Genomic DNA, 144,179 nt, shown 5'->3' with positions numbered 1-144,179 from the left:
TGTGCCGATGTATGTGCATTCATTTGTGCATGCGTGGAGTCCTGAGGCTGGCTGGTAGGGTGGACCTCTGTGCATAATCACAAGTGTATGGGAAGGGAACTCAAAACTGGGTTATAGATGGCAGACAGTTGGTGTTGTAAACCACCGCCTCTGTTCAAAGATGGTCGCTCACAGTGGACATAAATGGCTTCTTCCAGACGCCTTAACGGCCACTCACATCCTGGGCCATCTGACCTCAGGAAATCACATGATAGGGTGGGGCCAGGTTTCACAGTGAGCTCACCCGAAACCCTGGTTGATTGTGACCCACACGCGTTTTCACGGGTGTGCAAAGTGTGTGCAAACATTTCCATGTTTGGATTTCTTGGAATTTGGTTTCTTTGGGGGATTTTTTCTCTGGATGTGTGCAGATGTATGTGCATTAATGTGTACATGCATGGAGTCCTGATGTTGGTGACATCATCAACCAGGGCATTGGACAGCGGCTTGATGACATCGGCAGTCAGGGAAGAGGACAGCAGGTTTCTGTCATCACCATTCAGGGAACAGTAGACCAGTTTTCCAAACCACTTTCCTTTGCCCTAACATGTGATGTCAGCAAGCCACTCTCATATGCACTTTGTGGTGATTTCAATTTTGGCCTCACTGATGATGTCAGCAAGCTATAGTCCTCTGCCCTGGCTGGTGATGTCAGCAAGCCACTCTAATCTGCAATGTCTGGTGAAGTCATCAAGCCACTGTCCTCTGCTCTGGCTTGTGATGTCAGCAAGCCACTCTCAACAGGACTTTCTGGTGATTTCAGCTTTGGCCTGACTGATGATGTCATCAAGTCACTCTCCCCTTCCCTGGCTAATGATTTCAGCTGTTGCCTCACTGGTGATGTCAGCACACCACTGTCCTGTGCCTTGGCTGGTGATGTCAACAAGCCATTGTCATTTGCCAAGGATGGTGATGTCATCAAGGCACTCTCATCTGCCCTGCCTGGTTATGTCAGCAAGCCACTCTAATCTGCACTTTCTGGTGATTTCAGCTTTGGCCTCACTGGTGATGTCAGCATACCACCGTCCTCTGCCTTGTCTGTTGATGTCAGCAAGCCGATGTCCTCTGAATTGTCTGGTTATGTCAGCCAGCCACTTTCATATGCACTTTCTGGTAATTTAAGCTCTGGCCTCACTGGTGATGACAGCAAGCCACAGACTTCTGTTACAGCTGGTCAGGTTAGCAAGCCACTGTCCTCTGCCCTGGATGGTGATGTCATCAAGCCTCTCTCATGTGCCCTTTCAGGTGATTTCAGCTCTGGCCTGACAAACATGAAGAAGATTTTGCTGACCTGGCTTTTTATAGCAGAAAACCTTCAAAATATTCTGCAGTAGAACAAAAATAGAAGGAAACAATGACATATGAACATTACCTGATATTGCTGAAGTGAAGAAGAACAAAGTGAAGCGTCTGGTCCGCGCTTTGTGTTTAAGTCTTTTTGAGGAATCATTTACTGTTTTAGCTGTTTGGTGCTTACTGAAAAAGTTTTTTTGAGTTTTGATCTGTAATTATGACACTTCTGGCAAAGTACATTTGTATTTAAAAATCAATTCAGGATTTTAGTATATCGATATCGCTTTATTTAAACGAAAATTGATTTTGAGTAGAAAATCGATAATGGAAACCCAGCCCTACTGGTGGCCAGTCAGGCCAGAGCTGAATGGGTTGCTGACATCACCAGCCAGGGCAGAGGAAAGTGGTCTGCTCAAACCAGAAGCCAGGGCATAAGAGAGTGCTCCACAATCATTGGTCAGTCATGTTAAAATCCATTATCAGTGGAAAACAAACCTGATCCTCTACTAGAGGCGATTGTGCAATACCTTTTAGACATAACACTCAGCAAACAGTTGTTATCAGTTAAAGGTAGTGAGATTTGGAGTGATACATGACACATGACGGAATAAGACACGCAGACTTAACATGACGAACCAACGAGGAACACGCACACTGTAAATACATACAGAGGGAAATGGGGACTGGAGATGAGACATGGACATAACTAAGCACAAACAGAACTTGATGGCTGGGGGGGGGAAACACACGTGACAGAAGGAATGGGTCACAAGGGCAAAACATGTAAACGAGAGGAGGAGACGGGAGAAAAAGACTTTACTGAGATACATGAAGGGCCAGGGCTGGGGCAGCCAACCAGTCACAGACAAAGAGCCACATTTTTTACTGTGTCACCGCAAAGAGCCACATCATACACCTGGGCACACATGAACATCAGCCATCCCTTCCTCTGTCCTGAGTTCAGTTCCGGGTTAGGGTATCGAACTCAGGACCCTAACCTCATCAGTCCGGGGTCTTTGTGTGGAGTTTGCATGTTCTCTCCTGCTTCCTCCCACAGTCTAAAGACATGCAGTTAGTGGGGATCTTCTCTCCCCGTTCGCATTCACACAGAGATGCATTGAAGATCACTTTGTGGTTAGTGCCTTCTATTCGATGTACAGACTGAATAATAACAACTTCTAATTAGTATGCGGCCTGTTCTGTCTCGTATTGGTGCTCTTCTACGAGTAATCAGTGCTTGATGTCTTACTAACCTTAACTTTTTTCACAACATTGATAACAAACACGCACAAAACAACAACAACATATCTTATCTAAAAACAACTTGATTGGACCACAGTTTTGATGTTCATCCTACATGTTTATTGAGATTGTCTAATGTCTGTGACGGTATCTTCTCCCACGTCTGCGGACACCGGAGGCCTTGTGGGGTCTCCTGCGTCTGCGAACGGGGTGAGAAGACCTCGCATGTTTGCGTCTATACCTGCGTCGTGGCATTGTCCAAAACGGCGGTACCTGCTCCACGTCATGGGTTCTATTTATGGACTCACCTGGCAACTTTAGTTTGAGATGTCACTCACGGACTCCCGGGACCCCATAGTGAGAGGCACTGCTCCCACCCTAGCAAGCGGGAGGAAGTGGACCCCAGCCACATCTGTGCTACAGGCCAGATCTGCTCTTCAGCATCGTGACATGGTGGGTCACGTCCAACAGGGCAGAGGAGGATTTGGTCTTGGAGCAGTAACACCTCGGTGGCAACAGGCATCTGTAACCGAACGTCGAAAAATGGTGGTGGAGAAGGTGCGGCGACAGGAGGAAACAGCCAGACATGCTAGAGCCGTAGCGCTGGCCAAGCAGGGTCGCTGGATGAATTGGGAGAGTGGTGAAATCTGGGGAATGGAGTCTAATAGACTAATTTTCATCATTCGAGCAACACACAATGTGCTAACTTCCCCAGTAAATCTGCAGATGTGGTTTGGAAAGGACCCAGCCTGCCCCCTGTGTACAGTCCCAGCCACTCTCAAGCACATCTTGGTTGGTTGTAGGACTAGCCTTACTCAGGGCAGATACACATGGAGACACAACCAGGTCCTCAGGTGTCTAGCTGAGAAAGTTGAGCGCAAAAGAAAATCCATCAACGCTCAAACCTTCACGAACCAAGAGGAGCGTCCGTTTTCATCAGCATTTGTCCGGGAGGGAGACAAGCCGAGGACGAGCCCCTTAACCCCGGACCTGGGCCCGCTGAAGGTTGCCAGGGATTGGCAGATGCAAGTGGACTTAGATCAGAGGCTAATTTTTCCCAAAGAGATCGTAACAACTACTCTGCGACCAGACCTCGTCCTTTGGTCTAACTCTGAAAAACTTGCGTATGTCATTGAGCTGATGGTACCATGGGAGGAAGCAATTGAGGAGGCATTTGAGCGTAAGAAGTTGCGGTATGCCAACTTGGCAGCAGAGGCAGAGGACAGTGGCCGAAACACCCAATGAATCCAAGGTCCACTACTGACGATGTGTCCCAGATGTGTGCCGCTGGTAAAGTTTCTGGGCTGCTTTTCCTCATAACAGAAATCCCCCAAGATTTTCTCCATTTAAAGCAATGCATTGTCAGGGATTGTAACATCTAGTCCTTTTACTGAATCAGTGATGTTGCTGCTGGTGTTGGTGATAATATCCCTTGATTATGGCATAGTATCTGAACTGTGATGTCATTGTGAAGTCACCCTGCAATGTGACATCAACTGAAAGGTCATAACTGAAGCAGATCCGTAGCCTGCAGGAAGATGCAACTGTCCCTAGTTTTACATTGTCAACATGATCTCAGAAAGTGGGGAACAAAGCCTGGAGGAGTGATGCAATGTCCTTATTTGGAGCTCACAAAGTCCTTTTGTGAGTTCTGTTTGTGACATCATACTTTCTGATGACACGTTTCAGACTTTATTTATGACCAAGCACTTTACAAGTAATTTGGCAGTCAGATAAACATTATTTCCAACAGTTTTTTAAATCTGTTGCCCCCTAGAAGGCCCTCCTCTCTCCACAGAGCAATACTGGAGCTGTGTCAGAGTGAACATTGGAGTTCGATGACAGAGATTGAAACTTTACTGACAAATTGTCCAAGTGAAAAAATACCGGGGTCCACAAATGTCATGTGACAACCTGATTGGCTTACGGGATGATGACATCACATATATTTAGAATCTTACCACCAATTTGATCCTTTGATCCTTAAATCCATAAATAGGGGTGAAAAGCGACGACTTTTAGTCCGTTAATCACAGCATTTATGTTCACAGAATTGAAACTTTTGCCAGAGAAGTATTTTGAAACATCTGGATCCTTTTCGCAGTAACTGTTTACCGATTCCAACACGTCTCAGAAAAAACAACCCTACGGGTTTCTAAGGTAAGTTTTCTTTCTGTTTTCTGTTGTTCTTTCAGTTTTTGTCCTGAGGTGAGGTTTGAAGTTTCTGTGCTGCAGCTGGCCTGGTCTTTCTCAAGACAGTCCAGGCTGCACCAACCTGTAACAGGTGGAGACTCATCAGGACATTGGGAAACTCAAAAGTTTTGTTTTTCTCAACTCTTCTGTAGAGGCTTTCTTTGAGAAGGGGAGGGCAGTGAGGCCTTGGTGAGGTCAACCCCTATATAGGGTGGCCAGGCCGCCAGGCTGGGTTTATTCTGCTTTCTTTTCCATGCCTGGGGGGCAGTGCCACTCCATCATGAGGGCTGGCAACTCGTTCGCAGCTTGTGTGTGTGTATGTGTCAGTATGACTATGTTTATTGTTTTCTCTATTTCAAACAGATGCATGTCCTCACCTCTGCAGTGCTGCCGTCTCCTGTAACCCGGAATGTTTCTAAGGTAGGTTTACTCCTTTTTTATGTTGTTCTTTCAGATTTTGTCCTGAGATGACGTTTGAAGTGTCGGTGGTGCAGCTGGCCTGGTCTGTCTCGAGACAGTCCAAGCATCACCCACTTGTAACAGGTGGAGACTCACCAGAATATTCAGAACTCTTGAGATTCCAGCTTTGTTTTCCACGCCTGGAGGGCGGTGCCACCCCATCATGAGGGCTGGCCAGGCTTTCGGAGCCTGTGGGAGGTCAATATTAAATATTAGGTCTCTCTCCTCCAAGTCTCTGTTAGTACATGAGTTAATAATTGATCAACAAATTGATTTACTCTGCCTTACAGAAACCTGGTTGCAGCCGGATGATTATGTTAGTTTACATGAATCAACACCCCCGAGTCATTCTAACTACCAGAAACCTCGCAGCACAAGCCGAGGGGGCGGTGTGGCAGCAATTTTTCACACCAGCCTATTAATCAACCAAAGACCCAGACAGACTTTTAATTAATTTGAAAGCCTGATGCTTAGCCTCGTCCACCCCAGCTGTAAAACTCAGAAACCAGTCTTATTTGTTATCATCTATCGTCCACCTGGGCCTTACACAGAGTTTCTGTCTGATTTCTCAGACTTTTTATCTGATTTAGTGCTCAGCTCAGATAAAATAATTATTGTGGGTGATTTTAACATCCATGTAGATGCTAAAAATGACAGCCTCAACATGGCATTTAATCTGTTATTAGACTCAATTGGCTTCTGTCAAAATGTAAAAGAACCCACCCACCACTTTAATCACACTCTAGATCTTGTTTTAACATATGGTATAGAAACTGAACATTTAACAGTGTTTCCTGAAAACCCTCTGCTGTCTGATCATTTCCTGAGAACATTTACATTTACAATAATTGATTACACAGCAGTGGAGAGTAGACTTTATCACAGTAGATGTCTTTCTGAAAGCGCTGTAACTAAGTTTAAGAATATAATCCACCCACTGTTATCAGCTAAGCTGTCTCTCTGTATCGTGATGATGAACCAGGCCAGCTGAATACTCAGTCTTAACACTAGAATTATTGAGCCTTTTTTCCCTGGTGCAAGTCCCTACTACTAGATTTACTAGCCTGCCCCGACCTTAACACCTCTTGGCACCCCGCTGAGATTTTCACAGGTCTTCAGCTCCATTGTTCTCCTGCTTTTGTCGTGCAAACACACCCTCCCCCAACCCCTAACCATGAGAGATTCAAGTCTTTCCTTCCCTGCAAGGCTACTTTCCTTCCTTACCTGCAGCGTACTATACACCATGGTACTTTCTATGTGCAATATTTCTCATATGCAATATTAGTTCTTGTCAATCCTTGTCACTACATTGGATGCCTGGCCATAAACATATATACACAGAGTTGTACATATATTTATATATTTATATAGCCACACCTTATATAATATGCATAAAGTCTAGTTATACACACAGACACATCTATATCATATATATATATATATATATATATACATGCACACACACATAGATAGATAGATACGTGTGTGTGTGTGTATGTATACACACACCAATATTTTTGAATACACATGTCCATATTTATGTTTCCAGATTGTTTGTATAGTGCACTTTCTATACCGTGTTCTGTCCACTTTTTTCCAATGACAATGCAGATTTTCCACTTGTGGGACAAATAAATGCAGATTTGCTGTGTGTGTGCGTGTGTGTGCGTGTGTGTGCGTGTGTGTGTGTGTGTGTGTGTGTGCGTGTGTGTGCGTGTGTGTGTGTGTGTGTGTTTGTGCAACATTGGCATTTGTTTACTCAGATCCAAGGCAGGCCAAACCTCTGTGTTACAACCTACATACAAAAGACACACATTCACAATATATGGATACACAAGTCTGTTTTATTTCAAAGGGTTTCAAACTTTACAGCGTTTGCAGACCCAGTGTCCATCATCCCTGCATTTGGCACAGGTGAATTTCTGACATGTTGCACAGGTAAACCTGCTGCGATTCCTGTTGCAGCTCTCTTGCACCCGGCACTGCGTTGTCTTTACAGTCCCTGGCACAGCAGCTGCAGAAGCCTGCCTCTGTGCTAATATTTCCTTGTGCTGCATAAATCGGCAACGAAGTTGCTGAGCTAGAAGACTCAAACAATCTTCTTTTGCCTGTCCACCCTGTACATGCCTTGTACAAAATGTAGGCATTCACTGCCGCCAGGTCCAGCATATTGTAGAAAACCGCTACTGGCCACCTGCGTGTTGCTGATCTTACGGAATACATCCGTGCCATTTGGTCCAACACGTCTACACCACACTGTAAAAGCAGAGAGAGAGAGTCATGAGTATATGTTTTTTTCTATCGGCCTGTATAGCACACATCAGAAAACATTGTAGCACTGGTGTAAAATTGTACACACATTCACATACCTTCATGTGGTTATAGTCTGTTATCATGTTGGGTTTCCTCTTTCTGCCGTCACCGATCGTCACGTCTTGGTGCATGGAACTTAGAACACACACAGTCTTGTTTTTTTTTAGGTGCATAAATTGTCAAGGAGACACTGCCACTTCTAAGCACTGAAGTGGAGAATACCTCTTGCTTTGCAGTATCTTTTGCAAGTTGAGGAAGTTCACGCCGGACTTTATTCACCATGCCCAGTAACGTTGTTTTGCGCTGCAGCAGTGTGTGCGACAGTGACAGTGAAGTAAAGAAATTGTCCGTTGTGACATTTCTCCCATCATCCAAAAACAGCTCCATCAGTTTCATGACCACGTTCTCTGCCAGCCTCTCTCCCTTCTGACGACTGGGGTCTTTTCCCAAGTAAGGAGATGCACTGCAGACATATTTGGTGTCCAAATCCGTGGCCATCCAGAACTTGATCCCAAATTTGTCTGGCTTGGTTGCAATATACTGTGTGAATGGACAGCGAACCTTGGTAGGGAACAGCTGTTCATCTATGGTCATGTGTTCCCCTGGAGTGAAACTCTTAGCACAGTCTGCTTTTATGCACAGCACTATGCTGTAGTCAAGCAATGCCACTTCCTCACATACACAGTCACAATGGAACAATGGAAGATCTGTGCTGAGAGTCAAGGAAGGTGTGAATGTGTGTCTTTTATATTTGCAGGTCAGTCAATGTGTGGGATATTTTGTATAGGTACAGCAGGCATTTCTGAAAGTTGTAACACAGAGGTTTGGCCTGCCTTGGATCTGAGCAACTCTGAGTGAGCAAATGCAAATGGGTGGTTTGCACAACAAAAGCTGGAGGAGAAACGAGCTGACGACCTGTGAAAATCTCAGCAGGGGTGATTCACACCTTGGGACTTGCACCAGAAAATAAAAAAGCCAGTAATTCTAGGGGGTGTTGGGTTTAGGGAAGTTACACAAATTTGCGCAGGATAGTAAACCTAGTGTTAACTAGGCTGTCTCTCTTTATTGTGATGGTGAACCAGGCCAGCTGAATACTCAGAGTCAGAACTTGTCCATCTCTCCGCATCACCTGCCATTGTAGAGGACAGCAGGTTGCTGACATCACTAGCCAGAGACGAGGACAGTGGCTTGCTGACACCACCAGTCAGGCCAGAGGACAGCGGCTTGCTGCAATCACCAGACAAGGCAGACGACAGTTTTTTGCTGACATCATCAGTCATGCTAAAGCTCAAATAGCCAGAAAGTGCAGCTGAGAGTGGCTTGCTTACATCACCACTGCGACCAGGGGAGAGTGGTTTGCTCACATCACAAGCCAAAGAAGAGGAAGGTGGTTTGCTGAAATCACCAGCCAGAGACAATCACAGTAGCTTGATGACATCACCATCCAGGGCAGAGGACAGCAGGTTGCTGACATCACCAGACAAGGCAAGTGACAGCCGCTTGCTGGCATCACCAGCCAGGGTAGAGGACAGCAGGTTGCTGACATACGCAACAAGAGCAGAGGACAGCGGCTTGCTGACATCACCAGTCAGGGTAGAGTACAGTTGCTTGCTGAAATCCCCAGTCAGGACAGAGCCGAAATCACAAGAAAGGGCAGATGACAGAGGTTTGCTGCCATCACCAGCCAGGGCAGAGGACAGCGGCTTGCTTACATCACCACTGAGACCAGAGGACAGCGGTTTGCTGACATTACAAGCCAGAGAAGAGGAAGGTGGTTTGCTGACATCAAGAGACAATTCAGAGGATAGTGGCTTGCTGACATAACCAGACAAGGCAGAGGACAGCGTATTGCTGAGATTAACAATCAGGCCTATGCTGACATCACCAGCAGAGGCAGAGGACAGCGGCTTGCTGAAATCACCAGCCAGGGCAGACAACAGAGGCTTCCTTACATCACCAGCCAGGGCAGAGGACAGCAGTTCACTGATATCACCAGTCAGGGCAGAAGACAGCAGCTTGCTGACATCTTCACACAAGGCAGACGACAGTGGCTTGCTGACATCACCAGCAGAGGCAGAGGACAGCAGCTTGCTGAAATCACTAGCCATAGCAGAGGACAGTGGCTTGCTGACATCAACAGCAAGAGCAGATGAGAGTGGCTTGCTGACATCACCAGCAGGAGAGAGGACAGTTGTTTGCTGACATCACCACTGAGACCAGAGGAGAGGGGTTTGCTGACATTACAAGCCAGAGAAGAGGAAGGTAGTTTGCTGACATCACCAGACAATTCAGAGGATAGTGGCTTGCTGACATCACCAGCAGAGGCAGAGGACAGCAGCTTGCTGAAATCAACAGCAAGAGCAGATGAGAGTGGCTTGCTGACATTACAAGCCAGAGAAGAGGAAGGTGGTTTGCTGACATCACCAGACAATTCAGAGGATAGTGGCTTGCTGACATAACCAGCCAGGGCAGAGGACAGCAGTTCACTGACATCACCAGTCAGGGCAGAGGACAGTGGTTGTCTGACATCACCAGCCAGAGCAGAAGACAGTGGCTTGCTGACATCACCAGCCAGGGTAGAAGACAGCGGGGTGCTGACTTCACCAGTTAGGCAAGAGCTGAAATCACCAGAAAGGCCGAATGAGAGAAGCTTCCTGAGATCACCATACAAGGAAGAGGAGAGTGGCATGCTGACATCACCTGCCAGGGCGGAGGACAGTGGCTTGCTGACATCACCAATAAGGCAAGAGCTGAAATCACCAGAAAGGGAAGATAACAGAGGCCTGCTGACATCACCAGCCAGGGCAGAAGACAGTGGTTTGGTGACATCACCGGCCAGGGCAGAGGAGAGGCATAAAATGTGTAAGGGACCTCTTTAAAAGAGGCCATTTCATTTCTTTTGAGCAGTTGAAAAAGGACTTTGATGTCCCACAAACTGACTTTTTCAGATACCTACAAGTACACAGTTATGCACAGACCACTTTTTCTTTAACATTACCTCAAAGAACACTGGCTTGATGAATGTTTGGACGTGAACACAATGGACAAGGGCCTAGTGTCAGCCATATATGACAAGATTCAGGGTTTGGTGTCTCCATCACATAGCCATTTGAAAAATCTATGGGAAGAAAAACTGGGGGAAGCATTCACAGATGAGGCTTGGCAGGCTGCAATCACAAGAACTCATTCCTCGTCAATCTGCGTCACACATGGCCTACTACAGTTTAAGGTACTGCACAGATTGCATTTATCTCCAAATAGAATAGCAAGGATGTACCCTGGTGCAGACTCATCATGTACCAGGTGTGGATGCGGCCCAGCTGACCTTGGCCATATGTTTTGGCTCTGCCCCAAACTTCAAACCTTTTGGGAGGCAGTTTTTAGAACAATTTCATTTATGTGTAAAAGGACTATTACACCAAGTTCTACAACGGCTTTATTTGGGGTTGTCCCGCTGGATACATCAGTATCAACACACCAAGCAAATGTATTTTAAGACTGAATTTTTAGTAGAGTGACAGCCGCTCCTTTTTAAAAAACAATTTAAAATTTTTCTATTTTTTTAAATTATTTTTGGCACCTGTTGTTGTGATTGTAGTGTTCTGTGAGTCATGATGTTTTGCAATCTTTAAAACCAATAAAAAGATTTGAATATGTATAAAGATAGGGTGAGATGTTCGGCCATTCTGGAGGGGCTCAGAGTAGAGCCGCTGTTCCTCCAAGGAGCCAGTTGAGGTGGTTCGGGCATCTGACAAGGATGCATCCTGGGCGCCTTCTGTGTGGGGTTTTCTGGGCATGTCCCACCGGGAGGAAGCCCCGGAGCAGACCAAGGACATGCTGGAGAGATTATATCTCTCAGCTGGCCTGGGAACGCCTTGGTGTTGCCACGGACAAGCTGGAGGAGGTGGTTGGGGAGAGGGAGGTCTGCGCTTCTCTGCTTGGGCTGCTGCCCCTGCGACCTTGATCTTGAACTCGGATAAGCAGAAGATAATGGATGGATGGATTATTAAGATCAACTGACTCATATGTGAGTGGGCATTACGGCGTCTGGGAAGGGATCTTAAAACTGGACTGTAGGTGGTGGGCCACTGGTGTCATAAGCCACCCCCTCTGATCAAGGATGGTTGCTCACAATGGATATAGATGGCTACTCTTTCAAACATGTGTCTTCTCTGTCCAAAATGTGAACATTATGATCCTTGAAAGAGTGACCTTTATAATTTAGATGCAGATGTACAGCTGTCTTGTCCTGTCGAGGTGGCTCTTCTATGTTGTGCCATGCCTTTGTGGAATTCCTGTTTGGTTTCTCCAGTGTAGAGGTCTGAACACTGCTTGCTGAACTACACAGCATACACTATGTTGTTAAGCTTGTGTTTGGGAGTTTTGTCCTTGGGGTGAACCAGTTTGTGTCTGAGTGTGTGGCTGGGTTTGAAGTGCCATGCACTCTTTCGGAACTTGGGAGTTACATCACTCCCAAATTAGCTTATTCCAGAAAAGGTGGGGGGAAACATTGTCACGGCTGTGGCAGCAGACGTGTGGAGTTTGTGAGAGAAGGACCCAAACGCAGGCACTGGCTTGGATGTTAGTAAACTTTATTTTCACAAGGTGAGGATACCGACTGAAGCAGCGATGGCAAAAACAGGAACTGCGAAGAACCTAAACTGGGAAAACCTACACAAATCTAAAACCACAACTCACAAAATGACATACAGAGGTTACACAGGAAAATTACACAGTCGGACCAGTAGCAAGCAGTAGCAAGCAGGAGAAAACACAGGGCTTATATACACAAAGTAGTGATGGTAAATTTGATTCTTTTTACTGAATCGAGTTTTAATGAGTCACTCACCAAAGTGAATCAGGTTTTTTGAGTCATTTCATTCACTGAGTCAGTTGACTAAAGAGTGCAAAAAATTTACATTTTCACTCAAACTTAATTTGTTTCTCTTTTCATGTATATCCTACTGCTAAGATGAGTGATTCTAAAAGAAAACTATTTTATAGAGCAAAAACATTTCTAAAGGGAACATTTATTTTGTTTATTTTTATTAGGGCCCGAGCACTGAGAGTGCGAAGGCCCTATTGTATCTGCTCCGTTTATTATTATTATTATTATTATTAGGGCCCGAGCACTGACAGTGCGAAGGCCCTATTGTATCTGCTCTGTTTCTTATTATTATTGTTATTCAGGCAAAACAAGAGCCTTTTTGAGGGCCTAAACATGGTCAAAAACTCATGAAATTTTGCACACATGCCAGGTCTGGTGAAAAATTTTGTATTTTAATAGTTTTACATGTGAGCACTGGGAAATGGCTCTAGAGCGCCACCTATGCCTTGTTAAATGCAGCCTTACGACCACATCATTTGAGCTACATGTATGAAATCTGGCACACGTGTATCATGCCGAGACAAACAAAAAAGTCAGTGGGACCATTGACGCAAACCCAACAGGAAGTCCGCAATTTAGAAGTGAAGGTGACATTTTGGCTCTAATTTTGCCATTTCCATGCCTCGAACTTTTTCAAACTCCTCCTTGGGATTTGATCGTACAAGCTTCATATTTGGTCAGTTTCAACTACACACCCGGGCCATGTTAAATTGCAGAGCTTTTGAGTTTTCGGGATACGGTGAGTACGGCGAATTTCGATGACTCGCCATGAAAATCTTATTGCCTCTCATTCTGTCATACATTGTCCGATCAATCAATCAATCAATCAAAGCTTTATTCGTCACATGCAGGTTGCCCTGCAGTGAAATGGGACCCCCCCGACTTCACACACACAACACAGACATTACATGGGGATACAAGTCGGAGATTGGTAGCGTTAGAGAAAAAAACATTGAAATGTACATTACAAAGTGGGAAAGTACAAGAGGAAAAAAAGAGACCCCTACTCATGCTGTGCTTCCATGGTAGGACAGCATGAGAACAGGAAACAAGAAAAACTCCTGCACAAAAATGCACATAAATGTTCACAGCACAACATTGTGAAGACATGACAAGCCACAAGATGGGGCGGGGGGTGAGGAGTGATCCGAAGCGAACACAGCAGCCGCCCTGCACAGCGCTATCATTCCAGCGCGGCACATAGACCCGCCGTGTTCCCCCGCAGGAAACAAGCATCGAAGGCGTTTGGAAAGGGAGGGGGGGATCAGTGTATGCTTATCAGTGTAAGTGTATGTGTGTGCGTGTCCGTAGTTCAGCTGAGACAGTGTCCTTCACCCTGCCAGGCTAAGTAAACAGTCTACCAGCCAACCCAGGTGGCCTTGCATGGGATGGGAAGGAACAGTGAAAACACAGTCGTTATCAGGGAGTTTTTGTTCGGCTCCAGCCTTGAGCCCACAGCTGGTGCCGGAGGGGTAGCCGCATTATGATGGCGATTTTCTTTTCCAACAACTCATGAGAATTTCAAGCTGTTTTTTAGCACTCCGACACTGGTCTCTCCATCTCCCGTTGTATAGCTGCTAATTTCTCCATGATGTTGTTTACCCTCAATTCCGTGGTCTTGTCACTCTTTTGCTCACAGAGCAGATTCTGAGGCCTCATGACCGCAGCCAACTGATCCGTGATGTATTCCAGCTTCCGCCCATAGGTGTTGATTTGAGCGGATTCTTCACTGATGTGTCCCAATATCCGCTCAGAGATGTTATTCTGAGTATTCACTGCAGCCGCAATCGCCTCCAAGCTCTTAACCATGCTCCCGTCTGTGAGCCCTTTCTGAGAAGCCGCACCTCGTCCCGTCAATTCAATCTCAGCGGGCAGCTTTGTGGGGGTTTGAACAGCCGGTTCCGCTTTCTTAATTCTCCGATAAGCCAGGGCCAAGCCAGCTCCGATCAGCAAGAACCCTGTTATCATGGTTCCGAATAGGTAGATATCTTCAGCGTCCTCGATCGACAGTCCCGCCAGGCACACGATCCTCCATTGCTGCCACCCGTCCATCGTGTATCCGGCAGGGAAAGTCCCTCCAGGGCACTCGGGCTCTCCCGAGCCCAGACTTCTCGTTGAGAAAAGGGTGTCAATAGCATTCAGAGACCAGTTGATCAAATCCATAGTTCTCTTTAGGTTTTAGACACAGACTGTGAGAGAGTGTTCCAGGGAAAGTAATACAAAAAACACAAGACTAGACAAGGACATAGCAGCTAAGCAGGGAAGAAAGGGAAAGGAGGAGAGGAGAAAAGTGCGACCGCCTTCGTTGAGAGCCAAACGAGAATCCATGGACGATCTGGACCAAAGAGCACACATATGATAAGGCTCCACCCCTGAACATATTTCAACTGCCATATTTGAGATCAGGGACAGCGCCACCTAGTGGGAACAGGAAATGTCATGTTTTACACTTTGGGGTACAGTATTGTGATGGGTGACATCTGCAGCCTCAAATTTCTCCAGGAAAGCCTTAAGGAGTTGGTCTTGGGTTGGAGTGAAAACTGTGACAACAGGAAATGTGTAACCACTTTGTTGTACTGATTTTTACAGGTTCATCGTGGCCACCTCAAAAGCGGTGAATATTAACATGAGTATGTCATGATGCTTCAGTGGTAAAATTGTGACTTTAAACTGAACGGCGCACCCTGGTGGCAACGCAGTTCACCATGAAAGATGAAGTGGCTATTGAGGGGCTTGGAAAGTTTAAAAAGTCTTGAAATTTTGCCCACACCTCCAATGTGAAGAAGGCTTTCATGTTATGTGATCATTTTCATTGAATAGCGCAAAATGGCTCCACAGCGCCCCCTACAAAATTTCAAAACAACAGCCCCTGCTCTGTGTTTTATGTATGAGTCTGAAACCTGGTAAGCTTAAAGAAGATATCAAGATGTACAAAAAAATCTCTTGGAGCAATATCCCAAATCCAACAGGAAGTCAGCCATTTTAAATTTAATGTGTAATGTTGGCGACATTTTCCCCTCTTTTCAGGCCTCATACTTTGACGAACTCCTCCAAGGGATTTCGTCAGATTGACGCGATCTCCTGTGTGTGGAATCTAAAGACCTTTGTGATGTTAAATTGCGAAGCTTTTTACCTTCAGGGAAATGGGGTGGTCATGGCGGCACGTGGAGTTTCAATCACTCACCAAAGAGCAGTAATCTGCTGTCACTCAAAAACACAATGGCCAATCTCTCCCAAAGGTGGCAGGCGTGATGAGACTCGAGCTCGGAAATGTTTGTTATGCCATTTGTCAGTAATGGTTAGAGCGCCACCTAGTGGGAGGACTATAATCATGATTGAATGAGATGAAATGTTAGCTGGTGGATAAATGCATGAATTCCATCAATGTGACATCACATCGGATGTGCTGGTATTAGGTGTTGGGCGTGGCTCGACGCGCCGGGGTGCTCGGGCCCTCATAACGCTGCTTGCAGCTTTAATTAGGGCCCGAGCACTGAGAGTGCGAAGGCCTTATTGTATCTGCTCCGTTTATTATTAGGGCCCGAGCACTGAGAGTGCGAAGGCCCTATTGTATCTGCTCTGTTTATTATTATTATTATTATTAGGGCCCGAGCACTGAGAGTGCGAAGGCCCTATTGTATCTGCTCCGTTTATTATTATTATTATTATTATTATTATTATTATTTTTCATTGAAATGAATTGCCTTTTTGGGGGCTTTAACATGCTAAAAAACTCATGAAATTTTGCACACATGCCAGGTCTGGTGAAAAATTTTGAATTTTAATGGTTTCACATATGAGCACTGGGAAATGGCTCTAGAGCGCCACCTATGCCTTGTTAAATGCAGCCCTACGAACACATCGTTTGAGCTACATGTATTAAATTTGGCACACATGTGTATCATGCCAAGACGAACAAAAATGTCACTGGGCCCATTGACGCAAACCCAACAGGAAGTCCGCCATTTGGACGTGAAAGTGACATTTTGGCTCTAATTTTGCCATTTCCATGCCTCGAACTTTTTTGAACTCCTCCTTGGGATTTGATCGTATAAGCTTCATCTTTGGTCAGTTTCAACTACACACCTGGGCCATGTTTAATTGCGGAGCTTTTGAGTTTTCACGATACAGTGAGGCCGTGGCGCCACGGCGAATTTCGATGACTCGCCATGAAAATCTTATTGCCTCTCATTCTGTCATACATGGTCCGACGTGGACCAAAGAGCAGATATATGATAAGGCTCCACCCCTGAACATATTTCAACTGCCATATTTGACACCAGGGACAGCGCCACCTAGTGGGAACAGGAAATGTCATGTTTTACACTTTGGTGTACAGTATTGTGATGGGTGACATCTGCAGCCTCAAAATTTCTCCAGGAAAGCCTTAAGCAGTTGGTCTTGGGTTACAGTGAAAACTGTGAGTTTTCGCGAAAGGGTGTGACCCCAGCAGCATGGCGAACATTGATGTCTCGCCATGAAGAAACAAATTAGTGTAACTCAATGAAATCCAGTCTGATCAGAACCAGACTTTACAGGCATGATGTCAGACCCGCCCTGAACAGATTGATGTGCCCATTGTCAGGAATACGTAGCGCGCCACCTAGTGGCAACAGGAAATGTCATGTCTTTCATTTTGTTGTACTGATTTTCACAGGTTCATCGTGGCCACCTGAAAAGCGACGAATATCACCATCAGTCCCTCATGATGCTTCAGTGAGAAAATTGTGACTTTAAACTGAACGGCGCACTCTGGTGGTAACGCTGTTCATGCTGTGGTTACGGCAAATGAATCGGCCTTTTGAGGACCTGAACATGCTCAAAAACTCAAGAAATTTTGCACACGCGTCAGGCCTGGTGAAAATTTACGTATTTTAATATCTGTAGACATGCCCAGGGAAAATTGGCTCAGTAGCGCCACCTAGAAAAATGAAAAACGCGAGCCCCCGAGATGGGTATGACTTGCATGTATGAAAGTTGGCACACATATCTAACGTTAGGAGACCCACAAAAAAGTCTGTTATGGCCATGTCCTAAACCCAACAGGAAGTCCGCCATTTGGAAGTGAAGGTGACATTTTGGGTCTAATTTTGCCATTTCCATGCCTCGAACTTTTTCGAACTCCTCCTTGGGATTTGGTCGTATAAGCTTCATCTTTGGTCAGTTTCAACTACACACCTGGGCCATGTTAAATTGCGGAGCTTTTGAGTTTTCGCGAAACTTGAGGCCGTGGCGCTACGGCAAATTTCGATGACTCGCCATGAAAATCTTATTGCCTCTTCTCCTATTCTGTTATACATTGTCTGATCTGGACCAAAGAGCACACATATGATAAGGCTCCACCCCTGAACATATTTCAACTGCCATATTTGACACCAAGGAGAGCGCCACCTAGTGGGAACAGGAAATGTCATGTTTCACACTTTGGTGTACAGTATTGTTATGGGTGAAATTTGCAGCCTCAAATTTCTCCAGGAAAGCCTTAAGCAGTTGGTCTTGGGTTACAGTGAAAACTGTGAGTTTTCGCGAAAGGGTGTGACCCCAGCAGCATGGCGAACGTTGATGTCTCGCCATGAAGAAACAAATTAGTGTAAGTCAATGAAATCCAATCTGATCTGTACCAGACTTTACAGGCATGATGTCAGACCCAACCTGAACAGATTGATGTGCCCATTGTCAGGGATACGAAGAGCGCCACCTAGTGGAAACAGGAAATGTCATGTCTTTCACTTTGTTGTACTGATTTTCACGGGTTCATCGTGGCCACCTCAAAAGTGGTGAATATCACCATTCATCCTTCATGATGCTCCAGTGAGAAAATTGTGACTTTAAACTGAACGGCGCACCCTGGTGGCAACGCGGTTCACCATGAACAATGAAGTGGCTTTTGAGGGGCTTGGAAAGTTTAAAATGTCTTGAAATTTCGCGCACACCTTCAATGTGATGAAGGTTTTGTTCTTATCTGATCACTTTCCTTGAATAGCGCAAAATGGCTCCACAGCGCCCCCTACAAATTTTCAAAACAACAGCCCCATCTCTGTGTTTTATGTATGAGTCTGAAACCTGGTGAGCTTATATAGATGTCAGACCCAACCTGAACAGATTGATGTGCCCATTGTCAGGAATACGTAGAGCGCCACCTAGTGGGAACAGGAAATGTCATGTCTTATATTTTGTTGTACTGATTTTCACAGAATCATCCTGGCCACTTCAAAAGCGGTGAATATCACCATCAGTCCCTCATGATGCTTCAGTGCGAAAATTGTGACTTTAAACTGAACGGCGCACCCTGGCGGCAACGCTGTTCACCATGAATAATGAAGTGGCTTTTGAGGGGCTTGGAAACTTTAAAATGTCGTGAAATTTGGCGCACACCTCCAATGTGATGAGCGCTTTCTTGTTATTTTACCATTTTCATTGAATAGCGCAAAATGGCTCCACAGCGCCCCCTACAAAATTTCAAAACAACAGCCCCATCTCTGTGTTTTATGTATGAGTCTGAAACCTGGTAAGCTTATGGAAGATATCAGGATGTACAAAAAAGTCTCTTGGAGCAATATCCCAAATCCAACAGGAAGTCAGCCATTTTAAAATTAATGTGTAATTTTGGCGACATTTTCCCCTCTTTTCAGGCACCGTTCTTTGACGAACTCCTCCAAGGGATTTCATTAGATTTACGCGATCTCCAGTGCGTGGAATCCAAAGACCTTTGTGATGTTAAATTGCGAAGCTTTTTACGTTCAGGGAAATGGGGTGGTCATGGCGGAACGTGGAGTTTCAATCACTCGCCAAAAAGCAGTAATCTGCTGTCACTCAAAAACACAATGTCCAATCTCTCGAAAGGTCTCAGGCGTCATGAGACTCGAGCTCGGAAATGTTTGTTATGCCATTTGTCAGTAATGGTTAGAGCGCCACCTAGTGGGACGAATATAATGATGGTTGAATTAGATTCAATTTTAGCTGGTGGTTAAATGCATGAATTCCATCAATGTGACATCAGATCGGACGCACTGGTTTTAGGTGTTGGGCTTGGCTCGACGTGCATGGGTGCGAGGGCCCTCATATCGCTGCTTGCAGCTTTAATTATTATTATTATTATTATTATTATTATTATATATTTTTTTTTTTACCTAAATGAATTGCCTTTTTGAGGGCTTTAACATGCTCAAAAACTCATGAAATTTTGCACACATGTCAGGTCTGGTGAAAAATTTTGTATTTTAATGGTTTCACATATGAGGCACTGGGGAATGGCTCTAGAGCACCACCTATGCCTTGTTAAATGCAGCCCTACGAACACATCGTTTGAGCTACATGTATGAAATCTGGCACACATGTGTATCATGCCAAGACGAACAAAAAAGTCTTTGGGCCCAGTGACGCAAACCCAACAGGAAGTCCGCCATTTGGAAGTGAAGGTGACATTTTGGCTCTAATTTTGCCATTTCCATGCCTCGAACTTTTTCGAACTCCTCCTTGGGATTTGGTCGTATAAGCTTCATCTTTGGTCAGTGTCAACTACTCACCCGGGCAATGTTAAATTGCAGAGCTTTTGAGTTTTCGCGATACGGTGAAGCCGTGGCGCCATGGCGAATTTCGATGACTCGATATGAAAATCTTATTGCCTCTCATTCTGTCATACATGGTCCGACCAGGACCAAAGAGCACACATATGATCAGGCTCCACCCCTGAACATATTTCAACTGCCATATTTGACATCAGGGACAGCGCCACCTAGTGGGAACAGGAAATTTCATGTTTTACACTTTGGTGTATAGTATTGTAATGGGTGACATCTGAAGCCTCAAATTTCTCCAGGAAAGCCTTAAGCAGTTGGTCTTGGGTTACAGTGAAAACTGTGAGTTTTCACGAGTGGTTGTGACCCCAGCAGCATGGCGAACTTTGATGTCTCGCCATGCAGAAACAAATTAGTATAACTCAATGAAATCCAGTCTGATCAGTACAAGACTTTACAGGCATGATGACAGACCCACCCTGAACAGATTGATGTGCCCATTGTCAGGAATACGTAGAGCGCCACCTAGTGGGAACAGGAAATGTCATGTCTTATATTTTGTTGCACTGATTTTCACGGGTTCATCGTAGCCACTTCAAAAGCGGTGAATATCACCATCAGTCCCTCATGATGCTTCAGTGAGATAATTGTGACTTTAAACTGAACGGCGCACCCTGGTGACAACGCGGTTCACCATGAACAATGAAGTGGCTTTTGAGGGGCTTGGGAAGTTTAAGAAGTCTTGAAATTTGGCGCACACCTCCAATGTGATGAGCGCTTTCTTGTTATTTAACCATTTTCATTGAATAGCGCAAAATGGCTCCACAGCGCCCCCTACAAAATTTCAAAACAACAGCCCCTGCTCGGTGTTTTATTTATAAGTCTGAAACCTGGTAAGCTTATGGAAGATATCAAGATGTACAATAAAGTCTCTTGGAGCAATATCCCAAATCCAACAGGAAGTCAGCCATTTTAAAATTAATGTGTAATTTTGGCGACATTTTCCTCTCTTTTCAGGCAACGTACTTTGACGAACTCCTCCAAGAGATTTCATCAGATTGACGCGATCTCTAGTGTGTGGAATCTAAAGACCTTTGTGATGTTAAATTGCGAAGCTTTTTACGTTCAGGGAAACGGGGTGGTCATGGCTGCACGCGGAGTTTCAATCACTCGCCAAAAAGCAGTAATCTGCTGTCACTCAAAAACACAATATCCAATCTCTCCCAAAGGTCGCAGGCGTGATGAGACTCGACCTCAGAAATGTTTGTTATGCCATTTGTCAGTAATGGTTAGAGCGCCACCTAGTGGGACGACTATAATCATGATTGAATGAGATGAAATGTTAGCTGGTGGTTAAATGCATGAATTCCATCAATGTGACATCAGATCGGAAGCGCTGGTTTTAGGTTTTGGGCGTGGCTCGACGATCTGGGGTGCGAGGGCCCTCATATCGCTGCTTGCAGCTTTAATTATTAGGGCCCGAGCACAAAAGTGCGAAGGCCCTATTGTATCTGCTCCGTTTATTATTATTATTATTATTATTATTATTATTATTATTATTATCACGGCGAATGAATTGGCCTTTTGAGGGCCTAAACATGCCCAAAAACACATGAAATTTTGCACACGCGTCAGGTCTGGTGAAAATTTACGTATTTTAATGTCTGTAGACATGTCCAGGGAAAATTGGCTCAGTAGCGCCACCTAGAAAAATGTAAAACGCGAGTCCCCGGTGTGGGTATGAGCTACATGTATGAAACTCGGAACACATATCTACCGTTAGGAGACGCACAAAAAAGTCTGTTATGGCCATGTCCTAAACCCAACAGGAAGTCCACCATTTGGACGTGAATATGACATTTTGGCTCTAATTTTGCCATTTCCATGCCTCGAACTTTTTCGAACTCCTCCTTGGCGTTTGGTCGTATAAGCTTCATCTTTGGTCAGTATCAACTACACACCTGGGCAATGTTAAATTGCGGAGCTTTTGAGTTTTCACAATACGGTGAGGCCGTGGCGCCATGGCGAATTTTGATGACTCGCCATGAAAATATTATTGCCTCTCATTCTGTCATACATGGTCCCACCTGGACCAAAGAGCACACATACGATAAGGCTCCACCCCTAAACTTATTTCAACTGCCATATTTGACACCAGGGACAGCGCCACCTAGTGGGAACAGGAAATTTCATGTTTTACACTTTGGGGTACAGTATTGTGATGGGTGACATCTGCAGCCTGAAATTGCTCCAGGAAAGCCTTAAGGAGTTGGTCTTGGGTTACAGTGAAAACTGGGACTTTTCGCAAAAGGGTGTGACCCCAGCAGCATGGCGAACATTGATGTCTCGCCATGCAGAAACAAATTAGTATAACTCAATGAAATCCAATCTGATCAGTACCAGACTTTACAGGCATGATGTCAGACCTGCCCTGAACAGATTGATGTGCCCATTGTCAAGAATACATAGAGCGCCACCTAGTGGGAACAGGAAATGTCATGTCTTACATTTTGTTGTAATGATTTTCACAGGTTCATCGTGGCCACCTCAAAAGCAGTGAATATTAACATCAGTCCCTCATGATGCTTCAGTGAGGAAATTGTGACTTTAAACTGAACGGCGCACCCTGGTGGCAACGCAGTTCACCATGAGAGATGAAGCGGATTTTGAAGGGCTTGGTAAGTTTAAGAACTCTTGAAATTTGGCATACACCTCCAATGTGATGAGGGCTTTTTGGTTATGTGATCATTTTTGTCGAACCGCTCAAAATAGCTCCACAGCGCCCCCTACAAAATTTCAAAACAACAGCCCCTGCTCTGTGTTTTATGTATGAGTCTGAAACCTGGTGAGCTTATAGGAAATATTAAGATGTACAAAAAAGTCTCTTGGAGCAATATCCCAAATCCAACAGGAAGTCAGCCATTTTAAAATTAATGTGTAATTTTGGCGACATTTTCCCCTCCTTTCAGGCCTCATATTATGACGAACTCCTCCAAGGGATTTCATCATATTGAACCAATCTCCAGTGTGTGGAATCTAAAGACCTTTGTGATGTTAAATTGCGAAGCTTTTTATGTTCAGGGAAACGGGGTGGTCATGGCGGCACGTGGAGTTTCAATCACTTGCCAAAAAGCAGTAATCTGCTGTCACTCCAAAACACAATGTCCAATCTCTCCCAAAGGTCACAGTTATGATGAGACTGGAGCTCGGAAATGTTTGTTATGCCATTTGTCAGTAATGGTTAGAGCGCCACCTAGTGGGATGACTATAATAATGATTGAATGAGATGAAATTTGAGCTGGTGGTTAAATGCATGAATTCCATCAATGTGACATCAGATCGGACGTGCTGGTTGTAGGTGTTGGGCTTGGCTCGACGTGCATGGGTGCGAGGGCCCTCGTATCGCTGCTTGCAGCTTTAATTATTATTATTATTCAGACAAAACAAGGGCCGTTTTGAGGGCCTAAACATGCTCAAAAACTCTTGAAATTTTGCACACATGCCAGGTCTGGTGAAAAATTTTGTATTTTAATGGTTTCACACATGAGCACTTGGAAATGGCTCTGTAGCGCCACCTATGCCTTGTTAAATGCAGCCCTACGAACACATCGTTTGAGCTACATGTATGAAATTTGGCATACATGTGTATCATGCCAAGACGAACAAAAAAGTCTTTGGGCCCATTGACGTAAACCCAACAGGAAGTCCGCCATTTGGAAGTGAAGGTGACATTTTGGCTCTAATTTTGCCATTTCCATGCCTCGAACTTTTTCGAACTCCTCCTTGGGATTTGGTCGTATAGGCTTCATCTTTGGTCAGTGTCAACTACACACCTGGGCCATGTTAAATTGCGGAGCTTTTGAGTTTTCGCGATACGGTGAAGCGGCGCTGCCACGGCGAATTTCGATGACTCGCCATGAAAATCTTATTGCCTCTCATACAGTCATACATGGTCCGACCTGGACCAAAGAGCACACATATGATAAGGCTCCAACCCTGAACATATTTCAACTGCCATATTTGCCATCAGGGACAGCGCCACCTAGTGGGAACAGGAAATGTCATGTTTTACACTTTGGTGTACAGTATTGTGATGGGTGACATCTGCAGCCTCAAATTTCTCCAGGAAAGCCTTAAGGAGTTGGTCTTGGGTTACAGTGAAAACTGTGACTTTTCGTCAGAGGGTGTGACCCCTGCAGCATGGCGAACATTGATGTCTCGCCATGAAGAAACAAATTAGTATAACTCAATGAAATCCAGTCTGATCAGTACCAGACTTTAAAGGGATGATGTCAGACCCGCCCTAAACAGATTGATGTGCCCGTTGTCAGGAATATGCAGAGCGCCACCTAGTGGCAACAGGAAATGTCATGTCTTACATTTTGTTGTACTGATTTTCACGGGTCCATCGTGGCAACCTCAAAAGCGGTGAATGTCACCATCAGTCCCTCTTGATGCTTCAGTGAGAAAATTGTGACTTTAAACTGAACGGCGCACCCTGGTGGCAACGCTGTTCACCATGACCATTGAAGGGGCTTTTGAGGGGCTTGAAAAGTTTAAAAACTCTTTAAATTTGGCCCACACCTCCAATGTGATAAGCACTTTTTTGTTATGTGATCATCTTCATTGAATAGCGCAAAATGGCTCCACAGCGCCCCCTACAAAATTTCAAAACAACAGCCCCATCTCTGTGTTTTATGTATGAGTCTGAAACCTGGTGAGCTTATAGGACATATCAATATATACAAAAAAGTCTTTTGGAGCAATATCCCAAATCCAACAGGAAGTCAGCTATTTTAAAATGAATTTGTAATTTTGGCGACATTTTCCCCTCTTTTCAGGCACCGTTCTTTGACGAACTCCTCTAAGGGATTTCATCAGATTGCCGCGATCTCCTGTTTGTTGAATGTAAAGACCTTTGTGATGTTAAATTGCGAAGCTTTTTACGTTCAGGGAAACGGGGTGGTCATGGCGGAACGTGGAGTTTCAATCACTCGCCAAAAAGCAGTAATCTGCTGTCACTCAAAAACACAATGTCCAATCTCTCCCAAAGGTTGCAGTTATGATGAGACTCGAGCTCGGAAATGTTTGTTATGCCATTTGTCAGTAATGGTTAGAGCGCCACCTAGTGGGAGGACTATAATCATGATTGAATGAGATGAAATTTTAGCTGGTGGTTAAATGCATGAATTCCATCAATGTGACATCGGATCGGACGTGCTGGTTGTAGGTGTTGGGTGTGGCTCGACGCGCCAGGGGTGCGAGGGCCCTCATAACGCTGCTTGCAGCTTTAATTACTATTATTATTATTATTCAGGCAAAACAAGTGCCTTTTTGAGGGCTTTAACATGCTCGAAAACTCATGAAATTTTGCACACATGTCAGGTATGGTGAAAAATTTTATATTTTAATGGTTTTAAACATGAGCTCTGGGAAATGGCTCTAGAGCGCCACCTATGCGTTGTTAAATGCAGCCCTACGAACACATTGTTTGAGCTACATGTATGAGATCTGGCACACATGTGTACCATGCCAAGACGAACAAAAAAGTCAGTGGGCCCATTGACGCAAACCCAACAGGATGTCCGCCATTTTGGATTGAATGTGACATTTTGGCTCTAATTTTGCCATTTCCATGCCTCGAACTTTTGCGAACTCCTCCTTGGGATTTGGTCGTATAAGCTTCATATTTGGTCAGTGTCAACTACACACCCGGGCCATGTTAAATTGTGGAGCTTTTGAGTTTTCGCGATACGGTGAGGCCGTGGCGCCATGGCAAATTTTGATGATTCGCCATGAAAATCTTATTGCCTCTCATGCTGTCATACATTGTCCGATCTGGACCAAAGAGCACACATATGATAAGGCTCCACCCCTTAACATTTTTCAACTGCCATATTTGACATCAGGGACAGCGTCACCTAGTGGGAACAGGAAATGTCATGTTTTACACTTTGGGGTACAGTATTGTGATGGATGACATCTGCAGCCTCAAATTTCTCCAGGAAAGCCTTAAGGAGTTGGTCTTGGGTTACAGTGAAAACTGTGTAGAAGTAAATGATTTACTAAAAGTTAATCATCCATCAGTTTACCGTTCATTGAGAATAATTGGTGTGAAGTGTTACTTTTGATGTGTTTGTTGGTGCTTTTATTTTACGTTTGCAGCTTCACTTTGAGTGACAAATGGAAAACTGATCCAGTAATGTAACTGTTAGCTGAAGAGAAGGTTAACAGAAAACTGCAGTCTGTATTTACATCATTTTAATGGAGAATATTTTTTACATCATTTGCGTCTTTAAAGCCTGACGAAATCTTCTCTGATTAAAGCTTTGCTCAGCAAATATTCACGTCTCAATGTGTCAGTCATTTCCAACCAGCTTTAACCTTCACGGTGTCACTGAGCCTGTCTTTCTGCAGACTGCTCTTACAAGAAGTATGATAACTTTCTTAATGTCTTATTGTTCTATGTTATATTTCTAATAACCACATGTGTAGACAGATCGTTTTTAAGCAACCAGTACACAACAATGATAGTAAAACCACAGCGTTGCTTCATCGTCCTCCACTTCTCATTTACTTTCTGAACTAAAAATCACCACCTGCAAATTCAGCTTTCTGATCAAACTTAAATGGTGTGAATATTCAAGCCAGAAGATCATTTCATGAATAAATTGAGTTATTCATGACATGAAATAATTTCCAATAACTCTGTCAGGTCAGTAAATAGCTGCCACATAAGTACAAATCTAATTCTTTCATGTGTATTATAGAAAAAAAGCAAAACCGTTGTGCTGTTGTTCATAATAAATGGGTAGGGGTGCATAGTCAGTAAAAGTCACCAAGGCTCTGCAGAGCTCCACACCTCCTCTGCCACAGACAGAAGCATCAAAAATGTGCGCTGGGAGCTTCATGGCATGGATTTCTACAGCCAAGCAAATCTATATGTATGTGGCCAAGAACCTTAGTCCATGTAGGGTATCTTAGCACAGTTTACTTGTGTCAGTTAGGTCAGCTAGTGGGAGGGCAGAGAGGGCAGCCTTTACATTGTTTTATTGTAGAGTGACAGGAACTGCCTATGAGCTTCTAATCAGGCAGAAGTATTGACAGAAAATATATCAAAGGAAATACATTGATGAAAATCAAAGAAGAGAAATATTTATGTGATGTTCCATTTTCCTGAGAACTGATTGGCTGTGATGACTCCTTCAAGTACTACATGCTACTTTGTCCTGCTAGTTAAGCGTGCTGTCTGTTCTCAGGCCTCCTCCTGTTTCACTGGCATATATCCATCACCAGAGGGCTCCACTGACCTGCCTGCTGACATCAGAGCACACCCCTGTGTCATGTGACCTGGCTGGAGTTGCAAAGCTGGACTCAGACCTCAGGAAGAACGATTTTTATCAGTCAGCTTGCAGATGACGCAGTGCTCTTCCTTAAAGATGTTTCTTAGGCTTCAGTTGCAATCAGCACCCTTGAGTCTTTCTCCAGAGCATCGGGCCTCTTCCTAAACCTCAATAAGTGTGAACTGCTACCAGTGAACAAGTGTACCGTGTCCTATGTTTCTGTTATCCCAGAGAAAAGTTGTGTAACACATTTGGGAATCGTTATTACCAAGGATATGAATTCTAGGAACGCTCTAAACTTTAACCCTATCATCAATAAAACTCAAAATGTCCTCAACAATTGGTTGCAAAGGGATTTGTCCCTAAAGGGTAGAACGCTGCTCACCAAAGCCGAGGGTTTGAGCAGCATAGGTCAGACGAGACAATCTTTACATGTCAATAACTCTACATGCAAATCTGTTGATAAAATATTATTTAATTTTCTGTGGAAAAGCAAAATTCACTACATTTGCAAATCCGTAGTTATGAACAATTCTAACAATGGTGGCTTAGATTTTATAGATTTCAGCTCCCTAAATTACACTTTCAAAATAAATTGGATTAAAAAACATCTCAGCAAGTACAATATTCAGAAAATCCTAATTAAACTCTCAAACTTTCATCAACAAGCTCTCTTGGCATAGTCCTTAATCTATAAACATAACTTTTCTCCACAAAGGTATTATATTTGGAACAACTGTAACATTCTTTACAAGAATAAGTCGCTGTTCTTTGAAAACTGGTTTAATAATGGTATTCTTCTGGTGAGTCAACTATTCAATACTGCAGGCTTATTATACAATTACTCAGAGTTCCTATCCAGATATAACATCCCAGTATCCCCAAGGGAGTTTTGTATTGTTTTTGATGCCATACCGTCTGGTCTGTCCATGTTGTTTAGAAATAGCACTGCCTCCCCACTCCTGTTCTTGTCCCGCCCTGTCCTGAGAGACTCCTTTAGGTCAGGTTTGTTTCTCCTCTTGTAAAGGTGTGAATTTGTGGAAAGATATCGCTAGCTTCATCTCTAAGAACGTCTTATCAAATTTTGTGCTTTTTTACCAAAATGTGTTATTTGGTTACACTGACTTTAGTCGGAAAGACTCGAATGCTTTTTACCTCATTAATCTGATTTTACTCCTCGCCAAATACCATATCCATAAATGTAAGTTCTCAAGCAAGGAACCTCACTTTCTCACTTTTAGGAAAGAAACTGAACTCTGTGTGAATACAATTTGCTCTTCTCACAACAAGAAAGCTTTAAAAACTGTAAATGTTTGTAATATGTTTAATGTCCTTGTTTAATTATTAAATGTCACTGTAGCTCTCGCTTTTTCAATTTTTTCTTTTTTTTTCTTTAATTTATTTTTTATTTCCTTTTCTTATCTCCCCTTTTAATGTTGATATGTATCTTAACTGTTTAATTTGACACGCCGTTACATTGTATTTTGATTTTGCAATACATTGTCTCCTCCATATGTTATATTTGTTGTTACCTGAAATAAAGACAGAGAAAAAAAACAAAAAACAAAAAGCTGGACTTAGACAGGGGCGGGCCAGGCCATCACTTTAGCTTTAGCCTAGCCTACCGGCTAATGTTTCCGGTTCAGGAGCTAGCGGACCGGGATTGATTCCCCAGCATGGCAGCACTTTCAATTTTTCATAATTCATTTTCTAAACACATATTGTCAACACATGAACATTCCCAAGTGTGTTTTGGCGTTTCAGCCGTGTGCTTTTAAACTCCCACTTCACTGGCGGGTCAGGTTGCAGGTGCAGACACAAATTCAGACATCCCTGGGATGTTTAAGAGTTCAGAATTTCTCTGGTTCATTAGCTTTAGTCAGAAGTGGTTCTTTCTAAGAATGTATATCTGTATTTATAAATGACATACTAAGGATGAGTAATGCTTAAAGAATGAGGAATTAAGCAGTGACCAATGACACGTTTAACAATGTGTCATTGTTATCCACTATTCTATGGATGTTTATGAGTACAAGATCCTTTTTTTCTATCAGGTAACCTAAAAAATGACTGACTGCACCTTTAAAAATACTAACTTAAATAAACGAAGATAACCCAGCAGTCCATAGGAAATAATGTGTGCACTATGTCACTAAAGTTATTGTCACTGTAAATTTAAAAGTAAACATAAATGAACCAAACAGGAATGACATGACTTTGATGTGATCAGGTGGGTCCCATTTCACTGCAGGGCAACTTGTATGTGACAATAAAAGTTCTGATTGATTGATTGATTGATTGAAAGTGCAGAAAGCTGACTGATGTCCATCTGTGGCTGCATTAAATGTGGTCGGTCGTGGGGTTTGGGCATTGATATTTGACATCACAGCAGAGAGACTGGATGTGATGTCAGAAAGATGACTGTGATGTCAGAACCCTCTAAATCTTGTAATTTACAGATGGTAAATGGCCTGTATTTGTATAGCGCTTTACACATCCAGTCATCCACCCATTCACACACTGGTGATGGCAAGCTACATTGTAGCCACAGCAACCTTGGGGCGCACTGACAGAGATATTTAATTCCAAATGATTTGACTGCATCATTGTGTCTTTGAGTTATGACCCAAACTCTCTATCAACTTTGTGAATGAATTCACGTCCCCCTGTGACCTCATAATTACACCACAGTTCAGATGGCATGAATGAGTCATGAGGTCACACCAACAGTGACAACATCAGCAGTGACATCACTAAAGTTGCCAGGTGAGTCCATAAATAGAACCCGTGACGTGGAGCAGGTACCGCCGTTTTGGACGATGCCACGACGCAGGTATAGACGCAAACATGCGTGGTCTTCTCGCCCCGTTCGCAGACGCAGGAGACCCCACAAGGCCTCCGGTGTCCGCAGACGTGGGAGAAGATAACGTCGCAGACATTAGACAATCTCAATAAACATGTAGCATGAACATCAAAACTGTGGTCCAATCAAGTTGTTTTTAGATAAGATATGTTGTTGTTGTTGTTTTGTGTGTGTTTGTTATCAATGTTGTGAAAAAAGTGAAGCTTAGTAAGACATCAAGCACTGATTACTCGTAGAAAAGCACCAATAGGAGACAGAACAGGCTGCATGCTAATTAGAAGGTGTTATTATTCAGTCTGTACATCGAATAGAAGGCACTAACCACAAGGTTATCTTCAATGCATCTCTGTGTGAATGCGAACGGGGCGAGAAGACCCCCACTAACTGCATGTCTTTAGACTGTGGGAGGAAGCTGGAGAGAACATGCAAACTCCACACAAAGACCCCGGCCTGATAGGGTTAGGGTCCTGAGTTCAATACCCTAAACTGAACACAGGACAGAGGAAGGGATGGCTGATGTTCATGTGTGCCCAGGTGTATGATGTGGCTCTTTGCGGTGACACAGTAAAAAATGTGGCTCTTTGTCTCTGACTGGTTGGCTGCCCCAGCCCTGGCCCTTCATGTATTTCAGTAATGTCTTTTTCTCCCGTCTCCTCCTCTCGTTTACATGTTTTCCCCTTGTGACCCATTCCTTCTGTCACGTGTGTTTCCCCTCCAGCCATCATGTTCTGTTTGTGCTTAGTTATGTCCATGTCTCATCTCCAGTCCCCTTTTCCCTCTGTATGTATTTACAGTGTGCGTGTTCCTCGTCGGTTCGTCATGTTAAGTCTGCGTGTCTTATTCCGTCATGTGTCATGTATCACTCCAAATCTCACTACCTTTAACTGATAATAACTGTTTGCTGAGTGTTATGTCTAAAAGGTATTGCACAATCGCCTCTAGTAGAGGATCAGGTTTGTTTTCCACTGATAATGGATTTTAACATGACTGACCAATGATTGTGGAGCACGTCCATGTAGGATCTTATAAATACAACCAGCAAACTTAAATGCTTTCAAATGTTCAAAACTTAATATATTATATTTCTGAAGTATGACGGAAGGAAAAAGTTACATTTTTTCATATTTTAAAAAAAAAAAAATCCAATTTCATATGATCAAATTTATGTCAAAAAGTTCATATTTCTTCCCTCCTATGTCATGTGTGAGTACTGTACTGTAAATGTCATATATATCAGATGATACTGATGACCTAATGCTAATTGCAATAACTATGCAGAGGTCTCTAGGCCTCCACTTTTATGGAGCATGTGAAGTTTGGGGCAGAGTGGACAAAGAAAAGTTTCTCAGCAGGTTCAACAGGTTGCTACAACACAGGCCGATGAAGTATTGCACTCACTCATCCAAACTGGCAAACATGTAACATACACCCTAAGACTGATCCTGCTTTTTACTCCTTTGCTATGATTTCATTTGATATTATGTAGCCTTGGAGACAGTTTGCATAGATTAGAATCTTAGATTGCTGTGATGTCATCAATGCCAGATGTTTTGTTTTAATGTCTTGTGATAGTTCTAAGTGCAGACAAAGTCAGAGTTCAAGTGAGTTTAGTACAATTTTGAACCAGTTTCTGACATGTGGTGAAAATCTTGGCCGACCTTTACCACACCACGTGCTGTGTGTGTGCGTAAATATCTAGGTGAGTAAAGTCTCCTTTACCTGTTAAATTCATCTTAATTTGGGGCTTTTACTTCAGGTGTTTTGATTCAGTAGTAACCAAGTGATCTTTGTACAAACTGCAGATCGCCACACTCATCCCTGGTTCCTCAGGATAGAGGACAGGACGTCAGATGGGCGAATCAAGAGCTCCAAACGCAAAGATTGTGCCACAGAAAGACTGGAAAAAGCTTCCAAAAGAAGCAAGGACAGCAAAAGTCCAACCCCAGGCCTCAGCCATCTTGTCTTGGAGAAGTGTAAGTGAGACATTCAGAGATTTTTTTGTTTTATAGTTATTGATCATCTGTAGGCCTGTGTGGAGTTCAGAGGTCTAATTGGTTTTGGTTTTTGCAGCTGCTTTCAGAAAGAAGAGCAGCAAAGGAAAGTCAAGCAGCGATGGAACAAAACAACCACGCAGTAAAAAGAGCAAGACAGGGGCAAGGGTACCTAGACCCGGTTCTTAGAGTACGCTTGGGGAGTGTGATTGTGTGTACAGCGTCTCTTTATGTCTGTCTTCACGTTGGTTGAGTGTGGAGTAATTGCCTATGAGAGCATGAGGGTGGGAATGGATGTTTGTATTTGTGTGTGCCTGTATGTCTGTGTCTATATGTCAGGTTGGGTATCAGACGCCACCTCTCTGGGGACATCTCAGGCCCTCCAAGGTTTGGAGGCCTATCTCCCCCCACCACTTCCCCTGCTGGTGGCAGACGCCCTCAGACATCGATGCGTTGGTGGTTCTTTGTGTCCGGGGGTGGGCGTCCAGATACACACCGGCTCACTCCTTGGTGGCTGCTTATCCGGGCCTGGAACCTGGGGCTCGCTCTGGCCACTTCAGGGGTGGGGTGCCCTCGGCCTCTCGGCCTGGGGCTCGGTCACTCAGGCACAGCTGGCTGCCGGCGGAGCTCACGGGCACGTCACTGCAACCCCCCCTGGCTTCTGCTCCGCGGCTGCTGAGTGATCCCTCATCTGGGACTCTCCTCAGCTCTTTCTGGGACAGTGGCGCGGCTGCCCCTCTGTTGGTCTTCCTTGGTCTCTTGTGTTCTGGGGGCCTCTGGATGTCTGGAGTTTTGATCTCCTCCATACCTGCTTCATGCCCTGGAGGATGGGACTGTGGCCCCCCACACCCTCTAGCAGATCATTACATTAAGGAACCTTTTAAATACAAGCGCGCTCATGCTCACAGGTGTACACACAGGTGATCACACACACAAACTACACCCTTTTTGGCTCCTACCTCAAAGCACACTGTGCGCTGTCGATCTTACGTGCTGCACAATAATGTTTAATATTAAGTATTTAGTGTTATATTCCCATATATCATTGTGATGTTGTTTATTCTATTACTCTCGTTTTCTTCTGCTTGTTTTCTTTTTTCTTTCTCAACAGGTGATCCAGGTGATCGATATATGTATTTTTTGTCTGCTTATTTTGTTGGTTTTTGTTTTTTGCCCTTTATCCCCGTCCCTCTTCTCCGCTGTTTTTTTTTTGTTTTGTTTTGTTTTTTCCCCCCTCTTTCTTTCTCCCTTTTCTTTTCCCCTGTCCCGTATCTAGCAAGTAAAAAAAATAAATAAATAAAATAAAATAAACAATAAAAGGTAAATCAAATGGACCATTACGGCAAGGCTGGGATGGTCCATTTGGTAAAGTAAATCCGTTGGGCATCTTTCTTCGCCTTTAGACAATAATTCTGATGGCAAAAGAACCAAACGGGACGGGTTTAAAAAAAAAAAAAAAAAGAAAAAGAAAAAAAAAAGAGCAAGACATCAAGCTCACAGGAGGAGGCCAGCTGCTCCGTCTATGAGTCAGATACACACAGCACATACAAAAGTCACACTAAAGGTAAGAAGTACATAGGTAAGTTCACACCACACCTGCAGTGATAGAGCCTCTTTCCCAAGCTCTCAGAGTTTAGCTGGTATCCATCTGCTAATCACTAGGAAGCTTCTAACAAAGACTGTATGAATGTGTACATTGAGGCAAAGTCAGCTTTCCTACATACAACTAATCACAACCCCTGTGTTTGTTTTGTCTCTCTGTAGAGGACTTTGAAGAAAAATACGAAGAGCAGGATAAGCTGGGTGAAGGAGGCTTTGGGACTGTCTTCTTTGGAAAACGCAGAGAAGACAATTTCCCAGTATGGCTTCTTATGTGTGCACTTTACAATTCTTCTAGTTCCTCCTGTTCTCTTTTTCTAAAACACATTTTCTCTGTAATGCAGGTGGTGATTAAGCATGTTGCTCAGTTTTTAGTCAGCTACCTACCAGTGGTAAGACATGTTTGTCTTTTTCTGTTGTTTTCCCCCAACGTGTACCTCAAACAGCCTAATGTTTGAACACTGACCTTGATGTTCTGTTTCTCAAGCTTCTTAATGGTAAAATGACCGAGATTCCCAAGAAGGTGGCATTGCTAATAAAAGTGGGGGCAGGACCAGAGGCTACGAGCAGCAATGTGACGCCCGCTTTAAACGACTGGTATGACTTGGAAGACGAACTGATTATGGTCTTTGAAAGGCCAAAAAAACATAGACTTGGAAGCCTACCTGGCAAACAGAAGAACCTTTGTGCACGAGAGGGAGGTTAAGGTCAGCGAGTGGCAAGATAACATATATGGCAATCTTTAATGGATAATGTAAATCTGATTATTTGAACGTATTTTTCATTTGTCTGTCAGGTCATAATGAGACAGCTGGTACATGCAGCCGCTAAAATGCAATCCAAGGGTGTCTTCCATCGAGACATTAAGCCAGACAATATTGTGTTTGACACATCGCCTGATCATCCAGCATTTCTATGTGTCAAATTCATCGATTTTGGCATTGGAGTCCCTTTTAGAGCAGAAGCAGTCACACGAAGAAATGGTAGGTCGTCAGCCTCACTGTTTAAATGTCCTTGCCTGCCCACACGCTTAGTGTCCACATGAATTCCTTACCATGAATAATTACTCTCTGGATTTTAGGGACCAAATCAGCCGCTGTAAACTGGCAGGACTTTAATGCCACCACAGCAGATTGCGTCACAGTTTTGCAGCTGGGTGCGGTGATGGATTGGCTGGTACGTCACATCATCCCTGATGACAACAACACATCTGAGATGCACACTGACATTTCAGAGGGTAAGCTGAATGTTAATTCTTTAACCTGAAGCATTACAAGGCTTGAAAATTCTGTTTTCGGTGTTATCTGTCTTTATCTGTATCACTAATGCACACGCAGACTTATATAAACACCAACGTGATAAACTCAAACCCCTCTGTTGTATTTCTGAACAGACTGCAAGTGTTTTCTGTTGGGTTGTTACTGTCAGAACCATGAAGACGGCCTCACCCTAGAGGAACTTCAGAATCATCCCTGGCTCAAATGACTTATTGATGCCAAGCAAAACAGGGTTACAGAGCAGAAGCTCTAACAGAGCCTGAGTCAGCCTGAGTTATGAATACAGTTGTGGTCTAATGTTTTGTCAGTGGTACAAAGTTTGCTTTTGTGCACTTTGCCACTTCAGTTTGTATTTAGAGCCACAACTATATACACAACAGACCGAACATGCTCAGCTTTGCCAAAGCTTGGAGGAATTGGAGTTTAATTTGATCAATCAATAAGGCACATGATGTCCTGGATAAATGACGTGCTCGCCAGTGAAAGGAGCACGTTCAGTAAGAGACTGTGATGACCCATAATGCACCACTGAGCGACACAGGGAATCATTCCTGCCCTTGGCCATCTCCTGTACAACTCCTCCATCTAATACGCAGCACACAGTGCAGTAGTTACACCCTTTTGTACATTGTCTACAGTGAAAATAACAAAGTTTTACATTTTAGAGTAAAATGCCATTCATATATATTTCATCTCTGTAATACTCTGGATTTTTATAATTAAGCTATTCATACATATTAGGGCTATTTCTTATATTTTATAAACTTTGTAATACATTGTATTATTTAATTTAGTTCATTTACGTGAGTCGTTTGGTACCGGGCCGCGAGAGTTGAGGCTCAGGTGTGAAATGTATGGTTTTCAGGGTTTTTATCGGTTTTCAGCGTTATTTTGTTATCGTTTTTATCGTTAACACGGTTTTCCTGGGTCTTTTCACGTGTGTTATGAATAAATCTTCTTTTTTTCGGTACCGGTACTAGTTTTATTTTGTTGTATTTATCCGCGACACCTTAAAGGCCGGTCCGTGAAAATATTGTTGGGCATAAACCGGTCCGTGGTGCAAAAAAGGTTGGGGACCGCTGCCTTATATGACATGAGCTGTATGCCTATATAACATCATACTGTATGCCTACATGACATCATACTGTATGTCTATATGACATGAGCTGTATCGTCACGATCAGCATTTTGAGTTTTAGTTTGTTATGTTTAAGTCCTTTAGGTTTTCTAAGTTCATTCTATCATGCCTAGGTTGTCATTATAGTTCTTTGTTTGTTAGTTTCCCTTTGTGTTTTCTACCCCTGTATTAAGTCTCCCCTGTCCTATGTGTTTCATGTCTGCATCTCATTTGTTGTCAAGTTCATGTTGTCATGTCTGTCTCATTATGTTTCCTGTTTTATTTTGAAGAGGTCATGTGTTCCTGTGTTCATTGTGTTTAGTTTTACTCTTCTACTGTGATGTCATTATGTTCTTTTGTGTCAGCTGTTTTCCCCATGTGTTTCCACTTCCCCCCGATCACCTCCTGTGTGCTTTTAGTCTGTGTGTGTTCATTCATTCGTTGTCCGAGCGTCTGCTATCCTACCTTGTCTCCATGCCACGTCTCTATGTCTATGTATATGTTCATGTTCCAGGGTTTTGTTATGTTTAGCTCACCCAGTTTAGGTTATGATTTAGTTTTGTCTTTGCTTTAGTTTTTAATTGCTAAAATCAGCCTTCAATAAACGGCTCGTTTTCAGTTAATATTAAGTCTTATTATTTTGCGTGTTCGCACTTGGGTCCAACTTCTCCACTCCCTATAGTCTGCCTCTGCCAGACTGTGACATGTATGTCTATATGACATCATACTGTATGCCTTATATGACATGAGCTGTATGCCTATATGACATCATACTGTATGCCTTATATGACATGAGCTGTATGTCTATATGACATCATAAACTCCTCCTTTCATTGTTGGCATAAGTTCTTTTTGATTAATACATTCATTTAATGCACTGAATAATAGTAATTTCAGATCTTCCCAAAAGTGCTTATAGAAATTAGTTGTTATTCCATCTGGTCCTGGTGAGCGATCAGATGCCATGCTCTTAATAGCAAAATCAAATTCTTCTATAGTTAGGTCTTCATCACAAATTTCTCTAAAATTATCATCAGTTACTGGAATCCAATTACTGATCTTGTCAAAGAAGGAGGTGACAATTTGTTCTGAGTATGAAGACTTATAAAGGTTACTGTAACACTGTACATTCCTCTCCGTTGATTATTAGGTTACATATTGAATTATATTCTTGTCTGTGTTTTTCTAGATTGCAAAAATAGGCACCCTCTTCTATCCACTTGGCTTTGGATCGCAAATAAGCACCCTTGGCTCTATAAAGGTACATTTTGTCCAATTAAGATTGTAAGTTGTTGATTTTTCCTTTTTCTTCCTCAGTCCAGTTCAATTTGTCATAAAGATTCATAAGTTCTGTTACTACGTTTGATTCCTCTTCTTTCCTTTGTCTGTTTAATTTTTTACCGAATGTGATTGAGGTTTTTCTGATTCTAAATTTAAGATATTCCCGTTTGAGTATCAGTATTAATGGCTTCATCATTCTGGATATCTAAAATTAATTTTTTAATAGAATTACAATACTCCTCATTTCTCAGCATCTGAGAGTTAAATTTCTAATTATCCTTACATGTGTTGTTTTGGTCTTGGCTTTGTAGTCTTAGCATAATGGCGCAATGGTCACACCATTAGAGATGACTGTTTCCTTAACATATTGTAAAACTGAGTTGGATTCCAACCAATAATCAATACGTGACCTGCTTTGACCATTAGGTTTGTGCCAGGTGAATTGTTTGACATCTTTGTTTAAGAATCTCCATACATCTATTAATTTAGTATCATTAGCGAAATTTTCAAATATTGGGTTTTTATGTTCTCTTGAAAATTTTGAAGGCCATCTATCCAACCATTCATCGGGAGTCACATTGAAATCACCTCCAACTACTATATAATCAGTGGGGAATTTGGTATTAAGTTCCTTTATAACTGCAGAACTTTGATGCAGTAGGTTCTTATTCTCTTGATCATTGTTGTATCCATAAACATTAATCAAAATAATCAGAGTATTATCAGTATTTAACACACAGACAACCCAATGTCCATCTTTGTCTGCCATGTTGGACAAAAATCTACCAGGACATCTGCTGAAACAAATAACAACCCCAGCCGACCTGTTCATACCATGAATAAAAATTTTTATCTCCCCATTGTTGTAACCAAAACTTCACATCACATTCCTCAGAAGCATCAGAATCAGCTTACTCTTTCTCGGCTTTCTCACCTGACGGCACGTACACGGACACGCCATCGGGGCAGAAAGCCGACAGCTCACTGACTCTGATGCCGTCTTTTTTGTGCTAGATTCTGAGCTGCAGGTTTTATCTCTCTCTAACCAAAATTCACTGAAGCAGCAGCAAAAGAAGATCCAAACTACGCTTCACATTTGATAAACATCGTCATGAACTCCCTCTGACTTTTGCTGTTTTGCTTCTACCGCCTGCACAGCTCTCTCTCTCTCTCTCTCTCTCAGTGTACTTCAAGAACAGTTTCCCATCTCACATCTCTGTTTTCTGCGTTATTCATTCGCTTATTATGCACAAGTCATATACAATGCTGTTGGTCACTGTTTTTCCCCACCAGAAAATGACCTTGGAAAAGAAAGCCTCATTTCTGCTGTTTTATAATGAAGAAATTGAAACTTTTTAAAATGATGCCAAATTGCAAAACTTTTGCTGTGTCTCTAATCAAACCTCTGTAACTTTGCTCTGCTTCACTTGAGCAGCATCAGGTAATAGTCAGATGTTGATTCATGGTTTTCTTCACTTTTTGTTCTACTGCAGAATATTTTTAAATTTATCTGCTATAAAAACAGGGCAGGAAAATCTCCTTCATGTTTTATCCTCAGTTACTTTGACACAAAGGCATCTGCTGTGATGCTCACACCTCTCACATGTCTCATTCATGTGAGTATGCTTGGAGTCCTGAGGTTGGCTGGTAGGGTGGACCTCTGCGCATAATCACAAGTGTGTGCAAACATTTCCGTGTTTGGATTTCTTGGAATTTGGTTTGTTTGGGAAGTTTTTCTCTGGATGTGTGCAGAGAGGGCTGGCTAGGCTTTGGGAGCGTGTGTGTGTGTCTGTGTCTGTACAACTTCAATTCAATTCAATTTTATTTATATAGCGCCAAATCACAACAACAGTTGCCTAAAGGCGTTTTATATTGTACAGTATGTGACCTCTGTGTAGTGTCTTCTCTGGTCTGCATTCACAACAAAAAGGCAATGGTTAGAATGCTCTCTTTTAATGTCGTGGGCAATCAGCACAAGATCTCGCAGGAATCCTCCATTATTCTGAGGATTACATTTCCACTTGCAGTGTGATCGTATAGTGGTAAATTTATACAACCAAAATAGAAAAACCTCAACACCATTAACATTGCATGTTAAATTTCCCAAATGAAAGGAATATAGAAATATATTTCAAAGCTGTACATGAAATAATGTGAATTCTCTAAACAGTGTGGCACAGTCACATACCTGCATTCACAACAAAAAGGCAATGGTTAGAATGCTCTCTTTTAATGTCGTGGGCAATCAGCACAAGATCTAAATGGGAAAGCAACAACAGAGTTAGCTAACTATGCTCCCATTTTGTTTCCTCTCTTCCCAATAAAGAAATCTCACCTAAACATGCACTCAATTCAACATAAAGACTGGAGAAATGACCCGCAGCAAATGGCGTATGAACAACAAAAATAATCGGGTCAGATTGTATTACTTTAACAACCTGCGATATGATTTTTCTTCCCCACGACATTTGCGCATTCCTTACCTCGCAGGAATCCTCCATTATTCTGAGGATTACCCAGAATCCCTTGCCCTTTGTGAATGTTGCAGGGTGACTTTTACAACAGTAGGTGGCGCCAATGTCCCATTTAGCGGGATTTAACTTTGACTCTATTTAACTATGTTACAAGTAGATCGTACAATAATACAGAGGAAAAAAAACAACAATCATATGACCCCCTATGAGCAAGCACTTTGGCGACAGTGGGAAGGAAAAACTCCCTTTTAACAGGAAGAAACCAGAAAACCAGGCTCAGGGAGGGGCGGGGCCATCTTCTGCAACCGGTTGGGGTGAGAGAAGGAAAACAGGATAAAGACATGATGTGGAAGACAGAGGTTAATAACAGACTTGATTCAGTGCAGAGAGGTCTATTAACACATAGTGAGTGAGAAAGGTGACTGAAAAGGAAACACCCAGTGCATCATGGGAATCCCCGGCAGCCTACGTCTATTGCAGCATAACTAAGGGAGGATTCAGGGTCACCTGGTCCAGCCCTAACTATATGCTTTAGCAAAAAGGAAAGTTTTAAGCCTAATCTTGAAAGTAGAGATAGTGTCTGTCTCCTGAATCCAAACTGGAAGCTGGTTCCACAGAAGAGGGGCCTGAAAACTGAAGGCTCTGCCTCCCATTCTACTTTTAAATACTCTAGGAACAACAAGTAAGCCTGCAGAGCAAGAGCGAAGTGCTCTAATAGGGTGATATGGTACTACAAGGTCATTAAGATAAGATGGGGCCTGATTATTTAAGACCTTGTATGTGAGGAGCAGTGTTGGGTGTAACACGTTACTAAGTAACGTGTTACTGTAATTAAATTAAATTCTTCAGTAGAAGCGCCTGACACAGAGCATAGACGAACACTTCTGAGTGATCCTTGTTCATCATCCATGGATAACACGCGGCAACTCCTGCTAAGCAGGCAAAACTTGATTTTACTTCAGCAGCACAGAAAGTATCTGAAGGTGAGCTTAAAAAAATGATTGCAGGCTATATTGTGGAAGAGATGCTACCGCTGCGTACTGTAGAGTCTACGTCTTTTTAAATAATAAATAATTTGTTTTAGAGTTTAGTTTCTATTGTTTGCCCACTCAAGGTTTATAGGGATTTTAAGAAGTATTTAGTTAAATTACTTATTGAGTAATTAACTTACTTTTCAGACACAGTAATTAGATAAGTATTTTAAATACAATATTGATTAAGTAATTGGTAATTAATTACTTTTTAAAAGTAACTTACCCAACACTGGTGAAGAGCAGGGTTTTGAATTCTGGATTTAACAGGAAGCCAATGAAGGGAAGCCAATACAGGAGAAATCTGCTCTCTTTTTCTAGTCCCTGTCAGGACTCTTGCTGCAGCATTTTGGATTAACTGAAGGCTTTTCAGGGAGTTTTTTCTTCCTGATAATAATGAATTGCAGTAGTCCAGCCTGGAAGTAATAAATGCATGAACTAGTTTTTCAGCGTCACTCTGAGACAGGATATTTCTAACTTTAGAGATGTTGCACAAATGGAAGAAAGCAGTCCTACATATTTGTTTAATATGTGCATTGAAGGACATGTCCTGGTCAAAACTGACTCCAAGGTTCCTCACAGCATTACTGGAGGCCAAGGTAATGCCATCCAGAGTAAGAATCTGGTCAGATACCATATGTCATGGCTGGCTGTGTGGCAGGCAGGCAGGAGTGGTGGACCCAAAATGCAGGACTCTTGGAGACAGGATTTAAACTGAAAACGCAGCTTTATTGCTGGAAAAACTCCTCAAACTAAGACTCACAAAAACTGAACAAAACTCACAAACAGAGGTGCTGGAGAACTGGAACATGACAAACACACAGCATGGAGAAAGTACGACGTGACAGGGAGCACAGGAAAACACAGGGCTTATATACACAGGGGAGTAATCAGGGCAACAGGAGGGAGACACAGCTGGGAGAAATTAGTCTAACGAGACAGGGTAGGGGTAAAACTGAACACACTGACATGAGACATGAACTTTCAAAGTAAAACAGGAAATCAGAAACAAATCACAAAAACGCAAACTTGACACAGTGAGAAAGACAGAAAGAAATTGGCACATAAAACAGAGACAGTGACCTAAACTAAAGGCCAGAACACCAACTAATGTAAAATGAGTAAAACCAAGAATACCCCTTAATACAAAAACAAACCAGCACAACTCCAAAAACCCAAACAAATCATAGATTTAGAAAAACAAAACAGAAACAGAAAAAGCTGGGTCAAAATTGAACCAGAACCGTGACACCATATTTCTAAGATTTTCAGGGCCGAGTACAATAACCTCAGTTTGATCTGAATTAAGAAGCAGAAAGTTAGCGGCCATCCAGGTCTTTATGTCTTTAAGACATTCCTGCAGTTTAACTAATTGGTGTGTGTTATCTGGCTTCATGGACAGATAGAGCTGGGTGTCATCAGCATAGCAGTGTAAATGTATGCTATGTCTTCTGATGATACTGCCTAAGGGAAGCATGTATAATGTAAACAGAATTGGTCCTAGCACTGAACCCTGTGGAACACCATAATTGACCTCAGTGTGTGAAGAAGACTCTCCATTTACATGTACAAATTGGAGTCTATTAGATAGATATGATACAAACCACTGCAGTACAGTACCTGTAATACCTACAGCGTGCTCTAATCGCTCTAATAGGATATTATGGTCAACAGTATTGAACGCTGCACTGAGGTCTAGCAGGACAAGCTCAGAGATGAGTCCACTGTCAGAGGCCATAAGAAGATCATTTGTAACCTTCACTAAAGCTGTTTCTGTGCTGTGATGAGCTCTGAAACCTGACTGAAACTCTTCAAATAAGCCATTCCTCTGCAGATGATCTGTTAGCTGTTTGACAACTACTCTTTCAAGGATTTTTGATATGAAAGGAAGGTTGGAGATTGGCCTGTAATTAGCTAAGACAGCTGGGTCTAGAGATGCTTTTTAAGTAAAGGTTTAACTACAGCCAGCTTGAAGGCCTGTGGTACATAGCTGATTTTTAGAGATAGGTTGATCATATTTAAGATTGAAGCATTAATTAATGGCAGGACTTCTTTGAGCAGTTTTGTAGGAATGGGGTCTAAAAGACACGTTGATGGTTTGGAGGAAGTAATTATTGAAGTTAACTCAGAAAGATCGATTGGAGAAAAAGAGTCTAAATGAATATCAATGGTACTAAAAGTAGCTGTAGATAATATTACATCTGTGGGATGATTATTGGTAATTTTTTCTCTAATGATTAAAATTTAATTTGTGCAGAAGTTCATTAAAGTCATTACTAGTTAACGTTAAAGGGATGGTTGGCTCAGTAGAGCTCTGACTGTTTGTCAGCCTGGCTACAGTGCTGAAGAGAAACCTGGGGTTGTTCTTATTTTCTTCAATGAGTGACGAATAGTAAGATGTTCTGGCCTTGCGGAGGGCTTTCTTATAAAGCAGCAAACTATTTCTCCAGGCTAAATCATGATCCTCTAAATTTGTGACGCGCCATTTCCTCTCCAGCTTACGAGTTATCTGCTTTAGGCTATGTGTTTGAGAATTATACCACGGAGTCAGGGACTTCTGATTTGAGGCCTTAGTTTTCACAGGAGCTACAGTATCCAGAGTCATAAGCAGTGAGGAGGTAAAATTATTAACAAGATAATCGACCTCTGTTGTAGCAGCGTTCAGATAGCTGCTCTGCTCTATGTGTCATGGTCCCCCCTTCACCACCTGCAAGCAATCACCTGTGGCTCCTCACCTTGTTTGCTCTCGCTACTTAAGGCAGTGACTGAGAGCACCTCGCCGCTGGACTATTGAGTAACGCTCGTCAGTGCTACTTTAGCCTAAGCCAATTTTGAGTTCTCTTCGTGAAAGTTCTCCGTGTTAATTCCTCATCTCTGTGTACAGATTCTTCGTGCTCGGTTTGGAAGTTTGGACACCGAAGCCTGTTCGTGAGTGCTGCAGTGAGAGTGGCGTGTGTGAGAAAAGGACCTTTCCAAGTGCATTGTGCTGTTCGTGTGGAGCTGAGCAAGAGAGGACACTTTCCTGATTCTTCCCTGTACCCCTGGGAACCTTGGCCCCCTTCTCCTTCACCTGTATATAGTGCACCGGGAGTGTGTAAATAAAATTCAGTTTTCTGTGATTTCAGTCTGCGCCTGAGTCCTCCCTGTTCCCTCGTGACAGAATAGTCCAGCCAGCCATGGACTCAGCAGACTCGGCGTCCTCAGCCCCAGCCTATTCTCTCCCAGCATACCCTTGTCTCACAACAGGGTGGTTCCCAAAGTACGACTCAATAAACAGAGACTCTAAAACCAGAACAGAAAGATAAAGTTGGAAGATCAAAGATTAAGGTTTGTGTTTTTATAGCATAAAGTAAACTGTCCCCTTGTCTTCTAGACCTTGGTGTGCGTACCTTAGAAGTCAGATTATACATTAGTCATACTTCCAAAAACATTTTGAATTCCATTTATAACTGAGATGTCAAGCTGTTATCAGACATCTTATGCTCACCAGGAGCAAGTATCCCCAACTTCAAAACCTTAAGGTGTCAAATTCACAAACCCAACATGGGCTCATTCAACACAGGGGCCAGAAGTGCATGTCGGCCTTTACTGACACACTGTAAATAAGTTCAGTACAGGGCAACGCGGCTAACAGCCTTGGAAACGCTTTACATGAAATAAAACTTTTTAGAAAACCCTTTACAAGAATAAATGTGATGATCTGTTTTACCTGAATCAAATGTATTAGTTTGTTTAATTGAAATAAAACTTATTTTGGAAACCCTGTACATGAAGTAAAAAGTATCGTGTTGTAAGTTCTGGCATTAGTATTTCCAGCTGATAAGGACACGTATTGCATTTCAAATGCTTCATACAAAAGACTTTTAAACATCCACTTTGTCTGTAACGACAGTATCAAGCTACATAGCATTGTTTTTACTAAAAGAACACTAAGTTAGAAGTTAAAGCCCTGTCTCTTATTCCCAGTAAATCTTCCTGTCACTCTCTCCATGCTTTCATGGACTCTGCTTGTGAACAGATCCTCATTGACACTGAACTAGCCTGTGTACAACAAGATGGTGCAATGAGTCAATATAATCTTTTTATACCAATTATATGGTATAAAAAGATTATATATGAATTGTAGGAGCTGTGCTCTAAAAAAAAAACCTTTTAGAGTTTTAGATTGAAAATGTAAAAACTTTAAAAGAACATTATTACACATCATCAATACATGGCTCTAAGTATTATTGTTCCAAATATTCTCTAGTTTATAATATACTACATGTTCTGTTATTCACTGACTCACTAATATTTTTTCTCCTCAGTTAATAAGCCCCACGCCCCCGGCATTGGGGGCAAAAAGGAGGAGATCACGTTTAATCGGTTATAACGCCGGTTGAGAAATATAAATCCAGACATGTGTGGTATCCACAGAAACCTCAGAATCTCAGCTAAAATGTCATATAAACTATTTCTACAACCACCAAACACACCGAAAACAAGCCGCGATTAAACAAGCAGTTACGTAAATGCGCAGAAGTCCGCTAAACACACAAAACCGAACCAGAAATTCTTCAGACTTCATGTAACCGGTTAAAAATAGGCTGGTTAGCTTCCAGGGCTATCACTGACTCCACACACCAAGTTTCACCACGATCAGACCAAAATTCACTGAATTAGCCGCAAAAGAAGACCACAAAAACACACAGCGGCGCAAATGCGCTAAGACATAAATTGGCTTACCGTCCCGATTTCCTCCGTTATTTTCGCCGGTAGCCGGTAGCCATGTGATAGCCGGTAGTTACCATGCCAACCTAGCCGCATCAGAGCCGTTTTTTGTCAACAACCTCCATTTTAGACCCACCTACAGACACGTGACTGGACAGACGCCACATGCAATAAATTTGGACACACGTGGGTTTTGGCTTTACAACGTCTGATTGGTTGAAGTGACGTGAACGTGGCATCGTTACTTTGAATCTATTGGCTAAAACGATTAAAAAGAGGTGTCAATCATGCAAATTGACCAAAAGAAACCAAAGTTACAGCCCCTCAGAGTTTAAAGGGCCAGAGGCCAATGAAGCGCTCTATGCGCACGGCAGAAAAGGGCCATTACCATGTAAATGTGTGGTTAATTCTTCAAAAATATATTTTTAAAAAAAGCATTTTTAGGCCTGTTAATAAAATTTATTAATTTCTGCTCTTTAATACCTAAAAAAATAAACTGGCATGGTGTCCAATTGTGTGCCAAAATTGGACATTTTTGTACAACGTCTGGATATTCATGTATTGACAGGGCTGTAGTTTTTCACTGTTTTACTTTAGAAACACAAATCTTTGCACAGATTATGCTTATATGTTGGTTACTGGATTTCTGGAACCAAATATGAGCTGAGGCATATTTTTTAAAGGGTTATATGCTAAAAATTACAAAAAAAAATTAGGCGAGAATAAAATCTACTTATTTTTTCTGTGTTCCAGTCTCATTAACTTTGACACAGTAATATCTGCTTTAATATTTACACCTCTGATTAAATGTCCCAAGTGTTAGCTTCATTTTGATACCAAGATTGTAAGGACAGAGTTTGTAATTGCAGAGAAATAATCAATTTAATTTAGGCATTGCATTTTCAAGCAGGAAGCTCAGAAACCCCCTTGGGGCTTAAGAGGTTAATCTTCCTCACTACAGCCTGACTTTGCACTGGTTGGATATTGTCACTGAGATTCAAGCTTCCCTGTCATGTGTATCAATACTAATATTGAATCATGTAGGCCCCCTGGTGGCCACATTATTGACCTGTGTGACAGGCCTCTGTGAAATACAAGAACTTGACAATACATCTGAAAGTATGAAACTGATCAACATAACTTCAAACTGCCAAAATCTAAGAAAAATGTCAACGATCTCACTGAAATATCATTCTAAATCACAGCTTTGCAAATCTCTAAATACAAACTCAATCAGTTAGCAGAGCAAGAGGCACTGGTTTTCAAAATGCAAAACAATGATAAATAATTAATCTCACTCATGTTGCACCTGTCGAAAACTAGGTTGAAGGGGAAAAAAGAGTTTTGTCAGATTGCAAACAAAGCCTCAAATGAGTTAGGTGAGCAGCAACAATGCAGAGGAAGAGTGAAAGTAAGAGATGGCCTAAGCAGCAGAAGACAGTTTGTTCAATCTGTCAGTTTGGCTGAACACTTTAGATTAGAGTAACAACATTTGTGACAACTGCGAGAAACAGACAACAAGGAGATCTCTACCGTGGTTAGACAACACTCAGGCAAACACTGACAGTCAGGTATACACACACACTCACACACACACTGGTGGAGAGGCTCAGGGGGACCATGACAATCTGTTTCTCATGGTACTTGCAGTATGTAAGTAAAATGAATGTATTTTGATACATAGTATATACATTTTTCACATTTGTATTAGATCTAAATTTAGTTTTTTGTTTGTTTGTTTGTAAATGTAGTTTTGTAGCACTTCACCAAAACATGAGGAACTAAACTTATTTCCACACTTTCATTTGAATAATTATGCATTGAAATATGTAACATGGCCTCATGAAACCAAAACATAGCACATACATGTTCAGCATAGTAGTGTTTATTTTGCAGTCAATGAAACGTGTGCTTTTTTAGTGGAAGGAAACAGTTCTGAGAAGAGAGGACATTGTTTTGAAACTGAGCTGTTTAAACCAAAAGTGCTGAGCGAAAAGAAAAAAAACATTGCAAGCCCATATAACCTTTTTATTTTTATATCAAGTCAGAAATGCTCTACCTTAAATATAGCTCCTGCTGAGCTATAATGCTGAACAGTATAACTACAGAGGTCTAGAGACCTCTCTAGATTCTTCCTCTGGATGGCATTACCTTGGCCTCCAGTAACACTGTGAGGAACCTTGGAGTCATTTTTGACCAGGACATGTCCTTCAATGCACATATTAAACAAATATGTAGGACTGCTTTCTTCCATTTGTGCAACATCTCTAAAGTTAGAAATATCCTGTCTCAGAGTGATTTGCTGCTGTATAAATAAAATTGACTTGAAAGTTTGTTAAATTTGTTTTATGTATTACAATGATCCTACAAATAGTTTCCCAGTTCGTAGATCTTAGTTTCGGTATTTTTGTATTTCTTTTCAGGTTCCAGAGTAACAGCATTAAAGCCGTCACCTGTAATTCATTTTATTATTTTGTTGTCTGTGAGTCCTGAACTTGGGCCCTAATCTGCTTGCCACACAGCACACCCTGACATTAATTGTGTCATTACTTCTAAACACTAAAGTTGTTGTTGTTTTTCACTAGTTTCACTAGTTTGGCCCACTTCATATCAAAGCAGGCTGTTTGTGTCCACAGTGTAAATTTAGTTTGACATTTCTTGCTTCTGGAGTTCTGGAGACTTGTACCTTTGTGTCTTTGTTGAGTTAAACTAGCCCAACATTTTATTTAGAAACTTCATTTCATTCATTTTTTTAATTTACATGTACTCAAATTTCAAATTAGGAATTAAAATACTGAATTAGGAGTCTTATTGCTTTTCACGGTTTATTTAGTCTATTGTGCTTTCCCTCCTCTCGCTTTGCCATTGAAGATACAGAAGAAACTGCAGCCTCACACAGCTCTGTTGTCCCTATCGAGTGTTATCTGGTCTCGACTGATGTTTACAGTCTCTCTGGTTTAGATAAGTGTCACATGCCTAGCACAGCTTTGAGCATGTGCCTGTCATCCCGTTTTGGTTATTATTCACTGCATCAGTACATCAGTACTGCATCAGTAGTTCTTATGACTTACGGTCCTTTCTGAAGTGTTTTTGTATTTTTCACATACAGAGACAAACACCGTTGCTTTAATGCTACAAAAATGCTTTTCTCAATGAATTTAATTGCTAGTGAAATTTGAGAGACTTTGATTTCTTGGTAGATTGTTAGTATTAATCCTCCTAGCATGTCTGATTTTTTAAATAAAAAATGTTGGTGGAGGGTTTTCCTAGTTTACTAAAAATGTCCTTCTAATTTGTGCTTACTAGGGTTTTTATAGTAATGCTGAGATTCTAAACTCAGTACAGATACCCAGGAAAGCAATTTACACGCCACACACGGGGAAGATTTAGACCCTGTCCTAAAACAACAGAAGTAATGGCAAAGAAGTCATATCTTGAAAAAGGTAACTTGTTAAATTTCAACATTTCTTTTCCAATTATGAGTTAGATTGGATGAAATAAGTAATGAAAATGAAATTTAATGGTTTTATTGATTTTACAAAATATTTGGGTAATTTCATTACAGTTTGTGAATGTAAAATCTAAACAAACCTAAACAAAGAGCACAGTATCTAACACATCTAAATAATTCAATTATGAATTAAAATTAATTATTGTGGCTGAGGTTTTTTGTTTGTTTGTTTGTTTTGTCTGTGAAGGTTCTCAGTCATCCAGGTCATCGTAGTCAAAGGAGTTTGCAAAGAAAACCGACTGGACTTCTTTAAGTTGCTTGAAAACGTTTCACCTCTCATCCGAGAAGCTTCTTCAGTTCTAAGGTCAAATGGCCGAGAGTCCCAGATGTCCCTAACCCAGTGGGAGTATCCCCCCAAAGAGGGACAAAGGACCCCCTGATGATCCTCTAATCACATGAGCCAAGGTGTGAAAGCGGGTGTGGGACCTAATCAGCCAGGGTTTCAGGTGAGCTCATTGTGAAACCTGGCCCCACCTTGTCGTGTGAATTCCTGAGGTCAGATGGCCCAGGATGTGAGTGGGCATTAAGGCGTCTGGGAAGGGATCTCAAAACTGGATTATAGATGGCAGACAGTTGGTGTCGTAAACCACCGCCTCTGTTCAAAGATGGTCGCTCACAGTGGACATAGATGGCCTCTTTCACTCCTCTTTCAAACCATCTGTCCTCTCTGTCCAAAATGTGAACATTGGCATCCTCGAAAGAGTGACCTTTATCCTTAAGATGCAGATGGACTGCTGAGTCTTGTCCTGTGGAGGTGGCTCTTCTATGTTGTGCCATGCGCTTGTGAAGTGGCTGTTTGGTCTCTCCAATGTAGAGGTCTGGGCATTCCTCGCTGCACTGTACAGCATACACCACGTTGTTAAGTCTGTGTTTTGGAGTTTTGTCTTTTGGGTGAACCAGTTTCTGTCTGAGTGTGTTGCTGGGTCTGAAGTACACTGGGATGTCGTGCTTGGAGAAAACTCTCCTGAGTTTCTCTGATACACCGGCTACATAGGGGATGACAACGTTGTTGCGTCTGTCTTTCTTATCCTCCCTCGCTGGTGTCTGATCTTCTTTTCTGTGCCTCTTTGCTGACTTCATGAACGCCCAGTTAGGATAACCGCATGTTTTGAGTGCTTCCTTTACGTGTGTGTGTTCCTTCTTTTTCCCCTCAGGCTTAGAGGGAACATGTTCTGCCCGGTGGTGTAGGGTCCTGATTACTCCAAGTTTGTGTTCCAGAGGGTGATGGGAGTCACCCTATAACATTGCGAAACACCTTGCTACCATCCTTGCACCTCTCATGGGGAACAGCCCACACCACATCAAGAACTCCACCGACTTCACAGAAAAGGTCCAGAAACTTACCCTGGATCCAGATGAAACCATGGTGTCCTTTGATGTAGTCTCTCTCTTCACGTGCACACCCACCACGGAGGCCGTGGAGACTGTCAGAAAACGACTACAAGAAGACAACTCCTTGGAAGACAGGACCAACTTCACACCCGATCAGATCTGCACACTGTTAGACCTCTGCCTCACCACTACATACTTCAAATACAACGAAGGCTTCTACAGACAAAAACATGGCTGTGCCATGGGCTCCCCCGTGTCACCTATTGTAGCCAACCTTTACATGGAGGAAGTGGAGAGGAAGGCTCTTGGCTCTTTCAAAGGGAGAGTACCCAGCCACTGGTACAGATATGTAGATGACACCTGGGTCAAAATCAAGACACAAGAAGTGGAATCCTTCACTGCGCACATTAACGCCGTGGATAAAAACATCAAGTTCACCAGGGAAGACACAAAGGATAACTGTTTGCCTTTCCTGGACTGCGCTGTGGAGAATGGCAACCTCAACATCGAAGTTTACCGGAAGCCCACACACACGGACCAGTACCTCCTCTTTGACTCCCATCACCCTCTGGAGCACAAACTTGGAGTAATCAGGACCCTACAACACCGGGCAGAACATGTTCCCTCTAAGCCTGAGGGAAAAAAGAAGGAACACACACACGTAAAGGAAGCACTCAAAACATGCCGTTATCCTAAATGGGCGTTCATAAAGTCAGCAAAGAGGCACAGAAAAGAAGATCAGACACCAGCGAGGGAGGATAAGAAAGACAGACGCAACAACGTTGTCATCCCCTATGTAGCCGGTGTATCAGAGAAACTCAGGAGAGTTTTCTCCAAGCACGACATCCCAGTGTACTTCAGACCCAGCAACACACTCAGACAGAAACTGGTTCACCCGAAAGACAAAACTCCAAAACACAGACTTAACAACGTGGTGTATGCTGTACAGTGCAGCGAGGAATGCCCAGACCTCTACATTGGAGAGACCAAACAGCCACTTCACAAGCGCATGGCACAACATAGAAGAGCCACCTCCACAGGACAAGACTCAGCAGTCCATCTGCATCTAAAGGTCAAAGGTCACTCTTTCGAGGATGCCAATGTTCACATTTTGGACAGAGAGGACAGATGGTTTGAAAGAGGAGTGAAAGAAGCCATCTATGTCCACTGTGAGCGACCATCTTTGAACAGAGGCGGTGGTTTACGACACCAACTGTCTGCCATCTATAATCCAGTTTTGAGTTCCCTCCCCAGACGCCTTAACGCCCACTCACATCCTGGGCCATCTGACCTCAGGAATTCACATGACAAGGTGGGGCCAGGTTTCACAATGAGCTCACCTGAAACCCTGGCTGATTAGGTCCCACACCCGCTTTCACACCTTGGCTCATGTGATTAGAGGATCACCAGGGGGTCCTTTGTCCCTCTTTGGGGGGATACTCCCACTGGGTTTAAATCTGGGACTCTCGGCCATTTGACCTTAGAACTGAAGAAGCTTCTCGGATGAGAGGTGAAACGTCTTCAAGCAACTCAAAGAAGTCCAGACGCTTTTCTTTGCAAACTCAACCTGTTGTTTTTAAATGTGCTTATAAATAAATTGAAATTGATTGATGATAGAAGAAGAGCATTTTGGAAAAGCTAAAAATGAACTTTGCATAAAGTGTTGTATTAGTTATGATAAAGAAGATAAAGTAGTGAAGTCACTGTAAATGGACAACAGATGGAAATTAGCCCTTGGCTATAATCTGGTATGTTTACATTCATGTAATTTTTTTTTACATTTATGTTCATTTACATGCACTGTCCTAAATAAAATTAAATTATAAAAAAAACTGCCTGCATTGTTACAATGAACATACAGGTGGTTACAACAAAATCAAAAATTATTGGAGCCTCTCTCTCATCCTGCATTCAGCTGCATTCTGCTTAGTCTGCACCTCTTCACGTACTCAGCTGTGCTCTTCAGGCCTTAAAGCCATCTGATTCGTCTGCTCTGCTCCAGATTTACTCCCCCAGAGTGTCGTTCCCACAGTCTGGACTCTCTGCTTGGTTCAACTGGAGTTCCTCTGCTGCTGTGTGCAGCAAGCAACCTTCTGTTCTCTGCGTGTCCATTATGTACCCAATATGACATCTGCCACCTGTTCAGTCTGCCATAATTATTCATCTCTCTACAGTCTCTTAGCCGCTACTTACAACAGATGGCTACTACCGTCAGGTAATAGCTCATGTTACCATGTGTGATAGCCAGGTTAACATTTATGGCAACTGTTTAATACTTCAGTGTTTTTGAAACAGGAGCCTTACTGACCTTTTCAACCTAAAGTACTGTGTAGTGTTAACTAAAATGAAATGAATGTTAAATACTCAGCAGTTGGTGAGGTGTGAAGTTGTGTGTCAGCTGGAGGAGTTACAGTTGGTACTGAAAGGGTTGAAAATGAGTTTCTTATCACTGTGGTAATCTTAGTGGTTACCACAGTGAAAAGGTGTGTTTTAGCTAAAACTACAATCCCTTTGCTAACTCTGTTCAAGTAGTTTTTAGTACCTAACAGTGTGGCAAGCTAAACCAAAAATAAATAAAATAAAATAAAATAAATAATGGGCTAAAAATACTAAATTAATTTCCACGTGACATGAAAAAAGTTTCCAGGATGAGTCAAAAATGAATGCAGACTTTATGTCTTCTATTTTTCTATATTTGTCTTCTAAAAATGATTTTTATGTAGGACTAATTTGCCAAAAGCAAAAAGTGGTAATGCTGTTCTGGATGTGTGTTGTCCTACAAACAAACCAAGCGTGTACGTTTAGTTCTGTTTAAGCACTCGGTTAAAACAGCACGAAGACTTATGTTGTACTCGAAGAACACTGTTAGGCCTTTACATGTTTTAAAAAGGACAAAAAATGGCACATATAACCTTCATAATTCTGCAATTCTTTGTCTCAAACCTAATTTCTACTATGCCTTCTATTCTAATGTAACCTAGAGCTTACACCAACATGCTGGTACAAAAGTACAGCAAGCCAAATTCTTCCTAATCCAACACCGCAACATTTTTTTTTCTTTTTACTTTAGGGCAAATTTCAGAGATATCTGGAGTTATAGCAGTTAATGAGTGCAGTAGAGTTTGTGTGTGTGCCAGGAGGCTGGATTTTAGAACAAAACCAGCCTTTCAAGGAACAGCAATAGAGGTAAAGTCACAGGATTAAGAAATGTGTAATGCAAAGCAGGTGATTGTTCACGGTCACAATAAACACTGCCCCTCTTCTTTCAACTACAACCAAAATTATGAGCACATGATGACTGTGATTACAGGGGGTAGGGCTGGGTGGAAGGTTCACTGAGGGACAAATGCACTCAAAGATTAACAGTCTCACTGTGTGGTGGTTCTTAGAAATGCAGAAGAAATACCAATAGTTCTCTTTTACTGACACGATAAGTATAAATGCCGCGCACTGCAGATCACAGAGTTGATTTTGGAAAGCATGTTGTCTTAAACTGTCTTTCATCTTCTCTTTCCTCTTTGCCTTCATTCTTGACGTCTCTCTTGTCTCACATGTGTAACTTGTTTGACTTGGCGTTCCCTTTTTGTTACTTTTATTACAAACACATTTTTCGCTCCTCTTCTTTCCCTCTCTCTCTAGCATCTTTTTCTTTCTTAGTGAATTGACTTAGAGCTAATTGCTTCCAGCAGGCTTTTCTCCAACTGTGTCACGCTGCTCTCCATCATGTGATGATACGTTGTGGGTTTGTTACTGGGGGCAAACAGACTGCTCATTGGAGAAAAAGCCTGGAATACTTCAGTCTGTGGTTGAGCCTGTTTGACCACATCTGCTACGAAGGAGATGAGATTCTTTGCAGTGTAGAGAAATCATATTTTTACTTTTACTTTTTGGGACCAGCTGACACATTTCTTAAATGGCTGAGGAGGTTTTAATTCCACCGTCGGGGAAAATCACTTCGGTAAGTACAGACAGACAGGCACTAAACAGGTCAGAAGCAGAACTGGGGCTATCAATCCCATCTTGTGCTGGACAATAATTATAGCAGCTAATAACATTTAATACCGAGAAGAGGCCCTCTACTTTATTATTTATTATTTATTTAGTATTATTATTTAAGTAAGGTTGAAAGTTGAAACAAATTTATTGCGGTAAAAAGAAATCGCTAACTTTTTTTTAAATAAATGAGACAAGATTTACTCATTTTTGGAAACTGAGTAAACAAAATAATGTTTTCAGTGGGTCAAGCTTAATAACTGAGTGAACAGAAAGCATTCTGAATTTAATTTGTACATTTGTAAAAATCAATGAAAACTCTCAGCTGTAAGAATCTGTTTTTAATTTTATTTGTATATTACACCAAATAAAGCTTTACAGTACCAGTGAGAGGTTAGTTCATTTTACATTAAATTCTCCTTTGATAAATCTATTCTTTTCCTATTGCTAGTCCATCTTGATGTCCATAGATGTAAATGCTTTCAGTAATGTACTTCACATGTAGTAACCTAGTAGATAGCAAGAGAAAATGTAAATTAGAAAATGTTGTAAAAGGGACTCAGCGCAAAACTCTGGATGACACTTTCAGTATGATAGAGAGGATAGCAGAAATGGTAACACACCAACACTAAAGTTTGATAAACAACTTGACTTATGGACTTCATGACTGACACAGTTTTCTGATCTTCTGTCCTCCTGTTCAAATGCATCAAAGAATAATCAATACATCTGTGACTCATTGTTGGTGAAGAACAAGCTGAAATAAGCCTCGATGTACGGTTCGACTCAGGAAAGGTCTTGTGTGCAGCTAATGATGTCGAACACCAAACACATCAGGACATGAAAAGTAGCATTTTAATCTAACCAAGAACACAGACTGTGTGATGAACAGCCATGTATCAACAATAAGGAACACCAGCCCATCATTGCAACATACTTAGATGTTCATTCAAACTTCATGCATGAGTCTCAAATTTTGAGAAGTAAAAATGAATCCTAAAGGCTTTAATACAACAAAGGACTTTACTAATAAACACTTTTTATACAGAAAACTGATCACACTTGTGTGAGTTAATATAGATCATAACCTTGAGTTAGTAAACCCTTCTGCTCTGTTGATGCAGCAACAGCTCAACAATACATAGTTTTTATTCCAGCAATGTGATGCTCAGAGTTCCCCTCTGAGTTCTAAATATATTAACAGGTTATGAATGAAATAGAAAATGCAGTCATAGTTAACATTTCCATACTATGCTTCACTTTGTTTTTTATGTCGATTGCTTTCATGAATGGTCAGATATCCCATCACAGTGAATTATGGGACAGTGTTTTATCCTCCCCTTTCATAAAGGATTGTATAGTGTTTGCTGAAGTTAGCAAAAAACGAAGCACTGAAGCTCCTTTGCTTAGTATTTGGAGAAATGGAACAGCTCTTATTGTTACCCCCATGCAGATGCTTCCGGGTCACGTCTCTCAGTTAAAAACCGTCCTACACAAAATGGACTAATAGAACGCACCCATGGTTTTAGCTGACCTGTGCGATCCTCGGGTACTTGTAGCTATCCTATCTGCCATTTTGCCTTCAGTCCTATCACTTTCCCTCTTTGCAACCATTTGTCTACACTTATCCAGTCTGAGTGACATGCTGATGTACTCGCTGTCCTGGTGAGGTGGATCAGTGACTTGATGTAGTACAGCTCTATGTCATCTATGGGAAGTGGCTGATGGTCACTCGGTTCCTGAATCTATATCTGCATCCACACCTAGAGATGAGCTGTGTAGGGGGTGGAACCTTATGCAGAACAGGAGTAGGGAGAGTCCATCACTTCGGTATATTCTGCTGTTGATGGTTACTTGTGTGATATCATTCAAGCTGGCGTCCAGTGTTCTATGAAGTTTCTGATGAAGGATGTTAGCAGACTATTAGCTCTTACTCTGCCAAGTAGTCCAGTATCCATGTCTAGGGCTCTCTCTTGAAGTCAGTCCAGGAGGTACTAAGGTTAGTCTGCCTGCCTCTATCAACCAGGATTTAGTACTTTGGCCCTGTGCTGTTATTTCCAATACCTTTCATATATTTACTCATGTGCCTACTCAGCTTGGTTTTTATGAGGCCTGAGAGGAGATTCCATGTTGCTGGAGGCTATCCCAGCCATCATAGGATGAGAGGCAGGGTACAGTCTGGACAGACTGCCAGTATGTCGCAGGGCTAACATAGAAAGACAACCATTTATGCTCACATTATCACCAATGGGCAATTTAGAGCTTCCTTTCATGTATTTGGACTGTGGGAGGAAGCAGGAGCACCAGGACAGAATGCACCCATATACGAGTAGAACATGCAAACTCTACACAGTGCTGTGAGGCAACAGTACTCCCCATCACACCACCGCGCTGCCCCAATTCAATTCAGTTCAGTTCAACAGAATTTACATAGTGTCAAATCACAATAGCTGTCCCCTCAAGGTGCTATACATGGTGAAGACCCAACAATAATACAGAGAAAATCCCAACAATCAGATGCCACCCTATGAGGAAGTACTTGGGACAGTGAGAAGGAATTCCCTTTAAGCAGGATAAACACCTCTGGCAGAGGCTCAGGAACCTATCTGCAGTGACAAAGACATGCTGTGAAAGAGAGCCAAAGATTAATAATAACTTGTGAATAAATGTATAGTGGTGTATAACCAGGTATGTGAACTCAGCAGTTACCATGCACAGTGAGTTTCACGCTCCTGCAAGTTGCTGGTTGCACTCAGAGAGGAATCCTGCTCACAGCATTCATCGTGTGTGGTACAGTCTGACTGCTGTCAGGACAAAGGACCTACGCTCAGTCCTACATCATGGCTAACAGTCTATTGCTGAAGGAGCTACTCGGGGCCTCCACAGTCTCATGCAGGGTGTGAGGTGTTGTCCACAATGAGCATTAGCTTGGTTAAAATACTCCTGTCACCCACCTACTCCATGGGTGTAGGGGACAGGCCAGGACAGAGCTGACCCTCTTTACTAGTCTATTAAGCTCCATGCTCTTTGTAGTTGTGTGTCTTATTTTGAAAGAACTATTTACATGTTACCATAGCGACCAGAGAGCATGGTAACAGAGAGGAGGGGCAGAGAGGAGGATGTTACTCCCAATGTTGTTGGTGCATTTCAGGAGGACGCTGCTAATAACGTTACACAATTACACAGTGAATTCGCTTTATTATTATATTTACAAAAATACAGTTTTTGTCTTGGTCGTATCATTTTATTTTGTTGTATTTATCTGGGACACCTTGAAGGCCGGTCTGTGAAAATATTGTCCTGACATTAAACCGGTCCGTGGGCAAAAAAGGTTGGGGACCACTGCCCTATAGCACAGGCCCTATCCAGGTGGCAGATTGTGTGTGTCTTAAGGAACCCAAACACAGACAAAGGAATGCAAATCAGGATTCTTGACAAAAAGCGAACCATTTATTATGGCTGGTGGTCATAATTAAACTAACATTGTCATCGTCCTTACAAATGTGGCTGTATTTAAAGGGAAATAAGCAGGTTTTTGAAACATATGTGTTTTATTGCTAAGAGCTATTGTTACAACAAGATAATTAACTAAACACAAATCTGTTTACTTTTTGTGTTAAGTTTATATACAGTTATAGACATTTGTAAATATTTAGATTTTGTTAAGACTTACAGTATTGTGTATAAGATTAAAGCTACTGTTCATTTCACTTCAGTAACAGTGAACTTCAGAGGAGCGACGGCATCATGTTATAGACATGGTTGTAGACAATCTGTTGTACCTTGTACCTACTTTTGTACCTGATCGCTCCATAAGACCCATCGCACTGATGTTCAGTTGAATTCTTGTGTAATTTAGCAAGCTTTGGTGAACAGTAGATGGATCAAATGCATCTCTCAGGTGCTGCATCTGTCTTTTGCAATATTATGTAAGGCCATCACTTTCTGTTCATCATGATGTTCATCATCGTTCTTTTAAATGTCTGTCTAATTCCCTATAATCTTTTAAGGTGCACCACACACCGTGCTGATGCACCAAGTTTTCATTTAACTGCTCTTGGTGCAACAGTACAATTGTATGCCTGTCAAACTGACAGTAATACATTATATATATTTTTTTACAACATGATATAGAAACAAAGAGTCTGAAGATACAATTTTAAATGAGTAATTTGGTGAGTTGTCTGTTACATATAGACATAATACCAGTTCATTCTCTTGGAAAGGCTTGGTGCCTTATCAGTGCTTGAGCGATTCAAGAGTCAGTGTTAAATAGCTTAAGAGTCACACAGTCCTCTAAAAGATAGTCAGGTACAATGAGTGCACTGAAAATGCACTGAAGCACTGAAAGTCTTCCAGAAATGTAAAAAAAAAAAAGTACAAGAAAGTCTGACTCATTAGAGCTAAATATAAAGAAAGTGTGTGTGAAAGACTTTCACACAGTAATGTTTTTAATCTGATTGCTTTACACAAACATGCCAACTTTCTTATTTGACATACAATCAGAGATTTGTGAATGTTGGTGAAAAAATGACAATTTAAAACTTAACTGATTTTTTTATTCACACAGAGTATAAAACTTTTTGTTTTAACTTTAAGAAGCTATGACCTTACCATCATGTTCTGCATGCATCTCTCATGCTCTGTCTGCAGCACCTCACTGCCTCTTTGCTGGCAGTGGCGTTCCTTACCTCCTTTGGGAGCTCTATGCTTTATGGATACAATCTGGCTGTGGTAAACTCCCCTGCTGTGGTAAGACACACACACACACACACACACACACACACACACACACACACACACACACACACACACACACACACACACACATCTGGAAAGTAACTTATTGAAGTGCATTTGTTTATAACACCAGTTATATTCTGCATAATCTACTGGCAAGTGCCAGGAATTTGGTTTTGGAAGCTTTCTGGTTTCAGTGTGTTTAAGTTTCCATTTGTAGTCCCAATAATGTTGATTAATCATACAGCCACTCAAAGTTGCTGCTTTCGGCCAACTTAGATATCCAAACATTTCTGGCACAGTTTAACCTCCTTCCAAGATGGAAAAGGACAAAGATTTTTCTTATTCATTTTTTTATAGCTCCTGTGATTGCTGTGTGTAATTTTAACTTGTTTGCATTTTTCTGTGCACTTTTGAGATTTAACTAAGTTTGCATATATGGGGCAATTTCCCCTTTAAATCTGTAGTGGTTCAGTCCATTTGGGCTGTGGTACAACCATTGGGTTTAACCAGTCAGCCAGTACAACCCCCTTAATTGCTGATTGGTCAGCTTATTTATGTGTAAATGTGTGATTGGTTCACTTGGAATTCTTTCTTTATTGAAACACAAAGTATTGGTATTTTGTAAAAAAAAAAAAAAAAAAAAAAAAAGTTTTTTGGTGTTTTCTGTTGAAAACGACAGTTTGTCTGAGGGAGGGGAGCACATGCCCTCACAGTTACCCTGAGATAAAAATAAGACTCATATTCTGATGTCGGAGTTTTCATGAAAACTGTTTCTCCGACTCAGCGGATCTAAATAAATTGAAGAGGCATGTTCTGACATCTGACTGTTAAGTCATCCTATCAAGTTGAAATTACTTCTGTACATGTTTAAGTTACACTCTGTTAAAAACGCAGACGTATTACGAACAGTTTTAATAACATACTCTGAACTGCATAATTCTGAAAACAGGATTTTAACAGTGATTATTTTTTATTAAAGGTCAAAACGCATCAATGGCATTCACTAAGAAAGATTTGCAGACATGCAGAGATGGGGCTTTGCTGCTTGTCTGTAGAAAGACTCACCATCATTAACAGGCAACGATCATTTCAATAAAATTCAAATTAAACTTGGCAGCTGAACAACAAGCACAAAAATTAGAAAAGCAAAAGTCCCTCATTTTAACTTTGTGATAAAGTTTGTTATAAAAAGGGTCCTCTTCTTTTTATTTTCCCAGTGTTTTGTAAATACTTCATACGGAGTTACAATCACAGCGATAGGATAGAGAGGATATTTGGGTGTGGAAGTCGTTGGCTTCTGTGGTGGCTGTTTGAACGGTCACCTGATGTGTGAAGAAAGAATCTGTTGTGAATCCGTTGCATAGTCGCTCATTAAGACCAGGTTGAATTTGAAGGTTAATTCTCTCCTACCTGTAAGCACATAGAGTTCTTGTACCTATAACTAGCTAACTAAATCATTGAAGAAAGAAATATTTCAGCCTGGACACTTATTTGTGGGATATGTACCAGTTGTTGGATTTGGATTTGTGTCTCTTTCACAGTGCAAAGGTTTGGAACCACAGTATTAAAATAATTCGCAAAGGTGATATACTAAGATTAGCAGCAGATAACTTGAGTAATGCTTTCCACCAAGAAAGCAGAATGGATCATTACCAGTATAAATGTTAATTTATTTGGAAAGCGTGAACAGTGAAGATTTCCAGTAGTTTCAAGAGCCCGAGGAGTGATCTCTGCGTGAAATATTTGCATTGCAATAATTGTTGGGTATCGCAACATCCAGCAATAAATTAAATGTATGTTTTAATTTCAATTTTGTATTGTATATAAGAACATTAGCAGCGCAGTTAAAAATGATTTTGTTCAGAAACATAGGCTATAAGAAGATCATTGGTAGCCTTTCATCTGACTGAGACTCTTTAAATAAAGCATTTCTCTGCAGATGATCAGTTTGCTGTTTTACACCTTGTCCTTCAACAAATCTTCAGACAAAAGTCAGATTAGAGAGTGGCTTTTAATTAGCTAAGAAACTGGGTCAAGTTATGCCTTTTTAAGTAAAGGTTTAATTACTGCAAGTGTAAAGGCCTGTGGTACAACCCATTAACAGAGAAACAGGTTGATCATATTTAAGACTGAAACATTAATTAATTGTAGACATCTACTGTGATGAAGTCTACTCTCCACTGCTGTGTAATCAATTATTGTAAATGTAAATGTTATCAGGAAATGATCAGACAGCAGAGGGTTTTCAGGAAACACTGTTAAATGTTCAGTTTCTATGCCATATGTTAAAACAAGATCTAGAGTGTGATTAAAGTGGTGGGTGGGTTCTTTTACATTTTGACAGAAGCCAATTGAGTCTAATAACAGATTAAATGCAATGTTGAGGCTGTCATTTTTAGCATCTACATGGATGTTAAAATCACCCACAATAATTATTTTATCTGAGCTGAGCACTAAATCAGATAAAAAGTCTGAGAAATCAGAGACTCGGCCTGTGCTTCGAGGTTTCTGGTAGTTAGAATGACTCGGGGGTGTTGATTCATTTAAACTAACATAATCATCCTGCTGCAACCAGGTTTCTGTAAGGCAGAGTAAATCGATTTGCTAATATTTGCTAATTCACAGGCACAAACAGGGACTTAGAAGAGACACTGCTTTATTCTTTAGTGCAGTTGTGGATAATATATCGTTCTTTCTTTGTGTTTTTTTTAGTGTTTAAATTGTTTGGGGGGGGGGGGGGTAACAGGAGGAGAGAAGCTGCAGAGAGAAGCTGTTTCCTGGTCCCAACTCTGGATAGTCACATTTAGAGAGGTGAAATAAATATAAATATAATAGCAGCTGATTGGTTTTGCTAATTCAGCACTGTTCAACTTGATGTAAACACACAAACTAGATATCCAAAAATGTAGGCATTTGGAAAAAAGTCAGGGTCCAATGCACAAGGAGAATAAACACACAGAAAGGCCCCAGCTGGGGTTAGAACCAAGAAGCTTCTTGACAGAGCTAAGAAGAAGCTTCAGTCCGTTACCTTGCTTGCTCAAGCTAAAGTTATCTGAATGTAGTAATATAAATGTTCACATACAGGGGTAGGTGCTGGCACCTGATAACTGTATATTTCTCACCAAACAAACTGCTACTTTTACTGACTGAAAAATATATCTGATAATAATGATAATGGTCTTTGAGTGCTAGTTACAAGAGATCTTTTCGTATCTGTTACAAATAAATATTGGGTTTGAAAAATGCTGGTCCATGGCTGGTCTCAGTTCACACGGGGGTAATGAAAATCTCAAATAAAAATGATCTTCTTTGTTGTTTAAAACAGAAAAAAATAAGAAAAACCAGCTGCTCATGCTCATGCTTGAGTAACAGCATGTGTCTGTCAGTTTTCCCGGCACGTGACACACGGTTCTCCTGCAGGGGAAACTGAAGTTAACACGTGCTGTCACATGTAAACTGATGATCAGGAGGTTTAGGTCAGACAAGACTTGTGGCTTTAATTCCATAACAGAAAATATCAGAGTGAAAACTGAAGGTTTGTCTTGCTCTTATGTAACCATGATGTCTAAGCCACATGATACAAACACAGGTTTTTTTTTACTGAATTGTATTTAGGAAACATCTGATGAATTCACACATATATAGATTCCTTATATTTTGCATGGAAAATGGAAAATTTGTGCATTTATTTATTGAAATGTACAAATATACACAGAAATACAGTATCCAAGGCAAAAACTGTTCAGTTCTAATAAGCTTGAGTCGATATTTGGTATTACCCCCGTTTTGAACACAGCCTGAACCCTTTGGGAAGCTTTCTTGTAATTTCTTTCCGACTGCAGGAATAGTTCTCAAACATTGGTTGTCAATATGATCCCACACCACCTCAGTATATTGAGGGGGTCTTGAAACGTTTTGGGCCACCTTTAGCAAGCTACTCTAAAATCATTTTTATTTCTGTAACAAAATCTGACCTTAAAAACTCTTTCCCAAAAAAGTATTTATGTAAGCAGACTGTGCAACGGCAGCCAGTAATAGAATTTATTCAGACAAACTAAAGTCTTAAATAGGCAATCAAAGGAGGTGATGACTAATCAAATGGGACAAAAACTGAATGCAATTCATAAGAACACATGACTATCAGGAAATAACTAAACAGGGAACACCAACAGGGTGACAGGGAAACACTGAAGGCAGGATACACTAAAGGAAAAAACACAATACAAATAATAATCACGAACAGAAACTAGACAGTAAAGCTAATAGAAATTAAAATGCAGGATTACTATAAATAAAAAGATTAACCTAAAAAAGAGATACAACAAACGCTCTGGAATGTGTGCAGGGCTGTGGGAATGGTGTCCTCTGTCGATTTGTCTTTACCCTGAGTCCGGTTATGTGGAAGGCAGGCCTTTATATATAGCAGCATAAGCCTCTCCAAGCATTTCATGACTACAGACATTAAGGCAGTGGGTGTGTAGTCACTGAGGCACTTTGGAGCAGATGACTTTGGCACAGGAATGATGGTTGTGGAGAGATAGTGGACTGTGACAGTGAGAGGTTAAACACATGGTCAGGACTCCCTCTAGCTGGTCAGCGTAGGCACAAAGTACTTTACCAAGTACTCCATCCAGCCCAGCAGCTTTCCTGTTCACAGCTTTCAGCACCTGCCTCACCTGCTGTTCCTGGAGGACGAGAGAGCAGTGGCTGGTGGAAGCGCCTCAGCTGTGTCAGGGCTCTTTGTTTCAAAGTGAAAGAAGAGGTTATTTAATTCTTATGCCAACGTGGTGTCAGCACCGGTGGAGAGGCCATTGCCCTCAGCCGGAAAAGGGTAGAGTGCCCACTCCGGGTCAGGGGCAAGTGACTGCCTAACGCAAGGACTTTAAATATCTTTGGGTCTTGTTCACGAGTGAGGGGAGCGGGAGATCAACAGACAGCAGCTGGAAGGATGCTGACGCTGTACAGGTCATGGATGAATGGATGGGTGGATGCATGTCTTGCTTTCATACTTTTTTGTTTTTCTATTTCTATTCTTATTTGATCTTATTTGTATGTCTGTGTTATCTAAATGCATCCTATTTGTGCTCTTCCTCACACTGTCAGTACATCAAGGACTTCTACAACAAGACAGTGGTGGGACGCAATGGAACAGGACTCAGTGAGGAGACCCTGACCCTCATGTACTCTCTCACTGTGTCTGTATTTGCTGTTGGAGGTCTGTTGGGCTCACTCATTGTGGGAATGCTGGTCACACGCTATGGCAGGTAAAACACTCGTCTTCATTTTTTTTTAAAACTTAATTACCGAGAAGTATACAACAGTTTCTTTGAAAAAGACATGCTACTGTATATATGATAAGTAGTGCTGTCAGTGTTAATCTTGTTAAAATGACGTTGACGCCATAACCGCATTAACGCGGCAAATCTCCATTAGCGAGTTAGCGTGGATCGCCCTGTGCGTGGGACTGCGCAGCATCAACGCATTAGCGCAGTTAGCTCGTTAACGCATTAGCAACGTCCAGGTATGTGTGGACTGAAATTTCATATATGCAACATACAATATAATTCCACAAAAAATCCCCCCTAAATTATTTTAAAAAACAGCATAATATCCTGGCAGGTGGGTCGCCAGAAAAATACCTTAAAATAACAGAAATTTATCATCACTGCATGGCAAACATCCTTGGACAAGATACTAACCCCAAGTTGCTCTCCGATGCATGAATGTCTTTGAATGTTAGGTTGAAAGCACAATAGATGAGATTAAATAGCCCTTTATTTTCATGTACATATACCATGAAAATTGTGGCTGCTCCACACCAACTATGCAGGTATAAAATATAAATAGTTAGACAGGAATAAACAAACAGAAGAAATATATACAATAGAAAAGGCACACATTTGAAGAACAGGCTGCAAAGTGCTTGGAAGTAGTGTATGGACTGAGTAGAGTCAGTGTGGGAGTAGCCTGACCATGGCTCACATTGGGTGGTCAGGGGTGGGGGGGATAGTGCTTGTTAAGAGTCCTGGTTTCCCTGGGGAAGAAGCTGTTTGTGAGTCTGGAGGTTTGGGACCTGTTTGGCCTGAGGGCAGCAGGGTGGGGCACAGAGTCCCCTGTAATGGCCCTGGTTTTCCTGAGAAAGGAGGAGCTGGCGATGGCAGAGTGCAGCCAATATTTTTTTGGACAGTGGTAATTGCTCTTTGCACTGTTTTCCTGTTCTTAGTAGTGGCACCTGTGCACCAAACACCCAGGCAGTAGGAGAGCACGCTCTCCACTGAGGTGCAGTAGAAGACCAGCAGCAGCTTCTGGTCCTGGTTATTCTGCCTCAGGACAAGAAGAAGAGTTGGTTCAATAGTCAATAACAATTAGCTGACAGCCCTGTTAAGTATACGCAGTGTGACTAGTCATAGAGACTTAGTGCTACGCCGGAGTCTTTACTCCAGTCTTTACGCAGTTTTACTGTGTGCTATATTACCAGGCTATTTCTACTTAGGTTTGATATACTTGCATTGGAGATGCAACAGGTAACGTGTCTGCAGCAAAAGCCAAGTAATTACAAACTATTTTTTTAAAGTTATATTCAAAACAATAGTAAATAACACTAATTATGTTTTTATTATTGCAAGCTTGTAATTTCACAGGCATTTATGATTTATTGTTGACAATCCTTATATTTGTAAATGGAATAACATAGATTGTGCATTTCTATTTGTATTATTTTTCTTTAATTTGACCAATTTTGGTAACAAAATACACCATCTGTAAAACTGTGTCACTTTACACTCAATGCATCACGTTATATATGTGTTTACAGCATAAAACTAGAATTGAACAGGCTTATCTTCTAAATAAACATGATTTATAGCTTTTAAAGTTTTTTTCATGTTATTTTACATTAGACACGTTAGTTTACAGACAATGTTTTTGTTTTTTTATTTCATACATTTCATGTAAGATTTATATGAAACATTTTTTACAGTGTAAATAAAAATAATATACTATGTCACATACTGTGAGGAGCCATTAGGAGCAATATCACTACAGTGCTTTCAAACACACACTCATTCACACAATATACCGAAAAATCAAGAAGGTCTCTTCATGCTATTTCTACACAACTGATTCTAAGATTATCGGGTCAGTAACTTTAAAACTTTTAAGTCACCAGAAACGTTCACCATTTTGTCTGGAAGAAGACCCAAACTTTCACCCTCAGCTGAGAGAAAATTGGTTTGGATTTTTAGAAACAAAAAAGGAAAGCATAGACGAGTACCCAAACTAATGCACACAAAACCAAAAATATCTGCCTCCGCTATATTTAACAAGTTAAATTGGATCAGATTAAAATTTCCCATTTGTGCCGCCTCTCAGGTCTCTGAGCCTGCCCAGCTCGACTCATTTATAACAGGAGCTGGAATTGTGCATACAATGGAGCTACAGTCTCCAACAAATATACAAAACCAGCAGAGCTTTCAGAAACAATATGGACACAAAAAGGCAAGGATCTTTATGAAGCACTGAGCTGAAAAGACAGACATTGCTTTACTTTTGTACTTTTTAGTATATATCTATTTCAACAGTCCTGCTGGAATGCAGAGCAACTTCTAAGGACAGTAGCCAGTCAACACACATTCATGTGCAGAAAATATGGGCAAGCATAAGAATTTGAGCTTGAAAAAGGCCAGATTGTGATGGTAGATGACAGAGTCAGAGCATCTCCAAAACAGCAGCTCTTGTGAGATCTGCAGGTCAGTATCTATCAAAAGTGATCCAAACTGATTCTGACAGGGTCATATTCAGCAAGGCTCACTGATGCATTGTGGAGCAAATGTGCTCTAATCCAACAGATGTGCTACTGTAGCCAAAAATATTAATGCTGGTTCTGATAGACAAAGAGCATTACAGTTTGTTTAGGGTGCTGCATAGCCACAGAGCAGGGGTCGGCAACCTTTATGATGATGAGTGCATCTAAAATTTCCTCAGAAGTCAATGTGCCATATGATTGCATTTGCAATAAATGTAATAACGCTCTATATTAACAGTTACACACTATATAGAACCACTTTATAGAATTATATTTGTTCACAGATGTTGGCAGCTGTCAGCGAATAGTTATCAGCTATTTTGAAACAAAAAAATACTTTTTATCCATAACAGCAAATGAACTGTACAACAGAAAATACAAATGCTATTTATGGTCTCCTCACAACAATGATAAGAAAAAATAAACTGAGCCAATATGGCATGTTTGTTAATACAGAGACACACATGTTAATGTGATCTCAGGTCTCCCACTCAGAGACACAGGTCTCTGAGTGTCCAGCATTCAGACGGCTACCTGAGGACACTCATGTGAGAGAAAATCTGCTCACACAGATATGTAAGGCAAGGCAAGTTTATTTACATAGCACAATTCAACAACAAGGTGATTCAAAGTGCTTTACAGAGACATTAAAAACAAAAACAAATAAAAAGCATGATTTGAAATTGATTAAGACAAGCAAGCAAACAAGCAAACAAACACAAACAAACAAACAAACAAACAAACAAACAAACAAACAAACAAACAAACAAACAAACAAACAAAACAGTATATAAAATCAGAACAGTAGATAAAATCAGAACAGTAGATAAAATCAGTAGTTAAAATGTAAGTTTTGAAATTTAAGCTTAAAAGTGTGGATTTGGTGCTTTATTCAAAAGCAGCTGAGAACAGGTGAGTCTTCAACCTGGATTTAAATAAACTGAGTGTTTCAGCTGATCTGAGGCTTTCTGGGAGTTTGTTCCAGATATATGGAGCATAAAAGCTGAATGCAGCTTCTACGTGTCTGGCTCTGACTCTGGGAACTGATAAAAAACCGGATCCAGATGACCTGAGGGATCTGGAAGGTTCATACTGGGTCAGGAGGTCACTGATGTATTTTGGTCCTAAACCATTCAGAGCTTTATAGACCAGCATCAGAACTTTAAAGTCTATCCTCTGACAGACAGGCAGCCAGTGTAAAGACCTCAGAGCTGGACTGATGTGGTCCACTTTTTTGGTCTTAGTGAGGACTCGAGCAGCAGAGTTCTGAATGAGCTGTAGTTGTCTGACAGATTTTTTAGGTAGACCTGTAAAGATGCTGTTACAGTAATCAAGCCTGCTAAAGATGAATGCATGGACTAGTTTTTCCAGGTCCTGTTGAGACATCAGATCTTTTATCCTTGAAATATTCTTAAGGTGATAGTAAGCTGATTTTGTTATTGTCTTAATGTGTTTTTCTAAGTTTAGGTCTGCATCCATCACTACACCCAAATTTCTCGACTGGTTTGTGGTTTTTAGGTGTATAGATTGAAGTTCTCTGGTGACCTGTAATTGTTTTTCTTTGGCTCCAAAGACTATTACTTCAGTTTTGTTTTTGTTTAGCTGGAGAAAATTGTGGCACAACCAGTCATTAATTTCCTCAATGCATTTACCAAGAGCCTGTACAGGGCCTCGGTCTCCTGGTGATATTGTGATATATATTTGTGTGTCATCTGCATAGCTATGATAGTTTATTTTGTTGTTCTTTATAATCTGTGCCAGTGGGAGCATGTAAATGTTAAACAGAAGGGGTCCCAAGATGGAACCTTGGGGAACTCCACATGTGATACTTGTCTGCTCAGATGTGAAGTTACCTATTGATACAAAGTATTTCCTGTTTTCTAAGTATGTTTTGAACCAGTTTAGTACAGTTCCTGAAAGACCTGCCCAGTTCTCCAGTCGTTTGAGTAATATGTTGTGGTCAACTGTATCAAATGCTGCACTGAGATCCAGTAAAACTAAGACTGACATTTTTCCACTGTCTGTATTCAAACATATGTCATTAAACACTTTGGTCAGAGCGGTTTCAGTGCTGTGGTTCTGTCTAAAACCTGACTGGAAGGCATCATAGCAGTTATTCTGTGTTAAGAAGTAACTGAGCTGTTGAGAAACTGCTTTTTCAATGATCTTACTTAAAAATGGGAGATTTGAGATCGGCCTGTAGTTATTCATTTGTGTCTTGTCAAGATTGTCCTTTTTCAGTATAGGTTTTATTACAGCAGTTTTTAGTGATTCTGGAAACACACCTGACATTAAAGAAAGGTTTACGATCTGTAACAGGTCTGACTCCAAAGTCTTTGAGACCTTTTTGAAAAAACTTGTTGGCAGGACATCTAAACAGCAAGAGGAGGAGTTCAGTTGGCCTAAGATGTCCTCCAGGTCTTTGCTGTTAATAGGGTGAAACTGTTTGATGGTGTTTAAACAGTTTTTCGGTGGACACAGTACATATCCTGGATCTGCTGTTGATGTACCAATTGCTTGTCTAATCTTTTGGATTTTTTCTGTGAAGAATTTGGCAAAGTCATTGCAGGCCATGGTCGAATGAAGTTCAGCTGCCACTGACACAGGAGGGTTTGTTAGCCTGTCAACTGTAGAAAATAAGACCCGAGCATTATGACTGTTTTTGGTGATGATGTCAGAGAAGTAGGACCTCCTTGCACTCCTCAGTTGTAAATTATAATTGTGAAGTTGCTCTTTATAGATGTTATAATGAACCTGGAGGTTTGTTTTTCTCCATCTGCGCTCAGCTTTCCTACACTCTCTTTTTTCATTTTTCACCAGTGTGGAGTTTCTCCATGGAGACTTTTTCCTTCCAGAGATAACCTTCACCTTAATGGGAGCAATAGTGTCCATTACATTTGACATTTTAGCATTGAAGCTATTGACGAGCTCATTGACTGAACCTCTGGACAGGTCAGGTGTTAATGGGAAGACCTGGTTAAAGATCTCACTACTGTTTTCAGTTATACACCGTTTTGTGATCACTGCTGTTGATATATTTGTGTGGGCTGAGATTTTACTTTCAAAGAAAACACAGTAATGATCAGACAGGCCCACATCAGACACAGTAACCTTTGAAATGCTCAGGCCCTTGGAGCTCAGTAGGTCAAGAGTGTGTCCTCTATTATGTGTGGGCTCTGTTACATGCTGAGTCAGCCCAAAGTTGCCCAGAGTGTTACTCAGGTCTTTAGTCCCTTTGTCCTGAGGGTTGTCCACATGGATGTTAAAATCCCCAACAATAACTACACAGTAGAAATCAACACAGATCACAGACAGCAGTTCACTGAGGTCATTAAAAAAGTCTGTGCAGTATTTGGGAGGCCTGTAAACATTAAGAAACACAACTTTGGATGGGGCCTTTAGCTGTAAAGCCACATATTCAAAAGACTGAAAACTTCCAGGAGATAGCTGCTTACATTGAAATGATTCATTAAATAAGACGGCAACCCCTCCTCCTCTCCTGCTCACCCTGGCCTCACTGATAAAACTGTAGTTAGGAGGGGTCGTCTCGATGAGAACAGCTCCACTGTTACTTTGGTCCAACCAAGTTTCAGTTAAAAACATAAAATCAAGGCTGTGCTCGGTGATTAAATCATTAATTAAAAATGTTTTCCCAGCTAAAGATCTAACGTTTAATAAAGCCAACTTAAGTGTTTTAGAGGTATTATTTGCCCCCTCGTGTTTGGGAGCAGTCTGTGGCACACAAGCTATGTTTACTATATTTAAAGATCTTTTAGAGTGCAGCTCTCTGTGTTTTGACCAGGCCACATGTCTCCTTCTGTCACCTAAAAGTACAGAAATTTTAAAACCTTCTAGTAAACAGGGTCCCAGCTTCTCCTGGGAAAAGTCACCACTGCCATAATCCTCACAGCCCGGACCCTCCACACATCACACATCAGACTGCGGAGACAGAGCATGAAGGTGGTAAGGTGGAACTAAGGGGGGCGAGGCTGGGCAATGTGACTTCGATTGCTCTGTTGAGGGCGGGGCTCGATGGCGAACCTTTGGCTGCTCTGGTGGGGGGTTTATGGGGGACAAAAAGGGATAGGGCCGGGGGGTAGATCTGAGCCCAGCATTGACCCGCTCCATCATCTCCTCAGTGAATTTCAGGTGTGGGGAGGAGGGAGAAAGGGAGGGGGAGGAGGGTGATGGCCTGTCAGGGGTTTGGGGGACTGGGGAAGGTCGTGGTCCCTGGTCCTGGTCGTTGGTGTTGTTGAGAGAGGTGGAGGCAAATAGGGACCCCTCTTCTTGCCTCAGATGTCTCTCCTTTCTGAGGCTCTTCCCGGGTGGGGGCAGATGGAGCTCCTCCTCAAGGTTTCTGCTGGGCTTTGTCTGTTCTTGGAGTACTGTTTGTTCCTCTTTATGAGATAACTCCTCGTTCAGCCTTGGCACCAAGCACAGATGGATGACGTATGGAATAAAACAGGTTGGAGGTGAACAGTTTCACCCCTGACTTGTTAAAATTAAATCCATTTGCTTTAAACAGATGCCTGCGTTCCCAAAAAATATTAAAGTTGTTGATAAAATGCACTGAGTGGTCAGTACATGCTGATATAAGCCATTTATTCAGTGCAAACAATCTGCTGAATCTCTCGTCTCCTCCTCTGACGGGCGGTACAGGCCCACTGATGAATACAGCTGCATTCAGAGAGTTTACAGTATTTAATAATCCAGTAAAGTCCCGTTTCAAAACCTCCGACTGTTGTTTGGACACATCGTTTGACCCTGTATGCAGAACAATATTTGTCACAGTTGGATATTCATCTGCAATCTGAAGAATTCTCTCCTTCAGGTTGTTGACCATATCCTTAGGAAAGCAGAGGACTTTAGTGTTCTTACCGCACATCCTTTGTACATCCTTTACGGCAGAGTCACCCACAATCAGAGTTTCAGGCCTAGCCTGTAGCTTTCCCTGTGGCCTTTTACTTTTCAACAGATTTTCAGACCTTACTTCGCTACTTTTAGATGGATGGTTGTCCGATATAGATCCAGGGTTCTTTGATAGTGGAGCAAATCTGTTCTGCAGTTTCACATTCAGTTGTTTTGGAGGTTTGTTGTTAACCTTCCTGTCCAGTCCTGTTTCCTCCCGTACACAGGGGTAGAAGAGCTTCTCTGTCTCGTAGGAAGTGAAGGCCAGTCGGTTTCAGAGATTTCAGCTCGCTGTGCCCTGCCTGTGATACGTCCTCCCCCTTCCAGGAGACATGATTTATGTCTTGGTTTTGCACCAAGACAGTCCAAGGGGGGATTATCGCTTGAGGATTTATAATAATAATGCACAGAGTCTACTTTCTTGGTCATGTTATCTGTGCTCCTTAGCTGTGTACTAGCTTGCTCATCGCCATTGCTTTGAATCAAAGGCAAGGTTGTTTCATTTCCACACAGTCCATTTACCTCCACGTTTACTTCTAAGCGATGAATTTTTGTCTCCAGTACTGCAATCTTCTGCAGAAGGCTGTGGTAGTCATCTGTGGAGAGGGAAGGCATCTTGTTGCTAGTTAGCCTAGCGGTTAGCACCTTTACAGGCTATTGAGGCTGTTCGGTGTCCAGACGCTGTAATCAGGCTTCAGCTGTGTCTAGGCCACAGACACACGGAGCGCTGAGGATAAGGTAACTAAAAATGTTGCTGTTTCTGTTAAGAACACTTTAGTCCTAATGATCTATAAGTGTCAAGAAGCTCTCGCAGGTAAGCTCATACAGAAAAAAGGGAAAAAATCAGCATAAAAATCAATAAAAATCAATAAAAGAAGCAAAACATTTGAAGAGCAAAGAGAGGAAGCGTCCACACTCACAAAAGGGGGCGGAGTGTTAATGTAGAGCCAAATACTGTCAATAAGGCCTCTGCAATGTTCTGAAGACAGTTAAACTTGTCAGGTAGTGATGTCCAGCAGGTGAAAATGCAGCTCCATGAACACGCACAGCTGTGGATTCCAGCTGCGTTCGTAGTTCTGCAAACTTTGACCCCATAGAGTCGAGCTTTTCAGTTCAATCAGCTGCATTTCGATGTCCTCTGTGTCCAGCCAGTTAATGCGAGACAAACCAAGCTGCTCATTAAAGATTTCTGGTTTGATCAGAAAAGAAAACATTGGTCTATACACCTGAAAGTCCCGAAAACGCATTGTGAACTCTGTCTCGAGTCTACGGATGTATCCGTGTATTTCCGTGGTGCTGATGCTGCGCTGAGCGGACAGCTGCTGAAGCATTTGAAGTGTCGGAATGTGGAAATTTCAACATCGCTTGAAAAAACTGCCAGCTAGCAACGTCCCTCTCACCAGTAGGATAAGTTATTTGTAGCCAGTTACAAGTTGAATCTGGTAGTTGGGGTTGTTAGCTAAGATGCCGTCATTAAGAAGCGGCACAACTAATGTGTTTATGTGAGCTAATTCGCGATGTGCACCACTCGCCCGGCCATTTATTTTTAATGCACCCTCTCAGATTAATTCAATGTGTCGTGCCCAGGGCTGGACTGGGACAAAAAATCGGCATTTTCACTAGAGACCGGCCCACCAGGTATTATAGGAAAAGCCAGAAAGCCTTTGAATGAAAACAAACACTGTTGTGACAGCGATGTACAGTTTTGTTGGTATATGTATGATTTCTATACATTTTACGTCAGATAAAAACTTTGGTTGTAAGATTCAGATAATTATTTATTAAAAGCGAGACATTTTAAATGAGAAAAAGAAAGAACCTGGCACCCAGATGCACTATGGGAAGAAGGAAAGCTGGCAAGGCCAGTGTGATGCTTTGGGCAATGCACTGCAGTCATTTGGTTATAGTCCCATGTATGGTCTGCCTGCTAGCATCTTACACCCTGCTGTTATGTACTGGATTGCCATAGGAGCATCTTTGCACAGCCTGGTGGTCTTGCCTGGTGTGGTGAACTCTTGTGGTTAGAGTTTGTTACTGTGCTGCCATGATTAGTGCCTCTTTGGTATCTTTCAGTCCACCTTTGTCCAGCCAGGTAGGATTTCTTGACATCAGCCACTTCTTCTTTCTGCTGGTGGTACATGCTGGGGACTGTCCTTTCATCGTAGCTCCAGTTCGTGCTTCTGTTCTTTTCTGCCACTAAGTAGGTGGTCAGTTGTGGCCGTCTGCCTGATGTACTCATGGATCTTAGTTGTTTCATTCTGGATAGTGGTTCTGACGCTCGCTAGTCTTTGACCAGTAGGGCCTAAGTGTTTATTTTATTTCAGGTTTTTGATAGGGGCGACATGGGCGGTTTCCCAGTGCGGCATCGTGGTGGGGGCAACATCACGGGCATCGGCAAAAAACTGGCACCGATCGGTTTTCTATTGCTCTTTTGCGGGGAGTAAGGGCACCCTCCGAGGTGCGCCTGCTGCTTACGGCACAGGAAGGAGAGGGCGGGGCGGCAGGGGATTCTCTGGCTGCAAAATAAAACAAAATAAAAACAATCCCACAAACAGGAAAACACCAGACATTATGACTTATAATTTGCACCGATGTGTTTTAGAAATTCTATAAAGTGAGCGCGAGAGCCCTCGGTGCGCCTGCTTGCTGCTGAAGTCAAAGTAAACTTTATTGTCATCTCTGCTACATACAGTCCAGTATATAGAGAGACGAGACGACGAGGCTCCAGTTACAGCAGTGCAAGTAAACAATCAATAAATATAAGAAGAGTAAGAAAATAAATATACACTTTAGGACCAGGGGTAAAGGGATCAATAACAATTTAAAATGTATAATTTACAGTTTGATGATTTAAAGTCTCACACATAACCCGTCGACAGGGGAGGGGCCTGGCTGCTTCCAAATAGAGCACATTTCATTCATAATGTTGTAAATCCAAGCACATTATGTATTCATGATCTGAATCCTGGGTTGTGCGAAATCCCAGCAATAAACCATTGACAAAGCGAATCTGTGAACTAAGATGTAGGTCTGTTAGGTTATGTTGTGGTGATCCTCGGGTTGGGGGATGGGTGTTCATACTGGAGTGCAAAATTAAAACCAATGGAAGATGGACAAGAAAAGTTCAAAGCCATCAGGCGCAAAAGATACAAGTAAGCAGATGTGTCATTGGATAATGGCAGGTCATCCTGAAACAATTATAATCAGAATACTTTATTAATCCCTAAGGAAATTATGTGGGCTACAGTTGCTCCAAGAAGAAATTCTGAAAATAGTAACAGTAACAGACTAAACTGCACACAACACATTATGTTACAGATTTGACACATTTAAGAAATAGCACTAATATATACAGATCACTCAATAATAAATATCAAGGATTAACAGAGGTGATTATAAATAAATATCAAGAAAATTGACGAGAATATTCCAGAGTAGAAAAGAGTGTGTGTAAAAGGGTGTAACTATTGCAGTGTTCACAGTGTGTTAGATGGAGGAGTTGTACAGGGAGATGGCCACAGGCAGGAATGATTTTTGTCATTCAGTGGTGCATTATGGGTAATCTCAGTCTCTCACTGAGTGTGCTCCTGTGAGTAGCCAGTACGTCATGGAGTGGGTGGGAGGTATTATCCATGATTGTCCTTATCTTGGACAACATCTGCCTCTCAAACACCACCCTAACAGAGTCCTGGCTGTGGAGGAGAGGACGAGATGACCCAAATGCAGGACTCGCGGTGAAAGCTGGTGTTTATTGCAGATGGAATGAACGAACAGAACAGAAGCAGGAAATGGCTGGCTTACTGAATGACTGAATGACTGGCTGACTGAATGACTGAATGACTGAATGACTGGCTGACTGGCTGACTGAATGACTGAATGACTGGCTGACTGGCTGACTGACTGACTGAATGACTGGCTGACTGGATGACTGACTGACTGGCTGACTGAATGACTGAATGACTGGCTGACTGAATGACTGTCTGACTGGCTGACTGGATGACTGGCTGACTGAATGACTGGCTGACTGGCTGACTGAATGACTGGCTGACTGCATGACTGGCTGACTGGCTGCCTGGCTGACTGAATGACTGGCTGACTGGATGACTGGCTGAATGAATGACTGAATGACCGGCTGACTGAATGACTGCCTGACTGGCTTACTGAATGACTGGCTGACTGAATGACTGAATGACTGGCTGACTGAATGACTGGCTGACTGGCTGACTGAATGACTGGCTGACTGGCTGACTGGCTGACTGAATGACTGAATGACTGGCTGACTGAATGACTGAATGACTGAATGAATGGCTGACTGAATGACTGGCTGACTGAATGACTGAATGACTGAATGACTGGCTGACTGAATGAATGAATGACTGAATGACTGGCTGACTGAATGACTGAATGACTGGCTGACTGGCTGCCTGGCTGACTGAATGACTGAATGACTGGCTGACTGAATGACTGAATGACTGGCTGACTGAATGACTGAATGACTGGCTGACTGGCTGACTGACTGCCTAACTGACTGAATGACTGAATGAAAGAATGACTGGCTGACTGAGTGACTGAATGACTGGCTGACTGAATGACTGAATGACTGGCTGACTGAATGACTGAATAATTGAATGACTGGATGAATGACTGAATGAATGGCTGACTGAATGACTGAATGACTGAATGACTGGCTTACTGAATGACTGAATGACTGGCTGACTGAATGACTGAATGACTGCCTAACTGAATGACTGAATGACTGAATGACTGGCTGACTGGCTGACTGAATGACTGAATGACTGAATGACTGGCTGACTGCATGACTGGCTGACTGGCTGCCTGGCTGACTGAATGACTGGCTGACTGGATGACTGAATGACTGAATGACCGGCTGACTGAATGACTGAATGACTGGCTGACTGGCTGACTGAATGACTGGCTGACTGGCTGACTGGCTGACTGAATGACTGGCTGACTGAATGACTGGATGACTGGCTGACTGAATGACTGAATGACTGAATGACTGGCTGACTGGATGTCTGGCTGACTGAATGACTGGCTGACTGGCTGACTGAATGACTGAATGACCGAATGACTAAATGACTGAATGACTGGCTGACTGAATGACTGAATGACTGCCTAACTGAATGACTGAATGACTGCATGACTGGCTGACTGAATGACTGGCTGACTGCATGACTGGCTGACTGAATGACTGGCTGACTGAATGACTGAATGAATGGCTGACTGAATGACTGGATGACTGGATGACTTGCTGACTGCATGACTGGCTGACTGAATGACTGGCTGACTGGATGACTGGCTGACTGCATGACTGGCTGACTGAATGACTGGCTGACTGAATGACTGGCTGACTGAATGACTGAATGACTGGCTGACTGAGTGACTGAATGACTGGCTGACTGTCTGACTGGCTGACTGAATGACTGGCTGACTGGCTGACTGGCTGACTGAATGACTGAATGACTGTCTGACTGAATGACTGAATGACTGGCTGACTGAATGACTGCCTTACTGGCTGACTGGCTGACTGAATGACTGGCTGACTGGATGACTGGATGACTGGCTGACTAAATGACTGAATGACTGGCTGACTGAATGACTGAATGACTGCCTAACTGAATGACTGAATGACTGCATGACTGGCTGACTGAATGACTGGCTGACTGCATGACTGGCTGACTGAATGACTGGCTGACTGAATGACTGAATGAATGGCTGACTGAATGACTGAATGACTGGATGACTGGATGACTGGCTGACTGCATGACTGGCTGACTGAATGACTGGCTGACTGAATGACTGAATGACTGGCTGACTGAGTGACTGAATGACTGGCTGACTGGCTGACTGGCTGACTGAATGACTGGCTGACTGGCTGACTGGCTGACTGGCTGACTGAATGACTGAATGACTGAATGACTGAATGACTGAATGACTGCCTTACTGGCTAACTGGCTGACTGAATGACTGGCTGACTGCCTGACTGGCTGACTGGATGACTGGCTGACTAAATGACTGAATGACTGGCTGACTGAATGACTGAATGACTGCCTAACTGAATGACTGAATGACTGCATGACTGGCTGACTGAATGACTGGCTGACTGCATGACTGGCTGACTGAATGACTGGCTGACTGAATGACTGAATGAATGGCTGACTGAATGACTGAATGACTGAATGAGTGGCTGACTGAATGACTGAATGACTGGCTGACTGGATGTCTGGCTGACTGAATGACTGAATGACTGAATGACTGGCTGACTGAGTGACTGAATGACTGGCTGACTGGCTGACTGGCTGACTGAATGACTGGCTGACTGGCTGACTGGCTGACTGGCTGACTGAATGACTGAATGACTGAATGACTGAATGACTGAATGACTGCCTTACTGGCTAACTGGCTGACTGAATGACTGGCTGACTGCCTGACTGGCTGACTGGATGACTGGCTGACTAAATGACTGAATGACTGGCTGACTGAATGACTGAATGACTGCCTAACTGAATGACTGAATGACTGCATGACTGGCTGACTGAATGACTGGCTGACTGCATGACTGGCTGACTGAATGACTGGCTGACTGAATGACTGAATGACTGGCTGACTGCATGACTGGCTGACTGAATGAGTGGCTGACTGAATGACTGAATGACTGGCTGACTGGCTGACTGGCTGACTGAATGACTGTCTGACTGAATGACTGAATGACTGAATGACTGGCTGACTGAATGACTGAATGACTGCCTAACTGAATGACTGAATGACTGCATGACTGGCTGACTGAATGACTGGCTGACTGCATGACTGGCTGACTGAATGACTGGCTGACTGGCTGACTGAATGACTGGCTGACTGAATGACTGGCTGACTGAATGACTGAATGACTGAATGACTGAATGACTGGCTGACTGAATGACTGGCTGACTGAATGACTGAATGACTGGCTGACTGAGTGACTGAATGACTGGCTGACTGTCTGACTGGCTGACTGAATGACTGGCTGACTGGATGTCTGGCTGACTGAATGACTGGCTGACTGGATGTCTGGCTGACTGAATGACTGAATGACTGGCTGACTCAATGACTGGCTGACTGAATGACTGGATGACTGGCTGACTGAATGACTGAATGACTGGCTGACTGAATGACTGAATGACTGCCTTACTGGCTAACTGGCTGACTGAATGACTGGCTGACTGGATGACTGGCTGACTGAATGACCGAATGACTAAATGACTGAATGACTGGCTGACTGAATGACTGAATGACTGGATGACTGGCTGACTGGCTGACTGAATGACTGAATGACTGTCTGACTGAATGACTGAATGACTGAATGACTGGCTGACTGAATGACTGAATGACTGCCTAACTGAATGACTGCATGACTGGCTGACTGAATGACTGAATGACTGGCTGACTGGATGACTGGCTGACTGAATGACTGAATGACTGAATGACCGAATGACCGGCTGACTGAATGACTGGCTGACTGAATGACTGGCTGACTGAATGACTGAATGAAAGAATGACTGGCTGACTGAATGACTGAATGACTGGCTGAATGACTGAATGACTGAATGACTGAATGACCGGCTGACTGAATGACTGGCTGACTGGCTGACTGAATGACTGAATGACTGGCCTTACTGGCTGACTGGCTGACTGAATGACTGGCTGACTGGCTGACTGAATGACTGGCTGACTGAATGACTGGCTGACTGAATGACTGAATGACTGGCTGACTGAGTGACTGAATGACTGGCTGACTGGCTGACTGGCTGACTGAATGACTGGCTGACTGAGTGACTGAATGACTGGCTGACTGTCTGACTGGCTCACTGAATGACTGGCTGAATGACTGAATGACTGAATGACTGAATGACCGGCTGACTGAATGACTGGCTGACTGGCTGACTGGCTGACTGAATGACTGAATGACTGGCCTTACTGGCTGACTGGCTGACTGAATGACTGGCTGACTGGCTGACTGAATGACTGGCTGACTGAATGACTGGCTGACTGAATGACTGAATGACTGGCTGACTGAGTGACTGAATGACTGGCTGACTGGCTGACTGGCTGACTGAATGACTGGCTGACTGAGTGACTGAATGACTGGCTGACTGTCTGACTGGCTGACTGAATGACTGGCTGACTGGATGTCTGGCTGACTGAATGACTGGCTGACTGGATGTCTGGCTGACTGAATGACTGAATGACTGTCTGACTCAATGACTGAATGACTGGCTGACTGAATGACTGGATGACTGGCTGACTGCCTGACTGAATGACTGAATGACTGGATGACTGGCTGACTGCCTGACTGAATGACTGGCTGACTGAATGACTGGCTGACTGAGTGACTGAATGACTGGCTGACTGAATGACTGGCTGACTGGATGTCTGGCTGACTGAATGACTGAATGACTGAATGACTGGCTGACTGAATGACTGAATGACTGCCTAACTGAATGACTGCATGACTTGCTGACTGAATGACTGAATGACTGTCTGACTCAATGACTGAATGACTGGCTGACTGAATGACTGGATGACTGGCTGACTGCCTGACTGAATGACTGGCTGACTGAATGACTGGCTGACTGAATGACTGGCTGACTCAGTGACTGAATGACTGGCTGACTGAATGACTGGCTGACTGGATGTCTGGCTGACTGAATGACTGAATGACTGAATGACTGGCTGACTGAATGACTGAATGACTGCCTAACTGAATGACTGCATGACTTGCTGACTGAATGACTGAATGACTGGCTGACTGGATGACTGGCTGACTGGCTGACTGGCTGACTGAATGACTGAATGACTGGCTGACTGAATGACTGAATGACTGGCTGACTGCCTGACTGAATGACTGGCTGACTGAATGACTGAATGACTGAATGACTGCCTGACTGAATGACTGAATGAATGGTTTACTGAATGACTGGCTGACTGAGTGACTGAATGACTGGCTGAGTGAATGACTGAATGACTGGCTGACTGGCTGACTGACTGCCTAACTGACTGAATGACTGAATGAAAGAATGACTGGCTGACTGAGTGACTGAATGACTGGCTGACTGAATGACTGAATGACTGGCTGACTGGCTGACTGAATGACTGAATAATTGAATGACTGGATGAATGACTGAATGAATGGCTGACTGAATGACTGAATGACTGAATGACTGGCTTACTGAATGACTGAATGACTGGCTGACTGAATGACTGAATGACTGCCTAACTGAATGACTGGCTGACTGAATGACTGGCTGACTGGCTGACTGGCTGACTGGCTTACTGGCTGACTGAATGACTGGCTGACTGAATGACTGAATGACTGGCTGAATGGTTTACTGAATGACTGGCTGACTGAGTGACTGAATGACTGGCTGAGTGAATGACTGAATGACTGGCTGACTGGCTGACTGACTGCCTAACTGACTGAATGACTGAATGAAAGAATGACTGGCTGACTGAGTGACTGAATGACTGGCTGACTGAATGACTGAATGACTGGCTGACTGGCTGACTGAATGACTGAATAATTGAATGACTGGATGAATGACTGAATGAATGGCTGACTGAATGACTGAATGACTGAATGACTGGCTTACTGAATGACTGAATGACTGGCTGACTGAATGACTGAATGACTGCCTAACTGAATGACTGAATGACTGGCTGACTGAATGACTGAATGACTGAGTGACTGAATGACTGGCTGACTGAATGACTGCATGACTGGCTGACTGGCTGACTGGCTTACTGGCTGACTGAATGACTGGCTGACTGAATGACTGAATGACTGGCTGAATGGCTGACTGAATGACTGGCTGACTGGCTGACTGGCTGACTGAATGACTGGCTGACTGAATGACTGGATGACTGGCTGACTGAATGACTGAATGACTGAATGACTGAATGACTGGCTGTCTGGCTGACTGAATGACTGGCTGACTGGCTGACTGAATGACTGAATGACCGAATGACTGAATGACTGGCTGACTGAATGACTGAATGACTGCCTAACTGAATGACTGAATGACTGCATGACTGGCTGACTGAATGACTGGCTGACTGCATGACTGGCTGACTGAATGACTGGCTGACTGAATGACTGAATGAATTGCTGACTGAATGACTGGATGACTGGATGACTGGCTGACTGCATGACTGGCTGACTGAATGACTGGCTGACTGAATGACTGGCTGACTGAATGACTGAATGACTGGCTGACTGAGTGACTGAATGACTGGCTGACTGTCTGACTGGCTGACTGAATGACTGGCTGACTGGCTGACTGGCTGACTGAATGACTGAATGACTGGCTGACTGAATGACTGCATGACTGGCTGACTGGCTGACTGAATGACTGGCTGACTGGATGACTGGCTGACTGGCTGACTGAATGACTGAATGACTGAATGACCGAATGACCGGCTGACTGAATGACTGAATGACTGGCTGACTGAATGACTGGCTGACTGAATGACTGAATGAAAGAATGACTGGCTGACTGAATGACTGAATGAATGGCTGACTGAATGACTGGCTGACTGAGTGACTGAATGACTGGCTGACTGGCTGACTGGCTGACTGAATGACTGGCTGACTGAGTGACTGAATGACTGGCTGACTGTCTGACTGGCTGACTGGATGTCTGGCTGACTGAATGACTGGCTGACTGGATGTCTGGCTGACTGAATGACTGAATGACTGTCTGACTCAATGACTGAATGACTGCCTAACTGAATGACTGAATGACTGCATGACTGGCTGACTGAATGACTGGCTGACTGCATGACTGGCTGACTGAATGACTGGCTGACTGAATGACTGAATGAATTGCTGACTGAATGACTGGATGACTGGATGACTGGCTGACTGCATGACTGGCTGACTGAATGACTGGCTGACTGAATGACTGGCTGACTGAATGACTGAATGACTGGCTGACTGAGTTACTGAATGACTGGCTGACTGTCTGACTGGCTGACTGAATGACTGGCTGACTGGCTGACTGGCTGACTGAATGACTGAATGACTGGCTGACTGAATGACTGCATGACTGGCTGACTGGCTGACTGAATGACTGGCTGACTGGATGACTGGCTGACTGGCTGACTGAATGACTGAATGACTGAATGAAAGAATGACTGGCTGACTGAATGACTGAATGAATGGCTGACTGAATGACTGGCTGACTGAGTGACTGAATGACTGGCTGACTGGCTGACTGGCTGACTGAATGACTGGATGACTGGCTGACTGAATGACTGAATGACTGACTGACTGGCTGACTGAATGACTGGCTGACTGAATGACTGAATGACTGCCTTACTGGCTAACTGGCTGACTGAATGACTGGCTGACTGCCTGACTGGCTGACTGCATGACTGGCTGACTGAATGACTGGCTGACTGAATGACTGAATGAATGGCTGACTGAATGACTGAATGACTGGATGACTGGATGACTGGCTGACTGCATGACTGGCTGACTGAATGACTGGCTGACTGAATGACTGAATGACTGGCTGACTGAGTGACTGAATGACTGGCTGACTGTCTGACTGGCTGACTGAATGACTGGCTGACTGGCTGACTGAATGACTGAATGACTGTCTGACTGAATGACTGAATGACTGAATGACTGGCTGACTGAATGACTGAATGACTGCCTAACTGAATGACTGCATGACTGGCTGACTGGCTGACTGAATGACTGGCTGACTGAATGACTGGCTGACTGAATGACTGAATGAAGGAATGACTGAATGACTGGCCTTACTGGCTGACTGGCTGACTGAATGACTGGCTGACTGCCTGACTGAATGACTGAATGACTGAATGACTGGCTGACTGAATGACTGGCTGACTGAGTGACTGAATGACTGGCTGACTGGCTGACTGGCTGACTGAATGACTGGCTGACTGAGTGACTGAATGACTGGCTGACTGTCTGACTGGCTGACTGGATGTCTGGCTGACTGAATGACTGGCTGACTGGCTGAATGACTGAATGACTGAATGACTGAATGACTGAATGACTGAGTGACTGAATGACTGGCTGACTGAATGACTGGCTGACTGGCTGACTGGCTGACTGGCTTACTGGCTGACTGAATGACTGGCTGACTGAATGACTGAATGACTGGCTGAATGGCTGACTGAATGACTGGCTGACTGGCTGACTGGCTGACTGAATGACTGGCTGACTGAATGACTGGATGACTGGCTGACTGAATGACTGAATGACTGAATGACTGGCTGACTGGATGTCTGGCTGACTGAATGACTGGCTGACTGGATGACTGGCTGACTGCATGACTGGCTGACTGAATGACTGGCTGACTGAATGACTGGCTGACTGAATGACTGAATGACTGGCTGACTGAGTGACTGAATGACTGCATGACTGGCTGACTCAATGACTGAATGACTGGCTGACTGGCTGACTGGCTGACTGAATGACTGGCTGACTGGATGACTGGCTGACTGAATGACCGAATGACTAAATGACTGAATGACTGGCTGACTGAATGACTGAATGACTGGCTGAATGGCTGACTGAATGACTGGCTGACTGGCTGACTGGCTGACTGAATGACTGGCTGACTGAATGACTGAATGACTGAATGACCGAATGACCGGCTGACTGAATGACTGGCTGACTGAATGACTGGCTGACTGAATGACTGAATGAAAGAATGACTGGCTGACTGAATGACTGAATGACTGGCTGAATGACTGAATGACTGAATGACTGAATGACCGGCTGACTGAATGACTGGCTGACTGGCTGACTGGCTGACTGAATGACTGAATGACTGGCCTTACTGGCTGACTGGCTGACTGAATGACTGGCTGACTGGCTGACTGAATGACTGGCTGACTGAATGACTGGCTGACTGAATGACTGAATGACTGGCTGACTGAGTGACTGAATGACTGGCTGACTGGCTGACTGGCTGACTGAATGACTGGCTGACTGAGTGACTGAATGACTGGCTGACTGTCTGACTGGCTGACTGAATGACTGGCTGACTGGATGTCTGGCTGACTGAATGACTGGCTGACTGGATGTCTGGCTGACTGAATGACTGAATGACTGTCTGACTCAATGACTGAATGACTGGCTGACTGAATGACTGGATGACTGGCTGACTGCCTGACTGAATGACTGAATGACTGGATGACTGGCTGACTGCCTGACTAAATGACTGGCTGACTGAATGACTGGCTGACTGAGTGACTGAATGACTGGCTGACTGAATGACTGGCTGACTGGATGTCTGGCTGACTGAATGACTGAATGACTGAATGACTGGCTGACTGAATGACTGCCTAACTGAATGACTGCATGACTTGCTGACTGAATGACTGAATGACTGGCTGACTGGATGACTGGCTGACTGGCTGACTGGCTGACTGAATGACTGAATGACTGGCTGACTGAATGACTGAATGACTGGCTGACTGCCTGACTGAATGACTGGCTGACTGAATGACTGAATGACTGAATGACTGGCTGACTGAATGACTGCCTGACTGGCTGACTGAATGACTGCCTGACTGCCTGACTGAATGACTGAATGAATGGTTTACTGAATGACTGGCTGACTGAGTGACTGAATGACTGGCTGACTGAATGACTGAATGACTGGCTGACTGGCTGACTGACTGCCTAACTGACTGAATGACTGAATGGAAGAATGACTGGCTGACTGAGTGACTGAATGACTGGCTGACTGAATGACTGAATGACTGGCTGACTGGCTGACTGAATGACTGAATAATTGAATGACTGGATGAATGACTGAATGAATGGCTGACTGAATGACTGAATGACTGCCTGACTGAATGACTGAATGACTGAATGACTGGCTGACTGAATGACTGGCTGACTGAGTGACTGAATGACTGGCTGACTGGCTGACTGGCTGACTGAATGACTGGCTGACTGAGTGACTGAATGACTGGCTGACTGTCTGACTGGCTGACTGGATGTCTGGCTGACTGAATGACTGGCTGACTGGCTGAATGACTGAATGACTGAATGACCGAATGACTAAAAGACTGAATGACTGGCTGACTGAATGACTGAATGACTGGCTGACTGAATGACTGAATGACTGCCTAACTGAATGACTGCATGACTGGCTGACTGAATGACTGAATGACTGGCTGACTGGATGACTGGCTGACTGAATGACTGAATGACTGAATGACCGAATGACCGGCTGACTGAATGACTGGCTGACTGAATGACTGGCTGACTGAATGACTGAATGAAAGAATGACTGGCTGACTGAATGACTGAATGACTGGCTGAATGACTGAATGACTGAATGACTGAATGACCGGCTGACTGAATGACTGGCTGACTGGCTGACTGGCTGACTGAATGACTGAATGACTGGCCTTACTGGCTGACTGGCTGACTGAATGACTGGCTGACTGGCTGACTGAATGACTGGCTGACTGAATGACTGGCTGACTGAATGACTGAATGACTGGCTGACTGAGTGACTGAATGACTGAATGACTGGCTGACTGGCTGACTGAATGACTGAATGACTGGCTGACTGAATGACTGAATGACTGGCTGACTGAATGACTGAATGACTGGCTGACTGCCTGACTGAATGACTGGCTGACTGAATGACTGAATGACTGAATGACTGGCTGACTGAATGACTGAATGACTGCCTGACTGGCTGACTGAATGACTGCCTGACTGCCTGACTGAATGACTGAATGAATGGTTTACTGAATGACTGGCTGACTGAATGACTGGCTGACTGGATGTCTGGCTGACTGAATGACTGAATGACTGAATGACTGGCTGACTGAATGACTGAATGACTGCCTAACTGAATGACTGCATGACTTGCTGACTGAATGACTGAATGACTGGCTGACTGGATGACTGGCTGACTGGCTGACTGGCTGACTGAATGACTGAATGACTGGCTGACTGAATGACTGAATGACTGGCTGACTGCCTGACTGAATGACTGGCTGACTGAATGACTGAATGACTGAATGACTGGCTGACTGAATGACTGAATGACTGCCTGACTGGCTGACTGAATGACTGCCTGACTGCCTGACTGAATGACTGAATGAATGGTTTACTGAATGACTGGCTGACTGAGTGACTGAATGACTGGCTGACTGAATGACTGAATGACTGGCTGACAGGCTGACTGACTGCCTAACTGACTGAATGACTGAATGAAAGAATGACTGGCTGACTGAGTGACTGAATGACTGGCTGACTGAATGACTGAATGACTGGCTGACTGGCTGACTGAATGACTGAATAATTGAATGACTGGATGAATGACTGAATGAATGGCTGACTGAATGACTGAATGACTGCCTGACTGAATGACTGAATGACTGGCTGACTGAATGACTGGCTGACTGAGTGACTGAATGACTGGCTGACTGGCTGACTGGCTGACTGAATGACTGGCTGACTGAGTGACTGAATGACTGGCTGACTGTCTGACTGGCTGACTGGATGTCTGGCTGACTGAATGACTGGCTGACTGGCTGAATGACTGAATGACTGAATGACCGAATGACTAAAAGACTGAATGACTGGCTGACTGAATGACTGAATGACTGGCTGACTGAATGACTGAATGACTGCCTAACTGAATGACTGCATGACTGGCTGACTGAATGACTGAATGACTGGCTGACTGGATGACTGGCTGACTGAATGACTGAATGACTGAATGACCGAATGACCGGCTGACTGAATGACTGGCTGACTGAATGACTGGCTGACTGAATGACTGAATGACTGGCTGACTGAGTGACTGAATGACTGGCTGACTGGCTGACTGGCTGACTGAATGACTGGCTGACTGAGTGACTGAATGACTGGCTGACTGTCTGACTGGCTGACTGAATGACTGGCTGACTGGATGTCTGGCTGACTGAATGACTGGCTGACTGGATGTCTGGCTGACTGAATGACTGAATGACTGTCTGACTCAATGACTGAATGACTGGCTGACTGAATGACTGGATGACTGACTGACTGGCTGACTGAATGACTGGCTGACTGAATGACTGAATGACTGCCTTACTGGCTAACTGGCTGACTGAATGACTGGCTGACTGGATGTCTGGCTGACTGCATGACTGGCTGACTGAATGACTGGCTGACTGAATGACTGAATGAATGGCTGACTGAATGACTGAATGACTGGATGACTGGATGACTGGCTGACTGCATGACTGGCTGACTGAATGACTGGCTGACTGAATGACTGGCTGACTGGATGACTGGCTGACTGCATGACTGGCTGACTGAATGACTGGCTGACTGAATGACTGGCTGAATGAATGACTGAGTGACTGAATGACTGGCTGACTGTCTGACTGGCTGACTGAATGACTGGCTGACTGGCTGACTGGCTGACTGAATGACTGAATGACTGAATGACTGGCTGACTGAATGACTGCATGACTGGCTGACTGAATGACTGGCTGACTGAATGACTGGCTGAATGAATGACTGAATGACTGGATGACTGGCTGACTGCATGACTGGCTGACTGAATGACTGGCTGACTGAATGACTGGCTGACTGAGTGACTGAATGACTGGCTGACTGAATGACTGGCTGACTGGATGTCTGGCTGACTGAATGACTGAATGACTGAATGACTGGCTGACTGAATGACTGAATGACTGCCTAACTGAATGACTGCATGACTTGCTGACTGAATGACTGAATGACTGGCTGACTGGATGACTGGCTGACTGGCTGACTGGCTGACTGAATGACTGAATGACTGGCTGACTGCCTGACTGAATGACTGGCTGACTGAATGACTGAATGACTGGCTGACTGAATGACTGAATGACTGCCTGACTGGCTGACTGAATGACTGCCTGACTGCCTGACTGAATGACTGAATGAATGGTTTACTGAATGACTGGCTGACTGAGTGACTGAATGACTGGCTGACTGAATGACTGAATGACTGGCTGACTGGCTGACTGACTGCCTAACTGACTGAATGACTGAATGGAAGAATGACTGGCTGACTGAGTGACTGAATGACTGGCTGACTGAATGACTGAATGACTGGCTGACTGGCTGACTGAATGACTGAATAATTGAATGACTGGATGAATGACTGAATGAATGGCTGACTGAATGACTGAATGACTGCCTGACTGAATGACTGAATGACTGAATGACTGGCTGACTGAATGACTGGCTGACTGTCTGACTGAATGACTGGCTGACTGGCTGACTGGCTGACTGAATGACTGGCTGACTGAGTGACTGAATGACTGGCTGACTGTCTGACTGGCTGACTGGATGTCTGGCTGACTGAATGACTGGCTGACTGGCTGAATGACTGAATGACTGAATGACCGAATGACTAAAAGACTGAATGACTGGCTGACTGAATGACTGAATGACTGCCTAACTGAATGACTGAATGACTGAATGACTGAGTGACTGAATGACTGGCTGACTGAATGACTGGCTGACTGGCTGACTGGCTGACTGGCTTACTGGCTGACTGAATGACTGGCTGACTGAATGACTGAATGACTGGCTGAATGGCTGACTGAATGACTGGCTGACTGGCTGACTGGCTGACTGAATGACTGGCTGACTGAATGACTGGATGACTGGCTGACTGAATGACTGAATGACTGGCTGACTGGATGTCTGGCTGACTGAATGACTGGCTGACTGGATGACTGGCTGACTGCATGACTGGCTGACTGAATGACTGGCTGACTGAATGACTGGCTGCCTGAATGACTGAATGACTGGCTGACTGAGTGACTGAATGACTGCATGACTGGCTGACTGAATGACTGGCTGACTGAATGACTGAATGAATGGCTGACTGAATGACTGGATGACTGGATGACTGGCTGACTGAATGACTGAATGACTGGCTGACTGAGTGACTGAATGACTGGCTGACTGGCTGACTGAATGACTGGCTGACTGAGTGACTGAATGACTGGCTGACTGTCTGACTGGCTGACTGAATGACTGGCTGACTGGATGTCTGGCTGACTGAATGACTGGCTGACTGGCTGAATGACTGAATGACTGAATGACCGAATGACTAAAAGACTGAATGACTGGCTGACTGAATGACTGAATGACTGCCTAACTGAATGACTGAATGACTGCATGACTGGCTGACTGAATGACTGGCTGACTGCATGACTGGCTGACTGAATGACTGGCTGACTGAATGACTGAATGAATGGCTGACTGAATGACTGGATGACTGGATGACTGGCTGACTGCATGACTGGCTGACTGGATGACTGGCTGACTGCATGACTGGCTGACTGAATGACTGGCTGACTGAATGACTGGCTGACTGGATGACTGGCTGACTGCATGACTGGCTGACTGAATGACTGAATGAATGGCTGACTGAATGACTGAATGACTGGATGACTGGATGACTGGCTGACTGCATGACTGGCTGACTGAATGACTGGCTGACTGAATGACTGAATGACTGGCTGACTGGCTGACTGAATGACTGGCTGACTGTCTGACTGGCTGACTGAATGACTGGCTGACTGGCTGACTGGCTGACTGAATGACTGAATGACTGTCTGACTGAATGACTGAATGACTGAATGACTGGCTGACTGAATGACTGAATGACTGCCTAACTGAATGACTGCATGACTGGCTGACTGGCTGACTGAATGACTGGCTGACTGAATGACTGGCTGACTGAATGACTGAATGAAAGAATGACTGAATGACTGGCCTTACTGAATGACTGGCTGACTGAGTGACTGAATGACTGGCTGACTGGCTGACTGGCTGACTGAATGACTGGCTGACTGAGTGACTGAATGACTGGCTGACTGTCTGACTGGCTGACTGAATGACTGGCTGACTGGATGACTGGCTGACTGGATGACTGGCTGACTGAATGACCGAATGACTAAATGACTGAATGACTGGCTGACTGAATGACTGAATGACTGGATGACTGGATGACTGGCTGACTGGCTGACTGAATGACTGAATGACTGTCTGACTGAATGACTGAATGACTGAATGACTGGCTGACTGAATGACTGAATGACTGCCTAACTGAATGACTGCATGACTGGCTGACTGAATGACTGAATGACTGGATGACTGGCTGACTGGCTGACTGAATGACTGAATGACTGAATGACCGAATGACCGGCTGACTGAATGACTGAATGACTGAATGACTGGCTGAATGACTGAATGACTGAATGACCGGCTGACTGGCTGACTGGCTGACTGAATGACTGGCTGACTGGCTGACTGAATGACTGGCTGACTGAATGACTGAATGACTGGCTGACTGAGTGACTGAATGACTGGCTGACTGGCTGACTGGCTGACTGAATGACTGGCTGACTGAGTGACTGAATGACTGGCTGACTGTCTGACTGGCTGACTGAATGACTGGCTGACTGGATGTCTGGCTGACTGAATGACTGGCTGACTGGATGTCTGGCTGACTGAATGACTGAATGACTGAATGACTGGCTGACTGAATGACTGGATGACTGGCTGACTGAATGACTGAATGACTGGCTGACTGCCTGACTGAATGACTGGCTGACTGAATGACTGGCTGACTGAATGACTGGCTGACTGAGTGACTGAATGACTGGCTGACTGAATGACTGGCTGACTGGATGTCTGGCTGACTGAATGACTGAATGACTGAATGACTGGCTGACTCAATGACTGAATGACTGGCTGACTGAATGACTGGATGACTGGCTGACTGAATGACTGAATGACTGGATGACTGCCTGACTGAATGACTGCCTGACTGCCTGACTGAATGACTGAATGAATGGTTTACTGAATGACTGGCTGACTGAGTGACTGAATGACTGGCTGACTGGCTAACTGGCTGACTGAATGACTGGCTGACTGGATGACTGGCTGACTGAATGACTGGCTGACTGAATGACTGAATGACTGCCTGACTGGCTGACTGAATGACTGCCTGACTGCCTGACTGAATGACTGAATGAATGGTTTACTGAATGACTGGCTGACTGAGTGACTGAATGACTGGCTGACTGAATGACTGGCTGACTGAATGACTGCATGACTGGCTGACTGAATGACTGAATGACTGGCTGACTGAGTGACTGAATGACTGGCTGACTGAATGACTGGCTGACTGGATGTCTGGCTGACTGAATGACTGAATGACTGGCTGACTGAATGACTGAATGGATGACTGGCTGACTGAGTGACTGAATGACTGAATGACTGGCTGACTGAATGACTGAATGACTGCCTGACTGGCTGACTGAATGACTGCCTGACTGGCTGACTGAGTGACTGAATGACTGGCTGACTGAATGACTGGCTGACTGGCTGACTGGCTGACTGGCTTACTGGCTGACTGAATGACTGGCTGACTGAATGACTGAATGACTGGCTGACTGAGTGACTGAATGACTGGCTGACTGGCTGACTGGCTGACTGAATGACTGGCTGACTGAGTGACTGAATGACTGGCTGACTGTCTGACTGGCTGACTGAATGACTGGCTGACTGGCTGACTGGCTGACTGAATGACTGGCTGACTGAGTGACTGAATGACTGGCTGACTGAATGACTGGCTGACTGGATGTCTGGCTGACTGAATGACTGAATGAGTGAATGACTGGCTGACTGAATGACTGAATGACTGAATGACTGGCTGACTGGCTGACTGGCTTACTGGCTGACTGAATGACTGGCTGACTGAATGACTGAATGGATGACTGGCTGACTGAGTGACTGAATGACTGGCTGACTGGCTGACTGGCTGACTGAATGACTGGCTGACTGAGTGACTGAATGACTGGTTGACTGTCTGACTGGCTGACTGAATGACTGGCTGACTGGCTGACTGAATGACTGAATGACTGTCTGACTGAATGACTGAATGACTGAATGACTGAATGACTGAATGACTGGCTGACTGAATGACTGAATGACTGCCTAACTGAATGACTGCATGACTGGCTGACTGAATGACTGAATGACTGGCTGACTGAGTGACTGAATGACTGCCTAACTGAATGACTGCATGACTTGCTGACTGAATGACTGAATGACTGGCTGACTGAATGACTGAATGACTGAATGACTGGCTGACTGAATGACTGAATGACTGCCTGACTGGCTGACTGAATGACTGCCTGACTGCCTGACTGAATGACTGAATGAATGGTTTACTGAATGACTGGCTGACTGAGTGACTGAATGACTGGCTGACTGGCTGACTGGCTGACTGAATGACTGGCTGACTGAGTGACTGAATGACTGGCTGACTGAATGACTGGCTGACTGGATGTCTGGCTGACTGAATGACTGAATGAGTGAATGACTGGCTGACTGAATGACTGAATGACTGAATGACTGGCTGACTGGCTGACTGGCTTACTGGCTGACTGAATGACTGGCTGACTGAATGACTGAATGGATGACTGGCTGACTGAGTGACTGAATGACTGGCTGACTGGCTGACTGGCTGACTGAATGACTGGCTGACTGAGTGACTGAATGACTGGCTGACTGTCTGACTGGCTGACTGAATGACTGGCTGACTGTCTGACTGAATGACTGAATGACTGTCTGACTGAATGACTGAATGACTGAATGACTGAATGACTGAATGACTGGATGTCTGGCTGACTGAATGACTGAATGAGTGAATGACTGGCTGACTGAATGACTGAATGACTGGCTGACTGAATGACTGGCTGACTGGATGTCTGGCTGACTGAATGACTGAATGAGTGAATGACTGGCTGACTGAATGACTGAATGACTGGCTGACTGGATGACTGGCTGACTGGCTGACTGAATGACTGGCTGACTGAATGACTGAATGACTGGCTGACTGGCTGACTGAATGACTGAATGACTGGCTGACTGCCTGACTGAATGACTGGCTGACTGAATGACTGAATGACTGAATGACTGGCTGACTGAATGACTGAATGACTGGCTGACTGGCTGACTGAATGACTGAATGACTGGCTGACTGCCTGACTGAATGACTGGCTGACTGAATGACTGAATGACTGAATGACTGGCTGACTGAATGACTGGCTGACTGGATGTCTGCCTGACTGAATGACTGAATGACTGTCTGACTCAATGACTGAATGACTGGCTGACTGAATGACTGAATGACTGCCTTACTGGCTAACTGGCTGACTGAATGACTGGCTGACTGGATGACTGGCTGACTGAATGACCGAATGACTAAATGACTGAATGACTGGCTGACTGAATGACTGAATGACTGAATGACTGCCTAACTGAATGACTGCATGACTGGCTGACTGAATGACTGAATGACTGGCTGACTGGATGACTGGCTGACTGGCTGACTGAATGACTTAATGACTGAATGACCGAATGACCGGCTGACTGAATGACTGGCTGACTGAATGACTGGCTGACTGAATGACTGAATGAAAGAATGACTGGCTGACTGAATGACTGAATGACTGGCTGAATGACTGAATGACTGAATGACTGAATGACCGGCTGACTGAATGACTGGCTGACTTGCTGACTGGCTGACTGAATGACTGAATGACTGGCCTTACTGGCTGACTGGCTGACTGAATGACTGGCTGACTGGCTGACTGGCTGACTGGCTGACTGAATGACTGGCTGACTGGCTGACTGGCTGACTGAATGACTGGCTGACTGAGTGACTGAATGACTGGCTGACTGTCTGACTGGCTGACTGAATGACTGGCTGACTGGATGTCTGGCTGACTGAATGACTGGCTGACTGGATGTCTGGCTGACTGAATGACTGAATGACTGTCTGACTCAATGACTGAATGACTGGCTGACTGAATGACTGGATGACTGGCTGACTGAATGACTGAATGACTGGCTGACTGCCTGACTGAATGACTGGCTGACTGAATGACTGGCTGACTGAATGACTGGCTGACTGAGTGACTGAATAACTGGCTGACTGGATGTCTGGCTGACTGAATGACTGAATGACTGAATGACTGGCTGACTGAATGACTGAATGACTGCCTAACTGAATGACTGCATGACTTGCTGACTGAATGACTGAATGACTGGCTGACTGGATGACTGGCTGACTGGCTGACTGAATGACTGAATGACTGAATGACTGGCTGACTGAATGACTGAATGACTGGCTGACTGGCTGACTGAATGACTGAATGACTGGCTGACTGCCTGACTGAATGACTGGCTGACTGAGTGACTGAATGACTGGCTGACTGAATGACTGGCTGACTGGCTGACTGGCTGACTGGCTTACTGGCTGACTGAATGACTGGCTGACTGAATGACTGAATGGATGACTGGCTGACTGAGTGACTGAATGACTGGCTGACTGGCTGACTGGCTGACTGAATGACTGGCTGACTGAGTGACTGAATGACTGGCTGACTGAATGACTGGCTGACTGAATGACTGCATGACTGGCTGACTGAATGACTGAATGACTGGCTGACTGAGTGACTGAATGACTGGCTGACTGAATGACTGGCTGACTGGATGTCTGGCTGACTGAATGACTGAATGAGTGAATGACTGGCTGACTGAATGACTGGCTGACTGAATGACTGAATGACTGGCTGACTGAGTGACTGAATGACTGGCTGTCTGGCTGACTGGCTGACTGAATGACTGAATGACTGAATGACTGGCTGACTGAATGACTGAATGACTGGCTGACTGGCTGACTGAATGACTGAATGACTGGCTGACTGCCTGACTGAATGACTGGCTGACTGAATGACTGAATGACTGAATGACTGGCTGACTGAATGACTGGCTGACTGGATGTCTGCCTGACTGAATGACTGAATGACTGTCTGACTCAATGACTGAATGACTGGCTGACTGAATGACTGAATGACTGCCTTACTGGCTAACTGGCTGACTGAATGACTGGCTGACTGGATGACTGGCTGACTGAATGACCGAATGACTAAATGACTGAATGACTGGCTGACTGAATGACTGAATGACTGAATGACTGCCTAACTGAATGACTGCATGACTGGCTGACTGAATGACTGAATGACTGGCTGACTGGATGACTGGCTGACTGGCTGACTGAATGACTTAATGACTGAATGACCGAATGACCGGCTGACTGAATGACTGGCTGACTGAATGACTGGCTGACTGAATGACTGAATGAAAGAATGACTGGCTGACTGAATGACTGAATGACTGGCTGAATGACTGAATGACTGAATGACTGAATGACCGGCTGACTGAATGACTGGCTGACTTGCTGACTGGCTGACTGAATGACTGAATGACTGGCCTTACTGGCTGACTGGCTGACTGAATGACTGGCTGACTGGCTGACTGGCTGACTGAATGACTGGCTGACTGGCTGACTGGCTGACTGAATGACTGGCTGACTGAGTGACTGAATGACTGGCTGACTGTCTGACTGGCTGACTGAATGACTGGCTGACTGGATGTCTGGCTGACTGAATGACTGGCTGACTGGATGTCTGGCTGACTGAATGACTGAATGACTGTCTGACTCAATGACTGAATGACTGGCTGACTGAATGACTGGATGACTGGCTGACTGAATGACTGAATGACTGGCTGACTGCCTGACTGAATGACTGGCTGACTGAATGACTGGCTGACTGAATGACTGGCTGACTGAGTGACTGAATGACTGGCTGACTGGATGTCTGGCTGACTGAATGACTGAATGACTGAATGACTGGCTGACTGAATGACTGAATGACTGCCTAACTGAATGACTGCATGACTTGCTGACTGAATGACTGAATGACTGGCTGACTGGATGACTGGCTGACTGGCTGACTGAATGACTGAATGACTGAATGACTGGCTGACTGAATGACTGAATGACTGGCTGACTGGCTGACTGCCTGACTGAATGACTGGCTGACTGAGTGACTGAATGACTGGCTGACTGAATGACTGGCTGACTGGCTGACTGGCTGACTGGCTTACTGGCTGACTGAATGACTGGCTGACTGAATGACTGAATGGATGACTGGCTGACTGAGTGACTGAATGACTGGCTGACTGGCTGACTGGCTGACTGAATGACTGGCTGACTGGGTGACTGAATGACTGGCTGACTGAATGACTGGCTGACTGAATGACTGCATGACTGGCTGACTGAATGACTGAATGACTGGCTGACTGAGTGACTGAATGACTGGCTGACTGAATGACTGGCTGACTGGATGTCTGGCTGACTGAATGACTGAATGAGTGAATGACTGGCTGACTGAATGACTGGCTGACTGAATGACTGGCTGACTGGCTGACTGGCTGACTGGCTTACTGGCTGACTGAATGACTGGCTGACTGAATGACTGAATGGATGACTGGCTGACTGAGTGACTGAATGACTGAATGACTGGCTGACTGAATGACTGAATGACTGCCTGACTGGCTGACTGAATGACTGCCTGACTGGCTGACTGAGTGACTGAATGACTGGCTGACTGAATGACTGGCTGACTGGCTGACTGGCTGACTGGCTTACTGGCTGACTGAATGACTGGCTGACTGAATGACTGAATGACTGAATGACTGAATGACTGGCTGACTGAGTGACTGAATGACTGGCTGACTGGCTGACTGGCTGACTGAATGACTGGCTGACTGAGTGACTGAATGACTGGCTGACTGGCTGACTGGCTGACTGAATGACTGGCTGACTGGCTGACTGGCTGACTGAATGACTGGCTGACTGAGTGACTGAATGACTGGCTGACTGAATGACTGGCTGACTGGATGTCTGGCAGACTGAATGACTGAATGACTGAATGACTGGCTGACTGAATGACTGAATGACTGCCTAACTGAATGACTGCATGACTTGCTGACTGAATGACTGAATGACTGGCTGACTGAATGACTGAATGACTGAATGACTGGCTGACTGAATGACTGAATGACTGCCTGACTGGCTGACTGAATGACTGCCTGACTGCCTGACTGAATGACTGAATGAATGGTTTACTGAATGACTGGCTGACTGAGTGACTGAATGACTGGCTGACTGGCTGACTGGCTGACTGAATGACTGGCTGACTGAGTGACTGAATGACTGGCTGACTGAATGACTGGCTGACTGGAAGTCTGGCTGACTGAATGACTGAATGAGTGAATGACTGGCTGACTGAATGACTGAATGACTGAATGACTTTCTGACTGGCTGACTGGCTTACTGGCTGACTGAATGACTGGCTGACTGAATGACTGAATGGATGACTGGCTGACTGAGTGACTGAATGACTGGCTGACTGGCTGACTGGCTGACTGAATGACTGGCTGACTGAGTGACTGAATGACTGGCTGACTGTCTGACTGGCTGACTGAATGACTGGCTGACTGGCTGACTGAATGACTGAATGACTGTCTGACTGAATGACTGAATGACTGAATGACTGAATGACTGAATGACTGGCTGACTGAATGACTGAATGACTGCCTAACTGAATGACTGCATGACTGGCTGACTGAATGACTGAATGACTGGCTGACTGAGTGACTGAATGACTGGCTGACTGAATGACTGGCTGACTGGATGTCTGGCTGACTGAATGACTGAATGAGTGAATGACTGGCTGACTGAATGACTGAATGACTGGCTGACTGGATGACTGGCTGACTGGCTGACTGAATGACTGGCTGACTGAATGACTGAATGACTGGCTGACTGGCTGACTGAATGACTGAATGACTGGCTGACTGCCTGACTGAATGACTGGCTGACTGAATGACTGAATGACTGAATGACTGGCTGACTGAATGACTGAATGACTGGCTGACTGGCTGACTGAATGACTGAATGACTGGCTGACTGCCTGACTGAATGACTGCATGACTGGCTGACTGAATGACTGAATGACTGGCTGACTGGATGACTGAATGACTGAATGACTGCATGACTGGCTGACTGAATGACTGAATGACTGGCTGACTGGATGACTGGCTGACTGGCTGACTGAATGACTTAATGACTGAATGACCGAATGACCGGCTGACTGAATGACTGGCTGACTGAATGACTGGCTGACTGAATGACTGAATGAAAGAATGACTGGCTGACTGAATGACTGAATGACTGGCTGAATGACTGAATGACTGAATGACTGAATGACCGGCTGACTGAATGACTGGCTGACTTGCTGACTGGCTGACTGAATGACTGAATGACTGGCCTTACTGGCTGACTGGCTGACTGAAAGGCTGGCTGACTGGCTGACTGGCTGACTGGCTGACTGAATGACTGGCTGACTGGCTGACTGGCTGACTGAATGACTGGCTGACTGAGTGACTGAATGACTGGCTGACTGTCTGACTGGCTGACTGAATGACTGGCTGACTGGATGTCTGGCTGACTGAATGACTGGCTGACTGGATGTCTGGCTGACTGAATGACTGAATGACTGTCTGACTCAATGACTGAATGACTGGCTGACTGAATGACTGGATGACTGGCTGACTGAATGACTGAATGACTGGCTGACTGCCTGACTGAATGACTGGCTGACTGAATGACTGGCTGACTGAATGACTGGCTGACTGAGTGACTGAATGACTGGCTGACTGGATGTCTGGCTGACTGGCTGACTGGCTGACTGAATGACTGAATGACTGAATGACTGCCTAACTGAATGACTGCATGACTGGCTGACTGAATGACTGAATGACTGAATGACTGCCTAACTGAATGACTGCATGACTGGCTGACTGAATGACTGAATGACTGAATGACTGGCTGACTGAATGACTGAATGACTGGCTGACTGGCTGACTGAATGACTGGCTGACTGCCTGACTGAATGACTGGCTGACTGAATGACTGAATGACTGAATGACTGAATGACTGCCTGACTGGCTGACTGAATGACTGCCTGGCTGCCTGACTGAATGACTGAATGAATGGTTTACTGAATGACTGGCTGACTGAGTGACTGAATGACTGGCTGACTGGCTGACTGGCTGACTGAATGACTGGCTGACTGAGTGACTGAATGACTGGCTGACTGGCTGACTGAATGACTGAATGACTGAATGACTGGCTGACTGGCTGACTGAATGACTGGCTGACTGAATGACTGAATGACTGGCTGACTGGCTGACTGAATGACTGAATGACTGAATGACTGGCTGACTGAATGACTGAGTGACTGAATGACTGGCTGACTGAATGACTGGCTGACTGGATGTCTGGCTGACTGAATGACTGAATGAGTGAATGACTGGCTGACTGAATGACTGAATGACTGCCTAACTGAATGACTGCATGACTTGCTGACTGAATGACTGAATGACTGGCTGACTGGATGACTGGCTGACTGGCTGACTGAATGACTGGCTGACTGAATGACTGGCTGACTGAATGACTGAATGACTGGCTGACTGGCTGACTGAATGACTGAATGACTGGCTGACTGAATGACTGAATGACTGAATGACTGGCTGACTGAATGACTGAATGACTGCCTGACTGGCTGACTGAATGACTGCCTGACTGCCTGACTGAATGACTGAATGACTGCCTGACTGGCTGACTGAATGACTGAATGACTGGCTGACTGCCTGACTGAATGACTGGCTGACTGAATGACTGGCTGACTGAATGACCGGCTGACTGCCTGACTGGCTGACTGAATGACTGGCTGACTGGATGACTGGCTGACTGAATGACCGAATGACTAAATGACTGAATGACTGGCTGACTGAATGACTGAATGACTGGATGACTGAATGACTGGCTGACTGAATGACTGGCTGACTGAATGACTGGCTGACTGTCTGACTGGCTGACTGAATGACTGGCTGACTGGATGTCTGGCTGACTGAATGACTGAATGACTGTCTGACTCAATGACTGAATGACTGGCTGACTGAATGACTGGATGACTGGCTGACTGAATGACTGAATGACTGGCTGACTGCCTGACTGAATGACTGGCTGACTGAATGACTGGCTGACTGAATGCCTGGCTGACTGAGTGACTGAATGACTGGCTGACTGGATGTCTGGCTGACTGAATGACTGAATGACTGAATGACTGCCTAACTGAATGACTGCATGACTTGCTGACTGAATGACTGAATGACTGGCTGACTGGATGACTGGCTGACTGGCTGACTGAATGACTGGCTGACTGAATGACTGGCTGACTGAATGACTGAATGACTGGCTGACTGGCTGACTGAATGACTGAATGACTGGCTGACTGAATGACTGAATGACTGAATGACTGGCTGACTGAATGACTGAATGACTGCCTGACTGGCTGACTGAATGACTGCCTGACTGCCTGACTGAATGACTGAATGACTGCCTGACTGGCTGACTGAATGACTGATTGACTGGCTGACTGCCTGACTGAATGACTGGCTGACTGAATGACTGGCTGACTGAATGACCGGCTGACTGCCTGACTGGCTGACTGAATGACTGGCTGACTGAATGACTGAATGACTGAATGACTGGCTGACTGAATGACTGGCTGACTGGCTGACTGGCTTACTGGCTGACTGAATGACTGGCTGACTGAATGACTGGCTGACTGAATGACTGGCTGACTGGCTGACTGAATGACTGAATGACTGGCTGACTGAATGACTGAATGACTGAATGACTGGCTGACTGAATGACTGAATGACTGGCTGACTGAATGTCTGGCTGACTGAATGAATGGATTACTGAATGACTGGCTGACTGGCTGACTGAATGACTGAATGATTGGCTGACTGAATGACTGGCTGACTGAGTGACTGAATGACTGAATGACTGGCTGACTGAATGACTGAATGACTGGCTGACTGAATGACTGAATGACTGAATGACTGGCTGACTGAATGACTGAATGACTGGCTGACTGAATGTCTGGCTGACTGAATGACTGAATGACTGAATGACTGCCTAACTGAATGACTGCATGACTTGCTGACTGAATGACTGAATGACTGGCTGACTGGATGACTGGCTGACTGGCTGACTGAATGACTGGCTGACTGAATGACTGGCTGACTGAATGACTGAATGACTGGCTGACTGCCTGACTGAATGACTGGCTGACTGAATGACTGGCTGACTGAATGACTGAATGACTGAATGACTGGCTGACTGAATGACTGAATGACTGCCTGACTGGCTGACTGAATGACTGCCTGGCTGGATGTCTGGCTGACTGAATGACTGAATGACTGAATGACTGGCTGACTGAATGACTGAATGACTGGCTGACTGAATGACTGCATGACTTGCTGACTGAATGACTGAATGACTGGCTGACTGGATGACTGGCTGACTGGCTGACTGAATGACTGAATGACTGGCTGACTGAATGACTGAATGACTGGCTGACTGCCTGACTGAATGACTGGCTGACTGAATGACTGAATGACTGAATGACTGGCTGACTGAATGACTGAATGACTGCCTGACTGGCTGACTGAATGACTGCCTGGCTGCCTGACTGAATGACTGAATGAATGGTTTACTGAATGACTGGCTGACTGAGTGACTGGCTGACTGGCTGACTGGCTGACTGGCTGACTGAATGACTGGCTGACTGAGTGACTGAATGACTGGCTGACTGAATGACTGGCTGACTGGCTGACTGGCTTACTGGCTGACTGAATGACTGGCTGACTGAATGACTGGCTGACTGAATGACTGAATGACTGGCTGACTGAGTGACTGAATGACTGGCTGACTGGCTGACTGGCTGACTGAATGACTGGCTGACTGAGTGACTGAATGACTGGCTGACTGTCTGACTGGCTGACTGAATGACTGGCTGACTGGCTGACTGAATGACTGGCTGACTGGATGTCTGGCTGACTGAATGACTGAATGACTGAATGACTGGCTGACTGAATGACTGAATGACTGCCTAACTGAATGACTGCATGACTTGCTGACTGAATGACTGAATGACTGGCTGACTGGCTGACTGAATGACTGGCTGACTGAATGACTGGCTGACTGAATGACTGGCTGACTGAATGACTGAATGACTGGCTGACTGCCTGACTGAATGACTGGCTGACTGAATGACTGAATGACTGAATGACTGGCTGACTGAATGACTGAATGACTGCCTGACTGGCTGACTGAATGACTGCCTGGCTGCCTGACTGAATGACTGAATGAATGGTTTACTGAATGACTGGCTGACTGAGTGACTGAATGACTGGCTGACTGGCTGACTGGCTGACTGAATGACTGGCTGACTGAGTGACTGAATGACTGGCTGACTGAATGACTGGCTGACTGGCTGACTGGCTGACTGGCTTACTGGCTGACTGAATGACTGGCTGACTGAATGACTGGCTGACTGAATGACTGGCTGACTGAGTGACTGAATGACTGGCTGACTGGCTGACTGGCTGACTGAATGACTGGCTGACTGGCTGACTGAATGACTGGCTGACTGAATGACTGGCTGACTGGCTGACTGGCTTACTGGCTGACTGAATGACTGGCTGACTGAATGACTGGCTGACTGAATGACTGAATGACTGGCTGACTGAGTGACTGAATGACTGGCTGACTGGCTGACTGGCTGACTGAATGACTGGCTGACTGAGTGACTGAATGACTGGCTGACTGTCTGACTGGCTGACTGAATGACTGGCTGACTGGCTGACTGAATGACTGAATGACTGTCTGACTGAATGACTGAATGACTGAATGACTGGCTGACTGAATGACTGAATGACTGCCTAACTGAATGACTGCATGACTGGCTGACTGAATGACTGAATGACTGGCTGACTGAGTGACTGAATGACTGGCTGACTGAATGACTGGCTGACTGGCTGCCTGGCTGACTGAATGACTGAATGACCGGCTGACTGAATGACTGAATGACTGGCTGACTGAGTGACTGAATGACTGGCTGACTGGCTGACTGGCTGACTGGCTGACTGAATGACTGGCTGACTGAGTGACTGAATGACTGGCTGACTGGATGTCTGGCTGACTGAATGACTGAATGACTGAATGACTGGCTGACTGAATGACTGAATGACTGCCTAACTGAATGACTGCATGACTTGCTGACTGAATGACTGAATGACTGGCTGACTGGATGACTGGCTGACTGAATGACTGAATGACTGGCTGACTGAATGACTGAATGACTGGCTGACTGCCTGACTGAATGACTGGCTGACTGACTGACTGGCTGACTGAATGACTGAATGAAAGAATGACTGGCTGACTGAATGACTGAATGACTGGCTGAATGACTGAATGACTGAATGACCGGCTGACTGAATGACTGGCTGACTGGCTGACTGGCTGACTGAATGACTGAATGACTGGCCTTACTGGCTGACTGGCTGACTGAGTGACTGAATGACTGGCTGACTGAATGACTGGCTGACTGGCTGACTGAATGACTGAATGACTGTCTGACTGAATGACTGAATGACTGAATGACTGAATGACTGGCTGACTGAATGACTGAATGAATGGCTGACTGGATGACTGGATGACTTGCTGACTGCATGACTGGCTGACTGAATGACTGGCTGACTGAATGACTGGCTGACTGAATGACTGAATGACTGGCTGACTGAGTGACTGAATGACTGGCTGACTGGCTGACTGGCTGACTGAATGACTGGCTGACTGGATGACTGGCTGACTGGCTGACTGAATGACTGGCTGACTGAATGACTGAATGACTGGCTGACTGGCTGACTGAATGACTGAATGACTGGCTGACTGCCTGACTGAATGACTGGCTGACTGAATGACTGAATGACTGCCTGACTGGCTGACTGAATGACTGCCTGACTGCCTGACTGAATGACTGAATGAATGGTTTACTGAATGACTGGCTGACTGAATGACTGAATGACTGGCTGACTGCCTGACTGAATGACTGGCTGACTGAATGACTGGCTGACTGGCTGACTGGCTGACTGGCTGACTGGCTGACTGAATGACTGGCTGACTGGCTGACTGGCTGACTGAATGACCGAATGACTGGCTGACTGAATGACTGGCTGACTGGCTGACTGGCTGACTAAATGACTGAATGACTGAATGACTGAATGACTGGCTGACTGGCTGAGTGAATGACTGGCTGACTGGCTGAATGAATGACTGAATGACTGGATGACTGAATGACTGAATGAATGGATTACTGAATGACTGGCTGACTGGCTGACTGAATGACTGAATGATTGGCTGACTGAATGACTGGCTGACTGAGTGACTGAATGACTGAATGACTGGCTGACTGAATGACTGAATGACTGGCTGACTGAATGACTGAATGACTGGCTGACTGAATGACTGAATGACTGAATGACTGGCTGACTGAATGACTGAATGACTGGCTGACTGAATGACTGGCTGACTGAATGACTGAATCACTGAATGACTGGCTGACTTAATGACTGAATGACTGGATGACTGAATGACTGGCTGACTGAATGACTGAATGACTGGCTGACTGGCTGACTGAATGACTAAATGACTGAATGACTGGCTGACTGAATGACTGAATGACTGAATGACTGGCTGACTGAATGACTGGCTGACTGAATGACTGAATGACTGAATGACTGGTTGACTGGTTGACTGAATGAACTGAGAATATGGCAACAACCTAACAGCAACAATGACACGACGCTGAACCGAGATAAACTGAGTGTTTAAATACAGCGACTGATGAGGATGATAATGAGAGACCGGTGAGTGCACAGCCCAACATAATGAAACCGGAAATGGAACATGAGGAAACAAACAGTGAACATGAACTGAAAATGCAGGGTCAACGACCCAAGAACCCTGACAAAGTGAACACACATGCAGGAGTTGCATTTCCAACAGAGGAAGATAATATACTTAAAACCAAGAAGTCGGCAGTGAACAAAAATCAGTACATTCCAGAGTCCTGAATTGTCAGAATAGCTAGGCAGCTAATATGTATTTACATGAGCATGTGTTAATAATGCCTGTTTACACACATTCCTATGATTATTGTCATGTTGGCTTGAAATGAAATGTCTCCCTCTGCTATTACTGCAGCTTCTGCATGCATGTCCATTTCATGCTTTCGAGAGGCAAAGTGTGAAACAGACGCAGTGAACCGGTGTGTCTATTAGACATTTTGCAATGATCCTGGGTTGGTTAAGTGTATGACTGTGTATATATCAGGGGATGGGGTTTCCGTTATTGCCCTTGCTGTTTCATTTCCTCTGGGTCGCTTACTTTTATGTGCTTTGTATTTGTACTTCCAGGAAGGGGACAGTGGTAAACACAACAGTGTTGGTGTTTATTGCTGGTTTACTTATGGGCTGTAGCAGGATATGTGGGTCACCTGAGATGATCATCATTGGCCGTTTCATCACAGGAATCCACTCAGGTACACACACACACACACACACACACGCACACACACACACGCACACACACGCGCACACACACACACACACACACACACACACACACACACACACACACACACACACCCACATACATGCCAGTCTGGGGAAGGCCATTCCCTGTGTGCAGCTCCATAAAGAAATATTGGCAAAGCACCATTATAAAAACCTCTTTTTTTTTCCAGTAGCCCTAATCCTCTTCTGTAATAAACACATCCTCATTCCCAACTCTTTATATACTTTATTTTCAATTAAATTAATATTTAAAAGTGAATCAGAGTAATATTATAACAATCTTCTTCTTTGCTCTTATTCTTGCAGGCATCTCTCTAAGTGTGGTACCAATGTACTTGGGTGAGATAGCACCGAAGAACTTGAGAGGTTTCCTTGGCCTTGTGCCGAGCATCTTTATTGGAACTGGAGTTTTTGTTGCCCAAATCCTCGGTCTACATGAGCTTCTAGGAAAGGTAGTCAAACAACCTGCGTGTGGACTGGACTGTAGCATACACTGCTAACAGTATACTTTAAATCAAACAGTCAAGATGTGATTGAAGACTTTCAATTTCAAATGTTCAAAAGGTTTTACAAAATGTGCTCTAAAAACTGTTTAGGAATCAAAGACAATGTTATACATAGTCCCCCCATATTTAGAGGCTTGTGACTGATTTGTTGCCAAACCAAAATGTTGCTATTAATGAATTATTGCTGCTCCCCTGGTGTTTTTCTCAGCACTTACTGTTGGTAAGCATAACTGTTGTGTTACTGTTGTAGGAGGAGCACTGGCCCCTCTTTCTTTCAGTGATTGCTGTACCCACTTTCATCCAGCTGATGTTGTTGCCATGGTTCCCAGAGAGTCCCAGGTACCTGCTGATTGAGAAGCATAACATCCACGCTACCATCAGAGGTCAGTTTTGTTTTAGTTCAGCATTATTTAGGTTGGAGGATGAAACAATTCATTTCAATTCAATTAAATTTTATTTATACAGCGCCAAATCACAACAAAAGTCGCCTCAAGGCGCTTTATATTGTACAGTAGATCGCACAATAATAAATACAGAGAAAAACCCAACAATCATATGACCCCTATGAACAAGCACTTTGGCGACAGTGGGAAGGAAAAACTCCCTTTTAACAGGAAGAAACCTCCGGCAGAACCAGACTCAGGGAGGGGCGGGGCCATCTACTGTGATTGGTTGGGGTGAACAGCGGTACCATTTCTGTAGGAAGGGTTAGACTTACAGAAATGTTCAGTTGAGACATTTATTCCTTTTAAGCAGCTTCTTCTTATTTTGTTTAGCTTCATTTAAGTGTGACAGCTTAAAGAAAGCTGTAGAACTGATTGTATTTTATATTCTGTTATAGTAATGATCTGCAATAGACGCTGACCTGGTTTAAAAATGATGGAGCTGGGACAAGGGTGCTATATTCTGAGAAAAAAAACAATCTGAATATATGAGATTAAAATTATGTATTTAAAACTATTTTTTCTATATGTCTTGTTGTTCATGGGGGTGAGATTATAAATATCAGTTAGCGGCTCAACTATAAAATCTTGAACCACTTTAAGAAAATAAGGATCAAGTTTATCAAGACCAAAAGCTTTAAAGCTTTAAAGCTTTGTGTACCTCCATGACAGAGAGAGAGAAGTTAAAAAGAAAAGAAAGCCTCCTTTTCATCAGTCAGTTTTAATCCTGGATTGAGGTGGTCTCACAGTTTTAAACTGTGTATTTAAAACTGAGAAAAGGCAACCAGTCTTGATTAAAATCTACAGCCAGGAAATTTTCATAAAGCTCTAAGGTACTTGTGTCACAGTTTGACAGTGTGGAAGGCAGGAATTGGACACCAATGATGATGAAGCCGTGATAATGTAAGCTCCACTTTGCATACACTTTTGTGGCCACTTTGTTAGTGTGGCCAGGAGGTGTGATGAGGAAAAAGAAACCAATGAGCATGGCACATTTACACACACTGAGATGGTGTGAGTGGGAGCTTAAAGGCTTTACAATCACAAGGACACCACAAAATGCCACCCTGGGAATATCTAGTTCAAACTATGCTAGTAGGCACTCAGGTCTATTATGCTTCAGACAGAAATGTGGTTCAGGGTGTAAAATAAATAGTTTATTGCCAGCTACGTAAAAAACAGACATCAAATAAAAGTTGTTAATTTAATTGCATCTACACTGGTAATTGATTCAGAGCTGTGGCTTATTAGTGGGGATGCCAGATGACGATGAAGAATCATCAACCTTTACATGAGCTCTCACTACGGTGCAACTTAAACCAGGGGTGCAAAAGTAGCCGCATCCCACAGAAAACACAAAATAAACTAATCTTAAAAGAGGGATTACAAAAACTTAAACATTCTGGGTCACCACAGAGATCCAGTCGGTTGTGCCTGAGACAGCCTCCCACCGAGGCCCAAACATCCTGCAATATGTAGTAAAATTTGCATTCAAAGCAAAAATGATAGTGACAGAAGTAATGCTAAGATCATGACAAGTCGAAAGTATATACCAATCAAATTGCTCTGCTCGACTCCCAGATAAAAAACGGCCATCAATAGGCTTCTGTAGCCTATTGATGAACCCTAATAAATATGTCAAATACTGCATTTCTGGCCAATTGCTTCACCAACGGGCAGATGACACGAAGGCTACGTCCACACTGATGGGTTTTTGTTTGAAAAAGCATCGTTTTCTCTCCGTTTTGACCTCCCGTCCACACTGAGACGGCGTTTTCGCTCAAGGAAAACGCAGCGTTTGGAAAACGCTCTCGAAAAAGCATACATTTGAAAATGGTGCTTTTGCGTCGCAGTGTGGACAGTGAAAACGCAGACTTTCGAAAACGTTGACGCATGTTAGTCATGTGGTGCAGTCATGTGACCACTTCAAGATAGCCAGCAGTTGTTTTGTTTGACAGCCCTATAAAAGATTAATATCAGCCTGTACATGCTCCAGATAGCTTTTCTTCAAATTCTTTAATCCTCACTGGCTTTTGCAACTTTGTACTTTTGTGTTACTCGCAGCAACAACTCCACCTCATTGTTAGTCCATTTAAAAACTCTGAGCTTTTCCTCAACATTTTGCTGTGACGTTTCAAAGAGCCGGAAAGTAAATAAGCGACAGACAGAAATGATGCAGGTCGAATCGTCTTGCGTTTCACACATGCGCAGGACTGGAACGTAAGCGTTTTTGGCCGTTTCAATGTGGACGCACAACTCTGTGAAAACGACTGAAAACAATAGTGTGGACGCGAAGCGTTTTCAGACAAAACGCTCCGCGTTTTTCAAATTTATCCGGGCTAGTGTGGACGTAGCCGAAGTCCCTGACCCTGAGGTGAAGGATTTGGGATGAAACCCTCCATGTATCATAAGGAGGGTGCAGTGTTCTTCTGGCAGGTTCTACCTTACAATAAAAAGCACCTTGAGGCAACTGTTGTTGTGATTTGGTGCTGTATAAATTGAATTGAATTGAATTGAATTGAATTGAATTGAATTGAATTGAATTGAATTGAATTGAATTGAACTGAACTGATGCTGGTCGTTGAGGGATGGGTCATCGAAAGCAGTGTGCGAAGAAGCGGAAGCGTGGCAAACGTGCTGGGGTTGTGTCTCGACATCAACACGGAATGGTGCAAGAACTGGAAATGTGCTAGTTTCCATATTGTGTTCCATATTCCCTCTCTCTCTCCTGTCAGCTGTTTTTGAACGTTAAAAGTCTGTGTCCTACGTCAGTGTATTCTGTTATGCCTTTTTTCCTCATACTCCCTCTTTCTAAATCTAAGACTGCTTGTTCTGAGGCTGCTGATTCTGGCTCTATGGATGTTAAAAACTGTTTTCACCCTGCTCATTCTGAGCCTGGAGTTACTATCCCTAGAACTGCTAAGTCAACAACTATTTTGTCAAAGACTGCTAGCCGTGGTAGAAAATGTTTGAAGACCGTTTAAAGTGCGTTTTTTCTGAGCCCGCCCCTCTGCCTCTCCGTGTTCCTGTTCCCAAGGCATCTGCAGTCCAGCCATCCTCTGCACCCATATCAGTTTCCCGGTGAGAGGGGCTAGGGCCCGGCTGGTCCGTGCTCTGGTTCCCAGGCCGGCTGAGGCTCTGCTAGTCTCTGCACCCATACCTACTCCTTAGGTGGGGATAGCAGCTGCCCAGTCATTGCTGGTGCCTGTTCTGGCTCCCAGGTTGAGGGTGGCCATGACCCTGAGCTCCAGTGCCTTTCATTGACTTGTCCCACATCCTCTTCATGTAACCTTTTCCGCTGGGGATATTTGCGTAGTAGCATATCAGAGAAAAATGGCCATCAGGCTTCAAAGAAGGCAACAGAACTCAAATATTTACTAATTACAACCCAGGCTTGCAGAAGAGTTTCTCTGAATGTACAAGATGTTGAATCTTGAAGCAGACACAGCAGACCACAAAAGGTGCAACTCATGTCAGCTAACAATAGGAAACAAAGGCTATGGTTGGCTGCTCTGATGAGTCTGCTGCAACTTTTGAATGACAAGGTCAGAATTTGGCACAAGCAACATGAAAAAACCTAATTAAGAGTCCAGTGAGTTGGTTATTTAATTAAGCAGTATTTAGCTTGACCATTATTTTTAATAAAGGGTATTTACTTAGCATGCGTTGTGCATGCAGAGGTTGCCTAGCCGGATTTGGATTTGGACAAAAATTACCATCAGTGCATCATAAGAAGCCTCTCGAAGCATAAGTAGCAGAGGATTCAGCATCACCTGATCCAGCCCTAGCTACAGTATGTATTATTTATCAAAAAAAAAAAGATGTTAAAAACCAACCAGTGTTACGTGTCGTAGACTTCTCAACCAAAAATGTCACACAACTGTTAGAACGTGTGACTCAGACAACTCTGAAACAGTCATGCAGACATACAGGCAGGTTGAAAGGTGCAGCTGTCATTGTTTTATAAGATTCAGATCACCAATACTCCACTAATAAACAGGAAATGCAACATGCATGTTAATGAGGAAGTCAGATTCACAGGGATTTTATTTCTAGGTTTAACTGAGGTGAGGTTTATCCTCTCTTATCGTTACTTCAGCTGAAATAAATATGTAACTGAAACAGAACAAAATCCAGACTGAAGAGCTCTGGGAAAGTCCAGTGTTCTCAGGTCTTGAGGTGGAAACCCAGAGGAGTTCAAAAGCTGTTTGCAATCATTACAGAAACATTGTTATTTATTTATTTATTTTTAAATCTCATAAATCCAGGGAGTTTTTCTCAGAACACAGTCCTCCTCCCCAGTTCACTATATATATATAAGTATATGTATGTGTGTGTATTTTTAAACGATGCACTATAACCACGCTGCTCTTTTCCCAATCTCTTAGCTCTGAAGTGGTACAGAGCTAAATGTAACATCCAGGCTGAGATTGAAGAGATGCAGGAGGAGCAGCGCTCCCTGTTGTCAGTGGAAACACTGTCAGTATGGAAACTGATGCTGGATGACACGGTCCGATGGCAGGTGCTGAGTGTGGTGGTCATCAACATTGGCATGCAGCTGTCTGGCATCGACGCTGTAAGAACAGTAAATAGTTATACACACATGTAGATGTAGCAGAAATCAACCTTTTTGCATTTTTACAGCTGCTGAGGTGTTAAAGTATGGAGGAGCAAGAGAGTCATGCACATTGAAATAAAGCATTTTATGAATGGATAAGCAAGTCTGCAGTTAAATATGAATATGAAACATGAAATTCATTTACAAATGACTTTTTAATGTAATTTGTTGATTGAGACATTAAATTAATCATGTGATAATTTAATGAATAATAAATAATATTTGTAATTATAAATAAATATTTCTAAATATATTATTATTCATCCATCATTTAATTGTTCAAACAAAAAAGGGTTTTACACAAAAAACATTAAACACTCAACAAAACCTAATTTAAATCCGTTTTTAAAAATGCAGTAAGCAAGTAAGTCAAATGACTCTTTTAGGCTCATGTCAGTTTGTTAGAAGATATTACATCCCAGCAGTACTACCTTACTACCATTGTTATTAAGTTAATGTGCTCTTCACAAATAAAGCCTGAAGCAGCTGTTAGGCCCAGTCCCAAGCCCCAACATGTTTTTACATCTACACTGTTACACCTGTCTCTCTGTCATTTTCATATATTATTTCTTGCTTCTACTGACTCGCTCCTCTTCTCTAGAGAGCACATCTCCACATCCTCTTCTACCTGCTTCCTACTCTACGTATCACAATGTTATTTGTGAACATCATGTCTTGGTATTCACTCTTTTCTCTGTATTATTATAGGTTCTTTACTTTACAATATAAATACAATATATATCTCAATGTCACCATGAAACGACTGCTGTTCTGATTTGGTGCTATATAAATTGAAATGAATTAATAGAAATTTAATTGAATTAAATAATACTCCGTGGAGACTTCTGCTTGACCTCCATCCTCTTCCTAGCTGCCCTAATCCTCTGCACTTCCTGATTCAATAATATTCTTCCAGCCACCATCCTTCTCCTCTCTGTCTTTATCATTTTCATTATCAGATCTTCAAAGTACTCATTTGTACATTTCCATGTAATCAGTGTTACCCTGACCTGCTGCACACCCAGCTTGACCTCTCCCTCTCTAGCCACTGAATAGAAGTCCTTTTGTTATTCCTTTGTGTCCAGCCTCACATACAATTCCCCATAAACTTTTTCCTTTGCCATCTCTCTTTGCCGTACGCCTAACTTCCCAGTACTCCTGTCTGCTTTTTTCATCTTACGCGGAAGGCATTAAACCCTTGCCATTAGGTGGATCCCTGGCAGTGTGGAGTCCACTGAAGTCTGGGACTGCAACGACCCAGATTGAGGAATCTTTGGAATGCGGAGACCATGTGGAATGGGCTCTGGCGCTGAAACCCAACAGCTCGCACTCACACGCTGACAGCATAGAGTCTGCTGGCTGCATGGAGACCTCTGCCCCAGGCTCAGACGGGGATTAGTGGGGCACTCAACTCTGGGAGAAGCAAAAGCCTCCACACAGCTCACACAAAAAATATTATTTTTGAGGGGACTGTTCCAAGAGCACAATTAACAGTCTTTAAGTTGGCAGACTCAGGCACAGTCTCTGTAAACTCCAAGATGTGAATGACTCAGAGTGAACCTGCACAACACAAAACTCAGAATTTTCAGGCTGGAAAACAGAAAACTCAATCTGCAGAGCAGAGCTGAGCGTCTGTAGGAGATGAAAAGAGAAGTTAACTGTGGCCATGGTGAAACCGGAGACAGTATCTTGCATGATTTACAATATGTTTCAGAGGGTTTACACCGAATGGGCAAGCAGGAATCAAGAGGGAAGGTGAGTGGTTCAGTGGAAAGTGGGAAAGCAGGTGTGTCCTTGTTTTTAAAGTAGTGGCAGCTATCAGTTTGACTCAGTTAAGTTAAACTGGCAGTGCTCTTCAAACTTTACAAGGAATGCATGTTAGTGAGCTTGGAATTGCTAAGGAACAAGGGAATGAATGAGAACAGAGTACTACGAAGCAAAAAACACAAAAACTGTGACTCACCGTCACCATGGTGGTGACAAGGATCTGGTGGAAAACAGCTGGCTCTTAAATACCAAGAACTAATTAGACATTGCAAAGCAATTGAGGAGATAAAGCCCAGGAAAAGCCACGATGGTGTGAGTAAGCGTGTAATTTCTGCTGCTTCGGGGGTTACCACCACAACAAGCACCAACCAGCTTACAGCCACAGTTCAGCGCAACAGCCCCAGGAATGGAGCTGTCGAACAGGGTCCATTGGCACTCAGTGTCCTCATTCTCTGAATCCTGTCAAAGCTCTGCCGGAGGTGAGAGTTGATGATCTCATGGACTAGGGCCTCTGCTAGGAGTTCTCAGAACACCCTCAGTATATGTTTGGGTGCACCAGGTCTGTCCAGTGTCCTCCACTGGCCACCTAATCCAACTCACCAACAAGTGGTGATCAGCTGACAGCTCAGTGTCTCTCTTCACGCGAGCCTCCAGAACATACAGCCATGGCTGATCCTCGACGTGTGGCCCAGGAGGGTCTGGTCCCGTGTAGACTTAAGGACACTTTTCTGTTTGACCATGGTGTGCAGTATGGACAAGCTGTGGTTTGCAGAAGAGAACTGCGCAAAGAATCAGGTAAGATTGGTTGGTTCCTCCCACTCACAACCCTCCAGCTTTCACTGTCATTGCCCACATGAGCACTGAAGTTTCCCAGTAAGAAGTCCCCAGGTGGAGCACCCTCAACCAGCCATCCCACTCTCCAGTAGATTGGTTCCAGAGCCCAAGCTCTATGTTGAGGTGAACCCAACTACAGTATGTCTAGCCAGTACCTCTCAATCTGTCACCTCTCACACTAGTTCAGGTCCTTCCCCTTCAGGTTCTATGTCCCCATTGCCAACCTCTGAAGCTGGGTTTTGGTCCGCCAGGGTCTCTGCCTTTGTCCGACTCCCAACACACACTGCGCCTGACTCCTACGGTGCCTCCTGCAGGTGATGGACCTACAGGAGCGTGAGCCCATGTCCCATCTTTGGGCTGCATTCAGCCAGGCTCCATGGACTAAGGCCTGGCCACCAAGTGCTCACCCTCCCCCAGGCCTGGCTCCATGGCAGTGCCCTGGTCGCGGTAACCCCATCCTGGGCAGTGTGAACTGTTCCCTTAAGGCTCTCATAGGTTTCCCATGAGGGTTCTCAAAATTTTCTGAATCGCTCTTTGTCTGGTCTCTCACCCAAGACCAATTTCCCATGGGATACCTACCAGGGGGCAAAACGCCCACCAGCAACATTCCCCCTGGGATCCCAGGGACACACATACCCCTCTACAACAATAAGGTAAAGATTTACAGAGGGGAGGTTTTTTAATTTAGTGATGTATTTTAATGTGATCTTAATGAAGGAGTGAAAAAACTGTCTGATGGCCGTCTTTGTCGTGGAAAAAACTACTGAAAGACTAAAGTTAAAAACAGCCTCTGGATGAATGGTCACCAATGATATCAGAGTGGTAAATGCCTTGTATATCTTTTGTGTGTGTGTGTGTGTGTGTGTGTGTGTGTGTGTGTGTGTGTGTGTGTGTGTGTGTACTTCTTCTAAAAAAAGTTTTTTTCTTATTTTGATTTTTTTCACTTGTTTTTTATTCTTCCTTTCTTTCCTTGCCTCCCCGGGGAATGTTGCTAAAAAAAAGAGGTAAATAACTGCACAAATGAGGAGAGTCAATAATTGACATAAAAATTTACATATATAAAAAAAGGTTAATGGTTATATGGTTAATAGTGTTGATTTTTTTGTTGTTGAATTATTTAACAAGCAAATTCCAGTTCTAATAAAAAAGTCATAATCTAGTCTTTACAAGGACTTAAATAAGGTAAATACAACTTCAGATGAACAAAAATGTGTGATATATAACACGATACTTATTTTAAAATATTAGCTGAAGAAATTGTTGTATTGCAATTGCAACACGTCGATTCTTTTCATGTTCAGCCGTCCTATTTTAGATTTGCTGTGGAGTTTGGGATTATTGTCCTGTTATTTTGTTAAATTTTGGCCAAGCTTTAGCTGTTGGACAGATGGCTTCACCTTTGACTCTACAATACTTTGGTATTCAGACAAGTCTATGGATTACTCAGTGACTACAAAGTGCCTGGGTCTTGTGGCTACAAAGCAAAACCTAAATCTATGAGGTGTTTGTGCTGTGCATTGTTGTCACATATCTTCACTTTGGTCTCATCTGTCCAAGCAACATTTTTCCAGAAGTTTTGTGGTTTGTTCAGCAGCTAAAGCTAAAACATACCTCAATGTTCTTTTTCCTGTTAGTGTTTTTTTCTGGTGACACTTTCAAAGCTATACATATTCAGTTTTTTTTTTTTAATTTTACATTTATGAACTGAAAAAACAAGAACTCTGAGATTTAGCCCTTGGAGTTTCTCTGAGCACTGTATTGCAGTTCTGTAGCAGAAGTTATTATTAAGAAATTATTATCATTATTATTATTATTAACCTAATAATATATATAAATTAAATCAAAGTTACAAATTTCCTTTTTTTTAATAAACCACACAAAATAAAACATACAACAAGTTGACTGCACGGACTACTTTTGTCATTTGCTTTTCTTCAACAAAATGATTGATATTCTGTAGTGCCTTTACTGTAGACACTAAAGGTGACTTTCTGCCTTAAGTCATGTTTTTTAAGTCACTGAAAAGCATGCTCTACTTGGTTGAGATCAGGTGACCTATTTACCTGAACAATATCCCGTGTCTTTACTTTGAGAGACTATTGGGTTGCTTCTTCAAAGCAAAGGAACAGTGCCACAAACATTATCCCTGTGCTGTGAAGTGCTGTCCAAACAGATCTGCAACATTTTGCTGAATCTGAGCAGTGTAGCTATTTACACTTCAGAGTTCCCCCTGCTACTCGTCTCAGCTGTCACACAATCAAAACACACTCGCCATGTCCATGCCACCATGTTGCCTCCACCATGTTTAAAACATGATGTGGTGTATATCAGGTCATGCGCTGTTCCTTTCTTTCTCCATACCATTCCCATCATTCTGGTATAAGTCAATCCTGATTTTATCTGTCCAAAGATTTTTTTTTTCAAGAACCGTGCAGGCTCTTTTAGTTATATTTTTTAGTAAAATTTCCTCTGTCCTTGAGTGTGACCAGTGTTTTGCACCTTGTAAACCTTCTGTATTTACAGTGGCTTGCAAAAGTATTCGGCCCCCTTGAACTTTTCCACATTTTGTCACATTACAGCCACAAACATGAATCAATTTTACTGGAATTCCACGTGAAAGACCAATACAAAGTGGTGTACACTTGAGAAGTGGAACGAAAATCATACATGATTCCAAACATTTTTTACAAATAAATAACTGCAAAGTGGGGTGTGCGTAATTATTCAGCCCCCTTTGGTCTGAGTGCAGTCAGTTGCCCATAGACATTGCCTGATGAGTGCTAATGACTAAATAGAGTGCACCTGTGTGTAATCTAATATCAGTACAAATACAGCTGCTCTGTGACGGCCTCAGAGGTTGTCTAAGAGAATATTGGGAGCAACAACACCATGAAGTCCAAAGAACACACCAGACAGGTCAGGGATAAAGTTACTGAGAAATTTAAAGCAGGCTTAGGCTACAAAAAGATTTCCCAAGCCTTGAACATCCCACGGAGCACTGTTCAAGCCATCATTCAGAAATGGAAGGAGTATGGCACAACTGTAAACCTACCAAGACAAGGCCGTCCACCTAAACTCACAGGCCGAACAAGGAGAGCGCTGATCAGAAATGCAGCCAAGAGGCCCATGGTGACTCTGGACGAGCTGCAGAGATCTACAGCTCAGGTGGGGGAATCTGTCCATAGGACAACTATTAGTCGTGCACTGCACAAAGTTGGCCTTTATGGAAGAGTGGTAAGAAGAAAGCCATTGTTAACAGAAAACCATAAGAAGTCCCGTTTGCAGTTTGCCACAAGCCATGTGGGGGACACAGCAAACATGTGGAAGAAGGTGCTCTGGTCAGATGAGACCAAAATGCAAAACGCTATGTGTGGCAGAAAGGGAAGCTGGTCAGAGTTGATGGGAAGATGGATGGAGCCAAATACAGGGCAATCTTGGAAGAAAACCTCTTGGAGTCTGCAAAAGACTTGAGACTGGGGCGGAGGTTCACCTTCCAGCAGGACAACGACCCTAAACATAAAGCCAGGGCAACAATGGAATGGTTTAAAACAAAACATATCCATGTGTTAGAATGGCCCAGTCAAAGTCCAGATCTAAATCCAATCCAGAATCTGTGGCAAGATCTGAAAACTGCTGTTCACAAACACTATCCATCTAATCTGACTGAGCTGGAACTGTTTTGCAAAGAAGAATGGGCAAGGATTTCAGTCTGTAGATGTGCAAAGCTGGTAGAGACATACCCTAAAAGACTGGCAGCTGGAATTGCAGCAAAAGGTGGTTCTACAAAGTATTGACTCAGGGGGCTGAATAATTACGCACACCCCACTTTGCAGTTATTTATTTGTAAAAAATGTTTGGAATCATGTATGATTTTCATTCCACTTCTCACGTGTACACCACTTTGTATTGGTCTTTCACGTGGAATTCCAATAAAATTGATTCATGTTTGTGGCTGTAATGTGACAAAATGTGGGAAAGTTCAAGGGGGCCGAATACTTTTGCAAGCCACTGTATATGCATCAAGGTGTTAGTTTGACAATGACATGGCAACCTTCTTAAGAGTGCTCTTGATGTTGTGGAGGGGTTTTACTTAACCAAGGAAGAATTTCTTTAGTTTTCCATGACACTTATTGCTGCTGAAGTGCATTCATCATTTGTTTACATTATTGGTGATTTGGCCACTTTTAACATGTTTTCTAAATGAAGAGCTAATAAATAGAACTTCAACACTAAAGAATAAACTCCAGCTCTCCATCTGTTAAATTTTTGTAAAATAATAAACCTCAGCCTCTAAACTGTTAGGGAACTACACTGAACAAAAATATAAACGCAACACTTTTGTTTTTGCTCCCATTTTCCATGAGCTGAACTTAAAGATCTGAAACATTTTCTACATACACTAAAGATCCATGACTGTCAAATATTGTTCACAAATCTGTCTAAATCTGTGTTAGTGAGAACTTCTCGTTTGTCGAGATAATCCATCCCACCTCACAGGTGTGGCATGTCAAGGTGCTGATTAGACAGCATGAATATTGCACAGGTGTGCCTTAGACTGCCCACAATAAAAGCCCACTCTGAAATATGCAGTTTGATCACACAGCACAATGCTACAGATGTCGCAGCTTTTGAGGGAGCGTGCAATTGGCATGCTGACTGCAGGAATGTTTACCAGAACTGTTGCCTGTGAAATGAATGTTCATTTCTCTGCCATAAGCCATCTTCAAAGGTGTTTCAGAGAATTTGGCAGTACATCCAACCAGCCTCACAATCGCAGACCACGTGTAACCACACCAGCCCAGGACCTCCACATCCAGCATGTTCATCTCCAGGATGGTCGACAGGTGGAGACCAGCCACCCAGACAGCTGCAGCAACAATTGGTTTGCATAACGAAAGAATTTCTGCAAAAACTGTCAGAAACTGTCTCAGGGAAGCTCATCGCCATGCTCGTGGTCCTCATCGGGATCTGGACCTGACTGCAGTTTGTCTCTTTAACCAACTTGAGTAGGCAAATGCTCACATTTGATGGCGTCTGGCACGTTGGAGAGGTGTTCTGTTGACAGATGTTTTTACTGTTCAGGCAGATGGCAGACAGCTTGTGTGGCATTGTGTGGATGAGCAGTTTGCTGACGTCAGCGTTGTGGATTGAGTGGCCCACCGTGGCCATGGAGTTATGGACAATGAACACGAGTGCATTTTATTGTTGACATTTTGAATGCACAGCGATATCGTGTTGAGATCCTGAGGACCATTGTTGTGCCATTTGTCCATGACCATCACCTCATGTTACAGCGTGATAATGCACAGCCCCATATTGCAAGGATCTGTACACAATTCCTTGGAAGCTGAAAACATCGCAGTTCTTGCATGGCCAGCATACTCACCAGACATGTTTGGGACACTCGGTGTATACGACAGCGTGTTCCAGTTCCTGCCAATATTCAGCAACTTTGCACAAGTATTGAAGAGGAGTGGACCAACATTCCACAGCCCACAATCAACAACCTGATCAACTCTATGCCCAATGCACACCATGTGCCTCACAAGGTGCAACACATCTCCATTGGATGTGTTGCACCTTGTGAGGCACATGGTGGCCACACCAGATACTGACTGGTTTTGCGACATCTGTAGCACTGTGCTGTGTGATCAAACTGCATATTTCAGAGTGGGCTTTTATTGTGGGCAGTCTAAGGCACACGTGTGCAATATTCATGCTGTCCAATCAGCACCTTGACATGCCACAGCTGTAAGGTGGGATGGATTATCTCGGCAAATGAGAAGTTCTCACTAACACAGATTTAGACAGATTTGTGAACAATATTTGACAGTTACGGGTCCTTTGTGTTTGTAGAAAATGTTTCAGATCTTTAATTTCAGCTCATGGAAAATGGGAGCAAAAACAAACGTGTTGTGTTTATATTTTTGTTCTTTAACCCACTGTATTAAATATGGAAGTGAGCATTTCAGTCACACCTTGACTGACTGTCAGATATTTACCTGCATTTCTCTTTCACCACAGATCTGGTTCTATACCAACAGCATCTTTGAAAATGCTGGAATTCCAGCTCCAGAGATCCAGTATACCACAGCAGGAACAGGAATTATAGAGATCATTGCTGGACTCATTGGGGTAAACATACAAATTAGAATTCATGCAATTATATAGCGGTTGATGTTACCTTTGTATTAGTGTTGTATTGCATTTTATTTCCACAAAAACAGATGTTCATCATGTAGAGAACTGAAATCAGGAAGTGATTTTGGGGCCAGCTTAGCTTAAAGGAGGGAAGCAGATAGAAACACCTTGCCTAGCTGTTTCCATTGTTGCAAAATATTTTGAGTGCTCGAGTTTATTAGAAAAACACTATATAAGAATCAGTCCATCACATTAGGTACTCGTTTGCAACAGTGTCGATAGCAACAGCACCATCGTCCTGCAGTTGACACACATTGACTCACACTGCATTGCAGCAGACAAGGAGGCGCAAAGCTGAACACATGGACAGTAGCTGACAACAACACTGCAAATGCTGCTGCAAGTATTTCTCATACAAATGGTCAAAATCCAGTTATTGATAGGCCCTTAGGTAATATATATGAAACAGAACATTTGGAATCACCAATAAACATTACACATTTGTCTCTGACCTGTGAAAGGAAGTACCTTGAGAGAACCCAAACAGACACGGGGAGTGCGTGAAAACTCCGTACAGAATGGCTCCAAAAAACTGGTGCATTCAAACTGACAAACTTCTGGCTGTGAGGCAATGGTGCTAACCAGTGCTAAGCAAGGAAGCAAGTTTATCAGTACTGCCCATATGTTAATGCGAATACACAGTCATCACATGATAGCATAATACTAATATTTGTTGTCTAAAAAGTCTTATGTCCAAAACTGAAACTGGAAACGTCTGAGAAAAGTTTACCAGCAACTAGACAGACACAGTCGGTTCCTCCCTTAACAACTCAAATTATGTTGCATTCCATTTAAGTTGGAACAAAAACAGATTGTTACAGTGGTACAAATGGATGATTGGCTCCACAAATTCTTTCATGCTGCTACTGGTTAACTGAGGAGTGACATCATTCCAAGTCCTAACATTCAGCTTCCAGAAAAAGGAATGAATCAGCAACAGAATGTTTTGTTGTTGTCATTTTTCCCCCTGTGGTACCAAAGTATCCTGTATATTAGCATCAAATGTGAAACTCTAGTATTGTGACACACTTAATGACCAGTGTTTAGCTACAATCTGACTTTATAATATAAGATGTGTGATAAAGAGATTTAATAAATCTAAAGATGTAGATCATCCAAACTGCTATTTTAAACATCATCATTAACCCATTAACTCTGTATTTTTAAGGTGAGCTAGGCTAGTGCTTCTCATTTTCTATGCTAAGTTAGTGTAAACACACCTTGAGTCGAAACACAAACACATACTATTGTCTGTGTTCCACTCAGTAGTGTCTAATAAAACATCTGTCTCTCTTTATTGAGTGTTTTACTATAGAGAAGCTGGGCCGCAGGCCTCTCATGATTGGGGGTTTTACTATGATGGGTATCTGCAGTACTGGGATAACACTGGCCCTCATTTTACAGGTAGGTGTGTGTGTGTGTGTGTGTGTGTGTGTGTGTGTGTGTGTGTGTGTGTATGTGTGTGTGTGTGTGTGTGTGTGTGTGTGTGTGTGTGTGTGTGTGTGTGTGTGTGAGAGAGAGAGAGAGAGAGAGAATACATATTTGAAGCAGTGTTTAGAAAAAGATGGATTCATTTTCACTTAGAGAAGCTAACTAAATACTGTCAGACTTCTTCAATGTTCTGCTGTTTGTTCTCATTGCAGGCTCATTTGTCATTCATGCGCTATGTCAGTGTCTGCTGTGTGGTGGGCATTATTGCTGGCTTCTGTATTGGCCCAGGCAAGTTGCTTTATATTGCATGTTAAAGGACTGGTTCATTTAAATGACAACTATTAACAGATTTACCTGTTCAACGTATTATTTTGGTGTGGTTATCACATGATGTCGACAGAAGCGAAAAACAAAAAAATAAAAACATAAGAACCAACAAACAAACTAGTGATGGTACACATGTGCAGATACATCAAAGTGGTGGTTGCCTGCAAAAATCTAACTGCTGCCCACTTTATATTTGATAGTGATTAAATGGTTTTAACATCAAGTAGACAACATTATGTCAGCAGGCATGGCATTCATGCAGTTACAGGCGAAACTATTTTCTTTTTCCCACATGTTTTAGAAACCTTTTGAATTTTTGGTATGTTTAATATCCATTTATAAGCGTGTGTTTGGAAACTGGAACCATTTATTAGCCAGGATTTGTGGATGGGTTATATGTGAACCATTGCTGGGCAGAGCCATGAACAATAGTGTGTTTCGAGACCCGTGCATGGTCTGGGATAAACAGATTATCACTGAATATTCCTAAAAGAGTTTTAAGATTTATATAAACCAGAATGTAATTTAAGCTTTTGTATAGGTGGATGACAATAGTTTCTAGAGTAGTAAACAGGTGAGTGTCTTTAGTCTGCTCTGATTGCAGCTGCGAATGTTTGATGTTATTCTTTTGTCAGGGTTTCTTTGACTGAGATGTTTTGCTTGACTATTTTCCAACCAGATGAATAACCTGTGAGTTGCAGGAGGTTTGGGTTACTCTTTGTAGTGGTTGAACACCACCCTCTGCTGGTCATGCCTTTAAAAATTTGTCTTTGTAATTTGAGTGAAAATCTTTTGTACTGGAGCTCTAGTTACATTTTCATTTTTTCAGACATTTAAAAGTTTAATAAATGGCAGTTATTTATAAAAGTGATATGCATTCAAATGTTCTAATTTGAAGTTTCCTAACTGTATATTTGACTCTAGGTTCTAGGACCTTCTGTAAGAGAGACAAATAAAGCAGTTTTTACTGACTATAACAGTTAAATATTAACGATATGCAATCTTTGACACGTTTCTCGTGTCCATATGTGGACTTTTAGGCCCAAAAGCTGTATTGGTACGAGAGATGATAAATGAACATGTATTATAAAATCATGAACATAAATAATATAATTGCTTGCACATGCCCTGTTAATCTGCACAAAAGAGTCAGATTGTGTTTGTTACTTGTCTCAAATGTGAGACTAAATGACTTTTGAACACTATGAAATCACTCCGAGAGCATCCAACAGGAATGTGTGACTGATGTTTGGTAAGTTCTGTCTTTTTCCTGTTGCAGCTGGAGTGCCGTTTCTGGTCACGGCAGAGTTGTTTAAACAATCTCACCGACCTGCAGCCTACATCATAGGAGGCTCACTCAACTGGTTGTCCAACTTCACTGTGGGATTCGTCTTCCCATTCTTACAGGTAGAAGCTATACACTGTCCTGGATTTCTTTACAAACGTAGTATGCAGAGAACTGATTGAGGTAGTCCTCGAGTACCCACTCAGTTTAGGTCTTTATGTTTTTAATAGATTCCTTAAGAATCTATTAAAAGCATAAAGTCAGGGAGCTGTTAAATCAGGGAGAGCACACAGAATAGAATAGAGCAGCTGTCAGTGAGAGCAGACAGGATACTGGTGAAGCCACTAACAGCGTGTGGAGGAGACCAGGGTAGTTCTAGGTTTCAAAGTGCTTCACCTACATCGATCCTGCTAAATGAAGACAGAAGGGTATCAGTGCAGTCATGAGCTGATGTGCTGCTGGCTGAGCTTGACTTCAGAACTAATGCCAATGCTCAGTCTGCATAATGAGAGTAATGTAGTGTTACGCTTTGTTTTATCTCCTTCAAGTCAATATATCACTGTGAATGCCTCAGAAATCCTTGTCAGTTTCTTACTCCCTGTAGTCCAAGGAAACGTCAGAGTGTAAGAGTAACTACGTTTTGTTTGTCCTTTTCTTTCTTTCTTCCATCTACCTGCAACACCCAACCATCAGATGTCAGCTGGAGCTTACTGTTATTTAGTGTTTGCCACCATTTGTGCATCTGTTGCCGTCTATGTCTACATTGTGATCCCAGAGACCAAAAACAAGACCTTCATGGAAATCAGCCAGATGTTCTCAAAGAAAGAGGCAGTCTTAGAGACCCAGAGTCTGATCCATGTTGACCAGCTAAAGCTGCGGAAGCTGAATGGCTATGGTGGTCTAGAACATGCTTCAGTGGAGTTTGACAGCTCTTTGTCTGTACCTTAACTCAAACTTCACAGCCAATTCATTCCTTTGGTATGTACATTGTAACAAAACAACACCTCACCTGTACCCAGTGTGCTATAGCTGAGTGTAGTTATTCTGTCAACTGAATATTTATATCTAAGATTTGTAAGAAAATTTACTTCATGGGTGCTAATTAAAAAGTATTAATTGGTGTAAATGCTGAACTCTGGGACCATGGTGACATCACAGGACTATACATATAGTGAAACAGCCAGACAGGTTGGAAACAATAAACCTGTCTGGTACGCAAACTTAAGACAAATGTCATTACATTTGAAAAACCCACTTCCTCTTTGGCCTGCTGTAATGGACCAGACCTGCCTATGGAACGGACTGTAACTCCCAACAACCCCAGTTTGATAATTGGGTAAGAAAATAGAGGAGAATCTTATACAGCGTTTCAATGGCTGTTACACTTCTACACTAAAATATTCGATTCAGTTTCCCTAAGGTACATTAGTTAAGTGCCCTTGTTCTATCTCGACCCAGCAAATAAATATGTTTTTATGTCAGTCATGATTTCAACCTTAATTATCTTGGTGAGTACGGTGCTATGAAAAATGTTAGCAGTGATGTACACAACTGCAAGAAATTGTAACCACAACTGTACTTAAAAAAATAATAACTGTTTTAATTATGTTGTCTGTGGAAGGAAAAGTATTTTCATGAAGAACTAAAATACAAATGACCTCTGGGGTCATGGAAAAACATAGGTCATTTTCAAATAAAGCCAAGCTAGTAATTCTTCTGAAAGGTAATTTTTTAACATTCTCTCCTCACTGTAACCAGTGATTTTGGGTTCTACACTTAACCAAAATACAAGTGAAAAAATAATTTTCCCAGAAGGAGATCAGATACCAGCTATTTGTCCCTTTTTTCCAAACTGAAAAATCTTCTGTGTGTCATTTGAAATTTTTTTGGGTTCAAGCAGCTGATGGTTGTTTAGGTTGTTAGTTTCTTACAACTGACAAGTTCAAATTCTGTTTAGTCAGCATTAGCATGTGGAATGGAAAGCCATTAATTAAAGATAGATCTTTAATTAATGGCTTAGATAAGATCTCTGTTGGGACAAAGAAAACATGAGAGGGTGAGATTGACGCAGCTAAAGGAGAAGTTGCTTTATAGAAATAATAAATATTAAACAAATTGTTATTTCTTTGATCATGAAAAACCTCAGATGCTTTGGATATTGTTACTGCTACTGCCCTTTTGTGTATATTATAAAAGATGCTTACTGCAGACAGTTTGGGTGGTAAATTCTGTAAATTGGCTTTTTAGCCAGCATGAGTGAAATGAAATCGGACGTGCACAGAATAAACTGTGTTCCTTTCAGTAGGAAACAAATCAGAGCCTGTAGATACAACAGCTTGTAAGAAACGGGTTGTGCACAGTACCAGACACAGTACATGACAGAAATAAATCTTTTTTGAATTTTTTGTAGTCAGTAAGTCACGATCTAAGAAATCCAAATAACAAACTGCATGTTGTTAAATGTCACCATTTGTTGTATATGTATATTACCTGATGTTAAACATGATGTTTTCTCAACTTGGTCCTGATATTTTAGACTGCGTCATTACACTGTGCTGGTTGAATTGTTTTGCAAAGTCTTCTAAAATATAATTTATACAGAAAGCGAAACAGTTTAAATACATGAAAATGTGTACATAAGTCTAAAAGTTGTGAACTGTCAAAAGATAACTACATAAATGAAGTCCTATACCACTGTGCTTTCTGTGTTTTAATTACCAAGCATAGCTGACTGTCATGTTCCAGCAGCATTGTACAGTAATAAGAAAATTATGCTACTAACATATCTAAACTGCAGCAAAGACAAAAGAATCCAAGACACTGGATTTTTTTATTCACCCTCAAAAACACAAATCTAACTCCCTGCTGACCTCTAGTGGGCAGAAAAGAAGTATGTCTGCTAGTCCAGTCTAACTGAAAAAAACATTCTTGTAAACAATGTAAGCAATGCCAAAATTATGAACATTTACACATTTTAAAAATATATTTAAGCACTGCTGCTTATCTTGGCCTATTACTACTACCTGCTGGCTGCTGAAATAATGTGACCCCATTAACAGAACTGTGCATCTGTACCCACACTTGCTCTGTTTGCATGTGGAAAAAAGCACCCGGGGGCCAACAATCCTCGTCTTTTTTAACATATACATTAAAATAAATTCAATAACACAATCAAATGTGTGTTCAAGCCTTAACAAAATATCTGCTTTTCATTCACATATGGAGAGTTAAATAACCCAAAGATCTAGAATACCTGAAACTTCAGTGAAGCTGATGAAAATTCATTATCTCAGGTTTTATGTGTGCATACAGCTGGCACAACTTTGGCCCTTGAGTAGTGAAATGTTGTGTTTGAATTGAGTTTTTAAAAATGCCAAAGTACACATTACAACTAAAACCACTTGCAGGCTCATACAACACAGCACAAATTAAATTAAGCTGAATGCTAATCTTTGGGTTTTTTTTAAAAAATCCTATGGTTTTTCAGTCTACTGTGCATCCCTTATTGAATTGGTTTCAAAGTCTATAGATTATCAGATGTTTTTCCATAGGTTAGGAGTGTTTTGAACTAGACCTTCAACCAGAAGAGCTTTTAAGTCCCATTTTAGAATTTCATATTAAGATGATTTCTTTGCTGTTTTATTACATTTAGGCACCGAAATCACATGGTTACTTTCAGGAAATGTAAATCTGTAAACAGTCTGTGTAAAAACAATTCCAGACTCGAAAGGAGTGAAACAAAATGAGACTTTTAAACAGACTTTGAGTCCAAATACTTAGGAACATTCTAATCAGTTGTTGTGAACAGATAACAACGTCTCTGATAAAACAGTCTTTTTCTCTCGAAGCTCGGAAGGAGCATGAGTAAAATTGAGTTTTTTCACAAAGGCCACTTGCTCTGAGGAAGTCTTGGGTCCCGACCATGGACATGTGCGCCAGTGGTGCAGACACCAATAGACAGGAGGCAAGGGTCCCTGAGGTCCCTCTCTTTGGCCACTGGGTTCATTCTTGCTGAGGGGTACCCAGCACCTGCTCCCTGCAAGAGGGGCTGGCTGCCATGTCCAAGCGGTGAAACCTAGTAAAGGTGGTACCCAAGAGCCATGTTGCTGCTGCACAAATGGCAGAGAGAGAGAAGCCCCTCCACAAGGCCCAAGAGGTGGCCACCCCAAAGTCAAGTGGACCTGCACTCCAAAGGGAAGAGGAACTCCTGCAGAGGCATAAGCCTGACGAATGGTCTCTACCACCCAGCGGGACAAACGGGACTTGGACAGGGGCCTGCCCAGGATCCCGGGATGAAAGGCAATGAACAGCTGGTCCATAATCCAAATCAGCTGGGTACAGCTGACGTACAACGCCAGGGCTCAGACAGGGCACAGGGCCACCAGATGCTGAGCTGCCTGCCAGTCCAAGCCCTCAGTGGGAGCTGAGTACAGCTTGACCACCTGGGAGAGGTGGAAGTCAGAAAGGGCTTTCAGCAAGAAGGCAGTATTGAGCTGGAGGACCACCCTCTTCCCATCTAGCAACCACCTGCAGCAGTCACTGCCATTTTGAATCAGTGTCCTCCAGAGGCTCAAAGGTAGGGCGCTGAAGGGTGCCAAGGACCACGTTAAGGTCCCAGGGGGGAACCGGGGACCCTGGCCTGAAGACGGCTGAGCAAATGGAGAGACAAAATGGCCGCCGAGTTGGCCAGACAGGCCTGGGTTGCCCTGTACAGCCTCGTCAACAGGGAGTCCATCACCCTAGCATCCCTGCTAGGACATGTAGCCCTCCTCAGAAAGGAGCCTGGGAATGCGACCAGTGGGGCCAGGGCTGGATCCACCGGGGAGAGGGAACCGCAGGCAATTTGCTCCCAGCCATGCACAGCAGCAAACCGTCTGCAGGTAGGGGACCACCGGTTCAAGGCAGCAGGGGTATCTGATCCCCACCAGGTCTCAGAAATCAGGCAGCAATGGCACCAGCAACAGACGACGCCTGTGGCTGCATGATGTCCTCAAGCCTACAGGTCACTGTCGCAGGAACCTCGGGGAGGGCCAGATCTCATTTCAGAGAACCCAACCTGACCCGACTCCGTGCCTGGGGAGCCAGCCAGAGGCTGTCCACAGGAGAGGTAGGACTCGTCAGAGAAGAGGACGGACCCAGCATCAGCATCCTCCTCCTGATAGTCACCTTCCACCAGCCCAAGCCCAAAAGCAGGGCCAAGGGAGGGGTTGCTTAGGGAATAGCCTGGTGCCTCAGCAGGTGAGGGAGTGAAGTCTAGTCACGGGTCTGGAAGCTCCACTATTGCCTGTGAGGCAGCCACTCTCCCTGCTTTAGCCTTAGGCACGTCGGTGAGCGGGGTCCGGTGCACTTAGAGGCAAAAAACGGAGCACGGGTCTCTCCAGTCCCAACTGGCAAAATAAATGAGTCTAAGCAGGACTGTGGAGCTTCCCTGGCTAGTCACATTATGTTGAGAGCCAAGGCATAAAATGCATCTATCATGCCTGTCCTCCAATGGCATGGAAGTGCAGCACTCAACACAATTATGGCACTTTAGGGCCGTCATACTCTGGTGTAACATGGGGGCAGGGCCAGAAGAAAACACGCACATGTATTATCACAACAGGGCTGCTGTACTTCGAATAACCACTAGATGTCAGTACATCCAAATGAGCTGTCAAACCTGTGTGATCTGCCCGATTCAGAATCAGGAATCAGAATCAGATCACATTATTAGTCCCTAAGGAAATTGTGTGGGTTACAATTCCAATACACAATACAATACAACACAATACAATATGTTACAGAGTTTACAAATTTAGGAAATAGCAATAATATATACAAATCACTCAATTATAAATATCAAGAATATTGACAAAGAATATTACAGAGGTGAGAATATGTATGATTGGCATTTGACCCTAACCTGTGAACTTTGTCATTTTCCATTTTACTGTAGAGTGTGTGCAAAACGGGTGCAGGTGAGATGGAGACGTTGTAAGTTGGAGGAGTTTGGCAAAGCAATTGGCTGGAAAGATTCAGCACATTCACAGGGCTTCATCACACCATCACTAGCAAGAACCAGTAGGTGGAATCTATAAGCAGGCAGTGTCATGGTCCCTCAGTCCTACTTAGCTTCTGCTCGAGGTTTTTGTCTTCTATCTGTTTCTGACTTGTCTCTTGGTAACTGGTTCCCAGTAGTGCTGATTCCCTTTCTCTTTCTCTCATCTATATGTCAGTAATCATTTGAATAAGAAAACATTTTATTTAATTACTGTGTTTAATTGGATAGTCTATATTAGTCTTCACACTCCACAGTGAAAATAAATGAGATGGAGATTTAAATTTCTGTGACTCTCCACCATTTGGTTTTAAACCTAAGGAAGCTTCTCTGATGTGACATGAAATGATACTTGAAGTCCAGAACTTAAAGTTCTTTCCAAGTTCCTCAGGCTGATACCAAAACATTAATTTGGCAATTACAAGGCCCCGCCCAAAGATGACTAAATGAGTGGTGTATGAACACTTAGTGAGTAAAAATGAAACACTAAGTGCATTAAGGGAAGCCCCGAGCAGTTAGGCCTATTGCAGCCTAAAATGATTCAGGGTCACCTGGTCCAGCCCTAACGACATGCTTTAACTAAAAGGGAGGTTTTAAGACTAATCTTAAAAGTGGAGAGGGTGTCTCTCTCCCAAATCCAAACTGCGAGCTAGTCCCACAGGAGATTGTCCTGAAAGGTGAAGGCTCTGCCTGCCCATTTACTTTTAAACATCCTAGGAACAATAATTAAGCCGTTCTCATGGCAGCATTTTGAACTGTATGCAAGGAACGAGAGGAAAATCTCTCTCTCACTCTCCCCCTCCTTTATTTGTATATGGTACTAATATGACATCAGCCTATTTTGTCATGCCCTGTTGCTTTCTCGGTCTGACCCTTGACATACATGATTGAAAGCAAAGTTTAAGCGTTAGAATCCCTTCATTACAGTGGTTACTGTTTCTTCTTATGTTGTACATGATCTATCATTATCATCTTTCATTAACTCGATCACATATATATATATTTAATAAAATATCGATATATAGGGGTGGCACGTTGGTCAGCACTGTTGCTGCACAGCAAGAAGGTCCTGAGTTCAATTCCACCATCAGCCCGGGGTCTTTCTGTGTGGAGTTTGCACACAGAAAGACCCTGTTGCGTGGGTTTGTTTGCGTGGGTTCTCTCCGTGTACTCCGGCTTCCTCCCACCGTCCAAAGACATGCAGTTAGTGGGGATAGGTTCATTGATTAATCTAAATTGCCCATAGGTGTGAATCTGTGAGTGCGAATGGTTGTCTGTCTCTGTGTGTTAGCCATACGACAGACTGGTGACCTGTCCTGGGTGTACCCCGCCTCTCGCCCTATGACAGCTGGGATAGGCTCCCGTGACCCTGGAAAGGATAAGCGAATGGATGGAAGATATCGATATACTTTCCTTCATGTCTCATTCAGTTTACATGTTGTTTCACTTTCACAGCTCCGTCTCACTTAACTATCATTATTTCTTATGAGTTCAACTAAATATCTTTTTAACTCCGTTACATAAGAACACTTTTTCCTTTTCATGACGGAGTGTTTCAATCACAATATACTCTTAACTTTGTTAAATCATACATATTTGAGACCAGTGTCCCCCTCTCCCATCCTTCTTACACACAAACCCCAAGGTCATTATCATGCTTAACCTATATTAGATTATTGTCTGATTAGTTTCAATGTAAAGAATGATTCTGTGTTTCATGCATGATGATTGGCCACAGACACATTTCTTATCTTCCACATTCCTACAGCCAGTCTGACACACACAGACACTAATCGGCCAAGTTTTCACAGCAGTACTCACAAATCCAGATATAGAATCTTTTACACACCGGAAACTGCTCTTAACCACAAACCACAACATGATGTTGACCTGCTAAAAAATGTAACTGTATGTGAGTTAAGAGAGGGTTTCCGGTTGTGTGGGAAGTTACAGTGTAGATTTGCTGCTATTGGGAGCATGGAATTGTTCAAAACGTCTTAGCAAAATGAAACATTACTCATTTACTGGATATAAGGGGCCAAACTCCTGATAAACAAGCCCACACCATAATGATGTGATTTGGTTTATCTGCTTAAATTTTCATCCTATTAAAGAATTAATAATTAAAGAAGATCTCTGCTCTAAATCTGTCATTTTTACAAAATTAACAACACCTCACTTTCTAATATAAAACCAGCTCACAGAAACAAACAAAGGGCGGAAAACACTGCGGGAGATACTTACGAAAAGTTATTATAGTAAATAATGCGACTTTTTACAAGACTTCTACTCAGTTCTTTCATCCTTTCTTATACTTGGTGGATACCTGATTGATTTTAAGCTGCTGTCAACTAAATTTACCATTTCATTATATTTTTCACTGTCAAAGCTCAACAGCAAAGGAAGGTTTGTAACCTTCACTTTTAAAATTAAAACAGTTCAGTTTGAGGCTTGTACGCGTCATCAAGAGAAGAAGAACAGCTTTTTCTTTTTAAAAGAAACAACAAAGCTTACAGGGTAACATGCTACATTTCAGAAAGAAACATCAATATAAGATGGCTGTTACAAATAAAAGCCCAGTTCCCTCTGTTATGTGTCACAGATCTGCAGTGAGAGAAGCAATATTGGAATTGAACCTATTAAGGGGATGAAAAGATACACTTGTGTGCAAATAACAACAAGAAAAAACCTAAACTGAAGATCATAAAAATACAATTAAGGGCACTGTGTTTCACTTCACTGAAAACAAGGGCAGGTGTCAAGATAAAAGAAGCGCACACTACCAGTTATTCCACATAATTTTGATGACAGTGCACAGTTACAACACATACATGTTGGTCTGTATGTTATAGGTGCTGTTTTGCAAACCTCTGCAGTGCACTGGATCTACAGCGAAGGCCAGAGTTGTGTTACCTTTGTGTTAACTGGTCCTGGTTCAGTTTTCAATGATAATCTGCGCTGCCTTTGCCCTGGGGCTACAGACAAGGCTGACATGTTAACAAGGCTTCCCAATAAACATCTGAGGGCTGACTCCTTCACTACTCACATGTTTATTCTCCTGCATCATCAAAGGCAGTCGTATATTGACTGTAGCCTTTCATTCCTCAATGTGTATGTGTTAGGGCCTTGTTCTACCTGTTAGCTTTGATGTCTAGTGTTGTGAGAGTGAAGATGTAAAGTTATTGTCAGGGTCAGTTTAATGATTAACCATTTACTGGTTTCCCGAAAAAACTGATGTGCTTTCAAGTATTTCATTTGTCGGTTGTATAAAACTGCTAATAAATATTTTACATAGAAATATTTGCAGGCCATAAAAATTGGCTTCATAATTTAGTTTAATGAATAAACTATTTCAGAACTAGTCTTAGATAACATAATTGGTCTTGTCAGTCAAAATCAAGTCATATCCCTGTTTGTTTTTATATTGCAACTGCAGTGTTCTTAAGAAGGCTTTGTTAATTTCATTATATTTGCTCATCTAAAATAAATATACAAATATTTCCAAACATAAGCTCTCCAAGTGCCTAATGACTCTGTGGTTCAGAAGTGCAGAGTTGTAGGAAACTCCAAGGTGCAATTCAAGAAATCCTCCATCTGGCACATTTCCTGTTAGCGATATCAACATGTGGAATTCCTTACCTATAAAGCTGGACCCTGAATGAAGGTGAGATTTTCTTTAATGCAGGAGTTTTTTCATGAAAAAACTGCTGTAACTTGTTTGATTGCACTCCAATCAGTGTCCTGTGCTATTGTGTCTGTGTATTTGTATTTGTTATATAGAGTGAAACTAAGGAAAGTAGCTTAGAGTATGAATGCTGCCGAATGTGGCACGGTTCATTCAACACGTGTCCCTAAACAAATCAAGCGTAAGAGGTTTCCTGTGAAGACTATTTCAGGAATGTTGTAGATATAAGTATTCAGGCCAACAATGACGACATATTTGTATGTATATTTTTATAAAATACATACTCTGTATTTTGACCAACACACATTTTTTCCAAATGCAAATAATTCAGTTCACAATAAGTAGTCCCCATGAAATACAATATTTTTGTAACAATCATACTGAAGCTACTTCAGGTAATTACTGAGCCCTTTAAAAAGAAAACTCTATATATGAGCCACAACATTAAAGAAAGTGCTATTTATCCAAACTTAGTCATCACCACAAACATAATTACATTATATATCCAAACTCTCACCCTGTATGTAGTGGTGTAATGACTGGAGACAGAAGGATGAGGTGACTTGTCCTGAACTACACTTCACTGCCACTAGAGGCCGTTAATGACACAGTGTGTGCTGCTAGGACAAAAGAGCAGCAGGTGGAAATGAAACATGTGACAACAAGTACTCATCTTTACAGTTCAGTCGTACTGATGGCCCGTCCACACTTTCAGCTAACTGCACCAGGCTCTCAGGCAGCTTCCCAGCATTATTCACGTCGTTGTTGTTCTGCAGGGTCACAAAAACATCACCAGAGCCACCTCCATTCACTCTTCTTTCACTAGTAAATGTGGCACAGACGTGCTATTATTTTGTTCGTTTACAACATTAAAAACCCAGAGAACAACAAATCATCAATATACAGTTCAATACCTAAAGTGGCTCAGTGTCTGTGACTTGAAGTGCCTCAGCCCTCCTATTGTGCAAGGGGAGTTTGCTTTAAAGTGTATTTGAAGTCATTGTGCCCTTCAGCACTTCATTGTATTCTAAGTTCTCATCTCAACAAGTAGTAGTTCACAACTACCTGTAATGTTGGATCCCCCAACAGCCCTCAAAAAGAAGACCTGAGTGTCAGCCTCTATGAATAACAATACAGTTTCACAGTTGTGACCCCGTGTAAGGAATCCAGCAGTGGGTCTATTGGGCCCTCTGAGAGCTCTTTATGGTCACTAATACACAAAACACAACAATAGCAGCCTCTCTAGTTTCTCCTATGATGGATGTAAAAGTACACTTCCCTCCTTGGGTTGATTGGGTGTTAACAGTGGCTTCTTTGCATGTTTAAGGCTAAGATCTAAATGTTTAATATCACATTCAGACTCAACTAGCCACCCTCAGAACAACCTTCAAAGCAGATATAGTTCCAGATTTGTTTACGCTCATGCACTGCAGCCTCAAAATGTTCAAACGTTACCTGACAGATAAGCCTGTCAACATGCAAATGTTCATGACATTTACATAGTGAATGGTCTTCAGAGTACGAGTCTGTGTGAAGGAAAATTACAACAATTTCCACTGATCGGAGACAATTGCAGGTGATAGTATGTTCAGTTGACAGCTAGAAGGTGGTGATGTTCTCAGTAGCTATAATGCTGTTTGACAGTACAGCTCTCACAAAAAACAAAAACTTTAAATGACACACACAACAGTTTGTTGTTTTAATTCTGTTTGTCTAGAGAGAAATAGTCAAATATAATATGGATATTTGAATAGCACTGAATAAACTGCACAGCAGAGGACATCAAAGCTTGAATGAGTAAAAATGTTGAAGATCAAAAGGTTATTTTGCTAGAATTCCACTTCGAGGCAGCTTTTTCCAAGAGTTTTAGTTGAGACTCCTGAGACAAATTATCAAAACTTTAAAATGATCAAATAATTTATTAACTTATGTTTGTGGATGACATGGTCTGTACAACAGCACAACAAAGGCAAAAACAGTTTGTGTGGGTTTGGCCCAAAGCGCTGCGGTCAGAGGTGTGTCCGACCTTGTTGGGTGCAGCTCGGTCCACGTAAAGGCCAGCACAAACTGACCAGGTCTAACCTATGATTTCAACAATGGCCACATTCTGAACCTGGCCAAGATGATCTGTGAGGTTGACCTAGGTGAACTCTGAAGCCAGGATTCTATCATAAAAAACAAAGTTTTTCTGGATGAGGTCCCAATGTATGCTTTGAGACATGTGTAACATGAAATGAGGAACACAAACACCCGGTCAAAAGCTCAGAAACAAATCAAATACACTGCTATGGACATCGGACTTAGCTGTAGCTCGTTTTGTCCAACTCACTTGGATTTAATAACAATGAATTCCTTAATAAAAACATTAAATACAGTAAAGTAACTGAGAAGGATCCATCCAGGAGACTGGTTTGGAGACTTTTTATGATTGTGTATTCACAGTCATAAAAAGTCTCAGTCAAGTACTGAGAAGTCTTTTCAGCAATAAAAACACCAAAGTGTTCAACACAACTTCCATTAATTGGATGTTTGTTCATTAGTTGTCTTTGAAGTCTTTGAATGGGTCTTATTTCTTCCTGTAATTTCTTTCTCAATGAAGTGAGACCCCCCCCCCCCCACACACACACACACACAGGTATTCAGGCAACACCCTGTCACATGGCTGCACTTCAGTATGAATCTATCCAAAAATAAGGGCCTAAGTCTAAAAAGACATTCCCGGTCGTTCACTGACAAAAAAGATATTTCTCTTCCCTTTCTAGTCCATATTCTTTTTTCCTGATCCAGCTTCGTGTGTTCCAACCAGTGTTTTTTACCCTTGGAAAAGAGAAGACATCTCATCACAATTTGTCCAAATCACAGCGCAGCCCTTGTGTAATGAGCAGGCCACCACAGCTATGATGATTACAGCACCAGCAGTGGCCAGGAGGCCACAATAATGACTGGTGGGAGCTGGCAGGATTGGTAGGAAGAAAATGAGAGCAGAAGAGAATATGAAAGCTAAATGTGTGGACGAATATAATAAAGGAAATGTGCTGCTTGTCGCTGTATTTTCTATACTTTTGTGATAAAAATCCAGTGACATCATTGTTGATGTCATCAAGGTTAATGCAAGCAGGAAGCCAAAGGTTACCACATGAGGCAGACGTGATGGCGTTTCAAAGGGACAGCAGAGGGAAGATAAAGAACTGTATTAATGCAAAATTCTTGTTTTCTGGTGCTGGAACCAATTCTTAGAAATCAGGGCTTCTGTGGCTTTGACCATTTTTAATCTGTCTTGTGCTTAAACTGCAATATGATGTCAGTCCAGTTTTCATTTACTTTGTGAAAGCAGTAAGAGCCAGCACTAAGTAGCAGTACTTCTTAATTGTACAATGAAATTCAAAGGCATAATTTAATTTTCCTCAAAATGTTTTTGACTGATTCATAATTGTTGCAAATAAATCGATAAAACTGGCCAAAGTTGAAATACTCAAAGGACACAGCTGGAGAGAAAGAGAAAGACCTGGTGAGTTATGGGAATGAAGATGTGCACACTGAGAGGCTGGCAGGGCTCTGCAGACGATGGCGGGGATCCACAGACTGGAGACAAACAGCACAGTGCGGCTGCAGAGCAACACCAACACATGACCACACACACATATGTCTATGCAGCGTTTCCGACTCTACAAAAACTGACATCACCTATTTCAACTATGTATGCTATGCTGAACCTCTCCTTCCTCTGACAGTCACACACAAACACACACTTTCTGCTAGTTGATTTTCCTTTGCACCGATTCACAATCCACTTTGTTGACACACTGTGGCAATTCAATTCACTTTTATAAGCTGTTGAAAAACCTTTTTCTCGCCATCAGAGGTGGATCTGCTGTGTTTCAGATCTTGTCCTGCTGTCCGACCGTACTCCTGCAGCAAGGAGTAGAGATAACAAAGGTGGATGAATTTAAATACTTGGGGTCAACCATTTAAAACAACTGACAGTAAATGGTATGAACCAATACTTATATAGCACCTTTTTACTCAATCGAAGTTCTCACAGCACTTGCTACTACAGCAGTTTTATCTAACATTCACTCATACACCAGTGGATACATCTGGGGCAACTTAGGGGTCATTTTCTTGCCCAAGAAGGATACGGGCATCAATCCACCAACCTTTTGACTGCTATACAACCTGCTCTACAACCTGAGCCACAGCTGCCAGAAAGTGCACACGAGAGGGGAAATAGAGAGTGTAGACAGCTTAAAGTAGGTGGAGACAAGTGTCAGGGGTGATTTGTTACAGAAGGGTAGCAGTGAGATTGAAAGTGTGGTTTACAAGATTGAGACCTGCTATGATGTATAATTTGGAGATGATGGCACTGACAAAAAGGAGGCTGAGCTGTAAGTGGCAAATCTGACGATGTTATGATTTTCACTGGGAGTGAAACGATGGACAGGAATCAGAAATGAGGATATCAGACACAAAGCTCATGTTGAGTGTTTGGAGACAGTTAGAGAGGCATGGCTGAGGTGGTTGGGACATGTACAGAGGAAGGGTAGTGGCTATACTGGACAACCAATATTAAATATGGAGCAGCCAGGCAGGTGGAAAAGAGAAAGACCAAGGTGGACATGGAAAGGGGTTGCTGTGACAGAAGAAGACAGTGGGGATAGGGTGAGATGGGTACAATCATGAAAGTGTTATGATCCACTGTGGTGACACTAAAGCGAGTAGCTGTAAAAGGACGAAGAATCGTTTAAAAAACAACCGAACAGAATTTATTGAAATACAAAGTCTGAATAATACTTCAATGATGGCAGGAAGTGGGACACTGATGGTGGCAGAGGTGAAGTAGATAACTGCTATAAGGTCAGGACTAGGTAGATAGGAAGGGAAGGAGGCAACATGCATGCATTGTTCTGTTAGGTTCATCCTAGCTGACTGATCTATAAACATCCCTCAAATATAGACATACTGGTTGTCCCTTAGAAGACCACTGTGTGTGTGTGTGTGTGTGTGTGTGTGTGTGTGTGTGTGTGTGTGTGTGTGTGTGTGTGTGTGTGTGTGGCGGGGGAGTCAGCACAGACTCTGCTGGGGTTCTTTCAGTTCTCTGATGAGTTCTTTTTTACATATTCATTCTGCTGCAGTTCAACAAAAGGAATAGTTTGCCTCTCTCTCTGTTACTGTAGTGCAGTGTGTGTGTGTGTGTGTGTGTGTGTGTGTGTGTGTGTGTGTGTGTGTGTGTGTGTGTGTGTGTGTGTGTGAAAGAGAGACACACTGTGTAACTCATTTTTAAAAACTGTGCAGTGTAACAGATCCAAGGTAAAACAATTTCAACCCAGTTTGCAGATTTTATCGCTATGACCTCAATAAAGAGTAAAACTTTCTCAAACCTGTCCTGCAACGATAATGATTCCTTCAAACCCTTGTGTGCATTATTCCAGTGAAAAGAGACCGGGATTTTAAAAGGTTTTGACTTTGGGAACAAACAAAACTAAATATTGCCAAATATTGTGAGAGGGTTCAGGTCAATTTAATTCTACTGTTTTTAAATATGTATGCACACAGACGAAGGAAACAGCCCAAAGATATATTTATGTTGGCTTCTCCTTTAAACAGCCATGCAGCTCCATGCACTGTCTCAGTGTCTGAGGGCTCTCTAATGAGATATGGTGGGAAAATTTTTTCCCAGTTTAACCTTTTCACATTTAGATTCATAACGCTGAGAACAAAAAGACACATTTATTTTGTCAGGCCCAGAGGGACACTGTCCCATCCCTGACTCATTTGCATCATTCTTCATGTTGGGCAGAGAGAGGGCTGACAGCTGTGTAGATAACAGGTCCCTAGTTGCTGTAGTCAGGGGATTTGATTGGCAGCTAGGGGGAGGGTTGATTGATAAGGACTATCCCCTGCTATTCCTGTGACAGCTGCTGTCAGAGGCGACTCATCCCAAATCAAATGTATCAACTAGTACAGCCCACTTCCTACCCCCAACAAACACACATGAACACACACACACACCAAGAGAACAGCCAAAACATTTAGCTTACCATCACATAACAAATCCTTTATCTTGGTCTGTCTTACAGTTATAGAAAGATCAGTGAAATAATTCCTTCCATATGCTCTGCATTACACATTTGGTTCATAAATAAATACATTTTAAAAATTAAATATTTGTTTTTTGTTTTAAAGCATACATAGAAATCAATATTGTAATCCTCACGTTTCTTTAACAGTACTGGTCACTTTAGTTTCCTTTGGTAGATTTTTTAAAATGAAGAAGACATGTTTGGGAAGGTCTTTGCCAGAGCACTGGTGTCAAACCGTGGATCAGGGAGGAACAATGTGGAACACTGCACCAGTTCTTCGTTTTTCCTCAAGGATATTTAAAGTTGGTGTGTTTTGTGGACTTCCAGAGAAAGCATTCAACTACATCTTGTTGGAAGTGCTACACGAATATGGGGTATCAGGCCCGTTGTTCAATAGTATCAGGTTCAATTCTTAGTCGTAATCATTTTTAGCCATAGCTGTAAAAAGTGAAAGGCTTGGTGGTCTTAGCATCTTGTCTTTTTGATGATCTGATTTTCGTCTGCCTCACCGAGGAACATCTTTCAGCTCATACCAAGAGTTTGTAGCCAAGCATGAAGCAGTTTAGATGAGAATTAGAACCTCAAGCTCTGAAGCCATGGTTTTCAGTTGGAAAAGGGTGAAGTGTCCACTTGAGATTGGGAGAGATGTTGTACGGGTTTGCCGTGGTGAACAGAGAGCTTAGTGTAAAAGCAAAGCTGTGGATTTATGTTCCTACCCTCACCTACGAATCACAGGCTGTTAATAGTGACCCAAAGAATGAGATTACAGATACAAGTGGTGGAAATGAGCTTATGGAGATAAGGTGAGGTGGTTATACTCAGGTGGTCTACTCAACCACATAGAAAGGACCCAGTTGGCATGGTTTGAGCATCTGACTAGGATGCCTCCTGGCCACCTCCTAGGTGAGGTGTGCATATGGAAGGTGTCAAGGGCCAAAGTCTGGATCTAAATCCAAATACAGAGGGCAATATCTTCTTAAGAGGGTTTTTTTTTTTTAACTCTGGAATCTTAATGAACAGAGTTTTGCAAGGAGTAAGTGCCAAAACTGAAAAAAGTCTGCTGTAAGAGGGGAAAAGGTGGGTTAATCCAGTGAATGTTAACAGGAACGTAGAGGTGAGAATTTTCAGAGGAGTGAGAGAAACTGAAGCACTTACTTAGAAAGACAGAGAACAGTGATTCAGTGAGTCAGAGGGAGCGGAGTATTCAAGAACTCTGACCTCTTTCCAGAGACTGGAAGATTGTTGTAATGAAGAGGGCAGGGAGGTAAGTGTCCAGCAAGGAACGTGGAGACTGACTCAGCCAGCACTGAAAGACCAGGCAAGGGACTGGTCAATACTATAGTGGTGCTGACCCAGTGAAGACACAGGGAGATAACCACATTAGTACGAGGAGGAACAAGAGCGCTAACCAATATCATGAAACCGGATTTACCACCATTATTATTATCATGAGGAGGTAGACAATCTGGCAGAGACTGGAAGCTACTTTATTGATCCACAATGGAAACTGATGTGTTACAGCAGCATGATACAGAGTGAAAATAGTACAGCCTACAATAAACAACAAATAAACAACACTGTTAAAAGTCCCAAAGGGCCTAGTGAAGGCCTTATACACACCAGTGATACAAAACAAAGAAAAGTAAAAATTAATTTAGCTGCTATCTGTATTGGCCAGAACACTTCTGTCTCTAGATGTCTGGGTCCTGGATCTCCCCCATGCCTGCTTCATGTCTCCCGGCTATGTCTCCCCACACCTGCTACACTTACATGCAGAAACCTTGTGAATACAATACACACAGATGTGCACTTTACTTTTCTCTACTTAACAGCACCAATGTTCTCCATGGCTGCTCAGCTTTCCAGCTGACTCCAACACTTTCCTGTCCTGATGTCACTAAAAAGGGATGACACTAATTAGGGAGAAAAGGAACAGCTGCCCCGTCAGCCTCGCTGGCCTTGCTGCTTACTGCTCTGCCACTCGACATCCCCGCCACACACTGCCCGACTGAGGCAGGGGAGTCTCCTGGCCACACAAAGCCGGGCATGAAACCTCCCAGCCCCAGGAACTGCCTCACCTCTTTTTTTGGTCTTGGAACACGTGCACGATGCCATTTTGACCATCTGTGGCCACACCTGCCCGCCTCCCAAGAGGTATCATAGATACTGTACCTCCCTCCATCCAACCGCACACTTCTTCAGGTTGGCGGTGCGCCCCGCCTGGACTGCAGCAACCCACTGCTCATCCTCCCCCCAGGTGTCACTATGGATGATCACATCGTCCAGGTAGGCGGCACCATATGCAGCGTGTGGACTCAGCACCCGGTCCATGAGGTGCTGGAATGTGGCTGGAGTTCCAATCAAGCCGAACAGAAGTGTGACACATTGGTACAAACTGTACAGAGGGGAGAAGGACATCTTTTCCTTGGACTCTGCAGACAAGGCATCTGCCAGTAGGCCTTGGTTATATCTGGTTTCATGAAAAACTGCAGGAATGTTTGAATTTGGCACCTCCAGCCCCAACTCATCTCTTTCCTTAATTAGGCTCACCAGAGAAGCGGTTTAAGCCTCTTTTCATGCTTTAAGAAGATTGAGGTGACATATTTGAGTAGCTCCTCCCCTGTCCGATCATATTACCCAATAGTCGACATCGCATACTCGCCATGTCACCATGAAGGGCCCTTGCCCATGGAGGCCTGGGGCAACCTCCTGCACTGCAAACAACAGAGGGCGTAACCAGCGATCCCAATTGCGTTCATCCTTGTGAATGACCCCAAAGACCACATTTCGGCCACAAGGGAAAAAGACAACTATCAGATGACGCACTATGAGCAAGCACATGCTGACAGTGGGAAGAAAAAACTCCCTTTTAACAGGAAGCAACCCATGGCAGAACCAGGGTTCTGTGTCACCATGTACTGTGACACACTGGGGATGATGGGAAAGGAAGCTGTGGAAGACAGCCAGAGATTAATAAGTAGTCTGTAAACATATGGAGAGTAAAAAAAGGTGAGCAAAGACAAAAGTCATGGGAAGCCCCCAGCATCCCAGGCCTGTTCAGGGTTATTTGATCCAGCCCTTACTATAATATTATCATAAAAGAAAGTTTGAACCTAATCTTAAAAACTGAGGGGTTGGCTCTCCCCCTAATCAAAATTGGTTCCACAGATGATGGGTGTGGAACCCAAAGGCTCTGCCTCACGTACTACTTTTAGGAACCACAAGTGAACCAACAGTCTGAGAGTGAATTGCTCTTTTTTGGGGTACTATAAGATGTTTAAGATAAGATGGGATCTTATCTCAAGACCTTGTAATTTAGGAACTGAAGGATTTTAAATTTGATTCAGTGCAGAGCCAGTGAAGAGAGGCCAGTATGCAATGAATATAGTCTCTGTTTCTAGTCCTACTCAGTACCACTTTGGCCCAAGTGACGGTTTTTCAGGGATTTTGTTGGACAAATGATAAAAATGAATTACAATAGTCCAGCCCAGAAATAATAAACACATGAAGTAATTTTTCAGCCACACTCAGAATTTTTCTAAGTTTGCAAGAAAACAATGCAATATATTTGTTTAATATGCATATGGAAGGACATATCCTCACAGTGTTCCTGGAGGCCAAAGTAATGCCATACAGGGTAAGTATGTGGGTAGACACCGTATTTCACAGAGCAGTTTGACTAATTGGTTTGTTATCTGGTTTCATGGATAGATAAGGCTGGGTATCATTGAAAATGCATGCTATGCCTTCTTCTAGGGAAGCACGTATACTTCACACCACCCTTGTCTGCCAGATACCCAAGTAAATAAAATCTTTATCCCCCAGCAGAATTTTGTAAGTCTTGGATGTATGGAGGATTCTGTGCTTAAATAATGAATTGTACAATAAATTATGCATTTGTAAATTCATGTACAAATTCATTTTTTTATTATTCAGTTAGCCATCACCAGTTTGTCCGTCTGTATCTGGAAGTCCCACAGGATCTTAGTTCGGCCATTCTGCAACCCTCTAGGGGGAGTCTCCTATTTTGACCTCAGGACTTCCAGGCCAAACTCGGCACAGATGTTTCTGTATACTCTGCACTTGGTTATGGCGTTCCATGTATGCCCTGCCTGCTAGCATCTTGCACCCTGCTGTTATGTGCTGGATTGTCTCAGGGGCATCTTTACACAGCCTGCACCTGGGGTCTTGCCTGGTGTGAGAGACCCCAGCCTCAGTGGATCTTGTGTCAGAGCTTATTCCTGTGCTGCCATGATTAGTTCCTCTGTGCTGTCTTTCAGTCCAGCTTTGTCCAGCCTCTGGTAGGATTTCTGGATTTCAGCCACCTCCTCTTTCTGCTGGTGGTACATACCGTGCAGAGGCCTGTCCTTCCATGATGGTTCCTCCTCTCCCTCCTCTTTCTTGGGTTCTGCTGCCTGAGTCCCCAGGCTCCTTCCTTCCACTTATCATACAGCCTCAGGGTGCTGGACTTGGGGTGGAACCCTCCATGCATGGTCAGGAGTTTCTTGGTCTT

The 144,179-nt window shown here is 43.3% G+C and overlaps 1 protein-coding gene across 1 annotated transcript; it reads left to right on the top strand.

Moving 5' to 3' along the window:
* Positions 1-54,250: 54,250 nt before the first annotated feature.
* slc2a15a (solute carrier family 2 member 15a) lies at positions 54,251-126,547 on the top strand. The gene is made up of 12 exons (XM_063491592.1): positions 54,251-54,431; positions 59,120-59,218; positions 64,313-64,473; positions 106,294-106,418; positions 106,759-106,904; positions 107,209-107,341; positions 111,790-111,977; positions 120,645-120,755; positions 122,124-122,225; positions 122,465-122,540; positions 123,859-123,986; positions 124,558-126,547. The coding sequence occupies exons 1-12, from the start codon at positions 54,387-54,389 to the stop codon at positions 124,810-124,812; spliced, it is 1,569 nt and encodes a 522-aa protein (XP_063347662.1). The 5' UTR covers positions 54,251-54,386; the 3' UTR covers positions 124,813-126,547.
* The last annotated feature ends 17,632 nt before the right edge of the window (positions 126,548-144,179 follow it).

Source organism: Pelmatolapia mariae, linkage group LG13 (assembly GCF_036321145.2).
Source record: "Pelmatolapia mariae isolate MD_Pm_ZW linkage group LG13, Pm_UMD_F_2, whole genome shotgun sequence".
NCBI lineage: Eukaryota > Metazoa > Chordata > Actinopteri > Cichliformes > Cichlidae > Pelmatolapia > Pelmatolapia mariae.
Note: the sequence above shows the minus strand (reverse complement) of the source record. Positions and strands in the feature narration are given on the sequence as shown.

What these genes read in the sequence shown, in the direction of transcription:
- slc2a15a (XM_063491592.1), top strand. Translation starts at nt 54,387, where the DNA reads ATGGCTGAGGAGGTTTTAATTCCACCGTCGGGGAAAATCACTTCG. An exon ending in CGTCGGGGAAAATCACTTCG is followed by an intron (nt 54,432 to 59,119) that starts GTAAGTACAGAC and finishes CTCTGTCTGCAG; the next exon opens with CACCTCACTGCCTCTTTGCT. An exon ending in TCGTCTTCCCATTCTTACAG is followed by an intron (nt 123,987 to 124,557) that starts GTAGAAGCTATA and finishes CCCAACCATCAG; the next exon opens with ATGTCAGCTGGAGCTTACTG.